Source organism: Tenrec ecaudatus, chromosome 12, assembly GCF_050624435.1.
Source record: "Tenrec ecaudatus isolate mTenEca1 chromosome 12, mTenEca1.hap1, whole genome shotgun sequence".
NCBI classification, from domain to species: domain Eukaryota; kingdom Metazoa; phylum Chordata; class Mammalia; order Afrosoricida; family Tenrecidae; genus Tenrec; species Tenrec ecaudatus.
Genome location: NC_134541.1, coordinates 4889462 through 5031050, shown reverse-complemented (window position 1 = coordinate 5031050; position 141589 = coordinate 4889462). Strand labels below are relative to the sequence as shown.

Here is a 141589-nt window from a genome sequence, read left to right as displayed (position 1 = left end):
AAATATTCTTGCATTGAGGGAGTACTTGAGTGGAGGCCCAATGTCCATCTGCTACCTTAATACTAAACCTATACATATATGCACATAGATCTATTACAATGAAAATAATTTTATGGTTGGAGAGTCACCACATCTTGAGGAGCTGTATCAAAGGGACCCGGCATGAGGAAGGTTGAGAACCACTGTCTTAGAGGCTGGGGGCAGGGTGGTGAAGTGTGGTCCCTGGAACCCTGGGGGTGGGTGGGGCAGAACAAGGAAGACGACAGGAGGTTATAAACAAGGCTGACCCCAAGCCCAACCTGCTACCTCCTGGGGCCACTTCTGACTCAGGGTGACCTCACAGGCCGCAGTCAGTAGAAGGTCATCTAAAATGGGGAGCCCATTCCGGGGCTGATGGACCCAGGGGCTGACTGTGAGGATGGTGCAGGACTGGGTGGTGCATCCCTCTCTTGTACAAATTGACACAGTGAGACGGGCTGAGCGGAACTCCCGCTGCAGGTCTGCTGCTGCACTTCAGGGCTGGGGAAACTTCCTTCCTCCCAAGGGCCTTTTGGATATTTGTGGCATTATTTGAGGGCCAGACTGGTCAAACTCATAATTACCCCATCTCTAATGCGCTGGTTGCAACTGTTTCTATTGTGTGGGGTAGGCATGTGATGTTAACTGGTCTTGATGACTTCTCAGGGCCTTGTATGGCCGGATGTCCCCACCCCTGCTATCAATTCCCCCCCGTCACTGAACTGCTGGTAGATTTGAACCACTGACCTCCTGGGTAGCAGCTGAGTGCTTAACCTCTGTGCCACCAGGACAGGGCTCCTCTCCTGGAGGCCGGAAGTCTGGAATGAAGTGGAGGGTGGGGCTATGCTGCTCCCCGAGGTTCCAGGGACAGAGCCTGCCTGTCTCTCCCAGCCTTGGTCACCTTGACTCCTGGCAGCACCGCCCCGTCCCTGCCTCCTCTATCACGTGGCTGTCACCCCTCTGCCTCACACCCTTCTCCTCTGCAAAGAAGCACAACGGTCACTCTGGACTAGAAACTAGGACCATGGAAGCCAAGCCAGGTGCCCAAGAAGAGTTGGGCCGACAGCGCCCTCATGTGTCACAGAGTAGAACTGCTCCAGAGGGGCTGCTTGGGGCGCCGATGGCAGGATGAGTTAGGTGTTGGGCTAACGTTAAGGTCGGCGGTTCAAACCCACCAGCCCTCTGTGGGAGAAGCACATCAGGCCAGTTGCTCCGGTAAAGAGTTACAGCCTCAGAAACACCAGGTGGGGTTTCAATGGCCGCAGGTGGGTTTTCAATCATAGGGAAGCAGTTGGCCAGACCTTCATGGTGTCATTGGGTGGACTTGAACCGTAGGGGGGTCCGCAAGGACCCGCTGGACCTGAGCCACCCAGAATGGCCTTACACCAAGTCTCAGACAAGGTCACAGCCGCAGACCCCCACCTGGGTGAGGGCTGCAGAGTCTTGCTGAGGAAACAGTTCACCCCACAGACCAGCGCACGGATGGGCTTAGCCCAACTTGTGCCTCTGCCACCTTCAGCCAGGTACCTGGGTGAGGGCTGTGGGCTCAGAGGAGGTTGGGGGACAAGGTCTATCTAGGGTAAGGTCTATCTAGGGTGGGGACAGCCACCCTGTGGAGCCCCTGCCAGCCAGCAGCCCCTCCAGAAGAAAACCCCCCAGGTGCACAATCAACCCCAAAACAAAGACAGGGCGGGGCCAGCGTGCACATGGGAGAGTCCCGTGCTGTCCGGTGTTGGGGCTTCAGCTAGCTGGCGGGTGGGCACCCATGGCTCCTCCACTCTCTACCACGTGCTGTGGAAGAACTTTTCAGGGACTTGTTCCTGGGTATATGGGCGCCCTGGTTGCTAGCTATGAACCTCAAGGTCGGCAGTTGGAAACCAGGGCTTTCCACTCCTGAAAAGAGTCACAGGCTTGGAAGCTCACAGGGGGCAGGTCTACTCTGTCCTACAGGGTGGCTATGAGTCGGCATTGACTCATTGGCAGTGAGGTTGGTTCCTGTTTGTCCTGAGCACTGTCCAGGCAGCCCCACCAAGCCAAGCTCTCAGGACTGGAAAGGGCCATCAATGGATCCCACCCCGGTGGTGCTGTTTCCTGCTGCCTCTTTGTGCCCGCATACCAGCCCCACTAGGTGCTCCTGCGGCATTGAGTGACCCTGACAGTCTGCAGGTTGTCTGGCTGTCTCAGGGGCTTCTCTCCCCCCCCCCCCCCCCAACCTCGCCCCTGCTGTCTCAGTGCTGGAAGAAGGGTAAAGAATGGGTGTGGTCTAGGCCTGGCAGGAGTCGCCCTGCAGTACCCTAGAAGGGCCACCTCTTGGTTACCTCCAGTGTGGGGAGCTCACTCCTGTCCACTGCCAGGGAGAGAAAACCAGGTGCCCACATTGCAGTCAGCTTCTGAGGCCAGGCCCCCGCTGGAGGTGAGAACCTCCCTCATCCCCACCAACAGTGAGGACACAGAGGGTCCTCAGGCCAGCTTCTGTCCCAGGTGTCTGCTGGACAGAGGCACAGTGAGATTTGAACTCGAGCCTTGCCTGTGTCCGAGGCTATGTGGGGATGGCACAGGATGGAGATGGACAGGTAGGGGTCTATCCTCCCCAGGTACCCTGGTTCAATGGCCCATCTCCCTAGACAGTATCGGAGATGGTTGAGGGACTCTCAGAGACACACCGGGCCAGGAACAAGACTGGGACATCGCAGGATGGAGGAGGCTTTGCTGAGAAGAAGCCTCGCTGGACCCCTGGGTGCTGCTCCCAGACCAGGGCCTCTGTGCCCCACCAACCCCAGCTCCAACAGGGACCAACCAACCCCGAGTTTCAAGGGTCTGATCCAGCCATGCCCCTGCCAGACCCAATTACCTGCACCACAAAGGTGGGGCCTCCACAGGTACAGGGCAGCCCTCATGGAGCACGGGCATCAGTCCTTGGTCCCGATCAACTTCTGGCTCTTATGAGTCCCAGCCTGGCCCTGGGTTCAAATTGGATACCCTCTAAGTGGCCTCTGTCCCACAAGTCACATGGAGGTGGGTGCTCAAGACCTAAGGAGGAGGTCCTAAGGTGTGTGGGTGTCTTGGGGTTCTAGGACATGGGCACAGGCAGGAATGAGGGTCCCCCTGTTTAGTGGACAAGCAGGGAGCTGAGTCAAGTGTGTTAATCTGCATTAACTAGAGAAACAAATTCATAGACACTCATATGTGTGTGAGAGAACTTTATATCAAAGAGCAATTGTACTTTAAGAAAACGTCCCAGCCAGGCCAGGTTAAGTCCATAAGTCTGATACTAGCCCAATGTCCGTTACCAGTCTATAAATTTGTCTTCAGACTCACGCAGCACATGCAATGCAGGAAGAAAGATCGCAGGCCAGTGGGTGACAAGTCTTGTGGATCCAGTGGTGGTGGAAGCATCTCAGCAAGGGGTGGGCCCACCAGCAGCTCCCAGGGAGAAAGACAAGGCTTCTACTCCCACCAGTGTCCCTCTGCTCTATCAGAATCGCGAAATCAACTTGATGGTGGTGTTTGGGGATCATTACATCCGATCACAAAAGTGGAAGTAATGACGTGATGCTGAGAATCGTGGTCTACCCGAGCTGCCTGTAATTCCGAGGAAAACTATCCACAGCGGCAGGTACACTCTGTGTACCCCGAAGGGGCTCCAGGAAGAAGGCTGCACTCCCCTGCTGTTTCCATCCGCAGCTGTGCAGGATCAGTCGGCAAGGTAACACTCACGCGCCCGGGGACCCTGTGGTTAAAAGCTGGACTGCTAACCATGAAGCAGGCAGTTCAAAACCACCAGCCGCCCTGTGGGAGAGCGACGAGGCTTTCTAATCCTGGAAAGCAGCCCAGTCTCGGTAGCCCACAGGGACAGTTCTACCCTGCGCTTGCTGAGAGTCACATTTTAAATGGGCGTGTTGGCCCGACGTTGGGACACAGGTGTGATTCCTGGGGCCACCAAAGGCACAGTTTCTGGGAGCCTCGCCTCCGGATGGCGGAAGGACCGTCCTGGGAGGACCAGGAAATGAAGCAAAGCCTAGTTACTACCTGTCCTTGGAAGGAAATGGACCACGGAGCGGGACGGAGGAGCGAGGAGTGACTGGGAGGCCCCTCTGCAAGGGCACGTCCGCACCTCTCACATGAGCCAGGAGAGGCAGCCCACCAGCAAAGGCCTTGGGGCAGGACGTGAATTCATGGGAGAGAGCCGGAAAGAGGTCAGTCGGCCAGTTGGGAGGATGCCTGGGTCCTCAGCCCCCAGCTGGCGTGATTCCCAATGAGGTGTCGGCAGGAGAGGCTCGGAGGACATTGCATGGGATACAGATACCTGGGCCCTACCCAGGCCTGTTGGGTTGGCATCTACAGGGGTCAGCCGACCTGGGAATCTCTGGGCACACATGGGAATTTGTGTGGGGTGGGGCTGGTAACAAGAGACACAGAGAGGAAATCAGAGACAAAAAGAGACTCAGAGACAGGCAGTGAGAGACAAGAGGTTATCAGAAATGAAGCTCGCCCAGTGTGAGGGACAAGCCTCTGCGAGGAGGAGGGGCACAGACCACGGTGGAAGACAGGGACCCCAGGGAAGAAGAAACCGATGAAAGTTGGAGGGACCCGAGTAGCCCCTGGGAGACTCGGCTTCAGGGCACCTGGTGGTCACTTTGGGGCCACACCTCTGGGATGAGAGGACACGTGGACAGAGTTGAGCCCAACAATGTATAAAGGAATTGCCTAAGTCGGGGGCAAGGGAGTAGGAAATGGAATGAAAGAGGGCCCCCAAATCAGAATCTCCAACTCTACAGAATCTTGGGGAGCCGCCTCCACCCCCAGGGTCCTGAGTGGATGGAGCCTGACCCCGGCAGAAAGCTGGATCCCTTGACCCCTCCACTCTCCCTCCCTCCTCTGGGCCAGTTCCAGGCTGGGCTCTCCCCACAAAGAAAGATCAAGGTCGCCACCTGGTGGCTAGAGTTGCCACTGCGGCCACCTTTGATCGGGGTTTCTGCATCCCAGGACCCCGTCCATAAGGGTCTGTTGTGTTTGTAGATACTTGTAGCTCCCCAATGAATATGTGCACCTTGCAGATAAAATGGGAGACCCAGGTAAAGCCAAAAGGAAGTCCATCGCCTGGAATTTCATGCCCAGAGAGTCTCATTCCTTCCAGACTGTCACACCTTAAAAAAACACTCGCCCACCGACGTCTAATGGATCCCCTGTAGGACAGAGTAGACTAGAACTGACCCAGTGGGTTATGGGAGTGGACAGCCTCATCTTTCTGCCATGGGGAACCTGGTGGTTTCAAACTGCTGACCTGGCAGTGGGCAGCCAGGTGACCCATGACCAGGACTCCTTTCCACACCTCTCAAAAACTCACTGCTGTTGAGTGGAGCTGTCTCTGTGGGGTCCTGGGCTTGTAACTGCTTATGGAAATAGACAGCCCCATCTTTCTCCCTGGGGGGCAGCTGGTGCCCTCATAAATCGCACCGTCCCGGAAGCCACAGGGGCAGCTCTACTTGGTCTAAGAGGGTCGTTGTGAGTCCACTTCCCAGCACTGAGAGGCCATCAGATCACGGGGCTCCCTGACAGCCTCTGTGAGCAGTTGGGTGTCCCCAGGTGGACATGCAGTGGCTGAGCCGGACTGACCCAGCCTGGGAGCCCATGAGCACAAGGTTGGGGTGTGGGGAAAACGTCAAAAAGTCCGTTGGAAAATCCCACTCTCTTTTCCACCAATTTTCTGAAGGCCCCCCCCCCCCATGTAGAAGCAAAGTGGGCCCTTCACTCTGGGGGGGCTTTGCTGCCCTCAGTGCAGCATTGAAGTGGGGTTTTCCACAAATCTGCCTTGAGCAACTAGCATGGAGGCCCTGGGGCAGCAGATTCCACCCCTCCAGGCATCCGGCCAGGGGAGTGGGGCTACCAGACCCCCAGGGATCCTCCCACAATCAGAAGTGACTGAATGGGCATGGGTTGGACTCAGCAGCCTGGGTCCCGGATTTGACCTTGGCTGGCAGCCTCCATAAGGTGGCACTGTCACCATGGGCCTGAGAGGTGGGGAGGGAGGGATAAAGGCTCAGAGCTGGACACCCTCTCTCCGGCATCGAGGCTGGACCAACGGGGGGGGCTGCTCTATCACCCGCAGAAGGAGTCAAGAGGTGGGGGCAAGGAGGCAACAGAGCTACAGGATGCTGCTGAATCAGCCCCAATGAGACCCACCCGGGGCTGTCCTGTGACACTGGCTGTGACATTAGGATGACAGCCACCTGCCCCATTCAGGAGTGTCTCTCACCCTGGGGGCCAGAGAGCATCCACTTCCTGCCTTGGGCTAGACCCTAGCAGGCTGGTTACCAGCTCATGATCCTGAGGGAGAGAGTCGGGGTCTCAGTTTCTCTCCATGGGACCCCAGACCCAAAGCCACTGCCACTGAGTTGCCCCTGACTCACAGGGACCCTGCTCAGGACTTCCAGGGCTACACATCTTCACAGCCTCATCTGCCGGGCATGAAGCCTGCTCTGCTTCGCCATGGGGAGAGGGGGACACTCTGCCCTTCTTCGTGGAGTTGGTGTGAAGATTCTGTGAGTTGGGTGCGGCTGACCAAGGGGTCTAGGGAGAAGTTTTGTGGCCCCTGCAGGGGTGGGGGTGGGGGGTAAATTACCGGAGCTTTGTCCCGTGAGGGAGGGAATTTTCCCCAGCAAAGCTTGGGTTTGCAAGCGTGTCACCAACCCTCGTCCCACCCACCCATCGGACTTTGGGTGCTGGCCTCAGCGGGTTGCACAGGACTTAGGAAGTCGGGGGCATCTTCCCACCTGGCTGTGGGGAAAATGTGTCTCTGGTCACCTTCAGGGGGGGGTGGTGGGAAGGCAGGCCAGGCCCCTGACCTCTTCCAGGCTCCTGCCTGACCTGCAGTTGCAAGCTGGTGAATGCATCGGCCAGGGACCTCAAGGCCGGCAGAGGGCGCTCGGCCCAAGGCTATGAGCAAGCGGAGCTCTGAGTGTCTCTGAGTGAACAGGCTGGACAGATGCCACTGTCCCAGGACCCTGCTGCCACTGAGAGCAGCGAGGGCACGGGCATCGGCCAAATGAGGGGGGGTGACATCCAGCTCCCCCCCCACACCAGAATTAGGCACTGGGGTCACTACTAGGTCGCCCTGTGTGCCCAGTGAGGAGGCAGATCCTCCCCCTTCAACCTGGCTGCTTCTGGGGTCCCTAAGGGGCGGGGGTCTTTGAAAAAACACCCCTATGGGGCCCCAACCCAGAAACGATCATTCAGACCTCAGGCGCGGGCATCTGCTTTGGTTCAGTGTCCCGGAGCTGAGAACCCTGTCTTCAATCTCCAGTGAGCCCCCCCATACTACCCAGGACCAGGAAGCCGTGTGCCCCTCCCTGCCCCCCACCCCCAGCTCCGAGTCGCAGGTGACAGAGGGCGCACCTGGGCTGCCAGTTGGGGCCAGGGCATGTTTTCCCTTCAGGATATTAGTATTAACGACGACAGCAGCATCACCCCCTCATCCCCCAGCACTCCTGACATGGGGCGGGGCTAGCTTCTTGCGGACTGGAGTCCCCAGTCCCTGTGGCACAGTGGGTTACGTGTTGCACTGCTAACCATAAGGTCAGACGTTCAAAACCACCAGTCTCTGCTTTCTACTCCGTGAAGAAGGAAACACACTGCCATCGAGTCAATGCTGACTCATGGCGCCCCCCGTGGGTTTATGAGACTGTAATAGAGAAGAATTAAAGGCTGGGAAACCCACAGGGGCAGCTCTGCCCTGTCCTGTAGGGCCACCGGGAGCCCGGGGTGCCTCGATGGCGGTGAGTTTGATGGTTATTGTGGTGGCTGAAGCCCCTCCCTTGGGGCCCCACCCCTTGCAGGGCTGCTACTCAGGGCCCTGGGGCCATGTTGCTGTCGCCCCTCAGGCAGTGTCATAGGGTGCAATCCACCCCCCATACTCCCTTGGTGGTGCCCCTGTACAAGGGTCCTTGTAAGTGGGGACAGGAGGGTCAGATACTGGAGGATGGGACTGTTGCCTTTGGAGGGAAGGGCCTTGAGTCAAGGGGTCAGGGGGCCTCTGGAAACCTACTGCCATCGGGTCAATTTGAACTCATAGCGACCCTCTATGGTTTCTGAGAAGGTAACTTTTTGTGGGAGCAGAAAGCCTCCTTTTTCTCCCGCAGGGCAGCTGGTGGGTTTGAACGGCAGACCCTGCAGTTAGCAGTCCAAAGCCTAACCAGCTATAGCCACCAGGCTCCCAGACGCTGGAAAAGGCAGGGGATCCATGCCCCACACCCGGCCCACCCTGGCCACCCTGCCTGGGGACTCCGGAGGAAGCTGCCCCGCCCACACCTTGCCTTCCACCTAGGGAGCTCCAAGTTGACCTCTGAGCCCTGAGAAAACCCATCTGCTCTGTGTGTGTTGATTTAAACCCCCAGTGTGGCGGTCATTGGTGGCAGTGACCACAGGACACCAGTACTCACCTGTCCACTAGATGGCAGCCATATGCCCTTTCTTTGCTGGTGAATACCCTGTCTCCACATGTCCTCTCAGGGCATTGTTCCCCAGGTGGGGACATGAAGCCAGGAGTGTCTCCAGGGGCACATGGGACACCCTCCCAAAGGACCCCGTCTGCAGATGAGAAGGTCGAGGCCCTGAGCTGTTAAGGAAGGGGCCTGCTGGGGGGGAGGGGGGCGGGAGCTGGGAGGAGGGAAGAGTCTGAAGTGCTCAGACCTGGGCTCAGCAGCCAGCATCCTCCTGCACCGCCCACCGGCAGGCTGCCCCTGGCCCGGGGAACTCTCTCCACTGTCCCTTCCGCTTCCTCTGGGCTGCACCAGCGTCCTCCTGGCTGGGCAGCATCTTCCTCTTGTGGACCCTGGGGACAAGGGGTGGTGGAAGAGCCAGTGAGGCAGGTGGGCCGGTTGGGTTGGAGCCTGTCTTCTGAGTCACTTGTCATCTATGGGACGCCACCCTGCCCCACCATCAGTCTGCCACCCTAGAGTCAGTTCCAGCTCACTGGGCGCCTCCTGTATGCACGGAGGACGTCCCAGAGGGGCTCCAAGGCCGCCATCTTTAAGTATGCCGAGACGCCACCTTCTTTCTGGTGGGTCTGAACCACCAGCCTGTGTCCAGCAGTCAAGTGCTTCAGCGCCCAGAAGTCAAGGCTCCTCGACCCCAACATGGCTGCACTGGTAACTGGTAATGTTGCCAAAGACACTGTTGCCAAACCGGGCTGGACGTGGGCATTACCTTTTGAAGGACACAGTCCCTCCCCACTGCCCGCTGTCTTTCTAGAAATGTCCCTATCTGTCTTTTCACTTGTGCAGGGCGCTGGCGAAGCCAGGGGTGCGGGGAACTTGGAAATTCCGAAGGCCTTCTCCTCATGGTCTCTGTGGGACCATCACCCAACGCTGGGTGGGGGGAGGGGGGAGGGATCTTTTGGATGGCCTGGCGGTCTGGGCTCTGGTAGTCATCGTACCAAACGCCAGGGCTTCTAGAAGCTCCAGGTCTTTGCTGAGGATATTTTTGTTCAGCTATTTTGTTAAATCATTTCTTTCTTTTTAAAAAAAATCATTTTATTGGGTACTCATAAAACTCTTATCACAGTCCATCCATCCATCCATTGAGTTAAGCACATTTGTACATATGTTGCCATCATCATTCTCAAAGCATTTGCTTTCTACTTGAGCCCTTGGTGTCAGCTCCTCGTTTTTCCCCCTCCTTTCCCACATCCTCCTCCCTGATGAACCCTTAATAATTGATAAATTAGTATTATTTTGTCATATCTTACACCATCTGACATCTCCCTTCACCTACTTCTCCGCTGTCCATCCCCCAGGGAGGAGGTTATATGTAGACTTTGTAAACTGTTCATCCTTTCTCCCTCACCTTCCCTCCATTCTTCCGGTATCACCACTCTCACGGCTGGTCCTGAGGGGTTCATCTGTCCTGGATTCCCTGTATTTCCAGTTCCTATCTGTACCAGTGTACATGCTCCAGTCCAACCAGATTTGAAAGGTAGAATTGGGATTATGATAATGAGGGGGGAGGAAACATTCAAGAACTAGAGGAAAGTTGTATGTCATTGCTACACCTCACCCTGACTGGCTCATCTCCTCCCCGCGGCCCTTCTGTAAGGGGATGTCCAATTTCCCACAGATAGGCCCTGGGTCCCTCCCACTCCTTACTCCCCCTCATTCACAATGGTATGTAAATCAGTTCTTTGATGCTTCATGTGTTCCAGTTTCTCCATGGGACCCCCAAAGTCATGCAAAGTGTAAGGGGAGCAGCTGCTAGTTGAAGGCTTGCAGTTATCCACCCATTTGGTGCCTCAGGAAAAGGGCCTGGCAATCTGCTTCCGAAAGGACACGGCCTTGGCAGCGCGTGTGTGCTGGTGAGACTTTGTGTCAACTTGATGGTACCTGTGTGGAGGTATGGTGGTAGCTTCATGATGCCCTCTTGGGGGCTTGGCCTTTTAAGTAAGAGAGGTGGCGAGAAATTCTCTCCTCTGGCCCTTCACCCTCCCTGCTTGCTGGGATTCTGTGTCTGCCTCTGGGGGTGGCCCCATGTGGGCCCCTGACACTGGGAGCCAGTCTGGGAGCTGTGGACACCCTGTCCTGGTCCCAGGGGACTCTGCATGTACCAGCCTGCGATCTCCCTGCTTCCTGCTTCACCTTTCTGCGTCCTCGTCCCACAGCTGCGTGAGTCTGAAGAGGACCGCAGTTAGCATGGGCCCCAGGGCCTTGAGCTGGGCTGGGCTGGGCGCCTTTGTGACATCAAGTTCTTTCTCGGACTCATATGAGTGTCACTGGCATTGTTTCTCTACCCAACCCAGCCTAACACAGTGCGCAGCACAGCCCTACCCTGCCCGCAGGGGCCAGGAGCCGCCTCCAGCTTGGTACAAGCCTTCTCTTTAGGAGACGTCGGCTTCTTCTGTGGAGCCTCTAGTTTCCACCATCACCAACATCTACCTCCTTATTGCTCATTTCAAAAAATCTTTACCCTCCGGAACGTTCTCTCAACTCGCTATTGCTTTTTAATTTTTTTCAATTTTCCTACTTGGGAGGGTGGGTCGAAAAGTGCTGCTACAAGATCATAGCAAGCTTTGTCGAACAGAGATATGAAAGTGTGAACGAGTCGTTTCTTGGCGGACTCTCCATGTGGTCTAGCTCCTGAGGATGGCGTTCCATCTTTTGGACTCTGCCCGACGTGTGCTGTCCGGGAGAAAGCAAAACGGAAGAACAGACTCGGCGTATCTTAAACTGAAGGAACTCAAGAGAAAATTCAAGCCCCCAGTCACAATCTTGAAAGGCTGCCTGGGCAAAACATTGAGCGATTCCGTATGAGCGAAGGAAGATGGAAAGAATACGCAGCATCTCTCACCGTCAAGAACAGTCACTAGTCCACCGTTGCACGAGGTAGCACGGGAGCAAGGACCAATGGTGCTCCAGGAAGAAGTCCAAGTGGCACTGAAATCCTTCACTAGAAACAAGGCTCCCAACATGGGTGGAATCTCAATGGGAATGTTTCAACAAGCTGATGAAGCACTTGTGAGGCTATGACAGGAGTTGGGAAGACAGCTACTTACTTGGCCCACTAGCTGCCAGGATCCATATTTGTACCCGTCCCAAAGAAAGGTGGCCCAACAGGACGCTCACATGATAGAACAGTGTCATTGACATCACACGCAAGTACGATGTCGCCGAAGATCATTCAACAACAATTGCAGTATTACATTGATGCGGAGCCGCCAGAGGCTCAGGCAGGATTCAGAAAAGACATGGAACAAGGGAAATCATTACTGGGGTCAGAATATTAGAAAGATGTTTACTTGCATTTAATTAACTATGCGAAGGGATTCAACTGTGTAGAGTGGAGACCATGAACTCTGGATAGCCTCGAGGGGAATGGGAACTCCAGGGCAGTTTACTGCGCTCATGTGGAACTTGCACATTGTGATAGTTAGGTTTTTGGGGGTTTTTTTAGTGATTCCTCTAGGATCTCTTGTTCTTCTTTTATTTATTTATTTTTATTAGGGGCTTATACAACTCTTATCACAATCCATACATACATTTGTACATTCATTGCCCTCATCACTCTCAAAATATTTGCTCTCCACTTAAGACCCCTGCCATCAGCTCCTCATTTTTCCCCTCCCTCCCCACTCCCCACTCCCTCATGAACCCTTAATAATTTGTAAATTATTATTTTGTCATATCTTGCCCTGTCTGATGTCTCCCTTCATCCACTTTTCTGTTGTCCGTCCCCCAGGGAGGAAGTCACATGTAGATCCTTGTAATTGGTTCCCCCTTTCCAATCCACCCTCCCAGTATTGCCACTCACACCACTGGTCCTGAAGGAATCATCCACCCTGGATTCCCTGTGTTTCCAGTTCCTATCTGTACCAGTGTCCATCCTCTGGTCTAGCCAGATTTGCAAGGTAGAATTGGGATCATGATAGATGGGTGGGGGGGAGCATTTAGGAACTAAAGGAAAGTTGTATTTTTCATCGTTGCTACATCACACTCTGACTGGTTAGTATCTTCCCTGAGACCCCTCTGTGAGGGATATCCAGTGGCCTACAAATGGGTTTTGGGTCTCCACTCCCGCCCCCCCCCCATAATTCATTGTGGGAAGATTTTTTGTTCTAATGATGCCTGATACCTGATCCCTTCGACACCTCGTGATCGCACAGGCTGGTATGCTTCTTCCATGTGGGCTTTGTTGCTTCTGAGCTAGATGGCCACTTGTTTACCTTCAAACCTTTAAGACCCAGACGCTATATCTTTTGATAGCTATGGACCATCAGCTTTCTTCACCACATTTGCTTATTTGCCCGCTTTGTTTTCAGTGGTTGTGTCAGTAAAGTGAGCATCATAGAATGCCAATTTAATAGAAGAAAGTATTCTTGCATTGAGGGAGTACTTAAGTGGAGGCCCAATGTCCTTCTGCTACCTTAATACTAAGCCTATAAATAAACGCACATAGATCTATTTCCCCATCCTCATATATAAATATATTTGCATATGTACATGTCTTTGTCTAGACCTCTATAAATGCCCTTTGCCTCCCAGCTCTTTCCTCTATTTCCCTTGACTTTCCTCCTGTCCCACTATCATTCTCATTCCCCACCAGGATTTCAGAAATTCCTCTTTGTTACATTACCCTTGATCATGCTACAGTTCCAGAGGGACATGGGATAGGGGGAGGTGGGGGGAAAGGTAGTGGTGCTAACAAACCCAGGGACAAGGGAACAACGAGTGATCCAAATAGGTGGTGAGAAGGGTGTGAGAGACCTGGTAGGGCGTGATAGTTAGGTTTATTGTGCCAACTAAGCCAATAGGAACATGTGGGTGGAGTTTAATCATGTCACCACTTGACTGGAGGATGACTGAAAGAAAGAAAGAAAGAAAGAAAGAAAGAAAGAAAGAAAGAAAGAAAGAAAGAAAGAAAGTTGGCATCCCATCTCTCTCTTGCTGCCTGGTGATCCAACCAGCATGCTGCTGCCTTAGGTAGTTTTCTGCTTCAACCTATGTGCTGCACTACCTGTGGGACAGTCAACCCGTGGATAGTGTTGCTAGAGCTTGAGGTTCCTTTGAGACCTGCTTTGCCACGCTGCTGTTGAGTCCATTGCTTGAGCTTGAGGTGGGTGGATCCTGTCGCTGTGCTCGAGTTTGAGATCCCATCAGGACCTGCTTCACTAAGCACCCAAGCTACTGACTGTTGCTGATCCACCCTGCTGTCTACTGCCTGTGGGCAGACTCTGCCTGCCTTGTCTGAGGGAAGGTTCTGCTGTCTGCCTTCTTGACCTTGGACCTGGCAGCTCACATGAATTGAAGAACTTCCAGTATATTAATTGTTCCAGTATATTAATTTATATATATATACATATATATTCACAAGTATTCTGGTTTCCTTTCTCTAGAAAACCCTGCCCAACACAGACATGAATCGAGAGGCAGTTGTGTGAACAAAGAAGGGAAAGGTGTGTGTCAGAGTTATAGTCTCTCACCATACTTATTTAATATGCATGCTGAACAAATCATCAGAGAAGCTGAACTATATGAAGTAGAATGTGCCATTGGGTTTGGAGGAAGGCTTATTAATATTCTGTGATATGCAGATGACACAATCTTTTTTATCATTTTATTGGGGGCTTGTACAACTCTTATCACAATCCATGCATACATTCATTGTGTCAAGCACATTTGTATATTTGTTGCCCTCATTATTCTCAAAACATTTTCTTTCTACATGAGCCCTTGATATCAGCTCCTCATTGGTTCCCCTCCTTCCCCCATCCTCTCTCCCTCACAGACCCTTGATAATTTATAATTTTTTTTTCATGTCTTACACTATCCGATGTTTCCCTTCACCCACTGGCACAACCTTGCTTGCTGAAAGTGAGGAGGACTTGAAGCATTTGCTGATGAAGATCAAGGATGGCAACCTTCAGTATGGATGACAAGTCAATGTAAAGAAGACCAAATCCTCACAACTGGACCGATATATAGCATTGTAATCAATGGAGCAAAAAGATCAAAGTTGTCAAGGATTTCTTCCCGCTTGGATCCACAATCAATGCTCATGGAAACAGCAGACAAGAGATCACGCTGCACTTGGTAAATCTGCGACACAAGACCTTTTAGAGTGTTGAGAAGCAGGAATGTTCCTTTGAGGACTGAGATGGGCCTGACCCAATCCACGGTAGTTTCAATCTCTTCGCACGCATGTGAAAGTTAAGCTTTGAAGAAGGAAGACTGAAGAGAACCCGATGTGTTTGAATGGTGCCGCTGAAGAATATTGAAAGTACCATGGTCTGCCGAAAAGTCAAACAAGTCTATCTTGGAAGGAGTACAGCCAGAGTGCTCATCAGGGCCAAAGATGGCATTACTTTGGCTCACACAATTTGGGCATATTATCAGGAAAGACCAGTCCTTGGAGAAGGACATCCTGCTTGGTAAAGTAGAGGGCCAGCAAAAAAGAGGAAGGTCCTTGTCACAGTTACATAGTCTCCTGTCAACTTGGGAAGGGGTGGAGTCGAGCCTGTCAACCAGGCCACAGCCAATGAGGCCTCTGTGTGGGTATAGCCTTCTCTTGAGGATTCTGGGAACTCCTGTCTTCCTCCCTGGAGGTGGGACACACGCTCTCTCTGCTTTACTCTGTTTGGCATTCCTGCTGACAAGCCACATGGAGTTACCCTGATGGAGCAAGAGCCCTGGAGGTGGTGGGGCCACGTGGAGACCCACATCAACGCTAAGATGCTTCTACCGCCACTGGATCCACAAGACTTTCCACCCACTGGCCTGTGATCTTCCTGCACTCAGCATCATTGCGGGTGTTTCGTGAGTCTGAAGAAGAACTTGTAGACTGATATCAAACATATGGGCAAATATCAGACTTATGGACTTGATCTGGACTGGACTGGGGTGTTTTCTTAATGTACAACTGCTCTTTGATATAAAGTTCTCTCTTACACATATGAGTGTCTCTGGATTTGTTTCTCTGGTCGACCGGACTGACACAGTCCCCAACCACAGTGGCTGAAATCTTATGAAAACATGAGAATTCTGTGGGTGATGTGGGACCAATGGTGTCCACAGGGTCTCCATGAATTGGAACCTAAGAACAACAGCCCCGTAGAATTCTGCACTCTGATTGGCATCCTGTCAAAGGGGCAGTTTGGCCATCTTTGAAGGTCTCAAAAGGTTATACGTGTTCTTTTGATCTAGGGCACTGAACATCTAAAGGGGCAAAATCAGCGTTGTGGCGTGATCCGAGCAGCGTTTCCCAGTAGAATTCTGGTCTTGGCAGCCCTTACTTCCCTCAGAGAAGAGGCAGGTGCACCGTTGGGATGGGAAACAACCCCGCAGCACGAATCTGCTGCCCGTTTTCTCTCTCACTCACACAGGGTTCGATTTTTCTAAACCTCCCTAGAAGCACCTGTGTGATGGTTAGCGTCTATGTCAACTTGACACTACAGGGTGAAGGGAGGGCTGGAGTCCATCCTATCCATCGGATGGAAGCCCGGTCACACCTCCTTAGGGGCGTGGCCTTTTCGTAAGCGGGAGATCCTAAGCAGAGCCCGATTCCCTTGCGGGAGCTGGATCCTCAATCTCCCATTGTGTCTCCTGCCGATCCCAGAAGCCATCATCGCACTGCTGGCCTCAGATCCATCTACGTCCACATCCACCAGCCTGTAGTCCTCCTGCTCTGTCAGCCTGCTTCCTGTTCGTCAGCTTTCACCGCTACATACGTCAGGAACAGCCTGACTTGACCCAAACGGACTCACCCAGTTCTACAACTGTGAGAGCCACTTTTCCATGTACATCTCTCTCTCTGGACCCACACGCACAAGCGTCCTTGGATTGGATTTGCTTCTCTGGAGAACTCAACCTGACACACCCTGTGCTCACCCTGCGTCCTTTGAGAACATTGTATTGACATTTCCTCCTTTGCTAGCTCAAGAAAGAGTTACCATACCCCTGAGCTGACCTCCCTGCCTCCCTTTAGCTGGCCCAGCACCTCTCAGAAACCACTGCCCCCCTGTTAGAAGGTACCCTAAGGAGCCCCCAGTGGTGTCGTGGTTGCGAGCGGCACTGTAATCCACAACCTCAGCAGCTGAATACCACAAGCCACTCCAGGCAAAAGACGGGGATCTCTACTCTCATAGACTCAGTCCGCACGGTCTTGGACACTCACAGGGGCAGCTCTACCTTGTGCTACACAGTCACTACCAGTCAGTATGGGCTCAGTGATAGGGAGTTTGGATTTGGGGGTTTTAAGAAGACTAAGTGTCTGACTGAGACAACGTGTCTACAGTCACCTACTGATTGTAAAGGCATGTTTAAACCAGTTTTGCTTGGAATGAAACTGTGTGAGTATACACTAGGGGCATAGACACCCTACTTTAGGGCCTACTCTTTTTTTTTTAATCATGTTATTGGGGGCTCATACAATTCTTATCACAATCCATACATCCTTCCATGCCATCATCATTCTCAAAACATTTGCCTTCTACTTGAGCCCTTAATATTGGCTGCTCATTTTCCCCCTCCCTCCCCCCTCCTCTCTACCTCATGAACCCTTCATAATTCATAAATTATTATTATTTTGTCATATGTTACACTGTCCGACATCTCCTCCTGCCCTCTTCTCTGCTGCCCATCCCCCAGGGAGGAAGTTATACGTAGATTTTTGTAATCAGTTCCCCCTTTCTACCCCACATTCCCTCCACCCTCCAAGCATAGCCACTCTCACCACTAGTCCTGAAGGAGTCATCTGTCCTGGATTCCCTGTGTTTCCAGTTGCTATCTGTACCAATGTACATCCTCTGGTCTAGCCAGATTTGTAAGGTAGAATTGGGGTCATGATAGTGGGGGGTAGGAAACATTTAAGAACTCGAGGAAAGTTATATGTTTCATTGTTGCTACCCTGCACCCTGACTGGCTCATCTCCCCACAACCCTTCAGTAAGGGGATGTCCGGTTGGCTGCTGATGGGCTTTGAGTCTCCATTCTGCACTCACCCACATTTACAATGATATGATTTTTTTTTTGTTGTTCCTTGGTGCTTGATACCTGATCCCTTTGACAGCTCATGGTCACACAGGCTGGTGTGCTTCTTCCATGTGGGCTTTGTTGCTTCTGAACTAGATGGCCACTTGTTTATCTTCGAGCCTTTAAGACCCCAGATGCTATATCTTTTGGTAGCCGGGTACCATCAGCTTTCTTCACCTCATTTGCTTATGCACACGTTGGTCTTCATTGATCTTATCAGGAAGGTGGGCACCCACTGATATGATTTTTAGTTCTTTGATGTCTGATAACTGGTCCCTTCTACACCTCGTGCTCAGACAGGCTGGTGTGCTTCTTCCATGTGGACTTTGATGCTTCTCAGCTAGGTGGCTGCTTGTTTATCTTCAAGCCTTTAAGACCCCAGACGCTATATCTTTTGGTAGCCGGGCACCATCAGCTTTCTTCACCACGTTTGCTTATGCACACATTTTTCTTCAGCAATCATGTTGGGAAGGTGTGTATCCTGGAATGCCAATTTAATAGAACAACGTGTTCTTGCATTGAATAAGTGCTTGAGTGGAGGCCCAATGTCTATCTGCTGCCTTAATACTAAACCTATAAATATATGCACATAGATCTGTTTCCCCACACTCTTATATAAATATATTTATATGTGTACATTCCAGTCTTTAGACCTCTATAAATACCCTTTGTCACCTAGTTCTTTCCTCCATTTCCTTTTACTTTCCTCTTGTCCCACTATCATGCTCAGCCTTCATTTGGATTTCAGTAATTTCTCTCGGTTATTTTGTCCTTGTTGAATCCCTACCAGACCTCTCACACCCTTCTTGCCACTGATTTTGGACCACTTGTTGCTCCCCTGTCCCTGAGTTGGTCAGCACCACCTCCTTGCCCCTTCCTCCCCCTCTCCCATGTCCCCCGGAACCATTGGTCCCATTGTTTTCTCCTCCAGACTATTCATCCAGTCCATCTTATCTAGATAGATCTGTAGAGATAATAGCATGCACCAAAAACGAAGTCATAGCAAGATAGGCGATGGGTGAGAACACAGCTATGACAACAAAAAAGAAAACCAATTACCCATAGAAGAATAAATTAATTAAAAGAAAAAATTTTTTAAAGAAAGAAAAACCTGTAAATAAATCAAGGTCTGGTTTTTGATCTCTAGGCATGTCCTTCAGTCAGGTCCAATGGGGTACCATGCTTTGGCCCCAGAGTCTGTCCTTTATACTCACTTGGGGTCTCCCTTCTGTGCTCCAATGGTTGCTGTGTTGCACGCTTTTAGTGGTTTGCTTCAGTGTCACAGGGTCAGTCTGAGTCTCCAGTGCTGTCCCCCTTAGGGCCCTGAGCCATCAAGGGATGGTGTGTCTCGTAGTGGGATCAGCCATATTGTCCACTCTGTCCATTGGCTGTTCAGAGCAGGGATATCGTCCTTCAGGCCTGATGGGGCAGGATGTGCTCCACTCTCTCTTCCTCCCTCTTCATTTGCTCCCATTTTCTCTGATCGAACATGCCCCTCACCCCTAGCCGCAGCTTCGATGCCGTCCTCTCAACTTAATGCTTCTGGGGTGAAGGACAGTTGTCCACGTAGCTGGTATGTGGGTTGAGCCCTCAGGCCCCTCCACTGGCTCCCCACTCCTTGCCGGCACACTGCATTCGTCTGGCACTGGCTTTATATCTGGTCTCTCTTTCCCTGTGGAGACACAAACAATACCCTCCAATTGGGTGGGTCAGCGCCCTATTCCTCCATCACACATCTTTTTATTCCCTTTCCCCTTTCCTCTCTCCATCCCCGTTTTAGTTGGCTACCATATGTACCCCTGGATTTGGTCTGGCCCCTGCCATACTACCTAGACCTTATCCCTGGTGTGTTTGTATACAGTAGTTTTTACCCTGTGCTCCTTTTGCACTTACCTTTCTGTTCTATCATATATATATAAACTGACCTCAGTGGACTCATGTTATACTTGTCCTTTTGTGCTTGGCTCACTTCACTTAGCATAATTTCCTCCAGTTCTTCCTGTGCGTCCATATGCTTCATGCGTTCATCACTGCTTTTAGCGATGCATAGTACTCCATTGGATGCATGTACCACAGTTTTTTAATCCATTCGTCTGTTGATGGAAATTTGGGTTGTTTCCAACTCCTTGCGATTGTGAACTGTGCTGCAATGAACATTGGAGCACAGATGTCTGGCCTTGGTTTGTTTCTTGCCTCTTCTGGGTATATGCCCACAAGGGAGATTGCTGGTTCATATGGTAACTCAATTTGCATCTGTTTGAGAAATCACCAAATCGATTTCCACAGTGGCTGTACATACCTACTGGTCCACCAGCAGTGGATGAGAGTTCCTATCTCACCACAGCCCCTCCAACACTTGTTGCTTTCTGGTTTTTTGAATTGGGCTACCTTTGAGGGCATTAGGTGGTATCTCATAGTTGTTTTGATTTGCATTTCTCTTATGGCTAATGATCGGGAACATTTTCTTATATGTTTATTAGCCATTCAGATTTCAGACTCTGTGAAACTTCTGTTCAGGTCCTTTCCCACCTCCTCAGTGGGCAATTAGTTTTTCTCTTATTGAAAGCTAGCAGAGTATTGTAGATTTTCTTAATAAGGACTTTGATGTTTTGCTGCTAAAGATGTTTTCCCAGTTGGTGGACTCTCTTATTACTCTCTTGGGGAATTCTTTTGATGTACACAGGTATCTTATCTTCAGTATATCCCACTTATATTTTTGTGACTCCTCTGTATTTGTATCCTTCCCTATTTCTTGTAGCCGATGTAATCCCCGGGCCAAGGTTCTCAGATTTGTCCCAATTCCCTCATTGATGGCTCTAATAGTTTGGGGTTTTATCTCAAATTCTGTGATCCACGTTGAGTTTATTCTTGTGCATGGAGTGAGGTAAGTAAGGGTCTTGTTTCATCTTTCAGCAGGTAGATATCCATTTTTTTCCAGCACTATTTATTGAAGATGGCATCTGCTTCCCATTTAATATTTTTAGGCCCTTATCAAAGATTGGTTGCCTGTATGCCGATGTTTTTATTTCTGGGTCTTCAGCTCTTTTCCATTGGTCTGAATAGCTGTCATTATGCCGGTACCACACTGTGTTGACTAAGTGGCCGTATAGTACGTGCTAAAATCAGGTAGAGCAAGCCCTCCCACTTTGTCCTTCCTCTTGAGGAGTTCTCTGCTAATTCTGGGCTTCTTCCCTCTCCATATGAAGTTGGTAATCTATTTGTCCAATTCTCTGAAGAAAGATGGTGGATTTGTATCGGGATAGCATTGAACTTATATAGTGCCTTGGGCAGAACTGACATCTATACTATATTCAGTCTGCCAATCCATGAGCATGGAATATTCTTCCATTTGTTGAGGTTACTCTTCATTTCTTGAAGTAGTGTTTTATAATTTTCCTCATACAAACCTTTCATTTTTTTAAGTCAGCTTTGTCCCTATGTATTTCAATTTGTGCTTGGCAATTGTAAAGGGTACTACCTTTTTAATTGTCTCTTCTGTGGTCTTGTCTGATGTTTACAGCAGTCCAATAGACTTCTGTTTGTGGATTTTGTATCCTGCCACTCTGCCATATTCCTCTATTGCTTCCAACACTCCGCTTGTGGAGTTCAAGGGATCTTCAATATATAGAATCATAACATCTGCGAATAATGATAATTTCGCCTCTACTTCCCCAGCTGAATATCTTTAATATCTTTCCTTTGTCTTATGTTGTTAGCTAGGACCTCCAGTATGATGTTAAATAGGAGTGGGGACAAGGGGCATCCTTGTCTGGTCCCCTTTTACAGTGGAATTGTTTTCATCTTTTCTCCGTTAACTATCACATTAGCTGTTGGTTTTTCATATATGGCTTGTATAATATTGAGGAATTTTCCTTCTATTCCTATCTTCTTAAGTGTCTTAAACAGGAATGCATGTTGGATGTCGTCTAATGCTTTTCTGCATCTATCGATCTTATCATTTTTCCTGCCAATGAGGTGAATAATGCTGATGGTCTTTTGTATATTGAACCATTCCTGCCTGCCTGGTATGAATCCCACTTGGTCGTGGTGAATTATTTTTTTAATATGCTTTTGTATTCTACTGGCCAGTATTTTGTTAAGGATTTTTGCATCGATGTTCATTAGGGATATTGGTCTATAGTTCTTGATTCTTGTGGCATCTTTTCCCGCTTTAGGTATCAAAGTTATACTAGCTTCATAGAAAGAGTTTGGGAGTTTTCTGTCTTTTTCGATGTTCTGGAAGAGTTTGTATAGGATTGGTGTCAGTTCTTCCCTGAATGCTTAGTAGAAATCTCCTGTGAAGCCATCTGGCCCAGGGTCTTTTTTGTTGGTAATCCCTTGATTACCTTGTCTATTTCTTCCTTTTCTATAGGTCTGTTGAGGTTGTTGACATCCATCTGGGATAGTCTAGGGAGGGATTGTGTTTCCAAATATTTGTCTATGTCTTCCAAATTGTTGAATTCGTTAGAATATAGACCTTCATAGGACTGTGTAATTATCCTTTTGATTTCCTTAGGGTCCGTTGTAATGTCTCCTGTTACATCCCTCAATCTTGCAAATGCCGTTTGTTCCTTCCTTTCTTTGGTTAGGTTTGCCAGAGGTCTATCAATTCTGATAATTCTTTCAAAGAACCAACTTTTAGCGGCATTAATTTTTTCCATAGTTTTCTTGTTTTCCCTCTCCGTGTCTCTGCTCTGATTTTTATTATATCTATCCTTTTGCTATTAGCAGGGTTGTTCTATTGACTCTGCTCTAATTGGTGTAAGTTTTATGTCAGCATATCATCCACGAGTCTCTCTTCTTTTTTAATGTGTGCGTTTATTGCTATCAGCCTTCCTCTGATAAATACCTTTTTCTGTATCCCACAGGCTTGGTATGTCATATTTTCGTTCTCATTGGTTTCTAGAAACTTCCTGATTTCATCTCTGATCTGGGTCAATACCCACTCCTTTTGCAATAGGAAATTATTCATCCTCCAATTGTTTACCCTTGTTTTCTTCACTGTCCTATTGTTAATTTCCAGCTTTATGGCACAATGATCAGAGAGAGATGTCTGTATAATCTCTATGAACTTGCATTTGCCTTCTTTCCTCTATTGAGCTGATGCTGTCCTGGGGGCTGTTTCCTCTTAGTCTCCCAATGGGTGGAGTTGCTCTATGTGATGGTCTCTTATTTGCCCTCGGTGAGTGTTGATCTTCTGCCCATTCTGGATCAGCAAGGATCTTTTGTAAGACTGGGTTTCTTTGGATGCATTCTTTGAGGTTGTCCCTGTTCTGGGAAGACTCTTACTTCTCCATCTATCTTAATAGATAATTTGACTGGGTAAAGTATTCTTGGGTTGTGTTGTTTTCCTTCAATTTTTGGAATACGTTACTCCATTCCCTCTTCTTCGTAATTTTCACTGATAGATCTCAACATACTCTTATTGGGGTACCTTTATATGAGACTGTCTGCTTTTACCTAGATGCTTTTATGATCTCCTCTTCCTCATATTTGGATGGTTTGACAATTATGTGTCTTGGTGACTTCTTGGGATTCAGTCTGGCTGGTGTTCTTTCAGCCCCTTGTATGGTTGTTTGATTTTCATTTATTAAGCTGTGGAAGTTTTCCTCTAAAAACTCCCTTGCTATTTTCGCTGCTGACTTCTTTGTTGTGTCTTATTCTGGTAGTCCAACTATTCTAATAGTGTTTTTTTTCCCATAGCATCTGACATGGCTCTCAAGTTTTCTTCAGCTTGATTGTCTTATTTGACTGTTTTTCCCGTTTGCTGAGGTCTGCTTGCTCGCCTTCTAGGTCACTGGTGCAATTCTCTGCCTGCTCAAGCCTATTTGCAAGGTCTGTCAATTTGTCACTGGATTCTGTTATTTCATCCCTTAACCCTTGTATTTCCCTTTGGTGTGTTGCCTTTATCTCCTCTATTATTTCATCTTTTTTTTTTTCTGAATTGCTTCCCTCGTATCCTTTATGACTTCAAGCAGCATTTTGAAAATTTCTTTTTGTGGAAGGTCAATATCTGCTTCTTCTATGCACATCATTAAGTTCACCACGTCTGTCATTGTTTTCTGTTTCTCCTGCTTTTTAGTTGAAGCTGTTAGAACTGGTTGCCATTTACGTGTTTTTTAGAGGAGCCTGGAGCCATCTTCCTGAGTCGAAGATCCCTGGGCTCTCTCTTGGGGAATTTGTATGAGTCCTTCTATGAACCACCTGCCAGTAGCTGTACTGAGGGGTGAGGATATCGCTATATCTTTCTGTGGTTTCACTCTTATCCTAGCCACGCAGAATTCTGTTACTTGGAATGTGTGTTGCATATTCCTCTCATGTGACACTGGTCGGATTTTTTGGAGTCCACGATGGTGTTGCTTCCTTGGCCTATCTCTAAGTGGGCTTCACGGTTCTTGGAGCACCTTGGCTGTCCTGTGGTGTGTTTCTCTGAAACTGTAGTGCTGAGGAGGGTGTGCGGGTATACCCTCCTTGGTATAGAGCTCTGTAGCTGACAGGGGAATTACTGTAGACAGAGCAATCACCATGGAGGCTGGGTGGATGTTCCTGCAGTAGCGTGGAGCCCCACAAGTGGTGGTCAGGCGTTTCCCCCAGGCATTTTTAGGGCCTCGGGATTTAGGCTGGTGATGCCCCACTTTTTGTAGGGAAGAACCCCCTGCTGCTTTATGTGTGGGAGAGGATTGGTGTGGATTCCCCAGCTGCTTTCCAAACCAATAAATGCAGGTGGGAGCTCCCCCAGGTGGGCCTTCAGAGTTGCCCTAGGCAAAGGGGAGTGGCCTGGAGGCCGCTAGTGTCTTGTGACAGGAAAGAGAGTGATAGGAGAGGAAAAAGAGAAAAAGAGGAAGACACAGACTGGGGCAATAATGCCAAACAAACTGACACCCACTCACCCACGCACAACTAAAATGCACAGAGTAAACAAAGGTGAAAACAGTAAAAAAAAAAAAAAAAAAGAAAGAAAGAAAGAAAGAAGGAAGGAAGGAAAAGAAAACAACTGAAAAAGAGAACTAAATCTGCTGAGGTTGAGCTTTAAAATAGAGAAGTGTTTGAAAGAGAGGAGAAAAGAAGAAAACATGTAGGAAGAGCGCAATGAAAGAAAAGAAGAGAAGAGAAAGGAAGGAGGAGGAGAGAGAATTATAAAAATAGTTAAAGAAATAGCTGACCCCGTGCTGGGCTGTGTGCAGCACTGACCGTGTTAGGGGTCAGGCTGCCCACTGGGAGGACAGGTTGCCCTAGGCCGAGTGCAGGGTCGGGGAACCAGCAGTGGCGTGTGAAAGGAATGAGAGGGAACAGAGAGAATGGTACAAGCAGAGAGAGGCGAAGAGAGCAAAGACAGAAAGAGGAAAGAAAGAAAAAGAGAATACAGAGAAAGAAGGGGAAAACCAACTGTGTTCACTAAGATTGGCTGTGATGGTAAAGAGGGAGGAGAGAGAGAAGGAGGAAATCAAGAATAAAGAGATAGCTGATCCCTGATTGCTTGGATGTGGGGCCACAGGGGTTTAGACCTTGCCCCAAAATGGCAGGTTGGTGTGCCCTTTTAATGCCGGGACCCAGTGGTGCTGGGCAGAATTGCCCGCGTTGACGAGTTCGCCTTAGAGGTCTGACGGAGGTCTCCTCAGCAGCACAGCACCGTGTAGGTGTTTGTCCCAGCTGCCTTGTGTGGTGTACAGCACTCCCACGGAGGGCAGGCTGGAGTTCCTCCTACTATTTGGGTTGATTTGCCCTAAGCGGAGGGTAGTGACCTGAAAGCCAGTAGTGGCATATGACAGGAGAGAGTGGGAGAGAAGAGGAGAACAAACGAAAAAAGAAGGAAAAAAAAGAGGGATAAAGAAGAGAGAAAATAAAACCCCAACACAAACCTGTCCTCGTTGAGACTGAGTGCGGTGGAAAGGTTAGAAGGACCAGTGAGTAAAGAGAGAAGAAACAGAGTAGTAGGTAAGGAGATAGCGGAAATTGATTGCCTGTCCATGAAGCTGGAGGAGTTCCAACTCTTCCTCAAGGTAGCGGGCTGGTGTACCTGTTTGATGTAGGGTTCCACAGATGCTGTGTGGGATTACTTCAAAAGCAAGATCGCGCCCGTGTCCAGGGGTCACTTGGGTGCTGGAGTTCGCTGGTGTACCTGCCTTGTGCTGTATGTAGCACTGCCGCAGGGGCTGGGAGGAGGTCATTGGGGTGTTCCCTCAGCCCTGTCTAGGACCCCAGGACAGGCAGGGCCTCCCAAGCTATGTGTAGAATCACTGAGAGGGAAGCTGGGCTTGTTGTCCTATCTAGTCTGCTGGTGCTTACGAGATCAGAGGATTTTGTTTTTTATTTTCCTATCCCCCTGGCCAGCTAGAGTAAAATCAAATGAAATTGTCTCTCACAGTCACTGGGCTGCAGCTCCTTGCTGTTTGAAGCTGACACTTGCTACAGCGGGTCTTTGTTATGCCAAAAGCCGCCAGGCCCTGTGCTGAGTTCTGGCATTCCTTAGCTAGGTTGCTTCTTATGCTGATTTATGTTAAGGGCCTCTGCCTATGTGGTCCTTGGAGCTGAGCAACCAGACTTGGGTTTGAGTTTTAAACCAATAATATTTATTTCACCCTTTTTTATGCTTGTGGTATGCTCCGATTTGGGGGCTGTCAGGCTGACCCGCAGAGGGGGAGATCCAGCTTATTAGGGGGGTTGTTTCCTTCTCGGCCAATTGGAACTAAATTTGGTCCCTGGACTCCCGACTTTCCATCTACTTTCTCCCACACTGCAATCTTCCTAAGATAATAATATATATTTTTCTTCTACTCTAAATTATGGCTACCTGCCACCACTCCCCTGGCCATGAGCTCAAGACAGCCAACCACGCGGAGAGCTCTGGAGTGGGGGTCCCCTCGTGTCTGGGATTCTGTCCCCTCTCTGGCGTCAGCCTGTAGAAATTGATGCTCCCGGCAAGGGCACAGCCGGTGTCTGCAGGCTTGCCAAGTTAGAGTGCTTTAGAGCATTCTTGGTTTGCTTTGTGAGTGGAAATCCCACGCAAAAAGGAGTTCAGGAGAAACCCTGGTACCCTAGTTATAATTTCAGGACTCCACCTCCCTGTTTCCTTTGCCTTACCTCCCAATTTTTTGGTCTGGCAGCAGGAGCTCTGGACCGATGAGTCCTATCTGGTCACCATGTTCTCCCCTCCTCCGGGGCCTACTCTTGTATAACGCCAATGAACGCGTCCTCGTTCTGAACGCGCTCCTCCCCTAGAGGGTGCGCAGCATCGAGCGGATGATGCTACATCTGCTCCTCCTGCATTTCCTCTGATTCCTCTTCCCTCGGGATTACCTTTCCTCTGAACTTCATGCTGGAAGCTTTCCTGAAATATCTGGTGAATACATACTTTAAAAAGCCAATTTGGTGCTTCTATTTTACCTTCTAACTTCATGCATGGCGCCAGGGGTCTTAAAAAGCTTTCAGGCGGCCATGCAGGGCACAATGGTCTCTATCCACTCAGAGCAGCAGAGGAAGAAGGCGAGTCAGGAAGAGGAGTAGGAAGTGGGATGCACGGCTGGTTGCCTCTTTGCTCATGAGATGAGATTACTTGGATGGTGCCCCGCTACCAGTACTGAACATTCTGATCCAAGACACGATGGAAGAATCTTGATAAATGGGGAACAGACAACAGAAAAATAGGTGAAGGGAGATGACAGACAGTGTAGGACATGACAAAATAATAATAATTTATAAATTATCAAGGGCTCATGGGGAGGGAGAGGAAAAAATGAGGTGCTGACACCAAGGGCTCAAGCAGACTGAAAATGTTTGAGAATGATGATGGCAACAAATGTACAAATGTGCTTGACATGATGGGTGTATGGATTGTGATACGAATTGTATGAGCCCCCAGTAAAATGATTTTTTAAAAAGAATCTAATAAAAGGGGGGGTGTAGAAGAGGATTTCAAAATCTCATGGACTTGAGACTTTCTGGAGCTATGGAGGTTGGATGAACCCCCAAAACAATTGCTCTGAGATGCTCTTTAAACTTTAAACAAAAATAACTCCCTGAGTCTTCTAAAACCAAACTGTTTAGAACGATGAAAGACAACAGATCTTCTTTTAAGATCTATCTACATGGGGTCAAACTGACAACAGCAACTAAGAGCATCAGGTAGGCCCCGTAGCAGACCACGTGGATGGGGGAGGAGCAGCTCAGAAGGGAGGCTGACGTGGTTGCACAGTCTAGTCCACGCCGTGGAAATGCAGAAACCTGCCCTGGTGCTTCTTTTTTGCTGTGTATGTCTCCACCACAGAATAAAATGTATTTAAAAAAAACCAATTTAGGCATAAACAAAATAAAGGAGACGAACCATATGGTTCTTCAATTAATGCCGAGATGGCATTTGATAAAATTCAACATCCTGTCTTGATAAAAACACTCAATAGGATCCGAATAGAAGGGACATTCCTCAACTTAACAAAGGCCCTATCTACCGAACCAGCGTCTCCCTTCATAGAGAGAAATGGAAGACAGTCTCTCTCCAAACAGGAACCAGACTGAGTGGCTCCTTCTCACCACCCTTCTTCAATACAGTCCTCATAGCCACAGCCAGAGCTATAAGACTTCAGAAAGATGCGAGAAGCTTCTACAAAGGTACAGCAGAAACAAAACTCTTTTTATTCGCAGGTGATGTAATCCTATATGTAGAAAACCCCAAAGATTCCATAAAATATTTCTGGAACAAATTGAAAATTTTGACAGCATAGCAGACGGTAAGATCGATATTTGTTTTTTAAAAAAGATCAATATACAGAAATCAGTTGAATTTGTGTATATGAAAGATGACACCAAAATAGATATTGAAAGGAAAATACCACTTAAAAATAACCACAGAAGAGATTAAATATTTGGGAATAAATCTTACCAAAGAAACAAAAGACTTAGACAAAGAAAACTACAAAACATTCCTATAAGGAACCAGAGAGACGTGCACAAATGGAGCAGGCTGCCATGCCCCTGGATAGGGAGACTAAACATCTTGACAATGCGAATATTACCCACAACACAATGCTGATGCAAATCCCAGCACAATTCTTCAAAGAAATGGAAACACTGATCACCAACTTCACACATAAAGGAAAGAAATCCAGGGTAAAGAAAACATTATTTCAAAGCAAAAATAAAGGAGGCCTTTCACACCCTGATTTTAAAACCTATGATATAACCATGTAATCAAAACCACTTGGTGCTGATAACATGATAGATAAAAAGATCACTGGATTAGACTTGAGAACCCAGAAATACAGCCAAGTATCTATAGACACCTGAGTTTTGATAAAGAGGGAGGGAGGGGAGAGACAGCTTTTTAAATAAATAGTGCTGGAAAGTTTTTGATCTTCACTCGCAAAGAATGAAACAGGAACCTTACCTTACACCACGTCAACATCAAACTCAAGAAGGATTGAAGACTTAAATATATACCCAGAACCATAAAGACAATCAATGAAAAAACAGAGAAATGGAAGGGCCCTAATACAAGTCAGGAAGACACTACTGAACGTAATGAAAAATATTCACCCTGTAGAAGACAAAATAAAGGACTGGGACCTTCTGAAAATATGACATTTATGCACACCAAAGGTCTTTATCAATAAAGTTAAAAGAAAACCCACAGGAATTGTACCTGATCTGACCCCATCACACCAAGGCAAAACACTAAGGGTGTGTAACAGAACAGCAAGGGGAGCAGAGCAAGGAAGTCCCGAGGGAATACCAAAAATAGACTTTGGGGCCAGGGTGTGGCGCCCCATCAGACTCAACTGGAAAACACTCCTAAAGGTCAACAAACAGACCTTGAACTATTTACAGGCTTTTCTTCTTTTTCTTGGTCATTGGTTTTGTTTTCTTTTGTTGCTTTGTTTTGCTCTGTCTTGTTTTTTGTACGTATTATTATCTCTGCAGGTCTATCTAGATTAGATAGCGGGGATAAACAATCTGGAGAAAACAATGGGACCGATGGTTCCAGGGGGACATGGGAGAGTGGGGTGTGGTGGGGAAAAGGAAGAGGTGTTAACCAACCCAGGGACAAGGGAACAACAAATGATCCAAAATCGATGGTGAGGAGGGTGTAAGAGTCCTGGTAAGGCTTGATCAAGGGCAATGTAACCGAGAGGAAATGCTGAAACCCAAATGAAGGCTGAGCGTGATAGTGGGACAAGAGGAAAGTCAAAGGAAATAGAGGAAAGAACTAGGAGGCAAAGGGCATTTTTACGGGTCTAAATATAGGCATGTACATATGTAAATATATTACTATATGATGACGGGGAAATAGATCTATGTGCATATATGTATAGCTTTAGTATTAAGGTAACAGATGGACATTGGGCCTCCACTCAAGTACTCCCTCAATGCAAGAACACTGTGTTCTATTAAACTGGTATTCCATGATGCTCACCTTCCCGACACAATCGCTGAAGACAAAACAGGTGCATAAGCAAATGTGGAGAAGAAAGTTGATGGTGCCCAGCTATCAAAAGGTATAGTGTCTGGAGTCTTAAAGGCGGAGTTGTGTGGATGCAAGACTGGTGGACACATGGCAGCACACCAGCAGCTCTGAGAGTCAGTGTCAGAGTCTGAGTGAGCAAGCAGGAGACGAAGGGGCAGAGAGAGAGAGAGGTTCCCAGGGTCCTCCTGGAAAGAAGGTTACATCCTCCATGAGGGATCATTAGGCTGCGGCTTGACTGCCAGGCCAGACTCCATCCCTACACCTTCATGCATCTTCCAGTTGACATAAAACCATCTAACTACCAAGCTGATATATAAGCTATTGAGGCACCTTTTCACCGCTGTGTACACTCCTTAGTCTGAAGCCACGTGGGCCTCTGGTTACATCTTGTCCCCACACATGCTCCATGGAGAAGGCAGAAGAGGAATTCTCCACGTGGCATGAAATAGAAAGACAAGTACAGAGAGGTTGAAGTGGCTGGGCCACAGTGTGGGAAAGGCTAGGCTAGGCTGGACCTGATAGACTCTGGGCGCATTTGCTTGTGTGTGAGGCCCCCGCCCCTCCCGGGCATCCAGTCTACAGCCAGACTTGAGGTGGCAGCCTGGCCTCTCCCCACCAGAGACACTGTCTTGTCCTCATTGGTGTAGACAAGACACTGATTTGCATGGACTTAAATGTGTCACTCAAAATATGTGTTGTAAATCCTAACACCTATACCTGTAGGTATGATAGAAATGAAGCTGGAGATCCCTTGATAGAATTTTACAAGACCAATGATTTGTTCATCACAAATCCTTTTTCCAACAACACCAACAACAACTGCACACATGGACGTGACCAGATGGAATCCACAGATATCAAATTGACTGTATCTGTGGGAAGATACAATGGAGACGCTCAATATCAGCAGCTAAAACCAGGCCAGGGGTTGACTGTGGAACAGACCATCAATTGCTTGCAAATAAGTTCAGGTTGAAACTTAAGAAAATGAAAACGAGTCCACAAGAGCCAGAATAGGACCTTGAGCCTCTCCCAGCTGAACTTGAAGAACATCTCAAGATCAGATTTGCTGCATTGAACACTTATGACAGAAGACCCGATGAGCCTTGGGAGGACATCAAGCCCATCATACCCGAAGAAAGCAAAAGGGTTTTAAGAAGACAGGAGAGAAAGAAGAGATCGAAATGGATATCAGAAGAGACTCTCGAACTTGATTTTAATCGTGGAGTAGCTAAGGCAAACGAGGAAATGATTAGGTCAAAGACATGACTAGAGCATTTCACAGGGGCAGGAAGAGCAACGGGTCTTGCAGAAGGCGTGCACCTCAGGCACGAACGCTGAGGACTAAAAGGGTGTACGTGCTGTTAGGTAACTGGGTCCTGGGAGATGGGTCCCCAAATGAAAGGCGAACGGGTCAACGGGTTTTATCGAGGTCTGCTCCATATGTGACAGAGGGGTGCTCATCTATTTGGGATCAGGACAATAATTAGACATGGGACTATTTGCATGGGCGATTCCCTGCCCCCCCTTTCGGTTGTTTTTTGGTGTCTATCTATATAAGATAGGCAGGATAGATAATCCCAGGGAGACGGCATCGGGACTGAAGTTTGGGGGCAGGGGGTGTGGGAGAGGAGAAGGCGGGAGGTGGGTGGGGGAGGTGAGCGATGAGCCAATAACGACAGGGACAGAGGAATAGCAAAGGATCTGAAAGTGATGGTGAGGAGGGGGTAGCCTATTTGTATCCATTCCAAAGAAAGGTGACCCAGCAGAATGCTCAAGTTATAGAACAGTATCATTTATACCAATCATAATGTCCCATACAAATAAAATGCTGCTGAAGATAATTCAACAATTATTGCAGTATTATATTGATAGGGAGGTGGCTGACAGATTCAGGTCAAATTCAGAAGAAGACATGGAACAAGGGATATCATTGTTGTGGCAGTTACATAATCTCCTGTCAAACTGAGTGAAGGGGTGGAGTCTAGTCTGTCAATCAGGTCATAGCCATTGATGCCTCTGTGTGGGCATGGCCTTCTCCTGAGGATTCTGGGAACTCCTGTCTTCCTCCCTAGGGGTAGGACACACACATTCTGTCTGCTTCGCATTCTGTTGACAAGTCATATGGAACCATGCTGATGGAGCCAGAGCCCTGGAGCTGGAGGAGCCACGTGGAGACCCACACCAGTGCTGAGATGTTTCCATAAGACTTTTCACCCAGTGACTGCGATCTGCCTGCTTTCAGCATCATTGCATGTGCCGCATGAGTCTGTAGAAGAATTTATGGGCTAGTGTCAGACATATATGGGCTAATGTTGTTCTTATAGACTTGATCTGGACTGGGTCAAGATGTTTTCTTAATATACAATTACTCTTGGATATAAAACTCTCTCTTACACATATATGAGTATCTCTGGATTTGTTTCTCTAGTCAACCCAGACTAGCACAATTGTTGATATCAGATGGATCTTAGCTAAAAGTAAATATGAGAAAGATATTTACTTGTGTTTCATTGACTATGCAAAGACATTTAGCAGTGTGGATCATAACAAACTATAGATAGCCTTGAGAAGAATGGGAATTCCAGAACAGTCCATTTTGCTCCTGTAGAACTTGCACCTGGATCAAGGGGCAGTTGTGTGAACAAAACAAAGGAACACTGCCTGGTTTAAAATCAGGAAGGTGTGCATCAGCGGTACCCTCTCACCATAGTTATTCAATCTGCACACTGAGCAAATCATCAGAGAAGCTGGACTACATGAAGAAGAATGCAGCGTCAGGATCGAAGGAAGGCTTAACAGCCCACCATCAGCAAATGACACAACCTTGCTTGTTGAAAGTGAGGAGATCGTGGAGCACTTGCTGATGAAGATCAACGATTGCAGCCTTCAGTGTGGACTGCAGCTCAAGCCTCACCAGTGGACCAATTGGCAACATCAGGATAAATGAAGAAAAGATGGAAATTGTCAAGGAGTTTGTCTGGGTTGGATCCTCAATCAATGCTTATGGAAACAGCCGTCAAGAGACTCAATGACGAACTGCGTTGGGTCCATCTGCTGCACAAGACCTCCTTCGAGGACTTAAGAGCAAACGTGTTACTCTGAGGACTGAGGTGCCCCTGGCCCAGGTCATGGTACTTTCCCTTGCCTCACCGGCCTGCGCAAGTTGGACATCGAACAAGACAGACCAAAGAACAATCGCTGCATCTGAACTGTGGTCTGGGGAGGAATCTTGAAAGCACTGTGGACTGTCAACAGACAAATTAGTCTGTCTTAAGAGAAATAAAGCCAGAGTGCTCCTTAGAGGCAAGAATGGTGGGTTAGACAGGTTCTCTAGAGAAACAAAACCTGGATACTTAGGATTATACACACACACACACACCACAAAGGAATATAACAGCTAAGTAGTCCACACAGCAGGACAGAGGGCTCAGTTCAACTCACTTCCGTGAAACAGTTAATATACTGGGAGTCCTTCAACTCACTAGAACTGCTGGGTCCATGGTCAAGGAAGCAGACAGCAGAGTCCTCTGTAGAGGTTGCAGGCAGTCCAGTCACAGGCAGCAAACAGCAGGGGGTGTGGTCATTAACAGTCAGCCAGAAGACAGGCTCCGACAGTCCCCAGCTCAAGCAATGTCTACACCAGCAGTGAGGCAAAGCAGGTCTTGAAGAAACCTCAAGCTCTAGTGTCATGGCCCACAGGTAGTGTAGCTCACAAGTTGAGGCAGAGAACTAGCTAAGGCAGCCGCACACTGGTCCGACCACCAGAGAGCAAGATAGGGGCAGGCGGGGCTTGCCGAGCCATTTATCTCTTTGCCCTCTAATCAAACTGCGACCTTATTTATCCCACATGTTCTTATTGGCCAGGTTGGCACAATAAACCTACCTATCACAGGTGGTAAGACTTCGTCTTACATACTTCGGACACATTGATAGGAGAGACCAGTCCCTGGAGAAGGACATCATGCGTAGTCAGGTAGAGGGTCTGGGACAAAGAAGACAGCCCTCAATGAGATGGATCGACACTGTGGCTGCAACAATGGCTCAAGCACAGGAACACAGGTGAGGCTGGTGCAGGGCCGGCAGAGCTCCAGCTGCTTTGCAGACGGCTGCTATGGGTCTGAACCAACTCGGTGGCATCTAACAGCGGCAACAAGGATGAGTTAGGTGTCCCTGTTGCCATACTGCCCAGGGCTTGCTCCTAGATTCTCCCCTGCTTGAAGCCCCTGAGTCTGACTTAGACCCCCACAGGGGAGGAGGTCTGCCTGAGCAGTGAAGCCCTCTGGGACGGGAAAGTAGAACTGCAGTTTCAAGCAGGTCGGTAGCAGTTTAGGGGAATCGTTTCCAAGTCAGAGGGAATTTCTCCTCCAAACTCCAGAGGTTGCACTTTCTGTTTGCAGCTGTCCTGGGGGAAACAGGTGGGTGGGTGAGCTGGTGAGTTAGGTCTGGGTGGGGGTGGGAGGCGGACAGGACTCAATCACTGTCTATTCTGCAGGGTAGCTAGTTCATGTCTCTCCCAAAGAGCACCCACCCCCACCTCCGGCCCCATTAACTGCCAGCATTGCTTTGTCAATGTGTGGATGGCAAATTAATCGTGCAGGGAAGGAAACCTCATGGGAAAGTGAATCTTGCTGCTTTGGCTGGGAGAGGGGCTGGTGGGGGATCTCTGGGCTGGTGTGGGGCCTGTTGGTCACAGACCTTGCGTGCACACTGAGGCATGCCAGTGACTTTTCGTTTCCTGCAGAGGGAGGATGCAGCAAACCAAGCTCAACCCATCCTTGTTTCCAATGGCTCCAGTGTGCCGACCAGGGATCCGAGGAGGGAAGACCACAGCGGATGCCCACCTCACCAGTGGGTTTGAGGTCACTCCGCCCTCGGTGAAGTCGAAAGAAACCCAACGAGGTGCCATCAACTGGACTCCAGCTCACAGACACCCAGTGTGCCACCGCGCAGAAGAGCTTCCGGGGGGTTCTTGGTTGCCACTTGGAAGAGAGGTGCCCTGGTGGTGCGATGGTTCTGATTGAGCAGCTGACTGGCACATCAGCAGTTCACACCCACTAGCCAGGCAGCAGGAGACAGGTGTGGCAATCTTCCCAGGCGGCAGCCTTGGGGACCCTACTGGCCAGTTCTTCTAGGAAGGGGCCGACTCAATGGCCATGGGTTTGGCTTAACTTGGGAAGAAAGTTCAGCTCCGCTTGGACAGGGTGGTGGTTAGATCACTGCATGTCAACTTGAAGATGTCTGAAAGTGTAGGGGGCAAATCCAACCTGCCAACTAGGTCACGGCCTGATAGTGCTTCCTTGGGGGTGTGGCCTGATCATAAGGAGGGTCCTGGGAAACCGCCCCCTCACTCTCCCCCATCCCCCTTCCCCTTCCTGCTTGCTGGGACCTAGCCAGCCACCCTGAGCACTGCTGGGACCCTGCTCTGCTTCCGTTCACCTTGAACCCACCCGACTCTGCACCCATGGGCCTGTGATCTTCCCGCATTCTGCATCATGGCATGTGCTCCATGAGTCTGAAGTGTGTGGGGTACCAGCCCCCTCAAATCAAATGGGTCCAAGGGGTGGTGATGTGATTGAGGAGCAAAATTAAAGAGCCATCAGACAAGATAAGGCATGCCCTTGCTCACCTGGACGGCCATGATCTCAGAAGCCAGGTCCACGCAGAGTATGAATAGATTTCTAATCATGGCTTATATACATTTCCGGGATGTGCAAGCCCCCCTAATTACATCATAACAGGAAGGGGTTATTCCAGAGGCATCATGCAATAGGAGGGGGAGGGGACAAGAGAGGGGTGTACATGCAACAGGAAGGGGAGGCACTTGGGGTGCACATGTGACAAGCTGGACGGACTCTAAAGTCAAGATGACGGCCTAACCTTGATCCTCCTTGAGTTGGCTTGACCTTGTCTTTGGGCCACTGTCCTCATCAGCAGGGAGTGGGCCCCACCTAGGGTGGGACAGACTACAGGGGCTACCATAGATTAGCAAGCAGCATCTTTGGTTTTGTGTATAAGATGAGAGGGCAACCTGGGGGATTATCTGTCTGTATCCCACAGAAGAGGGACTTCTGGACCAGTACTGGACTTCTGGACTTGATTGAACTGGGCTGGACTTTCTTGATATAAAATTCCTTCTTAGACAAAGCTGTTTCATATACATATGTGAGTGTCATTGGGTTTGTTTCGCTAGTCAACCCGCCTGACACAGATAGCTTCTCAAGGAGCTTGTTGGTGGTTCAAGTTCACCCTGAGATGCCACAAAAGAAAGCCCAGTGATCAACTGAAAAATCAGTCACTGAGCACCCCCGGGACACAGTTAGGGCTCTTCTGAGTCAAACAGGCTCCTCTGGAGTCAAAGTCGATGTGTTGGTAACTGAAAATCAGTTTTCCCTGGACTAACTGACAGTCACCTCAAGTGCTATGGTTGTGTGGTAGTTACATAATCTCTTGTCAATGTGATAGAGTGAAGGGGAGGAATCTAGCCTGTCAATCGGCTCATAGCCTGAAGATGCCTCTTTGGGAGTGTGGCCTTCTCATGAGGATTCTGGGAACTTCCTCTCTCTCTCTGTCTTCCTCTTCCTGTTGACAAGCCACACAGAGACTTGCTGAGACCTGCAAGAGCCCCTCTCTCTGCTTCACCTTCCTGTTGATGAGACACACTGAGCCACTCTGAGACCTGCAAGACCCCTGGAGATGTGTCCATAAGACTGCACCCACTGGCCCGTGATCTTCCTGCATTTTGCATCATTTCATGGGCTGCATGAGTCTGAAGAGGAATTTATAGACTAGTATTGGACATATGGGCTAATATCAGACCTATGGACTTGATCTAGACTGGGCTAGGACGTTTTCTTAATATACAACTACTCTTTGAAAGAAAGCTCTTTCTTACACATACGCAAGTGTCTCTGGACTTGTTTCTCCAGAGAACTTGGTCTAACACAGGAGGGAACCCACTTAGGCTAAGTTGGGATCTCGGACTTTCTGGACAAGGTCAGTCTTGGCTGGGACTTGAAGGTGGAACAGCCTCAGGAAAGTGGCTAGGAGAGGCTGGGGGAACAGGCTGTAGCCAGGGACAGCAATCAAGGCTCCCCTAACACACAGGGGCCCCAGGACAGACTGATCCCTGGAGGTCTGGGCCCAGGCCCTCAGGCAAGGGTCTGAAAGTAGAAAGGCCAGCTGACAGGTGAGGGCATGGGTGACCATGACAAGCCTTCTTACACCAGGTCCAGAGAAGACAATCCAGTCAGGAGGGCAGGTGGGGTTGCAATCGCAAAGTTTATTTCTGCTGCGAGTGCAGACAGGCTGAGGCAGAGCAGCCAGTCAGTGCTGAGCACAGGGCCTTATATACCCAAGGAAGAGGCCAAGGAAGAGGCCCCTCTGTAGTGGGAAGTGCAGGCTGGGGTCTTCCTGATTGATCGGCGTCATGGGAGCTCTGGTCATCCTCATTGGCTGGCCTCTTTCCTCTTTCACTGGTTCCTTCGTGACCCCGCCTCCAGGGGCAGACCTCCCCCCAGGGGCATCCAAGGTCAGCCTTGGCCGGCCCTCACTGCCCTCGGCCTGCTGGTTCCTGGAAAAGGCACATTCTTTCCTGTGAGTGCAGAACTTTTTACAGGGTGGGCTTACAGGGTGGGCTCGGGAAAAGACATGGAAGAACTTTGGTTGTTAGCAGACTCTTTTAAGTCTCACAGTAGCCAGAGCAGAAGGAGCTGGGGGGTGGATACTCCTCCCAACACCCTTCTTCCCCCCCCCATGCAAATAGGAACCTCTGCCCCCAGAAATCTCCCCAATAGCCACTCCAAGGACAACCCCAGCCCAACAGTGGCCAGGCGCACCAGGAAACAAAGGGGTCAAAGAAGTGTTTACAGGCCCCCTGCCCACTCTGCTGACCGATGCCTTGCATGAGTTCCCCTCCGTGGGGGCTCCATCTTCTGTGCGTGTGGGGACCTCATTTCCCAGAGCCAGGCCTTCCATGCAGGAGGTGAGTGCTGAGGTGACCCCGGGGTCGGCCCGGGCTGTGTCTCCGGGAAGCTCACTGTTGGATCTGAGGGAGTCGGCCTCTAGGGGAAGACAAGGAGACACAGGAGCATCAGGGACCTCAGGCCTCTGTTAATGGGGGTGGAGACCCCCCCCCCCCACACACACACAGGGACGTCCACAGGCAGCCTCCTCCAGCCCTAACTGTTCTGGGCTCACACAGTCCAAGCTGGACCTGTCCCCCGGTGTCTGTGTTCTATAAGGCCAGGCAGGGGGGTCATATCCTCAGCGGATTCCCCTGGCCCTGGACTGTGGTGCTGAGCATGTCCACCTTGTCCCCTTCATGACCTTTGGCTTGTCTTCCTAAGGCAAATTCTGGTCAGCCCCGACCCCCACGACGGCCTGTGCTCACTCTTGGCAATTCTCACCTCCAGGCTGCAGGTGTACCACCCCCTTCCGTGGGCCTGAGCCCGGTCTGTACCGCCCACTCCACCCCCTCTGCAGGCAGGTGCAGCTGCCTGGCCTTCCTGCCAGCCCTAGGGGTCCCGGGAAGGGGTGTGGGGTGGGTGTTGAGTCAGGACCCACTCTCCCCTTTGTCCTGCCTCCCCGGGGCTCCAGCTTCCCAGCTTCCCTCTGCCACCTGGCCATGACTGCGTCTCCCACAGCCCTGGCACAGCCCTGGCAGCTCCACGCAGAGAAAAGGGAGATTTTTAAGAGGGAGCTTGCAGGTTCTCCCTTCCCTCTGCTGGCCAGTCCAAGGACAGGGATGGAGCCCCAAAGCCGCCAAGCACCCTGTAGAAGGAGCTAGGGCCTGTGGGTGACATTTAGGGACAGCCTGGACTGTCCCTTGCACACGGACCTGAGAGAGAGGGGGCGGGGGGGCTGGGGAACAAGCAGGCAAACCTGTTTCCAGAGAAAGCCCCTCTCTGATGGAGCTCTGCAGCCCTAGAATGGTGGTGACCGTGGTGGCGACCGCGACCATCAGAGCAGCTCCTACAGCTTGAAGGCACCCGCTGTGCCAGGCCTGGGCGGGTACGGGGCCTGCATGGCCTCCAGCCCCAGCGGGTGGGGCAGGTTATTCATGTCCTCATTTTACCACTGAGGACGAGGCGGCTCGGGGAGCTAACCAATTTGGGTCAGGTCCCGGACTAGAAAGATCTAGCTGTGGACAGTCTCACTCCTGAGATCCCTGTCTCTGCCTTCATCTGTGCTGCCTTCCAGATTCCAAGATTCCAAGAAACAGGAGAGACCAGTGAGTGCTGAATGAGAGAGAGAGAGAGAAAGAGAGAGAGAGAGAGGGAGAGAGAGAGAGAGAGAGAGAGAGAGAGAGAGAGAGAGAGAGAGAGAGAGAGAGAATATGCAGGGGTCCACTGTGGGCCCGGGCTCACCTTCATCCTCCCCTGGCTTCCCAGCTTCTTCCCTGTGGTCCCCGTCTGGACCAGCTGGGTGGACAGTCATCTTGCTATTGCTGATGGCCCTGTCCTCAAGGCAGACTTTGACTTGGGCCTTCTGGCCTCCGTTTGGGGGAAGTCCTGGCTTGGGCATTTGCACAGCGGGCAAGTCCGCTGGGCCAGTGGTGGCAGAGCCTGTGGGTCAGCCAGAGACACAGATGTCGGGGTTGGGCGAGGTGGATACTGGCCCCGGAGACCTAGCTTTCACGTCCCCCATGGTGGCTCTCCTACCTGCAGCCCATGCTCCTGGCACTGCCCACCTGGGATGCCCCTCTCTACCCTGTCTGGCCAACCTTGGCCTCCCTCCCCCACTCCTCAGACAGCGGTCCCCTCTAGAAGCCCTCCTCCAGCTCTCCCCAACTCCACCTCCTCTGGAGACTTCTAGCTCTACAGCCCAACTGTCCCCTAGGCCATCTCTGGCTGATCAATGATGCAGAGGGCTACAAGGGCTGGCCATTCACTGGCCCCATGAGCTCCAGGCACTTTCTTCCCTGGCCCCGCCCTGCTTCTCTGGAGAGTGAGCGTCCACGGCCGTTTCAGGCAGGAGGCCGCGGAGGTCCTGCCTGTGGGTGGTGGAAGGTGGGAACCTAGAGGGCAGACTGAAAGCCTGACATGCTTCTGATGCACTGCAGCTACCAGCTGAAAGGACCGCCAATTCCCATCCTGCCTCTCCCCGTCCTCAGACTCTGGCTCAAGATCCTTCCAAGGAGCGAGATGGGGGTGGGGTGGGTGGGGGCGCATAGCTTACCAGGGGGCATGTGGCCAGGGCTCTCATCCAGGATCTCAGGCTCCGACTCTGAAGGAGAGGGGTCATCAGCCATCACCATGGAAGGAGGATGGGAGGGAGCAATGGAGCCTGGTGGAGAGGCAGCAATGGAACTCTCCTGGAGGGGGCTCCAGAATCCTGCTTGACACCCCCCAACACCTCCCCCACAGTCCTGCCAGGTGTAGGAGGCTACAGTCTGAATCACCCTAGATGCCACTGGGCTGGGAAGTAGCAGGTCAGAGATGGAACCAGAGGCCGGTGATGGGGCCCTGATAAACCCAGAAGAAGGTGGAGTGCCCTTCTGCTCTGGGCTTCTCTGCCCGCTGCCTCCCCAGGGGCAAAGGCTTCTTTGGTGCTAGAATATCGCCGATTCCTGCCGAAGCTGAGCCCTCTTCGGATGGGGTTCCTGGACCCCAGGGTGTTTCCCTGGCATTGGCCTTTAAGGTTTCCGATGAAGGCAACAATAGAACGTTTTATTTTACTTTATTGTAAGGTCATGGGTACAAGGAAAAGAACCCTTGAAAACATGGCCTCAGTGACCAGACATGGGCATAGCCCAAATCGGGACCACAGTACACAGGGCTAACGTCCAGAGAACTGGACCTGGATCCTGGAACAAAGCCCTTCTTTCCGAGCTGGGGGAACTGAGGCCCAGCTTGGAAAAAGACCCACCTGCGGGCCTCACAATGGCTGGACAGACACGCAGCCTTGGGCCCTCAGGCCCAATGCCTGGAACCAAGGAAGCATTTGGTTAGCAGGCATGTGTTTCATCAAAACCAGGGCCCACTGCAACCCCACTCGAGCGATAGTTCATGTTTTCACAGATGTGAAAGGGCAAGAGACACAAGTCTCATAAACTACAACTGCACCCTGTGACCCTTCACTGGTCCGCTCGTTGGGGAAAATATAAGGTCCCATTGAGAACGAGGCAGAAGGTACCGTAGTGGAAGGAACGCAGGAGAGGTTTGATCTAGGTGCAAAGAAGCTCTTCCTCATTCTCTGGGTGACAGTGCCAGGACCCAGCTATATGGCGGTTTTGAAGAGCTGGAAGCCGACACCACCACCCATCACCCCTCAGGAAAAACAGGTCCCCCTCCAGGCTTCCCTCCTGGGTGTAGAGGGGCTTACCACTAAATGTGTATTTTTGCATGGTGTTATTGTCTCCAATCTGGATTTCTTTAGAATGTGTAATGGAAAAGTGGCCATTTGAGACAAACAGGTTGATGGAACTTGACTGGAAAGTAATTTCAGTGGACTGATTTTTCTTTCCAGACTCTTCTGCAAAAAAAAAAAAAAATATATATATATATATATATATATATATATATATATATATATATATATATATTTCACTCAGCCCCTGAGGGCACCTTTTAGCTAACGAACAAATTAATTCCCAAAGTGTATCAGCTGTGAGGGTTCTAATGCTTTACAAAGAACCCATCAGATGAGACCAAACAATCAACAGGCAAAGATGAGATGGCAAGTAAGTGAATAGGGAGACCAGATGGACTGAAACAGAACAACCAGACTAGACCAGGCAGTGTGCAGCAAGTCACCAATGCTGCTGAGTGGTTTGTGAAGCTGCTGAGTGGTTTGCTAAATAGGAACCTAGCCTCGGCTGTACACCTTCACCGAAAACACAATCAAGGATTCTTGACAAGTAACCTTTCACTCCGCCTGCAGCTCTCCAGCGGGCAGGGGTTGCAAATACCAATAGGCTGCACCAACACCTCCTAGGAAGCTGAGCAGAACACATCAGAGTCCAAGCAGGGACCCGGGAACCAGCACGGTTTGCAAATTCAGCTGTTGCTTCTCAGAGGGCGTGTGGCTGGGGCACCCCTGTGACAAGTGTGCTTCCTGTGTGTCTGGCCACCCCCACAGCCAGGCCAGCTGGACTGTAGGTGGCCCCACGCAGGCCCCCTGCCCACCCAGACACGCACAGCTCTGACTACTGAGTTTCAAGGCCCCTTCTCCCTTCAGTGGTGGCTGCAGAGGGTTGCCCACAGACCACATCTGGCCACACTTATGTTTGGTTTGCAGATTCATCACCCATGTTTCAGATCTGACGGCGGTCCCTTCCTCACAGCAGCCTGAGGGTGCTGACAGCCCCAGCGGGACCCGTGAGCTGGGGCTCTCCGGTCTCCACAGGGCCGGAATAGAAACCTCAGGGGGTCTCCCTCCACAAAGCAGCATTGAAACATCTGTGTGATACTGGGATCACTCTAAAGACATGCATCAATCCAGGAGCCCTGGTGGTGTAGTGGTGACAAGTTGAGCTGTGACCTGCATGGTTGGGAGTTCAAAACCACCAGCAGCTCAGTGGGAGAAAGATTGGGCTTTCTATTCCCCTAAACAGTGACAGTCCCAGGAGCCCACAGGGGGTCTTTATGAGCCAGCACTGACTCGATGGTAGTGAGTTCCATTTTGGAATCCAGACTGGTTCATGATTTAATTTTTTTTAAAAAAACACCTGCTGCCATCAAGTGGATTCTGACTCATAGTGACTCTAGAGCACAGGGTGGAACTGAGACTGTGCAGGAGTGGAAAGCTTCATTCTCCCCCCCACCCACAGAGCTGCTGGTGGTTTCAAACTGCTGACCTTGTGGATAGCAGCCTAACCCACAACCACAACACCCACCAGGGCTCCTAGTTCATGATTCCAACCAAAAATCCATGCCACTGAGTGGATGCCGACTCATAGCAACCTTACAGGACAGGGTAGAACTGCCCTGTGAGTTTCCAAGCCTGTAATTCTTTTATAGAAATAAGCAACATATATCTGTGCATTGGGGAAAGGTTTTTTACTGGTTCGTGGTTAGCTGTTCAGTATTTATATAATGCTATACTTCTGTGCCCAGCAGTGCATCCAGCTAAGACCACAGGGGAGTGCTCTCTCCACAGCTCAGACCCCTGCCCAGGCCAGGGCCCACCTGGGTGGTGAACGTGCCATAACATTGAGCTCTGCTCCAGGCTCAAGAGATGCCACTTCCTCAAGGTGTACAAATCCGGGTTGACGTCCTTCGATGTCTTCTTCCCCACAGCTTGGGCGATTCTAAGAGCACTGAGGGGCCCTTTGGTGTCCAGCAGCGTGTAAATCTTTTTCTCTGCAAAGCAGAAGGCTCATGGTTAGGAGTCCCCAGGGCCCAGACGCCCCTCTGAGCTCCGACTCCTCATCTATCAAGTGGGTGCTGTAACAGCATGGAAATCGCCGCACAAGGGACCGGGAAACATCTGGCACCCAGTAGGTGCACAAGTCAGGTCAACTGCTGGTTGAACAGGAATCCTTGGGTGGCATGGGCAGTGAATGTTGAGGTTTGAGTGCCCCAGGGGCACCTCAGAAGAAAGGCCTGGCAGTCTACTTTTGAAAAATTAGCCACTGACAGCCCTGTGGAGGGTGGGTGTACGCTGGCACACCTGAGGTCACATGAGTCAGGGGAGAGCTGACGGTCACTGGTCACTGGGCAGAGAAATCATTCCTTAGCCATGTAAATGTTTTGTTTCAAAGACGGAGCCTTGCCACCGAACACGGAGGGGACCTCGTGGCAGTGGGCCGTGGCCCTTGAGTGTTCTGGACATCCCAGGTGGCCCAGGAGGGCTGGGGGTGAGTGGGCCCAGGTCCCTGGGACGGGCGAGAGGAAAGGAAGATGCTTACGTTGTTCGGTGAGGGAGGGCACAGGGCTCTGTGGAATGTTGGCTTCATTTGGCAGGCACCTCTGGGCTGCAAACAGAAAGGTAGGTCAGAGGGCAGAGGACGGGGGTGGGGAGTGGGGGGAAGTTTCCCTCCCAAACATGAACCCCGGTAGTTTCTAACTCAGACTCCAGAGTTCAACAAATAGGGCCTAGATCCCACCCTGTCCCCTTCTGCTGTGTGACCTTGTGGGTGTTAGGGGACCCCTGGGGTCCAGTGTCCCGTCCTGTAGACCAGGGAGACAGTAGGTTAGACTAGCTCAGAATCCAATAGATCCATTAGAATAAAATAAAGTAGATAAGATTTCACAGAATGGAATTAAATAGAAGATAATAGACTAGGATAGGAGAGGATATATTAGAATCAATTAAAATCTAATCAAATGAATTAGGATCGATTAAGATAGGTGAAAAAAGGTTAGAGTAGAATGAAATAGGTCAGAATTGGATCAGATGAGAAAAGAATAAATTAGAATCAAATCAATTCTAGTAGAATAGAGTAGATGGGGGAAGGGCAGGATCAGGTAGGGTAGAGTAGAATAGGATAGGGTTAGGGGAGGGGTGTGTGAGGGGAGGCAAGGACATAGGATCGGACAGTGTGGGGTGGGACAGGACAGGACAGGATCGGACAGTGTGAGATGGGATAAGATAGGACAGGATAGGATAGGACATTGTGGGGTGGGATAGGAGAGGACAGGAGAGGACAGTGTGGGATAGGAAAGGAGAGGAGAGGACAGGAGCAGCTCCCTCCCAGAGTTGCAGAGAGGACCAAGTCAAATAACCATGAACCTACAGACCCCTTCATCCCCAGTAAATGTCAGCTCTGGGTGTTGTTGGTCATCACACTAAAAAAAGGATCCAGAGTGATACTAAGAGGCCCTAGTGGCCCAGCGGTGATGCACCAGGCTACTCACTGAAAAGCAGGTTGGTGGTTCGAGCCCACCGCTGCTCTTCAGGGAAAGAGGAGGCAGTGTTTCCATAAAGACAGCCTGCGTTGGAAAGCTGAGGGGCAGTCCCCTCGGTCCTAGAGGGTGTCTCTACTCTCAGTGTGATAGTGCACTTTCTGTTCATCAGTCTGCTATTCTGCTGGAGTCCCTAGCTCCAGTGTCAGCAGGCTCTTGACTCCTGGCCTAAAGAGCGGCTGGCTGACCACCCCCAACCCCTACTGAGGTGCCGCGGAAGGATGGCCTGGTAGCACTGAAGGCCACACCTTGAACCCTCCACAGAGCTGCTTGCTTCTGCACACAAGGGGTCGCCCGGAGTTACAACTACAACATTCTTTTCTGCGACTGCCACACCGTCCAACAGAGACACAAGTTTTCCGTAGTGTCTTGGTTTTTAGGCCCGTTCCTCGAATTATTTGGGGCACTAATTTTTACAAACCTCATGGGACAGATGGCATAAGGCGTAGTTCCTTAAATATGGTGTTCCACTATGCTCTGGGCCACTAAGTTAGCCTCATGTAATCACTGATCATCCTCGTTTTAAATACGGAGAAAGACGGGGCTTTCTACTCCTGGCAAGGGTTTCCACGCATCGCCATCAACTGGATGACGGTGAGTGAGTTTTGAGTTTCAAATATGAGAAGAATTCAGACCCACAAATGAAAGGATAAGACCCCCCCAAAAAGGTAAGAAATATTTGAAAACTAATTAGATATTAAGGGATTTCCCAGGGAAGCTATATATGGACCCACGGTGACCAGTTGGTTAAGAATTCAACTGCCAATCATAAGGTCAGTGGTTCAGACCTACCACTCACTCTGCAGCCTTTTGGAGATGTAAAGGCTTGGAAACCCAAGGGGCAGCTCTTCTCCATCCTATCGGGACAGTCTGCATTAGTATCGAGGAGAGGGCAGTGGGATTTGCCTGTTGGTGTGGGAGGCCGTCCATCCACGTAGAGCCCACGAGCTGGGTCCTGCACAGCCAGGACGCAGCCGGAGAATTGAAAATGCACCTCTAGGGTGTGGAGAATGCCAGGCTGCTCAGCAGTCTTCATAACTATTTGGAAGATCTAAATTGTCTCCCTCAAGTGGCGCAGTAAACATGTCAGAACACATTTCCATGCATAGAAGTCAACGGATAAGATGCTCGATGCTTCAGAGGTAGTGTTGATGGGCCTTCCTAAGAACATCCTAACTTTCCTTTTAAGAGTCTGTGTGCACAGGTGGAGACATGGCATCCTGTCACAAGACGGGAGCATTTTGCTTTTAGCTGTCGGAAGGGAGTTTGAACTCTGAACAAATATTTGGATCGCTAAAGATGGTACCAAACTACTCACTACCAGTCAATCGATTTACAACTCATAGCAAACCTGTGGGACAGAGGGGACCTTCTCCTGTGGGTTTCGGAGGCCATACGTCTTTTTCTGGGAGCAGAAAGCTGCATCTTGGGGAACATTCCAACTTCATGTCATTTACACGGTTCAAATATATCTCTGGCCCAAAGGCCAGCAGGTGAAGCATACCTTGACCTAAACATTTCGTACGACACAAAGGACTTTAAATAAAGCCAGTGTGTACTTCCTCTGTCTCCGGCTAGCTAATAGAACATTAAAATATCCTGATTTTTTGTGGGCGAGGAGGGCCAAGGATGGTGCCTGGCTTATGTCCCATATTTCAGAATCCACAGCTTCTGGGGGTAGGGGGGGGACGAGTGTCATTTTTGGAAGCAGCAGGTCAAATATCCTCAGAAATGAGTCTGACATTGAGGTACCACCATGCACGCTGCCCAGGGTGGTCAGTGTTAGCCTAGAACCATGCGCCACGACCTAGGCTGCCTGGGGAGGGTGCGGGAGAGCCCCCAGGCAGCCAGGTCCGCTGATCTGAATCCGGGCGTGGGCTGTATCTTACCTGCCTCCTCTGTGGGCCTGCTACTGGGTCTGGGCCCAGGCTCAGCCAGCCCCTGGGGACCCGAGGGTTCAGGCCCACCCAGACGCCAGGTCACTGGTTCCACCAGGGTGACTTGGGACTGTGCCTTCATTCGGTAGAGGACCTGGTTGAGCTCCTTCTTGGGAACTTGGCATTTCTTCACCAGGTGGGAGGTCTTCAGGGGGCAGCCAGCCTCCCGCAGCACCTGCAGGACTCTCTGCGGCAGCTCACCTATGAGGGAGGATGATGGCTCCGACTGAGGGTCCTTCTGCCACCCAGCCCTCAGACAGGCTCCCAGCAAGAGCAGCAGGGCCCGCTTGTCCCTCCTCTTGGAGCAGGCAGAAGCCCCGGGCGTGGGTGCTGCTATTGCAGCTCTCTGAGAATGGCCGCAAGGACCCCAGCCTGTTCCCCAGGGGCAGCCCTGGTCCTAGCACAGCGTTGGGTACCCTGCGGGCACTCAGGAGCCAGTAGTAGGTGGATGGGTGAGGAGGTGAGTGGGTGGGTAAGGGGCTTAGTGAATCAGGGGGTGAGGGGCTGGTGGATGAGGGAGGAGGTAAGTGATTGAGGGGGTAAGTGGATGAGTAGGGGTGTGTGAATTGAGTGAGTTAGGGGGGGATGGATGAGTGAGTGGGCAGGAGGGTGGACGCGAGGGAAGGTAACTGGGTTGGTGGGTGGGTGGGTGGGTGACTGAGTGAGTGGGTCCGGGTCATTGGGATTCCTCCCAGCACAAACGCTCCCCCATCAGACCCAGCTGCTCTCTGGGGAGCTGGGCCTGGGCTGAGGGTTGGGAGTGGAGCCAGAGCCCAGCTGGGGTGAGCCCTCTCGCTGGTCCCCAGGTGCTTCTCATCCCCAAGAGGCCCAGGAGGCTTGTGGGTAGAGCACCTTTCAGGTTTTTCTTTCCTGGTGCTGTTGGGCTGACTGGGGGATGGGATAAAGGGGCAGATCCCCTGGTGGTTACAATGTTTCATTCTCGATGAGCCCAGGGAAAAAGATTACTCCACCTGGCGGGGGTGGGGGGGTGTGGTGGTGGTGGTGGTGTGTGTCACCCCTTTCCGGGAATGACACCCAGCGGATAGAGGGGTGGGGCATCCACCTGGTCGTGCAGCTTGATTGGTCTCTGTCTCATTTGGGAAATTTTGGGTTCTTGGGGCACCTGCTCAGGAGGCTGGCTCTTCTTCCCCCCTCCGCCGCCGCCTAACCCTCTAACCAGAAAGTGGGGGTTCAGTGAGGGAGTGTAGCAGAACTCAGGGCCTGCCCTGCCCCTGCCCTCCAGCCAGTGTGTCTGGACACAGGGCCCAGTGTGAGTGGCCAGTTGGAAGAGAGGTTATATCAGCCGGGAAGAAACCTTCACTGAGTGCCCTGGACGCCCACCTCCCCACACCCTGCCACCTACCCACAGCATACCCCCTCCCTCCTTGGGGCCCTGTGGTGGCGGTTCCCCCACATTTGAGAGGCCTACTAGCTGGGTGACTCCTCAGTGCCTCAGTTTCTCATCTGTGATGTGGGCGTAAGAGCAGCACTACTTCTAAGTCTGGGGTGTGGGGGTGGGGTGGAGAATTAGCAAAGAGAATAGCAGAAATACTGTCCCCCAACCCCCACAGAGACCACCACACTGAGCACGTGCCTGAGCCCAGAGTTATCTTCAACCTTTGCTGGTCTGGGACAACGGGATGGGGGGATGGGTGGTGGTGGTGAGGGGGTGGGACCTGGGGACTCCCTCCCGCATACGCACCTTGTCAAACAAAGCTGCTTCCCACCCCCCAAAAAAACCTGGCTCCACCCCAAAGACTCACTCCCCATCTCCCAGCCTGGTCTTGCCCTCCATAAAGATGGAGAGGAGGCCTGGCCTTTGTCACTGAGGGCTGTGGTTGGGAAGATGCACCCAAGAGTGTTGCCCAGCACCTAGAACCCTGGGGGCCTAGTGAACTATGCCCCGAGCTGAGATCCATAGGGCCTGATGTGTGAACCCACCAGCTGCCCCTTGGGAGAAAGATGAGATTTTCTACTGCCGAGTTCCTGCTTTGGAATCCCGTGGGGAAGTTCCACGTCGTCCTAGAGGGTTACTGTGAGTCAGTGTCGGCTCACTGGCAGTGAGTTTTGAGTTGAGTATGTTAAAAAAAAAGTGCCAACCCACTGGTCTGGGGACGGGAGCCCTAGTGGCATAGTGGGCCTTGCCACCCTGCTGTACTCTGAGCCATTGAAGGAACCAGACCCCAAAGCTCCCACCCTGGACTCCCCCCCAAAAAAAGTTTTTTTGGTGCGGAAAATACTGTACCTTTTCTGTCTGGGTCAATGGGGGCTTCAGCCATGCTGAACAGTGGCCTCTGGCTCCTGGTGCAGTGACCTGGCGTGTGTGGGTGAGTGGAGGCCGGGTCCCTCTTTCTGGGCAAGTTCTGGGTTCCTTCGGCCCCTACTGGTAGCTGGCAGATCCACACCCAGGAAGTTCAGCCTGCCTGGTCCAGTCAGCCAGATCTGCAGAACTTTCTGCCGAAAACGAAAGCGAAACTTGCGTGTGGAATTTGGTCATGAGACAGAATCGAAACAGAGTTGATGAGCTGGACAGGGTGACACCCTCCTCTGTCCCACCTCCACTCAGACGCTGTGGGGAGGAATCGGAGGGCATCTGCTGGGGGTAACCAGAGTATTCCAGCACGGCTCCCTGACCTCCCTCCCCCCACTGGCACAGAGAGGAGACAGCCAGGAGGCCAGGGCCCCATGGCTCACCCCTGAGCTGAGAATCCCAATCTCCTGAGAGTGAGTGCCTCACCTGGGGCAGGTAAACAGGAAGGGGCCTCTTTCCCAGAGGACAAGCAGGTCTGGGGTCCCAGCGAGCATGATAAAGGCGGGCTTACCTGCCACTGCCTTTTGTTTCCTGGCAGATTCTTGCCCCATAAAATCTAGCTGTCTCTGGGCATCTGTCCTCAGCCCACAGACCACATCAAGCTCAAGACCAGAAAATGCCCCTTTATAGCTGCTTCTCCAACCTGCTCCCAGGGCAATCTCTGGGGTAAGGCTTAGTTGCCAGGGTCACAAAAACAAACCCCAAGCCCAAAGCCATCGGGTCAATACCAACTCATAGCAACCCTGCGGGGCAGGGTAGAGCTGCCCAGTGGGTCTCTGGGACGTCAGTCTTTAGGGGAGTAGATGACCTCATCTTTCTCCTGTAGAGCATGTGGTGGGTTCGAGCCACTGAGCTTGGGGTGAGCAACCCATCGATACCCCATTAGGACAGTGTTGGGGTTCCAACCCAGCCCAGGCCCCACTCTCCGCTGTCTGTGTGAAACTAGCTGCCTCCCTTTGCAGCATCAGTGTCAACATTGTGTTGGCCGCTGTGACTGTGTGTGCGTTCCCACCACAGCAGAAAGAAGGGGCACGGTACTTAGGGTGCTGGTGGGAATAAATGAACAGTCCCACCTCAGCCCACCCTCTGCATCCTTCAAGGGCCCGTGACCCCCAGGCCACATCAGGGGAAATGGAGGCCCCGAAAGGATGGGCTTTGTGGGAAGACCAGAGCTGAGGGGTCCACGATTCCCTGGCTTGGTCTTTGCAGAGTAGGCTGTAGGCACCCAGGCTGCTGGTTCGAATTGATCCCACCCCCCGGGGAGCTTTGAAGGGTCCAGATGGCCAGGCTGCACCCATACCATCGGGTGGGCACCTGCGGGATGAGGCCAGGCCTGGCCACCCCCTTGATGTAAAGGCTGACGAGGTGTCCTGTCCATAAGGCACTCACTCCTGTACCGACTCCTAGTCACCCCATACAAAGTCGGGTCTTACCCCTTTCAGATACAGATCCCAGCCCGTGTGGGCACTATGCCACCAGGGTGGATGGTGTTAAGGTTTAGGTAGGGGCGGTTTGAGGTACTCATGCAGGTCATGGCATGGCTCCCCCACCCCCCTGTGGGGCGGGCTTTGGCGACGGGCGGGGGGGGGGGGGGGGATGGGGTGTGGATGGAGACGCACAGGGAGACAGTTCTGGGGCTGGCCACCAGGTGGCAACTGCTCACCAACAGGTCATCTCGCTGGCGTTGGGAGCCCCCTGCCTGTCCCCTGGCACCACAGTCTGGGGGTTGTCTGGGCAGGTCGCCCGCTGAGCCTGGTCGAGGACAGCCCTGCCCTAGGTGGAAAATGTGGTGTGATGTGTTTGCACAAAACGACTCCAGGCCCTGAGCAGAAGACCAGTTGAAAACAAGACGTACGCCAATAGGGGTGCATTTTTGGTTAAAAGGAGAGCGAGGAGAGTTGGTGGGGAAGTTCTGCCCCCTGATAGATTCCTGGGTACGTGGAGGGGAAGCCCAGGGTCTGTGGTGAGCCTACCCAAGCTGCCATCAGCTTGCATTTCCCCTCTTGATGGAAACGATGTCAGGATAACAATGACCTTGGTCTTGATGTTAAAGGATGCACTTGCTTCTCTTTCTCCCACAGCCTTCTGGGGGTGGTCGAGGTTCAAATTCTAATTCACACAGAGAAGTGAGGGGAGAGGAGGGGAAGGGAGGGGAAGAAAAAAAAACACAGGGGGGAAGGACAGATGGACAGACAGTGGGGCAGTTCCAGGGTCATGGTGGTGTGTTAGGCCGGGTTGACTAGAGAAACAAATTCATAGACATTCATATGTGTGTAAGAGAGAACTTTATATCAAAGAGCAATTGTATATTGAGAAAACAACCCAGCCCAGTTCAGTTCATGTCTGTAAGTCCGATAATAGCCCATGTGTCCAACAGCAGTCTCTAAGTTCCTCTTCAGACTCACACAATGATGCACAACGCCAGGAGATCAAAGGCCTGTGGGTGGAAAGTCTTGTGGATCCAGTGGCATTATAAGCATCTCCGTGCTGGCGTGGGTCTCCTCGTGGCTCCTCCAGCTCCAGGGCTCTTTCTCCATCAGCATAACTCCATGTGGCTGGTCTAAAGGGATGTCTCACAGGGAGAGTGTGTGTCCTGCCTTCAGGGAGGAAGACAGAGTTCCCAGAATCCTTTGGAGAAGGCCATGCCCACACAGAGGCCTCATTGGCAATGGCCTGACTGACAGGCTAGACTCCACCCCTTTGCAAGTTGACAGATGATGTAACTGCCACAGTTGGGTTGCTATGAGTTGGAATCAATTTAACAGCCGCAGCATTGCTAGAAGAAAGGGTAGAGCAGATATGGAGGAGAGCTCATTGCTCCAGCCACTGGGAGGGTCTGCAGGCCCCCAGACAAGTTGCCAGGTTGCCCCCTGCAGGCTGACACACGCCTGCCCACTGGAAGCTCTACCACACAGGCACAGTGTCTGTGAGGCAGCGCTCAGGATGGCTTATCCGTCTGGGAGCCTCCCGTCCAGCGTGGAGGGCAGAGGGGAAGGTGGCGGCCCTGGGCACCTGCTCACGGGCCTTGGGAAAGGCCTTCCGAGGCTGCCAGGCTTCCATGATGGCGCCCGGCCCGCTGGAGCCCCCTCTTTCAGCCTTGGGAGGCTCGTTCCCTCCTCAGGGCCCGTGTTTTTCTGGAAACTATTAGAACTCTCCGCCCAAACCGGATGATAATTGCATGTTACTGATCTCGAGCCTTTGCATCTCTCTCTCCGTCTTTTGAAAGGGAGATATTTTTACTGCACATTGTGTTGCCACAACCCCAGTCTCCTTTCTCCCAGGCAGCCTCGATCTTATCCCCAGGTTTGATCTGTGAAGTCACCGCAGGGGGAGGAAAGGTCTGAAGGCAAAGTCAGGGAAGCAGAGGAGGCAGGGGTGGGATGCCCAGGATCACCCCAGCCTCGGAGCCAAGCCTGGTCCCAAGAGCCAACAAAGACACATGTCCGGAGTCCCCGGGCTCTCTGCTGGGGTCTCCGGAGAACAGTCCCTGGACATTGCCCATGTCCTTCAAGGCACTTCCATCCCACCCGTGTGTCTGAAGGAGCAGGACAGGCTGGGGGTCTGAGCCTGGCTCCTCCATTGCATTCCAGTGGGGAGCCCCCGAAGGCAGTTTTACTCTTCCCCCATGGGTCCCACTGGGTCAGAAATGATGGGTTTTGAGAGCCCGGTCCCCTCATGGCACCCTGGTGGCACAGCAGGTTAGGCACGAAACTGCTGACCATGGACGAGGCCGGCCTGCCTGCCATCTGGCTCCACAGTGGCCCTTCGGGACTGCGTTACAGCCTCGGAAACCCAATTCAGTCTGTGGCATTGGGTTCAGGTGACAGCCCTGTGGGGGCCATTCTACCCCATCTGTAGGGTCTCTGACTCAGAGGGGATGCAACAGCAGTGAGTACAGGGCCCATAACCCACGATCCTTAACTGTCTTCTCTGGTCAAGGGGCAATCCTAGTCACCCATCTGACCAGGCACCAAGCCATCCCTGGGGCTGCTGCCCAACCAACCCCCTTCCTCGGAGGGAGAGAAATGAGGTAGCTCGCTTCCCTGAAGACTGGCAGCCCTGGCAGCCCAAAGGGGCAGGTCTACTCTGCTTATAAGGTGGCTGAGGGTCTGAATCGCCTCCGCCACTGAGTGAGTCTTCCACCTGTTCTTGTGCTGGGGTCTGTGGGGGGGGAATCATCAAATGGGCAGGAGATCCACGCTGGGTCCTCCGCCACCTCCCACTCCACTGCCCACTCCAGGGGTGAGCAGACTCCTGAGCCTGCCACCCCCAGCGGCCCCCGGCCAGCCAAGGAGGGCTGGGCCTGGCACCAGCAGCACCTGCTCAAGGGTGGCTCGTGGCTTCAGGGAAGTGGCCGGCCAGGCCATGCAGGGACATTGGGTCTTCCTAGAAGCCAAGGATGGGCCACAGGATGGCTTGATGGAAGGTGCTTGGACATTTGGACAGGTCTTTATAGGTGCTGGGAGAACAGTTGGCAGGAGGTGGTCAAGGGAGGGGCCAGGTCTATGGGAGAGGACGTTAGTCAGCAAAGACCCTTGGAGGCATCCCCAACTGTCTTTAGAAAGCCCCCCGCCCCCGCATGCTAACTCACACCTCATGCTTCCTTTCGTAATGGAAAGATTTTGTAGAATTTTATTTCAAAATGCACTTGCCGATAAGACATCTATTTCCTTACAATTGGCCCCACTTTCTCCACTGCGTGCAGGGCATTCTTGGGGACCCCTGTCCTTTTCCTTCGTCACGAATGGCAGTGAGATTTTTATGATGACAAACTGGAACAACGGAAGCGCATGACTTCAGGTTGGGGGTTTCTAGACATTTAATTAAGCTTTTATTGATTTCGAATTGGCAGGATCCCCCCCCCCCTTTGGTGCTCAGATCTTTTTCAAGGTTCTTGAAACCTTCTGGAGCCCGAGGTCCAGAGGGGAAAGTGGGGAGATGTGGGCCATGGACACAGGGACCCCTACACAGAATGGGGGGCCTGGACTGGGCCAAACAAGAAGGGGACACTGCTGGAAACGGGGCAAGGTTTAATGTGCTCACCTTTCAGCATCTCTTCTCATCTGCAGTGGGTGTTGGCTCTGCAGTTCCTCCCAAGGGCCTGGAAGGCCCGCCATCCACAGGACACAGCAGGCCAGCCTTTTAAAGGGTGGTGTTATTGTTTGTGGCGGGGTTCTCCCAGAGGCCCACACCATCGGGTGCATGCAGACTCATAGCTAGGACCCCATAGAACAGGGGAGAACGGCCCCAGTTGCTTTCTGAGACTATGTCACTCTTGACTGGAGTCGCAGCCTCGTCTTTCTTCCAATGAGCTTCTGGTGGTTTCGAACTGCTGACTCCGTGGTTGGCAGCCCCACATGTAAGCACTGTGCCGGCAGGGCCCTTATGGAAAGTTGGACTGGCTCCGTGGCAGGGGGTGAGGGGAATGATCTGAAGGCGCTTTGGTGGCACAAGGGTTAAGCGGCCGATGACTAACTACGAGGTCCAGGGTGGTGTGAACCCAGGAAAAGGATCCAGCTGTCTGCATCCTTGCATATGACAGGCTGGGAAACTCTAGGGGACTGAAATTGTAGCCTGTCAGTCACCAGGGGTCACCCACAGTCAGAACTGACGACAATAGTTTATTCAGGAAGTGAAGGGAGGAGGGGGTGTGTGCCATCAAACAAGTGAGCCCCAAAATCCCGCTAGGGACACTGGGAGCTCCCATCCCACGCGGGGTGCCCACCCCTTACTCCCAGCCCTCCTGGAAGCTGGTGGTTCCTGGCATTTCCGATCTGCTGCGTGGTGGCAGAGCAAGTTCCTGGAAGTGTCCGGGCACTGTGCCAAGGCCAAGGAAAGGCAGGTGGGCGCGTCTCCAGTGGGGTTGCTCCCCTTGGGCACCGAGGATGGTGGGGGAGGGGAAGGGGCTGGCTCAGCCGGTCAGCGGTGTGGGAGACAGAGGAGTCTAGACGCTGGAGCTGGACTGAGGACCCCAGGCCCACCCCGCCTCCACCCATTGAATGTTGCCAACTTAAAAAAAAAAATCCCTCTTCAATCTTGGGTATGTATTTCACCAACGGAAACATCTTTTAAGGCAAAGTGAGTTCTTCTGAACTCTGGAAAAGTGTACTAAGCCCCGGTGGCATAGTAGTTCTGCATTGGGCTGCTAACAGCAAGGTCAGCAGTTCATATCCACCAGTCGCTCTGAGGGAGGAAAATGAGGCTTTCAACTCCCGTAAGGAGTTCCGGTCTCGGAAATAGTTCGGCAGGACTGTCCTGTAGGCATCGACTTGAAGGTCTCAGGGAGAAGAGATGGGGAGGGGAGGGAAGAAGACAGCGGGGTGGGGAAGTGTGTGGACAGGCACCCCCACACATGTGCAATACGTGCAAATACACACCCATGCAGCGGGTGGCGTCTTCAGCTGTAAAGCCGCACTTGCACATTTACCCGGAGCGTTTGCTGTGCACGGCTCTGACAATATTTTGTTTTATTTTTAGAAGCGGCTCTTTTCCTTGGGAACGACTGCACCGAGTGTGAGAGGAAATGCCAGGCGGTGCTGGCACGGCCCGCCCGCTGTGTGTGCTGCCACCCTCGCTGGCTCACACGTCCCTTCTCACACTGAACGTTCTGTCTACACCCGCCGTGGCGGTGGCGGCGGGGACAGGAAGCCAGCCGCTGGCGCCAAGTCGGAGCGACAGCTAGCTGCTCTGAGCCCAGGGGGAGGCGTCCGGCCGGCTCGTGGCGGACACTGAGGTCCAGGGGCTGCGAAGCTGGGCGCATCGAAAGGCTTTCCATGTCGAGTGCCAGGAGAGCCCACAGGGTCATCCTGCAAATCCGCGCCGGAACCATAAGCCCCGTCCACCTGTGCAGGCCTAGAGCTCTGCTCCTGGTGTGGAGATCCCTGGACTCGGCTCTCTTCTTACCACTGGGGTTGCTGAGAGTAATCTGTGCCCACGAGACAGCAAGGGTTAGGGGTTTTAGACCTGGAGAGGGAACCCTGTTTGGATAAGGGGACGTGATTGCTGCTAATGAGGCTCTAAATCTAATCACTCCTGAGTTATATAAACAGCTAATTAGACACACACACGCACGTGCCAGGGACCGGTTAAGGGGTTGAGTGGCTGTCCTGTTGGCGGTCGGGGGCCCCGCAGAGGGATGGATCAGCACACCCACTGCACTTTTTGGACTTGAACAGGCCCGTGTGGGGATGATGCCACACCAGCCCACGTTCCGTTCTGAGGTGTCAGGTCCCCAGGAGCCAAGCTCCGAGTCCATGGACATTCACCACGGTCGCCAGACCCCCCTCTGGGGGGCGACTCAAAAAAAAGTTGAGGCCGTCTGCTCAGTAAAGTGCCGGAAACCCACAGGGGCAGTTCTATGCCGTCCATCTGTCCGTCCAGTAAGAGTCTATTCTTGGTTGAACTGGGCTCAAAGGCAGTTGGGTTTTACACAAGAACATGTTCTGAACAAACGGGCTGTGGAAAGATGTTCAGTGTGTTGGGGGGAAAGGGGAGGCTTGACAGAGCTGCAGCGTGTTTCCATCTGTATCTGGTTACCATGGGAGCCTGATGTGCCCTGGTTGGGCACCGGGCTGCGATCCCCATGGCCGGCAGTTGGAAACCAGCAGAGCTGTGCAGCCGAAAGACTGGGCTTTCTACTCCTGGAAACAGCACTGGGAAACCACGGGTCACTGTGCGTCTGCACCGACTGGGTGGCAGTGAGTCTGGGGGTTCTCGGGTGGTTACGATGCACCTACAGAAAGGTGTCCAGAGAGCACACCAAGACTAGGCCCCCCACACGGCATTCTCTTTGTGGGTATGTAAAGAGCCGACCCCAGGCCGGTTCTTTCCAAGACTCCGGGCTCCGAGTCTGGAGAGGCAGCGGACAGGGCCGGCGCGCTCACCCTTTCCCGGCTCACAGAGAAAGCCCAGGTGGCCCTTCCACCTCGGAGCCGTTCACCAATGTATGAGGTTGGAAGTGGACCTCGGGAGAGGAAGGGGCTGGTGGACGCAGAGGGAGAAGGTAAAGCCAAAGGCAACAGCTGAGGCGCAGAGTCCTCAACTTACCAAAATGAAGGGGCGTGGAGAGGCTGCCCCCACCACCCATCCAAGTGACAGAGGTGCAAAGGGCACCACGCTAACGCCTGTGTTGGGAGGGGAGGGGCGGGGGGCTGTGCTAAGTCCTCACCTTTGAGTGAAAGGTCTAAGGTGGGGGGATGGTCTAAGGTGGGGGGGGATAGTCTAAGGTGGGGGAGATGGTCTAAGGTGGGGGGATGGCCTAAGGTGGGGGGATGGTCTAAGGTGGGGGGATGGCCTAAGGTGGGGGGATGGTCTAAGGTGGGGGGATGGTCTAAGGTGGGGGGATGGTCTAAGGTGGGGGGAGCACACAGGAAGCAGCTCGCAGCAGTGCTTTCTCTGCCGTCCTCATACGCCGACCCTTTAATACAGGTCCTCATGCTGTAGTGACCCCCCAACCGTAAGGTTATTTTCCTTGCTACTTCATCACTGTCATTTTGCTGTTTGAGTCGTCATGTAAATATCTGATATACAGGGTGTGTTTTCATTGTTACAAATTGAACATAATTAAACATAATTAAAGCATAATGATTAATCACAGAACAACATGTAATTATATACTGTGAACTATTTATATGTTTTCGGATGGTCTTAGGTGACCCCTGTGACCGGGTCGTTCAACCCCCCAAAGGGGTCTCGACCCACAGGTTGAGAACCGCTGTGATAGCGGGCAGCTGTGGCCTCTGAGGGGTGAGCTGCGAGAGGGCAGTGGGTGGGCCTGGGAACCATGGCTCATTGCCCTGAGGCTTTCCTCCAATAAAAACGCCAGGTGTGTTCATTCGCTGGAGACAGCAGGCTGACACCGGCCCCAGGCTGCCCACGATGAGGGCCCATGGACCTGGGACCCCATTCTCCCTTGCAGACCTTTTTGAGAACCTTCCATCAACTGTGTTAGTTGTTTGGCTACGAACCCTGAGGTTGGGGGCTCAAGTCCACCAGAGGCTGCTGCAATGGTCTACCATCTTGGGAATGCTGTGTGGGGGGCTACGAGTCAGAGCTGTGGTTTTGTAGGAGCGGGGGAAGTGTAGGCAATGCTTGGCGAGCCCTGAAGCTCGCTGACGACCCAAACCACGGCCTGGTCCAACCTAAGGAGCCCTGGCGAGTGGGGGGTGTACGCACCGGGCTGCGGCTGGAGCCCACCAGCGGCTCTGCAGAAGAAAGGCAGGGCTGCCTGCCCCTGCGGATTTACAGCCTCAGGCAGCAGCGGTGGTTCTGCTCTGCCCGCAGCGGGGAGCGGTGGTCCTGCCTATCTTTTCACGGGGCACCCTGCCTGCACCCGAAACAGAGACGGGATGATGTTCCAAGACCACACACAGCAGTTCCTGGGACAGCGTCCTCACCACCAGATGCACCTCGGGGTTAGTGGGGTGGGGTGGGAGGGTGGGCGGGGAGTGGAGAGACACAGTCAAAGCAAAGAAGGGGGTAAAAAAGCCTCATGCCAAAGAATTGCAAAATTTATTGTCTAAGTATTGCAGCTCTCCATCTCGTCGCTGCCTCGAAGGCTTTACTGGTACAACAAGCGGTTTCATCAGATCTTCGATCAGCATCCAATTACAGAGTCTTGGGGAGTCGCCATGCAGGGCTGCACCCAGGGCGCTGTGGGGCGGGGGGGGGGCTTACATAAGTATAACTGGAACAGAAATGGGGAGACAGGGCCTGCCAAGAAGGTTTCGAAACCAACCCTGCAGAGCCGTGGCATCGTACTTGGCACGTGGACGGACAGACGACGGGGCGGCTCTGCAGAGCAGCAGTGCACGTGGGGCGCGGCTTCCGGGAAATACCTCCTTTTTCATTGTCAGGAGGTTTGGTGGTTCTGGAAAGCTTTGAGGAAACAAACAAACCAACCTCTGAAAGGTACCAGTCACGGGGTAGCAGACTGGGACGGGCAAGTGTACCCGTCCAACTCTGGAGAAGTACTGGGTCTCTGGGGACAGCAATGGCTCTAGTACAGTTGGGCCAGTGCCGCTTGGGAGACCCAGGCTGGGCGGGGAAAGGGCTTTCCTTCCATGGACGAGCAGAGAATCCCAGCACAGCCCCTTCCCCAGGACCGGTCCCCTGAGGCCCACACATCAGCCACGTAACTTCCTGCTGGAACAGGGTCCTCCGAAGGGGACCAAGATGCTTTCCAACCAGGAGCTGGGCATCCTTTCGGTCTAAACACCCCCTCACTTTGCATGGGCAAACTCGGCGTGGCAGCCCCCCACCATGGATGTCTGCCACTGTAATCCCTTGGACACTGACCGGGCCCAGGGGTGCTGGCAGCATCACACCCTGCACTTCTAACACTGGGTTGCAAATCGGGGTGCATGGCCTGCCCTCAAGCTGGCTGAGGTCAGTAACACGTCCCCCTCTTCCAGCTCATTGCAAACAGCAAAATCAGACGCTACAACAAGGCAACAAGAGCCCAGTGTGGCTCAAGAGGACACTGGATGCGCTTCCCCCCTGGCTTCCGGCTGCTGCCATCCGACAAACACACGAGGCCCATGCCCAGCCTGGTGACCCAGAGGCGAGTGACACACCAACTGAGCGAGGCTGCGGTGTCGGGTGGGCAGGTGGGGACGGCGCCGTGGACGGGGCACGCTCAGGATGAGCACAAACGGGAACTGGCGGGAAGCTGGAATAGACGCAGTAGCCCTTTGTCCAGGGACACCCGGCCCCGCCTCAGGGAAGAGGGGCCACCACTTCCTAGTAAGGCACTAGAGACGCTACACATAAAGGAAACGTGTCACAACTCCCTCCGCACACACGACCCCCGTCCCTCTGTCTGCCTCTGTGTGTCCTTCTCAGAGAGAGAAGCAAAACTAGAGGCTGAAGATGGCCTCTCCAAGAGCCAGGCTCTGTGGTCACTAAGGTACAGGAACTGCCTGCCGGGCAGGTCATCGCAACCTCCGCCACGCGGACACTACGATTGGTCTCCATCTTCTTAAGATACCGATGCATCTTTCTATCTCGTGTGTGTACATGCGTTTGTATGTTTATGCATAAATAGGGTTCAACTGGTGTAGCACGTCAACACTGACCTCAAGGTGTTTGCTTTTCAAGTAATAAAAAAAAGTTGCTTTAAAAGCAATAGCTATTGCCTCTTATGCTAGTCTACTGGTCAACGTCCAGCTCACAGTAAAGACACCCACAGAGTGGGAGACAGGGTGGGGGGAGTCAGGGCCCCGCCAAAGAATCCTGGCACCTCTCAGCACTCAGTGACCCAGTGGGATAAGTCCCGTCCTGCCCCACCCCCTCCCTTGATGGGTCCCAAGACGCTCCCCACCCAGCCCACCGTGACAGCCTGCACCTGGGAACTCTATGACAACATCGTCAACAAAGCGCTGAGCCTGAGAAAGATGCTCATGAAGTCACAGATCAGTACACACGTGGGACCAGAGCGGGGGAGGGTGTGAAGGAGAAGACGAGAGAATTCTGCTCCGAAAGCATCGGGCGTGACCTTGTTGGGCTGCGTCGGAGCCAGTGACAGGTCCTAGTAGAAAGCTGGCCACGCCACCTTGACCCCTCGGGTCCTCCTCTGCAGACGTGCCTCAACAGACCGGGCAAGCGGAAAGGGAGGAAGGGGCTCAAGTTCTAATAGTCTGGGGTTTCCTGCACAAACACCCGGCCTGCAAGTCCACCTCACCCCGGAAGGCACGCTTGCGCCAGCCAAGCACAGGAACCTCTGGGCGCATCCCCCCGCAGCCCTGGAACAGGCTTCCGAGGGTCCCCGTGGTAGCCCCGCCCAAGGGGGACCTTCAAGAACACAAGAGGAGGGGAGACTGAGATCCTTCAGCTACAGTTTATTTTCATCTCGGAAAAGACACAGCCCGGCTCGTGCGTCTCGGGGGTAGCTTTTCGGTTTGCACGCAAGGTCCAAAAACCCTTCCGAGGCTTGTATGGACCGCAGGGGCCTGGAGGAAAGAACTGTGCCTCTTTCCGTAGGGAATGTTTAACACGGGAACAGTCTACCTCTAAACGGATACATGCTCATCCTGGGCAGAGGGGCGCCCCGGGGCGCTGGGGGCGGGCTCACCCCTGACCTGCCCGCCGCCTCCGCTGCCTCTGAAATCCCCACGCCTCTCCCCTCTGACGGTTTCAACAGACACGATAGAAATCTCCACCCAACAAGCACTGACGTATTTATATTAAAAAATAGTGCAAAATCTCAACATTTATATAAATAACTCTAAACCCCTGCTTTTTTTTAACAAGGTAATACACACTTTCTGAATTGGCACTCAAAAAAGGCCAGCCCCCTCCCCACCCCACCCCACTAAATTCAGAAAGCAACTTCTGTGTGTATGTGTGTGTGTGTGTGTCTCATAGGCTTCTTCTAATACAAAAATACTCCTGCCCTCACACATACAGTTGCTCTTATCTTATATATATATATATATATATTTTATATATGATATTGCAGATCTTTAAACAAAGGTTGTGCAAATATGTCTTTAAAGTTAAGTGAAATAATCATAAACAAACAAAAAGAAAATCAGCATTCACGCACGCAGCAAAAACAGACTAGTGTGGGGATTTTTTTTTCCTTTTTCTTTTTTGCCTTCAAGACCCAGCTCAACAAAGAAGTGTGTGTGTGTGTGTGTGTGTGTGTGTGTGTGTGTGTGTGGTTTTGCAAGCTCTCTACCTTGTGCACTCAGACCCAACAGAACATGTAAGTATTTATACACAGAGCGGCGGGGAGGGCGGGCACGTGTGCGCTCCGGGGTCAGCCGCCCCCTCTCGCTCTCTCCTTGCTAAGAAGTGCCGAGTGTTACCTCACCACCTCCGGCCGCCCCAGCCTGGCCCCGGGGTCCCTAGAGAGGATGGCTCTTCATCTTCTCCTTGTTCCAGGTGGCCGTGGTCTCCAGATGTGCCGTGTGTGCGGGGTGGAAGCGGGTGCCCTCCAGCAGAGAGGGGGGCCCGCTGCCTTGCTGGTGTTGGAAGGAGGCAGAGCCAGGGTAGTGGCCGATGACCTCGCTGTAGGTGGGCGGGGGCCCCTCCATGCGCCCGCCGCTGCCGTAGCACGTGGCGCTGATGCCCGAGTTACTGCTGGGGGGGCAGGGGCCGCCCAGTAGGCTGCTGTCCATCAGGTCGCTGTCGAAGATGGTTCTGTTCGGGGGTGCGCGGACCGACTCTCGGTTCAGCTCCAGCTGCTGCTCAGGGTCACGCAGCTGCAGGGTGCAGGGGCCCTGGTAGGGCGGGGGTTCCTCGCCGTCTGACAGCGAGATGGTGGGCGGCAGGTCGATCTCATGCTGCAGGTACGGGTAGGTGGGCTGGAAGCGGTGGAAGCGGTCCCGTTGAGTGAAGGGAGGCACCGTCAGGCGTTCGGCCGGCCGGGGTGGGGCGTAGATCTGCGGCTGGGGGCAAAGTGGAGGGAGTGAGGTGCTGCCCCTACTGGGGGGGGGTCCCTTACTGGGTGCAGGGCCCGAGGCAAGGACTGAATTCTGTCTTCTGGGGAAGGGGAGAGTGGGGTGCTGCCTCAACTGGGGTCCCTAGTCCAAGGCTCTGCTCTGGCCCCAGGACAGGAGGAAGGAAGCCCAGCAGGGCAGGGGAGAGTGAGGGGACTGCGGTCCCTAGATGCAGAGCGGAGGCAGGGATTCAGCTTGGCCCCCATTGTAGGGGAAGGGAGAGGAGCAGGACGTGGGCAGAGCTGCAGGGGAGCTGCACATGGCCCTGCGTCTCCCTTGAAGTGGGGCGACCTCAGTGCTGGCCTACACACAGTCCCACCAGCCCTTCAGATCAGGTGGGAGCCGTAGTAGTGGGGACAGGGGCAGGGGGGTGTGGGTCTCACCTCCGGGATTCCACTGCCGGACACAGTGCTCTCCGAGGGCCAGAGGCAGCCTTCCTGTGTGGGGTGGTGGGGGAGAAGAAGGGGAAAAAGAGGAGGGGGCGTCAGCAGCTGAGAGTGCTCATCCTGAACTAGATCCAAACAGGCATGTGAGTCTCAGCTCTCTGTGCCCCAGTCTCGGGACACACTCAAACCAACCCACCACTGGCTCCCATGGAGGGCCGGTGCCTGCACCCTCCCAGCCCCCACGGTGCCCGCAACATGGCTTTGGAAACATGGTTTCCCTGCAGTGGCTTTCTCATAGACTTGCTGACCAACTCATTCCCCAAACGTGAAAAGCCCAGTGACCGCAATCGACCAACTCCCTCCGACTCCCAAGGTGTGAAAAGGAGCCCCAGTGGCCATGCACTGGGCCGCTAACCAAAAGGTCAGCAGTTCAAAACCACCACCAGTCCCTCAGAAGGAAATCGAGGCTGTCTAATCCCGTAAAGGCTGACAGTCTTGGAAACCCTCCAAGGCAGCTCCACTCTGTCCTGCGGGGTCGCTGTGAGCGGGTTAGATTCGAGACCGCCTGGGTCAATAAAGCCCAAAGACCAGAGTCCACGCGGGAAGGGGCCACAAGGACAGGACGAGGATAGTCCAAGGCCCTGAGAGCCCCACCCTAGGGGAGCAGCACTTCCAGCAACCTGATCGCTCCCAGCCCAAGGGGCCCATGGGTGTAATGTGGAGCTACACAGGGACTTCTGCAGGAAGCAGGTCTCAGATCCACCTCTGGGTGGGGTTGAAGTACCAGTGCTTAACCATTTGTGCCCCAGGCTCTCCTAGCCCCAAGAATACCCCCTGACCAGTTTCTCATCCCTCCTGGTCATGAAGACAAGGACCTGGCTTGTCACCCATGTTCCCCAGGGCATGCTTTCTTGGCCCCAAGACAGGCAGGTGTCCACTGCCACCAAGGGCTTCCGAGGCCACAACACGTTCTTTACAGGAGCAGACAGCACTGGTGGGACTAGAACCACCAATCCTGTGGGGAGCAGACCAGTGTTTTCTCAGCAGAACCACCTAGGCTGCTTTCCCAGGGCAGAATAAGAGTTCTATTCTGCCTGTGTGCCTATGGGCCCGGCAGGTGCCCCGGTGGCAAAGCAAGTTCTGATTTGGGCTGCTAGGCACAGGATGAGCAGCTCGAAACCCCCAGCCGCCCCTCGGGGGAAAGATGGGGCTTTCTACTCAGGTAAAGAGCTAGTCTGGGAAACGCACAGAGGCAGTTAGTTCTACTCTGTCCTGAACACTCGCTGCGTCCAAATCAACGTGCCGGCAGGCCAGTTTGGGTGGGAGGGGCGGGCCTCGGTGGGGCAGGGGGTTACGTGTTAGACTGGCAACCACAGGCCAGCCATTCAAACCCACCACACAATCGATGAAGCCAGAGGAGAGGCTTTCTGCCACTGCAAGGACGGGCAGCCTGGGAAACCCAGGGGTGGTTCTAGCTGAGCTGTCAGTGGAAATCGATTGAATGGCAGCAGGGTCGAGGGGCCTCATTCCCCAGGCTGCCACAAGGAGGTGCCATGGCGCTCACAGCGGCCCCAGAAGGCAGGTGGCAACACCTGAACACCCAGGTGCGCCTGGGGACAGGGAAGCCAGTCCTCAGGGTCACTGTCCTCAGGCGCCAGCATCACTCTGTGGCTAATATGCGCCTCCGTCAGGCATGGCACTCAGCCCCTTAAAAACCCACTGACCCACAACAGAGCAGAGCTGCGCCCCCCCCCCCCCTCCAGGTTTCCCAAACTGTAAATCCTGACAAGCCAACTGCCCCTGACTCAAACCACCAGCCGGCCTTTCAGTTAGCAGTGAGCGCTTTAAGCACTGTGCCACCAGGGCTCCTTAAGTTCTCAAACACAAAACTCACTCTCGGGCAGGTAGAAAGCCTCATGTGTCTCCCTAGGGAGGGCTGGTTGGCGGTTTCGAACTGGGGATCCTGAGGTGAACGGCCCACCTCATAAGCCACTGCCCGCCAGGGTCATCGAGCCCGCTCTGGTCCACTGCAACCCCGTGGGACAGCACAGAATTGCCTGTGTGGGTTTCCGAGGCTGCAATAGAAAGCCTAGTCTTTCTCCTGTGGAGCAGCGGGCAGCATCAAACTGCTGACCTTGGAGTTAGCAGCCCAGCGTGTGACCACCATGATGCCAGAGCTACTGGGCACAGGCCAAACCCTCTGAAGGACCCTCTGAACTTTTCTACCGACACAGCAGGTCCCTAGGCACCCGCCTGGGAGCATTGCCAGCTGGTGAGTGGAAGGGGGCCCACACCCTGGCCAGGTGCTCCAGGCCCCATGGGGCAGGGTGGGCCCTGCATGAGTCAGACCTGGCCTGCCCCAGGGAGGCCCAGCCCACCTGAGTACCAGGAAGGAGACAAGGAAGCCAGGCTCTGCTCAAGGTTAGAGTGGATGAAAGGTGACCTTGGACCAGCTGCCAGACCTTCCCTGGTCTACAGTCTTTCACCAGGACTTTGAGGAGACACCAGCCCAAAGCTGGGGTCCCGCTGGGACCAGCAGTCAGTCGGGTGCTCCCTGACTGCCCCCCTCTCTCAGGGAATCTTACCAGGCTGCTCCCGCCACCCCAGCTTCCATAGTTGTGGCCTGTGGCAGACCTCTCCTCTGACTCCCTAACCTAGCAAGGGCAGAAGCCAGACCCCCACTTCCCTCTGTCCCTGGGCTCTCTGAACCCCCTGGATTCTAGTGCCCTCCCACCCCCCAAATCAACTCTCTGCAACCTTTCTCTCCATATCCCCCAGCCTCGATCCTGGCAGCCCTGCCAGGTGAACCAGGTGGGTCATCCCCCACGCCCCCCTCTATCCCATGTCTGACTTGCAGACACACCAGCAGAGCCCCAGGCTTGGGAGAATGCAGATTCCAGGGAGTGGGTCCAGGGCTGCACCTTCCCCCCACCCCCTCCGGGGTTCCTGACACAAGTCCCCGGGTGGAGCAGGAAGTTCGTGCAAGACTATAAACCAGATAGTCAGTGCTTTGAACCCCCCTGTCCCTCAGGAGAGACCTGAGGGACGGGTGACAGTCAAAGAGCTGTCATTGGACTTGGGTGGGGGTGGGGTGCTCCAGAAAAAGCTCCATCACCCTGTCAAGACCCCCACACCTGCAGAGGTTGTTTTCCTAGGACTGTCTGCTAAGGAGTGAGAGATAGAGGAAGAGACAGAGTCCTGTGACCCTGAGGGACACTTGGCAGGGCCATAAACAAGCTGGTGATCCAGTCTCTAGGGCCGACCCCCCCCCCCCACCTTTCCCAGACACTCCAAGTGTGTAGACCTGAGGCTGCTCAGGCGCCTCGTGGAGAGGCCCACAGTCTCTGGAGTCGGGGAGGTCACGTGCCCGTCTGGCAGGGGAGCCCCAGGGGAGCCCCTGAGTCTACTGCAGGCGCTGTTTACCTGCCAGCATCTCCCGGGGCTCCAAAGGCGGCTTGGTAAATGGAGCTGCTGGGCAGCCAGTGCCCCACTCTCACCTGTTAACCCCGGGGTCCTGGCTTCTGCCTTAGCCGTGTGTGTGTGTGTGTGTGTGTGTGTGTGTGTGTGTGTCCATCTTTGTACCTGTCAGAGGCTTCCCTCACACACCAGGCTGCAGTGCCGAAACCTCCCAGAGTGCACACACGTGAGCACTGAAGCTCACACACCCACTAAGTGCCTGTCTGCCTTTCCCCGAACTCAACTTCCCGGTAATGTGGCCACCGTGGCAGGTGCAGCCCAGATGAGGCCCAGAGCCTTGGACACCCTGCGCCAGAGGCTACCTGCTATTCCGGTGTGGGGGACAGCGGGCAGGTGCCCTTGTCTCAATGACACATGGAGGCTAGGTCTGATGAGCAGAAGTGCCCAGACCTGCCAGGACAGGTCTGCGGCTCCAGGCTTCCTGGGTAAGCTGGCACTGCCCTCAGCCTCAGAGAGCTGCCGTGACGCTGGGAAGCTGCATGCCAGCCCTCACCCCCTACCCCAGCCTAGTGTAGCAATGGGGGTCACTCAGGGCTCAAGTCTGCCTTCTCCCTCCGTGCTCACTGGCATGGGGCAGAGACCAGCCTGCAGGGCAGAGGGTCAGAGTGGGGTCCGAGGGAGGCAAGTTTCTGCCGCCTGGTGACCCCATCTGGGCCCTGAGTTGCGTCTAGGGAGCTCTGGGGGTCTTGGGGGGCTTCTAATACTTGTGAAAATGCAGTCTCACAATCACAGAGGTGCCTCCACTATGGTGTCTGACCCTTTTCCTTACCCTTCCTGAATGTCTCCTCATCCCACGTCCTTCCTTCCCCCCTGTAGCTAACTGCTCTTCATCTCTCAGAGCCTGGCCGGACGCTCTGGGAGAGGCCTCTGGACCACAGCCCTCTGGTTTCCTTCAGGCTCTGTGTCATCTGGAGCCTGGCTGTGTCTAGAACTCCTTCCCCAGGGCAGCAGATCAATGGTTTTCTAGGCAAAGGGAGTGCGGAGTGGTCATCTGTCAGGGGGATGGACGATAGGGATGGAAGAGGGGGAGCATGGGTGGGGAGATGAGTATATGAATTGGTGGAATGTAGCTGGCTGGATAAGAAAGTAAATGAATGGCTGGGTGAATGGGCAGATGGATGGATGGGTGGGTGGGAGGTGGATGGATGTAGTGAAAAGCAGGTGAATATAGGAATGAAATGTGGCTGGATGGATGAGTGGATGAATGGACAGATGGGCTAATGGGTAGTTAAAAGGAGAAGTGAGTGGATGGGTGGGCGGGCGAATGGATGGATAGATGGGTGAATATATGGGTAGGTGGAATAGATGGATGGGTGGGTGTATGAATGAGTGGGTTTATAGATGGGTGGATAGAATATGATCAGTGAAAGGTTGGATGGGTGGATATATTAATGCATGGGTAAAGACTGGGTGAATGGAATATGATGGGTAAAAGGATGGGTGGGTGGGCGAATGGGTGTCTTAATGCGGGGTAAAAGACTGGGTGAATGGATGGGTGGGCGACATGACCCAGTCTAAGCTGGCATGCTTGGTCTGCACTCTGAATCACAGATAGGTGGTCTTGATCATTGGCCCTTGACATGTGAACGCTCAAAGGATGTGCACACAGCCAGAGCTGGTGGAGGTGGAGTTCAACTCAGGACCCCAGGACCGTGTGACTCACTGCCCTGCAGGACCTTGGTGGGGGTGGGGCTGCGCCTCCCTGGCCCACTGTGTCCCGTTGTATCAGGATTGGGAAACTGCAATGCTGACTCCATCTCTATCTCTGTCCCCCTCTCCTCCTCAACACCATCTCCTCCATAACCTGCCCCAGGTACCAGGCACTCAGCACACCTGATCCAGGTGAAGACAAACCGCCCAGCTGGGAGGAATTACACCTCTTCACCATGGTCCCTGCAGGCCCACCTCGGCTTCCATCCGTCTCTTCCCGAGGCCGGTTCCAGCCCCGTCACCACCTGCCCCCAGTGCCGACAGTGCCTGGCACGCAGCAGATGCGTGGTGCGAGTGTGTGGCTACGCCTCTCTCCCCACCCCTCGCTCCCGTGGGGGCCCCTGTGGGAGGGACACTCACCGAGGACAGGGCGTCCTCCCTCCGGCGGGCCTGGCTGTGGCGGCTGATGAGCGAGCGCGCGGACAGCTTGTAGTGGCTCAGCAGGCACGTGATGACCACCACCATGACCATCATCACCACCACGATGACCAGGATCTGCACAAACTCCAGCTCAGCTGCGGACACAGGGCGCACGGTCAGCGGCTAACAGACTCACGGAGAGACGCGGGCTGGGGGATGCGCAGGTCAATGAGTGGGCAGACGGACGAGGGGCGGGGAACCTGGGGGAACAGTCTAGGAAGTCCCCACCAGTCTAGGAAGGGACCCCAAGGGAGCACCCTGTAGACACAGCAACAATCGGCTGCTCCCCACCCCCAGCCTGGCATGGAGGTGTCTGGCCTGCGAGTTTGTCCCTCGGGGGCTGAGCCCCTGCAAAACCTGAGCTCACTCAGTCACACCCCAAACACACCACTCCCCCCACCCCCACATACAGGTACAGGTGAGCTCACAGGAACACCCAGCCCTTGGTCAGTGGGAACCCCTTTAGTTCCACAGCCTCAGAGAACAGTCCATGCCCGGTCCCTAAATCGACAACAAAGACCAATCCGGATCTCATGCCATCAAGCCGATGCCGACTCATGGTGACCTCACAGGGTCGAACTGACCCGGGGGTCCCTACACTGTAACTCTTTACAGGAGTAGAAATCCCCAGCTTTCTCCCAGAAGTGGCTGGCGGTTCTGAAACCGCTGACCTTGCAGTTAGCAGGGCGATTCTCATTCCCCAGGAGGCCATCTCCTGGTGGCCTTGTCCTGGGGGCAGGACACCGTGAGGGGGAGTGGCTTTGACGTTATCCAGATGGCTGGTTTGGCAAGCGGGCAGGTCTGGGAGCATGAGGTGGGGCCAGCGGAGCCCGTCTTCCCAGGAGGTGACCCGGCTGAGTGGGACCAGGAAGTACTGGAATGCACCTCCTCCCCAGGCTGACAATTAGCAAAGCCCCCCCAGGGCCAAGGTCAAGTGCAGGGCACTTTCTCCTCCAAGTCAGACACACTCCAGGGGGAGGTGAGGGTCAGCACCCCAGACAGAACCGGGCCCCTCCACATCCTGTCTCATCTTTGCACCCAGACTCTCAGCAGGACAGTAAGGCAGAGATGAGATAGATGGGCCTTCTGCTTTCTGGAGGCGCAGGACCCCTGGTCTCTGCCCAGACCCCTCACTCACACCACCAGCCTCGGGCCCCAGACCCACCGCATCCTAAGACCCTGCATGCATCTGATCACACACACACCCCACACCGCTGTCTCCTGCTCCTGCAGGGAAGGGCCTTTACTCTGACCCTCCCCCGGACCCCTCCATCGGCAGCGTTAGAACCCACTGCAGACGCGTAGTAGGACACCCACAAACTGGAAGGTCAGGGGCTTGAGTCCCAGCAGCGGCTCCTCAGGAGGAAGCCCTTGCATTCTATTTCACCGAGACCCGAGGGCAGCTCTGCCTGTCACACGTCATGCACCCATTTCACAGGTAAGACACTGAGGCCTGGGTCACAGCACAGGCTCTCCTTAGTCACAGAGCCCAGAGCAGGTGACCTGGGATCTGGTGAGAGACACCCCCCACCCCTGCCAGGGCGGCGGGGAGGAGACAAGGGACTTCAGTGTACTTTCCCCAAGCCGCTGGCTGGCCCAAGCCCCAGGGCCCCGCCTGCGGGGTCCAGCCCTGCCCTGTGGCCTGCCTGTAGAACCAGGACAAAGCTGCCCATTCAGGGGGGGCATACAGGGCCTGCTTTGTCCTCTGAGGGTGCTGCAACCCGCTGCCCCCCAAACCTGGTGCACTATTCACCCCGGCGGGGGCTGGGCCTGGGCTGGGGACATGCAGGGTGGCCAGGCTGTCTCCCTGGCCTTTGTCCTTGGGTCCTGGCAGGCGGTGGGGCCCAGGCCAGGCCACTGCCCTCCTCCTGGCATCGTCTGGGTCTCAGGCATGGCCCCCTGGGAGCCGTCCTCCTTGCCAAGGCTGGCTTGAAGGAGGCAGGCTGGAGGATTTTATGTCTCAGTGCTCATGTCTGAGACCTAGAGAACCCCTTCCAGAACAGAGTTGGGGCATAAGTGAGCATGCGTGGCCACTGGGTGCCTGGGTCACTAACCCCATGAAGATGCAGGCTGGGAGATCCATGTGGGGGGAGGGGGACAGAGTGGCTGTGGCCCACAGGTTTGACTCCAGGCCCTGCTAGTCTGAGCTCACCTCAGATCCTACGCAAAAGGAGGCCCACAGCATCTGCCAGGATGAGGCTGGGCATGTGCCTGGCATCCAGATCGGTCCCTAAAGGCTCACATAATGAATGGGGGTTGGGGGGCAAGGTCCACCCATGACAGTGTGTGCTCCATTCCGATTATGGCCAAGAAGACCCTACGGGGCATTTCTCTGTAGGACACAGGTCACCAGGTATGGTAATTACCTAATCTGGAGTCAACTTGCAAAGGAATCTAGCCTGCCAATCAGGTCACAGCTTGATGACCTCATTTGGAGGCACTGTGGAGCTAAATAGCTCACTGGAGGCCAGATACACACACTCTCTCTAGTGCATCTTCATGCTGACAAGCCACACGGAGCTACGCTGATGGAGCCAGAGTCCTAGAGCTGGAGGAGCCACGTGGAGACCCACACCAGCGCTGAGATGCTTCACTGCCACTGGATCCACAAGACTTTCTACCCACTGGCCTGTGATCTTCCAGCACTCAGCGTGATTGCATGTGTTGTGTGAGTCTGAAGAGGAATTTATAGACTAGTATTGGGCATATGGGCTAATATCGGACTTGGGGACCTTATCTGGACAGAACTGGGGTGTTCTTAATACTATTGCCCTTTGATATAAAGTTCTCTATTACACACGAGTCTCTCTGGTTTTGTTTCTCATCAACCCGGACCAACACACCAGGGGCAGTTCTCTGCAGGACATGGGGTCGCCAGGGGTTAGTTTGACACAAAGCATTTGGCCACGAACATTGCCTTCCACAGGGTGGTCAGTCTTGTCCAGCCGGATAGGCGAGGAGTCTGTGGCCTCAAGACGAGAACAGACTTCCTGCTGGAGTGAGCTCCCAGGCTGCCATCAGCCCTAAGGAGTTCAGACTCAGAACCTGCAGCCCTCACAGCCATGCGAGCCAATATCCTGAAATAAATCACTCACTCTCACACACACACTCTGCTTCTGCCTCACCATGGCACAGATCCAGGAACACAGCGGAGCCCAAGCCTAAAAGCCCTCTGTTGCGATGTTGCAGGGCCACCCAAGAGATGTCAGAGACACCCTGAGATGTCACAGAGCTGCCCCAAAGGCCTCGCTGACACACGTGGAGACGTCTCAGAGATCTCAGCAATCGCAGAGACCTGAGTCACCAGGGTCTCTGGTTGCTGGGGACACAGAGTCACTGCAGCTCTGGGGGAGGGCCGAGGCTGTCTGCAGGGGGGACAGGCCCCCAAGGTCCCTATCTGTCACCTCAATGGGACAGCTGGGGTGCTATTAGCATTCCACAAGCTCCCGGGGCTCACCAGCCCCTCCACCAGTTCTCGTCCAGAGCTATGGTCCGGGAAACCCACAGGGACAGTTCCTGTCCTGCAGGGTCCCTGGGAGTTGTAGTGGACCAGATGCCTCTGGGCTCAGGCTTGGTGATGAGACCACTTAAACACTCATCAAATCAAAACAGAGGCGCAACACTTACAACGAATGCCCTGGTGGCGCAGTGACTGAAGTGCTCAGCCACCAGCTGGCTGGTGGTTGGCAGCGCTGCGGGGCCGCTCTGCTGTGTGCGGGGAGTTTGCAGGTCCTTGGTGAACTAAGAACAGCAGCCGGCCCGTCACACGTGCAAGCTGGGGCGTGGGCTGGGGGGCTGGGTGCGTACAATCTGGGTGAGCCTGCTGACCTCAGCGGCAGAGCCGCTGTGCACATTCCACCTGGCCCCTTGGGCCCAAGGCGGCTCCCAGGCAGATGCCCCGCCTGGGCGGGTAACAAGCGGTTCCCAGGGCAGGCCGCCCTGTCTGGCCTCCTGGCTGCGCACGGAGGAATTAGGAATTGGCACTGTCTGAAATTTATGAAAATCTAATCTCGTTAGGCTGGCTGGATGAGACAGACCAGGAGACCTCATTGTCATTCCAGGGGCCCGAGGCAGCCCAGGGCTGCCAGCCACCTTGCTCCGGCCCCCTCCCCCACCTCGAGTGGGTCTGAATAAAAGCCTGGCTAGCATCAAAGGAAATGGGACCAGGAGGCAAAGGGGTGCTTTCTGCCCCAGAGCCACTTCTATCCCTTATCCCCAACCCAGCGATTCCCTGGGGCAGGAGCTTGGGTGGGTAAACGTGGTAAGGTCCTTCTTTTAGATTTTGGCTGCGGGAAGTCGGGGAGAGCAGCAACCATTGTGAGCCATTTAAAAAACAGACAGACAGATGGATGGTGTGTGGGCTCGCTGGAACACCTGGACCCCCGGCTCCCACTGGCCCCATGCTAACACCCAGCGTGGAGGGGCCAGCCCTGGAAGTGAGGGCCAGGCTCCCCCACCTGCTACTCGTGGGTGAACCACAGAGTCCGCAAAGAGGTTTGTTATCCCCTGCTCCCACCCCCCAGGACCCTGGGTTCAAACCCCAGCCTGGCCACCTACTGTGCAGCATGCCTGTGAGGGGCTCTGACCCACAACACCCCCACGCAGTCAGCGGGCCAAGGGGACCTGGACCCCAGAGGGCTGTTAGTGCCTGGGTTTTCCTTTTTCGGGAGAATGACCCCCTAGGGTGGGATTTCCTAGGCTGTCAACCTTATGGGGGACAGACTGCTAGGTCTTCCTGCCTGGGTCCCCGGAGCAAGTAATCAAAGCAGCCCAGGCCTGCGAGCTTGGTTTTGCTCAGAAACACTTGGCAGGGTGGGTGCACTGAACAATGGTCTATTTCCTGCTTTCCTGGAGGTGTGGCCATGGCTGTAGCTGTCCCCCACCCCCACCCCTGTGCAGAGGAGACCCACACTCACCCAGGGGCCCCTGAAATTCACCCATGGGTGCTGGCGTGGCCACCAGGGGGTGCCTGATGGGCACATGGCAGAGCTGCCCGTGGGAGTGGCCCATGCCAGGTATTGGTGTTTTAGTGTCGTCTCCCGTTGGCAGTGGTTACACTTAAGGAGGGACAGGGCACGGAGGGATGTCACTTTCTACGGAGCCCACACTGGCTGCTTCAGCAGTGCCTGGGTTCCTGTAACTACTGACAGCAACCACGGGCAGCAAAAGGGGGGAACATGACTTGGGAAGCCACTTCCACCTACAAAGAGGCTCCTGGGGGTGTCTGGGGGCCTGGGCTCTGGGTGAGAGGAGTGGTGGGTGAATGCTCTGGGCAGGCAGGGCGGGAGGGGTGCCCACCAGCCATCTCTGACACTGGCTTTCCCATCATCTGGGGTGGGGACATTCAGGTGGCCCTGAATGTCAACTTGCGGAAGGGTGGCATCTAGCCTGTCAATCAGGTCACAGCCAATGAGGCCTCTGTGTGTGGATGGCCTTCTCCTGAGGATTCTGGGAACTCCTGTCTTCCTCTAGGGAGGTGGAACACACACTCTCTGCCTCGTCTTCCTGCTGACAATCCACATGGAGCTACTCTAGAGACCTGGAGCTGGAGGAGCCACGTGGAGACCCACACCAGCGCTGAGATGCTTCCACCGCCACTGGATCCGCAAGACTTTCTACCCACTGACCTGTGATCTTCCTACACTAGGCATCATTGCATGTGTTGCATGAGTCTGAAGAAGAATGTATGGACTAGTAACGGACATATGGGCTAATATTGGACTCATGGACTTGATCCAGACTGGGCTGGGATGTTTTCTCGATATACAATTGCTCTTTTATATAAAACTCTTTCTTATACACATGAGTGTCTCTGGATTTGTTTCTCTAGTCAACCCGGGCTAACACATCCTGTGATAAGCAATGAGCCTCTGTGTGGATGGGGGCCTGGACAGCCTGTCCACCAACTGGATGGCAGAAGAAGGTTGAGGTTACTGGTTCCCATCCTGCTGCCCACCTGGGATCTGGGCTCAGGGCCTGGCTGACAGGACAATTCTTCTCTCCCTTCTGCCTTCCATTCACTGGTCCATGAATCCATCTTCACTGCTTTTTTCCTACCAGCCATCCTGCCTTTCACCCGTCTATCCATCCTTCCTCATTTTCTTCCGTCTACCCATCCATCCGCCCATCCATGTATCAATTTTTCCATCCTTCCTGCCAAGTGCTAGGACAGAGATTAAACTCAAGAATGATGTCCCAGACTGGCCTCTGGTGACTTGTGCTTGTATGTGTGTACGCACACACAAGCACACGTACACATACATGCTGTACTTCTTACCCATCACCTGCTCCCTCTGAACGTGCTCTTGCCCAACCTAGCTCTATCACCTCCCTCTGCAGCCCCTCAGCCAGAGCCCAGGGAACCCCTCTCCCTGCCGCAAGCCTGCCCTAGGGCAGGCAAGTGCATTTAGAAGCCCAGGGGACCACAAACTACAGTCCAGGTTTAAAAGACCCCTTCCAGACCAAAGGAGTGAACCCACATATGCTGCTGGGCGACACTCTTCCATTGAAATGGCAAGACCCTGTCCTGAATGTGCAGGGACCACACAGGGAAGGGGTAACCGGTCTTCTCACCCCATCTAAGAGTGCAGAGCCTCATTCCTAGAGCCTCGGGGCCCCCCTCAAAAATCACCCACAGGATGTGCCTTCCTGTCCTTCGAGGAGCTGGTCCCCCGGGGCTGCCAGCGGCTCCGGGAGAATCATCTTGGAGCCCAACGACTAAACGCTCTTTCGATAAGAAAAGACAAAGCAGGGCCTTTTTATCTTTCTTGCTATTATCCAAATGGAGAGAACTAATGGGATTCTCCGCCCCCCCCTGCTTTTGTCACCGGCATCGAACATCTTTAAACACCCACTGTCAGCAAAGTATCAATCACCGTCGAGAGTTATTGGCAGATCGGAGTGGATGCCTGCTGAGGGAGATGCTTCTGTGTGTGGACAGGAAGGGGGCTCGGAGGAGAGGTATTTAAGATAAATCAAATGCATCTAGTCCACTGAGGTATGTTTGTGTGTGTGTGTGTGTGTGTGTGTGTGTGTGTGTATGCCAGCACCACCTGAAACTGCCTAAACCCTTTCTGGAGGACACCTCAGGTGGCACCTGTCAAATACATGGTCCCTGCGTGGTGAGAATGGCTGCCACACACGGGCGCTCACCCAAAGGGTGGAGGTTTGAGTTCACACCAAAGCGCCACAGAAGAAAGGCCTGGAAATTCACTGCCGACAAAACAGCCACAGAGCGCCGATGGTGCAGCGCACACCACACTGACACTACAACTGCCCCGTGGGTCTCCGAGACTGTAACTATGGGAGTAGAAAGCCTCCTCTTCTTCCCAAGGAGCAGCGGCTGGTTTCAAACTGCTGGCCTTGAGGATGGCAGCTCAGTGCACAGTGACCCACGATGGCACCAAGCACCTCTGAACCAGTCACAGAGAGCCCAAAGGACATGTGTGTGCAGGGGTCTCATGACGGGAGCCTTTTCAAAGGGATCGGGCATCTCAGTGTCGTCCCAGATACGTCTGGCTGATTCACACTTCAAGTACAAGGTGGCCTCGGAAAGCCAGCGACCCTGTGTTAGGAAGAAATGGTCCCGAGGATTGCTAGTGGTTGACTCCTTGGGAGACAGACCATCTTCTGGGTGGAATCGAACCACCAACCTTGGTCACCAAGACACTCCAGCCTCAAAGAAATAATCAAATTGCAGCAGATACTGAAAACACCCAAACACAAAATCCTACTGCCTTTGAGGCAACGACGCCCTTCTGGGGCAGAGAAGGGTTTCCGTGACTTCAGAGGCAGCCAGCTTCATCTTTCTACTGAGGAGCGGCTGGTGGGTTTGAACTGCTGGCCTCAGGGCTAGAGACTCTATGTCCAATCCACTGCACCACAGGTAGGTTAAATAACCACCAGCGATTCTGCATCCTGTCAAACTGTCAGTGACTGACCTCTGGAGCCGAGAACCATGCTCCTCAGGACTCTGATTTCCCCGTCATGTGTGAAGAAGGCCTAGCAACACAATGGTTCAGTGCTAGCTGCTCACTGTGATGTCAGGGGTTCAAACCCACCAGATGCTCTGGGTGAGAAACACGTGACCATCGACCTAGGTGGGGAACCACACGGGCGGCTCTGCTCTGTCCTGCAGGGTGGCCGTCAGTCGGATGCGACAGGCAGCAACGGGCTTTTGGTTTCTGGCGGAGAGTTTGCTTTTTTCCTTTTTTCTTTGGGGTGAGGCTAGACAGCTGTAACCCTAAATACCCTTTCATGATACACCCAGGACCCTCTTGTGCGCGGGTGCCAGCTTCCTCCAGTGCTGAAAACGCGACTTACAGGGCCATGCCCCCTGGAGGGGGGGGCTTTGTGTGCTCCCTGGAAACCAGCAGCTGGCTCTCAGTTACCCCCTTTCCGGATCCAAGCACTTCCTGACGTGAGCGGGGCTGGGGGAGGGGGTGAGCCCGGCTCTGTCTCCACGCCTGGGGACAAAACGCTGGGCTGGGCTCAGCCTTGGGACACAATGTGGCCCATGCAGCCACCTCTCAGTGGCTCCTCATTCAGAGGGGCTTCTCCTGGATGCCGCCACGTGCCACAGGACCTCGGGGGTCAGCCAGCAGGAGAGGCTGCGGGCGATCCATCAGGGGTCTGGACAGGCTGCCCCCTCCTCCCCAAGTCTGACGCACCAGCCCTCAGCTCCAGCCCCCAAGTCTGGCCCCACAGGGATGCCGTCAGGGGAATCATTTCCCTCTGTGCCTCAGTTTCCTCATCCAGAAAAGGGGCACACGAGCACATACCTATGCTAGAATGGCACCCCATCACCACCTCCTGGTGCGGCACAGTCTTCAGGGCCCGTCCACCCCCTCCCAGTGGTGTTAGTCGGGGCCACTCCACCATCCGCCCCTCCTCCTGCCACCCCCTGGTGGGCCCACGAGGGCTCCAGCTGACCTAGCCCCTCCCACCACCTCCTCTGCCTGCCTTAGTCCAGCAGTGCTGAGATCCCCACGAGCTGGTGGCTAATTAGACAATCCCCCTTGCCCACAGGGTACCTGCTGGGCCTTCTCAGAAAATGCCTCCTGACACGACTGAGCTTTTTCCTGCCAAGTTTATGTCTTATCCATGGGGTCTCCGGGAAGACGGTGCCCGGCTATCGCAGAGCCTCCTCAGAGCAGTCCAGTCTGGGTAAGCAGGGGCCCTCCTGACTGGCAGGCACCTCTTCACCACCCTTCAAAGCCCGGTCCTGGCTACTTTGGGGTACCTTCTATGTCATTTTACCACGTAGCCAAGCATAGACCATTAGGCGAGTGGGTTTCCAGCCCCTGGAGGGGATTATCATCTACAGGAAGCCCCAGCTGCCTCCACCCTCTGCTGCCTCCTGCACACAAAGGTTAAAGGCATCACTTGTGGTCAGCCAGGTGCAGAGCGGCTCCCTAGCTCAGAGCTAGCCCAGGGGCCCCAGGGGGGAATGAGACCCTGTTTCCCTTCATCTGCCTGGGCTGCTTCCCCCTTCATGACCTGTGGCCCCCCACCCCAATCCAAGCCTCAGAAAAGGGGCTGGGCAAAACCTGCTCTCAGGCTGCCAAGCCCAGGGCAGGCCCAACACCCAAGCCAAACCCATCAAGTCAATTCCGACACAGTGACCCCAAGGGGCAGAGCAGAACTGTCCCTGTGCGTTTCTGAAACCGAAACTCTTTACGGGAGGGAAACGCCTCGTCTTCTCCCCGCAGAGCAGCTGGTGGTTTCAAACTGCTGACCTTGTGGTTAGTAGCCCAATATATCACCAGGGTTCCAGCGCAGAGCAGCTGGAGCAAGACAGACCCCCAACAGGACCTGGACCCTTCGGCGCACCACCTGGGCACTTTACACTGACTGCGTGGACCACCCCAGGCAAGGCCGTCAGGGGCCCTGGGGGATCCAACTTGGGCAGGAATCTAATTAAAACCAGAGGCGAATGTGGGTGCAGGTAGGGGGCAGGGCTAGCAGGTGTCTGCCGCCCCACCCAGTTTCTCTCACGGCCCTGGGGGAAGGGGGACCCTAGTGTAACACCAGGTATGTATTTTAGGGAGGGTGAAACGGGGTGCGGAGAGGCAACAAGCCCCCAACTGTGAGGCTTCCGCCGAGCTTTGGGACGTGAACCCATGCCTGTGACCGGAGGAGCTGGTCTGCTTTGATCCAGTGTCTCAGGGGACAGGGAGAACAAGGTCTGCCCTTTGTCCTCCGTCCCAGAGGGTTGGGGGACCTGGGTTTGGGGGAGGGGTGTCGGCATCCTTCCAGGGCCTGTCTCCCTAGGTCTTGTCTGTCCATCTCCTCCCTCGCAGGCAGACAGCCACCGCTGCAGCAGTACAAGCCCCCCTGGAAGCCCACCCCTCCAACACTGCCTTCCAAGACTTCCTCCAGGAACGGGGCAGCGGGCATCTCGAGTGGAAGGTGTGGAGAGGCTTTGGCCTCCAGTCTCGAACCCAGGAGCTGCTGCTTCCTGGACCTCGGTAGCAGCACCTGCCCGGGTGGTTGGCGGATGGGTGGAGTGAGCGGGCGGTGCAGCTCTGGACAGCCAGCCGGTGCACGCAAGTGCTCCACACTCAGTGCCTATCACCCAGCTACGAAGCTGCTGCCCCGCCCGCCAGAGGCGCCAGAAATGCAGCAAGAAGGGCAGGCATGCGCTTACGAATGATGCCGAGTGGCTGATGCCAACGTGAATCTAACGTACCTGGCCAACTCAAGTTTAGAGAGGGACAGGAGGCAGGTAAGCCCACCTGAGAGGAGACGCCGGCATCAGAGGGCCACCTGGCCTTGGAGGTGACAGGGCCACGGGAGACGCTACCCATACACATGGTCCAAAAGGGAGCATATCTCAAAGGCGACAGGAATTGGATGGTGCCCAACTATCATTAGGTTCTGAAACCATAGAAGCTGCATGAAGCGGAGAGAAATCATTACATCTTGAGCCAAAAACATATGTCCTGCCATTTCCCAAAGGCAAACAGTGAAGCTTTGACTAGTCAGGAATGCCTGCCCTGGACACCGTGCGTCTTGCATCTCCATGATCTGTCTGCACGGAGTTAAACCAACAGCCAAACCCAAACCCAACCCACCGCCACTGAGTCCATTACGACTCGTCGTGGCCACTTGAGGACAGAGCGGAAGCTTCCAACGCTGTGAATCTTGCGGAGCAGACAGCCTTCTTTCTACTGAGGAAGACGGTGGGTTCCGGTTCCCATGCAGCTGACATGCAGAGGGCAGCCCACTGTGTCGCCCACGGCGCCAGCAGGGTCCCCTTAAATGGACAAAAGCAAGCAGAAAGGTTAGGTGGGACCCTTAGGGGGCGGTGGCTTCCCGCGATGGGAAGGCAGGATTTCTAAGCGAAGGTGACCGGCGTCAGTGAAGGGGCATCCGCCTAGCCATTGCCTTCTTTGTAAAGGGTGGCTGATCATCCCACCTGGGGGCCCCCATGGGGTCCTCCCTGGGGGGGCCGGGCAGGGTGGTGTGGTGGTGACATTGCCAAAGCAGAAGGTTCCTCTCCCTGTCCTTGGCCGGCTCCCAGCGCCCTCCATGCACACAACCGCCCGGGGTCTTCCAGGCCCCATCTCCACCTCTCCTGCTGGCTCCACTTCTGTCCCTGGGGCCTCTGCATACCCGCTACCCCTGGTGGGACAGTGTGTCATCCAGAGGACCCCAAGCAGGAAAGGACTCACTTCCGATGAACTTCCACCAGGACCTCCCTCCTCCAGAGGCTGGCAAGGGTGTCAATAAAAAGTCAGGGGTCTGTAACACCGCCCACTCCAGGTGTTCCCCACCCAGCCACAGGCGTTCATGGCACTGTGGGGAACAGCCCCACATCACAGGCAGCCCAGCGGCTTGCTGGACAGTGCAGGGGAGTATTACTCAACCACAAAAAGAAGGGGTCTCGAGGGCTGGTACAAAGGGGGAGAGCCCTGCGCCCACCAAGGAAGCTTCTGCATCCCTGACTCCACTGATGCAAGTTTTTCACGATGACCGTGGCTGAAATGCAGGACAAGTGTGGTTGCCTTGGGAGAGGACACAGGGAGGGCATGGGGGTCACTTAAAGGCAGTGGGAGACACGTCTGTCCGGGAGCTGCTCTGGGGTGGTGGCCTTAATATTCTACAAAACTCCAATACAAGCTTACTGCTATCCAGCTGATTCTGACTCCGTGAGCAACCCCATAGGACACTGTCCCTATGGGTTTCAGAGATTGTGACTTTTCATGGGAGTAGAAAGTCTCTTTTTTCACCGGGAGTGGCTTGTGATTTCAAACTGACTAATATCATGCAACCTCTCTCTCTCTCTCAAATGAGTGCACAGCCACAGAGCACTTGGGTGGACTGTGAACATTTCCCGGGCCGGGCGTGTATGCATCTATAATTAGTCCATAATGCTAAGACGCTACCTTTGCGGGGGAACAGGTAGAGAGTCCAGGGGAGATCCCTGGGTATTCTTAAAATTGTGCGTGAAATCCACATCATCTTGAAATGGGAGTGTATGGAAAAGTATAGGGGAGCGGTCTTCCCTTGGGGTTGATGGCAGTGCCTCCCAGCAAGCCGGGGAACCCTTACCTGGGGTGGGCGGTGCCGGGAGGCCAGCCCCAAGGGAGGGTAAACCCCAAACAGAAGCGGCACCCCCTTCCTCCATCCTCCAACCACCTCCTCCAGCCTCTACCATCTGGCTGTCACTGCCAGCCAAACAGAACTATCTCAGCTGGCAGTTCGCCACTGGCAGGTCTGCCACCCAGCTCTGAATGACTCGCTTCCAAACAGCCCAGTGACAATGTGGAAACCAGGGAAGATTTTAAGTCTCTTGGAGGCATGGGATCTTTCTGACTGCACCACTGCTGCGAGCAGAGAGGAGCCCTGGTTAGCAGTTCAAAACCACCCACCGCTCACTCCCTGGCAAAAAGACAAGGAAGGCTTTCTGCTCCAGCGAAGAGCCAATCTCAGAAACCCACAGGGGCGGTTCCGCCCTGTCCTGCAGGGCTGCAAAGAGCCTGAATGGCCTTGATGGGGCAAGGCTTCTCGGCACAGGAAGAGGTGCTGGGGGCCCTGGCCCCAGACAAACACACAGCAAGACTTCTGGGGGTGCATGTACACAAGCAGCTTACATTTAGAGGCAGGGATTCAGCTGGGCACCACCTTGACCCAGGGGTGGGAGCAAGACTACCCAGAGGGATTCCCATGGCAGAACCCCACAATTTGACAGAGTTGGGGGGTGTCTTTCCAAAGTCCGGTAGCAACCTTCAGGAATGGGCACTTTTACCAGCGCTTCACCAAGGAAGGACCTGCCCGCAGTTCAAGCCCACCAGCTGCTCCGCAGGGGAAAGAGGAGGTTTTCGGCTCTGTAAAGATTGACAGCCTCAGCTCCTTCCCAAGAACCCTCTGAGTTAATTGGGATGGAGGAAGGGCGAGGGTGGGTGGAGCAGTCTCCTGGAAGAACTGGGGTCCTGGACCAACCAGGGAACCCCCAGAGTTAGCCTGTTAGATACTGGGTGTCTAGGGAGAGGTGGCAGCTGAGCGTTCCCGAGGTACATTGTGCCCGACGAGACAGAGGCCCAGGAGGTGCCCAGTACAGGCAGACCACGCAGGTGCCCTTGGCTAGGCCAATGCCATGTATCACCCCCAAGGTTAAGTGTCAGAAGAGTTACCACCTGCCGTGTTTTAGGTGGGGCCAGACAAACCAGGGTGGCCTTGGGAGCCGTGGTCAGTGAGCAGGAGGGAGGGCCCTATGGAGCACTTTATGCGCTTATGTGGTCCCAGTCCCCTAGTCCTGTCCAATTCCACTCACAGCGAGTCTGCAGAGTAGAACTGCCCCCCAGGGGGCCTGGTACAGCAGGTAAGTGCTGGGCTGCTAACGAGCTAGCTGATAGCAGCCCCCCAGTCGCTCCCGAATGAGAAAGACGTGGCTGTCGCTACTGTGAACATATAGAGGCTGGAAAGGACGAGGGGCAGGTCTCTGTCCTGCAGGGTCACTAGGAGTCGGAGCTGGTTGGGCAGCAGTGGGCTTTGGGGGTAACCTTTGTGGAAGCAGGGTGCCACATTTTTCTCCCAGAGGGGTCGGTGAGTTTGAACCAAAAGCCTTTCAGCCAAGCACTCAATTGCTGAGCTACCACAGGCTCCGACAGCCTCTGGGACTAGTGTGCTCTGTCCTACAGGGTGGCCGAGTGGGCACTGACTAGACAGCATTGGCTTGTGAGTCTGAAACTCAGCCCAATCTCACTGCCGCCGAGTTGATGATACTGACTCACAATGACGCTCAAGGACAGGGTAGAACTGCCCCCTGGGTTTCCGAGACCCCCTAACTCTTGACGGGAATAGAAAGCCTCATCTTTCTCCTGTGGAGCAGCTGGTGGCTTTGAACTGCTGACCTTGCAGCTAGCAGCCCAACTCGCAAGCCACTCCGCCACCAGGGCTCCTCATTGGTCTGAAGATAGTTAAATCATAGGCACCTGGCTTAAGGAATAAGGGCACCCAAAACCCAGTCTACACACTGAGTTTGAAAGCAGACAGTGAGAGGGGAGGCTTGTTTAAGGAACACAGGTGTCCGTGAGCACCAGAGCCTCAAATTCCCAAACCAAACCCCCCCTTCACTTCCACCAAGTGAATGCCGACTCACAGTGACCCTGGAGGACAGAATAGATGCGACCCGCGAGTTACTGAAGCTGTAACTGTTTACAGGACCAGGAAGTCTCATCTTTCTCCTGAGAAGCTGCTGGTGGTTTCAAACTTCACACCTGGAATACAGTGGGTGCTTAATATGTGGTGAGAGAGGAATGAGGTACGGTAGGGTGGGTGACAGCATGGCTTTACAGAACTTGAAGGCAGCCATGTGTAGGGGCGACTGAGGTCCAGTTCCAAGTCAGGGAGAGAAGGGGGACACTGGTCACTACATCCTGGTTAAACCAAGGTCAAGGCAGGGGGGCTTCATCTCACGCCAGGTGAACTTCCTGGAACCATGTGCTGGGAAGGAGGCCGAGGCTGAAGCCAGGGCCTTGGGAAAGCATGCTGAGATGGCTGCCCTGAGTACCACAGCCAGACAGGAAGCGGGAATTCGTTTGTGCCTGTCTTCCCCAGCCTGCTCCCCTCCATGCTGGCTGGTAACGAACGACCAATCCCTGCCAAGGGGACCCGCCACACTGTCCCAAGTCGGCTGCCTAGCTGAGATCCTCAGGGCCACCCTGACACCACCTGGCCCCTTCCAGCAGTTAGGAAGGAGACCTGTCCTAAAGGAGAGGTAACTGCAAAGTGCGCTGGTCCCCAACCCTCTGAGCCAGATGTGGCCCCGGGGAACAGCAGATTGGGTTGGGTTTGGGTCAGCCTTGCTTATAACCTCCTGTCTGCCTCCTTGTTCTGTCTCCCCAGGGTTCAAGGACCACACTTCACCACCCTGCCCCCAGCCTCTAAGACAGCGGTTCTCAACCTGTGGGTCGTGACCCTTTTGGGAGCGAACAACCGTTTCACAGGGGGCGCCCAGTAGCAAAATGACAGTTACGAAGTAGCAGCGAAAATAATGTCATGGTTGGGGGGTCACCACCACATGAGGAACTGTAGGAAAGGGTCGAGGCATTAGGAAGGTTGAGAACCGCTGCTCTCAGAGAACAGAGTGGGCAGCGAGTAAGAGAGTGTGAGAGAGTGAGTGACGAAGGGAGATAGGCATGGGTAGAACCATCCAAGGAAAACACTTAGGAGTTCATGTTGTTAGTTGCTACAAGTTAGAATCGATGTGATGTCAATGGATTTAGTCCCCGTGCGACCAGACCAGGAGGTCCTCGGGAGGAAGACCGAGACCTTGTGTCTATGGAGACGGCAGCCGGGAAGCCCCGGTGGGACAGTTCTCTATGAGGTCTCTGAGTTGGAAATGACTTAAGAGCCAGAGAGGCTTTTACAGCGATGGAGAGGCGATACGGAATCCTGGTGGGGTAAAGCTTTGCCCTGCTAGACACCAAGGTTGCTGGTTCAAACCCACTAGCTGCTTTTCGGGGGAAAGAGGAGGCTGCCTGGGCCTGGAAAAATTTAGTCTTGGCGACCTTAGGAGGGGTTGCTCTGGGTCTGGATCCAGTCGATGGCAGTGAGCTGGGTCTCTCTGGGGGAAGTTGCACGCCTACCTCTGCCTTCCACACCACGAAGGTCCCATTAACAGGCTGTAGAGGCCGGGCCCCTCTGGGAGCCTGCTCCTTCACGTCTCGGGATTCCAACAGTGGCCAAGACAGCACCCAAGCCCCCGTGAACGTACGGAGTGGCCCCAGCCACCATGGGCAGAAACTGACTCCTCCCTGGAAGGAAAGAAAGTTCAAACGCCAAGCTATAAATATTTCTGCTCAGGCTGCTGGGTGCTGGGCTCACTGTGTGCGCAGGCCCGCAGAACAGGAAGGCGGCCGCCAGATTGGTTTCGAATTACGAAAATAGATGTTGTCGCCTAGCCACATCTGTTTTGCCTGACAAATGATCAGCAATTCGTCTCCTAAATAGGGCTGAGCACCCAGCCCAGCGGCCCCACGCTCCAGAAAAGACAAGGCGGGGGTGGGGGGGTGGGGTGTTTCCAGGCCTTCCAGATCTGGGCTTAAAAAACTGACATTTGCTTCTGCCTCCAGTCTCCTCTCCCAAACTCTAGGTTCTGACCGTGTTTGTACCTTAAACCTCCCTACCCCCCTGCTTTCGGTGCTCAGCTGCTGCTGTGTACACAGGGGAGGCAGGCAGGGGGCCGCGGAGGGGAGTGGGGGGTTCTCGAAGGCGAGGCAGCTGGTACTGCACTGTGGACCAAACAGACAGAAGCTCAATTCACACACATTAAAAAATATATAATTTTTCCTTTCCTAAAAAACCCAAACTTTAAATGGAGGCTGCCTTTGGAATGCACAGGGGGAAGGCGGTGACATTCCTACAGGTGCCCCTTGTCCCTCTGTGCCCAGCTGGCCAGGTGACCGGGTTAATGCAGTGATTTTCCTTTAATTACTCCAGGACAGACCCAATCAGGGCGCTGCCAAGCCTGCTTGCCAGCCTGCGGTGGAGCATTTATTTCAGAGCCCTCTTTAAGGAACGTCCCCCTCCCCCCACCCCGGAGGTTCCAGGGCTGCCCAGGGACAAAGATCCGAGGTGGGCATGCACACTGTCACACTCTGCAGTGAGGTTCCAACGCTCTGTTTCTTTTGTTTTTGCTTTAAAAAAAAATTAACAAAAAGGGCTCCCCTCCAAAATCAAGGAGCTAGCTAAGGGCTGGCTACTACCCCGAAGTTGGCGGTTCGAGGCCACCGGTGGCTGTGGGAGACCTAGCTCTCCCCCTCAACCCCAATAATCCAAACATAGCTGGGCGGTTCTACGGAAGACCTAGCCCCCCAAACTCCAAACATCATCACCAGTCTCTTGCCTTGCAAGGACCCGACGGAAGGTTTTGCATGGCGGCTCTAGTCAAGGAAGCAGGCTGCCTCGACTTCCCCTTGTAGCCCCTGCCGCAAACTGGATTTGGACCGTGGAGCTTCTGATTCTCTTGTTGGGCGCTTCAGCACCATGCCCCCCCACCCCCACTGCAGCCACTGCCCCTCCAGAAATCTCGCACACTGGTCGCACAACCCCGTCCCACGCTGGGCCTTCCAGGCTGCCAGCCTCACAGAGGAAGAATCCCAGCAGCAGCCCGCCCCATGAGGGACCCACAGGACAACGGCGGCTCCTGCATGTGGCTTCTGGCTTTGGGGAGAAGGGGAGAGGCCGGAGAGCAGGGAGGAGACTCAGAGGTCCCAGCGGCAGCCCCCTCCTCCACCTCATCCCCACAGGTATAGATTCACGAGGGGGTGTTGGCCTGGGGATCCCTGGGAAGTCTGGTTGCCCGTCCACCCAAATGCCCCTTCCCTCTCCCTCCCCTCTTGTGCCCCCACCACATAAAACCTAGGGGCAGACTGGTGGTGGTGGGTGGAAACTGATGGCTTTGGGGGTGGGGTCAACAGTAAGAGTGATGGCTTCCAAGAGAGCGGTGTTGGGGAGATCTGGCTAGGATGAAGGGTCCCAATTCTGACCCCTCACTCCAAGAGGGGTGGCTCCGATGTCTGCTTCCCCTCCTGACTCTGGATAAGAGGGACCCTAAAGTATGGCTCGACTGGGCTTCGCTAAGGAGCCGCAGCCAAGGAACACGCGGGCCCCCAGCAGCAGTCTGCGAGGTACCCTTAGAGAAAGGCTTGCTTGCCTCTCCTGGCAGCGCCTCCTGGGCTGGGGGTCTGTTCCTGTGGAGCGACGCCAGTGGGAGGTGGAGGGGCGGGGGCAGGGGGGTGGCTGGGAGACCCTCCACCCACACAGCTTGCCCCCTCTTTCCACTCTGGCAACAATCACCCAGTCGCTATGGCAACGAGGTTAATGACTGCATCTGCTACCCCCTCCGCCCCACAACCTAAAACCTCAAACCGTCGGACGCGTTAAGGGGCCGCGGTCCGCTCATCCTCCGCCCCACCAAGTCCACCTCTGCTGTCACAAAGGCCGTGGTGGGCGAAAAGGAGGGGAATGAGGGGGGGGCGGTCTCTACCAAGGAGAAAATCTGGGATAGCGCTATAAAATTAGCCCGGCCAAGCCCCCGGGGTGAGCCGCTCAAAGGCACTGCCAGGGGCCCAGGGAGGGGAGACTCACCCCGGGACCTTTTTGAGTTGGGGGGGGGGCGGCTGGGGGCCGGCAAGGTGGTCCTCGGGCGACCTCCCCGCGGAGCGTCCCCGAAGCTTTGCGGGGCGGGGGCGGGGGGCGCGCGTCTCCCTGCCGGGACCGACGGCACATCTGCAGGGCGTCTAGACAGACATAAAGAGCACAATTAAAGAGCCCGCCCGCCGCGGGCCGGCCGCAGCCCCCGCGCACAGACCCGCAGGCACGAGCGGCGCGGGGCCGGGTGTGCAGACCCCGCGCGCGCACGGCGGGCGCCCTGAATCCGCTGGCAAAGGCGCAGGCTTCCACCTTGCCAGCTCGCTCTCCGCTCGCCGCCGACCAAATATTCCGCCGGCGTGCTGTCTAGACACACATAACAAAGGACTTTTTACAGCGCCCGGAGACGCGCTGACAAAGTAGCCATTTAAAGATGCCCAATTGCTTTCTCCGTCGAAAACCATTTGTCAGATGGACGTAAATGAAAATGCTAAGTTATCGGTCTGGGGCGGGGAGTCCGCTGGGGCGCGGGGCCGGGGGCGGCTGCGCCCAGGAAATAGGACACATGGGATGGAGAAGCGGGGTGGGGGGGTGTGTGCTCTGAAACGGACCGTGCCGGTGGGGGTGGGTGGCCAAGAACTCGAAGTTGACCACCTGGCTCAGGGGGAAGGGGCTGGGCACACGGGGTGAAGTGAAAATGCTTGGGAGAGGGGGGGGATGTGAGAACCATCTCCCCCCACCTTCCTCCAAATGGCAGGGATCAGGCACTACCCCCAATCTTGCCCTTGCCTCCCTGTTGTCCACACCCCTGCCACTCGTGGGTGGAGGGGAAGCACCTGGCTCAGCACAGAACTGCCCCACGGGATCTGTGGGCTTTCATCTTCCCCGAAGCAGATTATGGGGTCCTTTTCTCCAGAACAGCCCCTGCCTGTCACTGCACTGTTGGGCTTTACAAAGGGTCTCTTGGAAAGATCCCCCTTCCTTCCTGGGCGAGAAGGGTAGTGTGGAGGTGGGCCAGCACAAGGGTGCAGGGATATATATATTCAGGGTGACCCAGACATCCCATAACCTGGGGCGTGCACCTATGGAGGGGCTGTGGTCATGGCCTGGGGGGCAGGGGGGTCTGGACTCAGGGCAGCACACGCTTTGTCAGGCCCCACAATCTGGGGCTGTCACACAGAGATGGGTGTCCCCATTCAATGGTGCTTAGCTGCTGGACCCGGTGAGGCATCGTCAAGCACCTTCTCTGCCAGGATGCCCAGGTAACCACCGCCCCTTCTTCAGACCCCAGCAAGCCCTCAGAGACATCTGCTCTTTCGGGACCCTTGTCTGCTCAGTCTTCCTGCTCTCTAACCCCCTTCTCTCAGACCCTGGGCCAGAAACTCAGATCTAAGCCCAGCCTCCCCACTGAGTCCCTCCCACGGGGAAACAGGTCCCCAGCTAGTGGCCTGCAGGGCTGTTGTGAGGGTGCATGTGTGCTCCTGTGCTGTGGCCAGTCACTAGCTCAGCATCCTGCCTGGCTCTCCCCAGAGTGAGGCCTCGCGGGGGTCACCTCTAAGATGGGACTGCAGTGAGGCCCTGCCGCTGCTTCTGGCCCCACAGTGACTATTCCAAAGGAATTCCCAGCTGCTTTCCCACCAGTCAGGGCTGTGGCTCCGGACACTTCACAAGAAGGTGTTGGTGGGTGGGTACCAGCCAACCCCCCCTCTGCCCACTGCCCCAAGAACCTGCACCCAAATTTCTGGGAAATTAAGATGAAAATAATAATCCGGGGGCACCTGTCCTGGGACAGACAGCAGGCAGCTGAAGGTGCTAGCGCTCCCCCACTTTCTGTTTTGGGTTCCCACGTGCTCACTCTCAATAACTGCTCCCCCTGAGAGGCTGCTGATCCCGTTCCTGCACCTCCTGTAGGGAGCGGCTGGGGCTCTGCAGTACCATGGCAGCACCACGCTGAGTGTGTGTGTGGGGGGTGTCTTGGTGCCTGAGTTAAGAACCCCCTGGTGTCACAGCAGTGAGGCAAACCTCCACCTACGGAGAGGTCCTAAGTTCAAAGCCACCAGCAGCTCTGAGAGAGGGTGACTTGGCAGTTGGCTTGGGTAAAGATTTTTAAAAGACAAACCTAAACCTTTGCTGGACAGTCACCTCTAATGTGGAGGCCAGAGTAGAACCCCGGCCCCCACCCCTGGGGTTTCCCAGCTCCCATCTTTGTGGAAGGGCATTCCCTCATCTGTCTCCCCAGGGGTGGCCAGTGAATCTGAACCTCTGACCTTCCCACTGACCTCTGAGAACTCACCCAGGGCTCCTTTTGTGCAGGCAACAGCCTAGGAAGCACCCTATCGGGAGTTCTACCTGTGGTGTCACTGTGAGTTGAAATGCAGCTGATGAGCACCCCACAATTGCTAAGGAGGCTTGAGAATCAGCCCTGCAAGGGTAGTGGCCCAGCCAGAGAACCGGCAACTTGCTGTCCTTGTGTTGCTGCTAACACCACACGCCAGATAACACCACCTATTTTGGTCACCAGGACAGACATCACTATCAATCACCACACTCTCCCAAGGAGTCCAGCTGGCCTTGGGAGCACCCTCTCCTCAGGCCCATCAGGCCCCAACTGTCTCCCACCACATCTTGTCACCTGGAGCCTTTGATAGGAAAGGAAATATGGTCAACCATTCCGAGAAGACAAATGAAGGCCAGCAGGGCCCTTGGGGAGCAGCCCCAGAACCACAAAACGCTGGGCCTTTCCACACTCCCCCAAACCCACTATCACTGGGAACTCGGCCATGACTGTCCCCTGCCCCCAGGACACTCACCACAGTCACTAAGCCTTGCTGCCCCACCCCCACCCCGAGGATCACTGGTCCTCAAACCTTAATGCCATCCTCTGAGGGCACTAAGATGATGGCGGGAAGGGGGCTGCCAAGGCAGAGGCCTCTGCAGTATCCTGGGTTATGGGCGCCAGCACAAACATGTTTCCTTGCCAGGAAGGTGGGCACTGAGCCTTTTTTTTTTTCCCTGAAAAGGAGGCAGGGCACCTGTGCTCTCACCTCCTCCCTCCTCCGCCCCCAGCCCTCATTCCTGACCTCAGCTCTGGCTCAGCTCTTAGGGAGGAGTCTGTCCCTGGGAGGCAGACTGGTTCTTGCCCTGAACTCCAGCAGGGTCCTGAGGCCAGGTCTTGAGGGGTGGGGCGCACTCAGTGAGGGAGGTTTCTGAATGTCGAGACAACTGACTTTGGGGGCCTCACTATGTTTTAGAGAAGCCGGGGGTGGGGAGGGCTGTCCTGGGCTGGTCAGTGGCATCTCTGACCCCACTGGTGCCGCCCACCTCACAGTGTGACAACCAAAAATGCCTCCAGCATCACCGCTTGGTGGGGAGGGGGGAGCCCCAATCCCACGCCTCTGGGAACCCAAGCTCAAGGTCTCAGGAGATGGATTACTGAGATGGTGCCAGGAGGGGCTGAGTGACAGTCATCCTTGTCATTGTCACCGCCAGCACCCACCAGGGTCCTCTGAGGCAGAGCAGAAGGTGAATTTGCTCCCATGACCCTGCTAGTCACCGCCCCAGTCCCAGAGACAACAGCTGAGGCTGGGCTACAGCCCTGGAGTCAGTCACGTGGTCTCGAACCGGAGGCCCACGCAGGCTCTACTGCTCTCCTGCCCAGACAGCAGCACTCGGGGCTCCTTGTTACCCACAGCTAAGGGGACAAGCCAGCCCAGGCTTCCTGAGGCTGGGGGCTGGGGCCCCCGGGGAGATCACTGGCTGCCTCCTGGCCTCTGCGCCGCTGGCAGCCTGCCCCAGACGGTCCTGGCATGGGTCCGCAGTTTCCAGACGGGGTTGGCTGGGTGTTCCTGGGGGAGACGCCTCGGTCATTACAATCCAGGCAGGCAGCGGCTGCCTCCTTTGACGCCGTCCCTGCACCCACAGCCCTCTCCCTGCCTCTGCCCCAATCCCACTCTCCAGACTGCTCTGCTCACCACCCCTGGCCCTCAGGAACAAAAGGCAGAGGGAGCGTCTAGACTGCAGCCTTGTGGACGTGAGAAGGGGATTGTGGGTCGGTGGGAGGTCTGGCCATCCCCAAGTATGGCAAGCGGCAGCGGGGGGGGGGAGACGTCCCAGCAGGAAGGGCAAAGACCTGGCCCACCCCTCCTGGACCACAAACCACCTGACCCTCAGAGGACAAAGTGCAGCCAGAATCCGGCCTGCCAATCAGACTTGGGTCACTGCCAAGGCCAGAGACACTGTGAACAAGCTCGGGTACCCCCGCCACCCTGCGCCCAGCAGAACCCCCAGGTGCCAGGTTCCAAGGGTTTCAGGCTGGGGGGCCAAGAGGAACCAAGTCCCCACAGGGACGTGGGGAGTCTTCCTGCATCTGCTTCACACCCCTAATACGATGGTGGCCCTTGAGGGGTCGGATGGAGCTGTGGTTAGCACTGGCTACTAACCATGAGGTCAGCAGTTCATATCCACCAGGCGCTCCCCAGGAGGAAAGACGAGGACGTCTGCAGCCGGGAAGCCGTGCAATCTCAGAAACCCTATGGAGTTGGTCTACCCCATCCTAAGGGGTTCCCGGTGGGATGGATGGGTGCAAGGAGTTTGGTTTAGGGTGGCCCTGGGTCTCTCCTGGCCCTCTCTAATTTCCGGCATCCATGTGTAAAGGGTGAGGCTTGAATCTAGCCTGCATGTTTTCAGATGTATTTCACCACCTCATCTCTTGGGTGAGATGGAGTCTGACTCCAGGACCTCCTGGTCATGTGGACACACAGGCCACGGTGCATCTATCTCCCCCTGACAGCTGATGTCTGCAGGACCGACTGTGCTGGGTCGGCCACTCCAGAGCCCTGGGTGCCCCTGACACCTTTTCTCCAGGTGGCAGAGACTGCCAGCATCTGCCTCATCTTACAGGTGAGGCGAGCTCCCAGAGAGGAGGCTGAGACACAGACTAGTTGTCAAGGCAAGCAGGTGCCAACCCCCTGCCCACCAGCTTCCTGCCCCAAAGCATCCAGGCTGTAACCTCACATCCCCATCCCCACCCTGGGGACCCTCCAAGGAGACCCAACCCCCAACAGTGAGAGGATGGAGACCAGGTAGAAGGAATGTGGTCACAGGTAAGGGTGGGGGTGGGGAAGTTCTTTGGGCCTCTTGGGATCTCATCCACCACCCTCATCACCTGCTCTGTCTGCATCAGTCTGTGAGCAAGGCAGACAGTGTTCCAGTGGACAGGGCTGCGGTCCCAGGGACTTTGGCTTTGGGATGTCCCAGAGTCCTTCCACATTTGTTGTTAAGCCCGGAGCTGACCTCACTCTGGCCATTGCAAAATCCAAGACCATAGCGACCCTTTGGAAGGGGTCCCAGCTCTTGCCTGCACTGTCCAAGGAAGAGGCAGCGAAAGAGGAAGGCGTTCCACCAGATGCCTGACACAGTGAGGGCTCACACCCAACATCTGTGAGGGTGAGCCTAGTGGGGACAGTGTGGCCGGGCCCCAGCCGGTTCACACCAATGCACTCAATCCCAAAATACTCACTGCCACGACGAGCCAGCCTGCCCCCGCTCCTGTGCTCACGGGGCGGCCGGGGCAGCGGTCGCTCCTCGTGGTAGCAGGAGGCATTTCCTCAAGGGTTGAGGCTGCCAGGTGGGGACTAGGGACAGGCGGGGCCTCTCCCACACCGCACACTCCTCAGGTCTCATAGAGATGCTTGTGCTCGGCCCAGGCTTCAGGTCTCGCTCGCCGTTCGGTTCAGGGCCACCGCCCTCTGAGGCCTGACATCCATTCTGCTAAAACAGTGTGCACCGAGTCAGGAGAGACAGGCTCAAATCTGGCTCTCCGCTCACTAGCCAGGCGATGGCAGAAGGCAAGCACACCTAGTCTCACTTCCCCTCTCCCCGCCTGTAAAGGGGGACTCAGGGATGCTGGGGGCTCCATCACAGGGAGCATTCGTTTGCCTCCCACAAAGTCCACAGGTAGTTTTTCAAGGTCCCTGCCGTGGGCTTCAGTCTCCAGGGTCAGGATCACCCCGAAATCTAAAGGGAATCCAACAGGTAGAGAAGCAACCAGAACCCCCAGGTAACCCCAGCGCGGCAGGACCTTGGTGCCCACACTGCATCTGAGTGGGGAAGTCTACACTGCATCTGTTGAATAATGGATTTAGGAATGATACAATGTCTACACTGCATCTGTGAGCACTGGATTTATGACTGTCTATTGCGGATCTGTGAGTGCCCACTTGGGACCTGTGAGCAGCGTCTACACAGGATCTGAGGGGCACCTGCACTGGATCAGGTTCATGGTGAGGGGTCCACACTCTTGTGAACATGTGTGTGCACTGGCTGTGGACAGTGTCTACAGTGGGCCTCCAAGAGGCATCTGCACTGGATCCCCGAACCCTGTCTACACAGGACCCGTGAGTGATATGGTGTCTACACTCTGCACTCCGGACTCTGTGGATCATCCAGTGGCCCGAAGTCCGAGATCTGATGTGCTCCCACTTGCCCATGAGCCACCTGAACCTCGCCAGGCCCTTCCCCATTCCAGCCAGGCCGCAGTGCTTTGTGGCTACAATAAAAATTCCTAGACAGAGAGTCAGGTAGGGCAAACACGCAGGATGAGCCAGGTCAGGGAGAAGGCACTGGGAGCCGCTTGCCCCCCAGGGCCCTCCTGGCCTGGCTCCCACTCTGCACCAGGGAGCATCTCATTCCAGCCCTCGTTCTGGGGGTGTCGGACCGCTCCCTCCCTCCACTGCCCACCACAGCCCATCGGGGCTTAAAATAGTAGGTGCAAGCACAGCCCTGCCAAGCTCCAGGCCAGCCAGTGGTGGCTGTCCCCAACTCCCCCACTATGACCTCTTGGCAGGGGCATGTGGTGGCCCTGCCAGCTCACACACACACCTGGGCCCTTTGCCTTTGTTATCCCCCCAACAGGTTTAATGGCACATAATCCCATGGCATCCCAGTCCCTAGTCTCATCATATGAAGCACGGCACAATCACCGCCACCATCCATTCTCACCCGTCTTCTTCCGTGGACTCCTTATCAGCCTCTCAATCCTGCCCAACGCCCCCTGGGCCCTTTGCTCTGCTCCTCAGGGCCAGACAGGTGTGCTCAGGAGACACAGGAACACACAGACACCTTGGTGGCAGGTGACTGGGAGTTGAGCCCCAGCTTGTAAATGCTGACGGAATCAACAACAGTGATGGGTTGGGGGTGGTCTTAACAATACTCTCCATGAGCTCAACAATGGATCTGCTGCATTTCCCCCTAACATCACATCACAGTAAGATCCCCCCCACCCCGACTCCAGGTGTCAACGCCCCTCCACCCACCATCGCAAATGTCCTCCTGGGACCCCAGTTTGCTCTGAGTCGATAGAGTTCTTGGCACTTGCCCGGCAGGGCGGTTAGGGCAAGAGGTGGGCTTCCGGAACCAACTGAGTGATTTCTGTCCTATGAGCCTTGGTTCCAGCATCTGTGACATGGGCCTGGTACCAGGGGCTTCCTCAGTCAGAGGCTCACAACCACTCCCTGACTTTATGTCAACGCCTCCATTTTACAGATGATGCACAAGAGGCGGGAGATTGGGGGCTCTGCGATCTCAACGGCTGCTCTGCTGTTCTCCCCCAGGACCTCAGCGTCCAGCTCTCCCCCTGCAGCAAGGCTTCCACGGGTGCCCACCTCCACGGCCCTTTTGCAGGGTGGTCTGGCTCCACCCCAGGTCGGTCCTCAGCCGGGAGGAGCAGCCTGGGAGCGCACCGCGCTGAGTAACCACTGCCCCAGACATGATTCATACCTGTCTGGGGTCACCCACATCCTCATTCCCGGCCCAGGAATGTGGGCCAGGTGAGGTGGAGGGCTGCCATCCAGCTGGCCTGGCCCCAGCAGCTGGCAGCTTGGCCACGGCTGCTGCTCTGTGTGCCGGCGGCCACCCAAGCCCAGTTCACAGGGCCCCTGGCTGGAGATGAGACAGCCGTGTCTCCCATCTGTCTCCTTAAAACCCACCATAGTACCCCCAGCCCGGTAGGACCCAGACAGCAAGAAGGAGAGTCCACTGAAGGGAAGAGCTGCAGGCGAGAATTTTAACCCACGGATGACTGCCTCGGGACAGCTACAGTTGGAGAGGGGCTGGGGGGGTTCAGGGAGACATGATCGCCTTATACAGAGATATGACACTGCACCCCAATACCTCCGAGTGCTCCTGTCTGAAAGGGACCCCCTCCCCCAAAATGCATCACACCAGAGAAGGTGCCAGCAGTGGGGTAACTGCTGCCAGGGAGTGTGTGTGTTTGTGTGTGTGTGGGTGTGTATAAGTGAGGGCTGCCTCCTCCTCACGGAGATCTGAGACCCAGGCGGGCAATGCCCCCCACATTACAGAAGATAAGGTTGAGGAGAGAGGGAGGCATAGGGAAGAGATGAATGAGCCTGGACTGGAAATCCTGTGTCTGGAACCTTCCACCTGTGCCCCATCCCTTCCTTTCTCCCGCCCTCTGAGCCCTGTCACCCAGCTTCTTGTAGCCCCCCTCAAAGCAGCAACTCTGCCTTATCCCCCACCCCACCCCTTCCCTGAACCAGATGGAAACGCCTAAGCTCCTAGAGGACCACCCAAGCCAGGGCATTTCCCCACCGGGCCTGGGCAGTGAGGCCTCAGGTTGGCCAGCCATTGCGGGTCCCTGCTCAGCGTGGGCATGACTGTGATGGTGGGCATGGGGCAGTCTGCTTCTGCCGGATCCTGTGTTGTCTGTATTCATGAGGAGCTCTGGAGTTGGTAGTTCCAACTCAAGAGTTTTCACCCACAACAGAAGGAAACACAGCCTGGTCCTGCCCCATCCTTGCAGCCTGGTGTATGGATAGTGATTCAGCTGTCACATACACGGGCCCAGGGGGTCAGAGAGCGGGGTGAGGGCATCCGGGAACTTGCTGTACTTTCTGTACACCTGTAACTGCTCTCGGGGGAGGTGAGGAGCTCGGTACCCACAGGTGCAGCTATCCTAGCAGGGGACACCCACACGCCATGCAGCTCCCTCCCCCACCCCAAATTGTGCCTGCTCATCCATCAGAGCCAGCAGGCCTTCCTGGCTGAAGCTGGCCTGCCGGTCAGCTGTCCCCACGTCTGCCATTGCTTGCCATCACCAGGTTGATGCTAAGCAGAACTGGCCTCTTCTCCACGGGGTTTCCACAGCGTGATCACCAGGCCTAGCTTCCAAGGCACCTCTGAGTGGGGCGATCTGTCAGGCACTTGACCGCTACCCCACCAGGGACCTCTCTCTCTCGCCGCCCATGAGGCCTCAACTTAGTGGCCTGTAGGTGAGGGTTTGGGGCCCAGCCAGTGGCGCTCAACCTGGCAGCTCCCTGTAATTCCCCAGGAGATCTGGGAATTGTAGGGCTTCCAATGCCCACCCCCCGCATGGCTATATGTGGTCTGGGCACCAGGGAACAGAGGGGGATGCCAGGACGGAGAACTAACTGTGGCCTTGGTCGGGGACTGGAGGAGGTCCTGGTATTCTTGGGGCTCCCTGCTCACCCAACATCCCTGGTCTCACTTCCCTTCAGCTGGGCCTGGCCTTGCTGCCCCCAGGCCTGGGAGGTGCCCGTGCAGTGACCCGTCCATGAAGGGAAAAGTACGGAGGGCAGGAGGCGGGACCTCAGGCTCACCTGGCAAAGTCCAAGGGAGCTAAGAATAGTCCACCCGAAGGCAGGGCACCCAGAACCTGCCTGAGTTCTGCAGGCTCCATCTTCTCAGGTGCATGCGGGGCTCCCATGGGCCTGCCTAGGCAAGGTGTGCTCTGCGCCTTTTGTCCATGCCCTGAGCCCTGGTACTGACAGACAAATGGTCCAGGATGCTGGGCCCCGGGCACTCACTCTCTAAACATCTGGCTGCCTCCCAGATGCTCCCCTCTGCACTTGTTCCTGAACCTGTGGCCACCTTGAGACTCATTCTCACTAGAGTGTAAAGGAATGATGCACAGTGCTCAAGTAAGACTCGAGACTATGCGGGAGGAGGCTGCCAAGACGGAAACAGAGGTTTGGAGGAGCGGTGGTTAAGCACATGGCCAGTAACCCGAAGGCTTCTAGTTCAAACCCACCAGCCGCTCCACAAGGGAGGAGGATATGGGAGTCGGCTTCAGACAGGAGATGAGCCTATGCCCTAGGGGTTCCTCTGAGTTAGTCCTACTCGGTGTTATGGGGTTGCTCGTTGTCAAAACAGGCTCAAAGGCAGTGGGCCTGAATGTCAGTTTGTGGGGCACTTTTGTGCGTGTGGCCCCAATCCTGCAGACAGACCAAGGCGGTGGCATGGGGGGGCCGAGCTTGGTGCCATGGGAGGGACCCTGAGTCTGGACTCTGGCCTTGCCGAGGTCCTGGCTGTGATGTGGCCACACCAGAGCTGCAGAGGCCTCAGGTGTCTGTGGGTAGGGATGCGGGTTTGCCATGTGAAGGCCCAGGTGGGGTGTGTCCTTAGAACTCAGAGGAGGGGACTGCTTGTGACCATCTTAGCGGTGAGAAGCCCAGGGAGGCAGGGACGTACGTCCTGGTGGCTGCAGGTGGGTCATCCCCTAAGGTCCGCAGGTCCCTGTCCCTCACTGCTGTCAGGGTGCCCACTTCTCTCCAGGAGGCTTGTCTCCATCCTGACTTGGAACCCAGGTTGAGATCTGAGTTCCAAGAATGAGTGCGGAGATCGACTAGCAATGTCTGTCAGGTGCAGGCTGGGCACCCCACACCCCAGGTCTGTACCGGCACATCCTTTCCCAGTGAACTCAACCCACTTCACCCGGGACACTGTATCCCAAGCCCTGATGCTGGGAGCTGGGTACCCCACACCACCAGAGCCAGGCCTACATCGGCTGCCCGGCTTCCCAGGAAGAAATGACCGTGGACAGAACACAAAGGGCTTTTGGCTCAATCCCTCACGGGCAGGGGCCGGACTTACAGGGGCAATTGGAAGCTAGAATGCATCATTAGCCTTCTGGGAACGTGGCAGGTGACTCTAATTTTCCCTCTCGATGGGAGGACGGTGACCGTTTTATTTAGCGTCAAAAGCACCTGATAAAAGGCAGCCGCCAGTCCACAGGACATGGCACAGCTGCAGGGTGATGCAAAGAGGGACCGGCTGCCAAACCCGAATCACTGTCCCTGGAGGTGAGGCGGAAGTGGGCCCCTACCCCTTGGTATCAGATGCCACCCAGCCAACCAGTGACCTCATGGCTGCCACTGTGAGTCCCCGCTGATTCACCTCTGACTCACGTCTGCAAGGCGGAACTGTGCTCCTGACAGCGGCGTCACCCTGGGGAGCAGACTGCCAGGGCTTCCTTGCGAGGCACCAAGGGGTCGATTCCAACCACCAGCCTCTCTCTCAGCTCACTGTTCATGCAACTCCGTCCATGCAGACTCACAGTGACTCTGCAGGACGGGATCGAATGGCCCCGTGGGTTTCCTAGGCTTCAACTCTTCACAGGGGGAGAAAGCCTCCTCTTTCTCTGGCAGAGCAGTCGGTGGTTTCAAACTGTTGACCTTGGAGAGGTTATCAGCCCAACGTGCAACTACTATGCCCCCAGGACTCCATAATTCAAACAAAAATTCAAACTCACTGCCACTGAGTTGATGCCGGACTCACAGCGACCCTGTAGGACAGGGCAGAATTGTCCCTGTGGGTTTCCAAGACGAGAACTCTTTATGGGAGCTGCGGGTGATTTTGAACTGCTGACCTTGCGGTTAGCAGCCTAACATGTAACCACCGCACGGCCCAGGCTCTCCATAGAACAGTTCTCCACATCCTGATTCAGTGACCAAGTCCCCTCTGGGTTTGACGGAGACGTTGATCCATGCACCCAGGCAAGGGCCATGGCAGGGGAGCTCCATCCGTAATCCACGGTCAGGAGTCACAGCAGTAACTGGACTGGGGTTTTAAGGGGCAGCAATGCTGCTCAATGGGTAATGTCCACCAACTGCCACCCTCTCCAGCACCTCCATCCACCGGCCCTGTCTCCCCTGCATAAGTAGATTAGGGAGAGCTGTGGCCCCTGACGGCCGTGACCCCAATGGTGGCCCGGAGCAGCTGCATGAATCACCGCTGGCCCTCGGCCGCGAGCTCTGAAGTAGATGAGCGATATCGGGGCGGCTCAGACACCCATAAATGAATCATGCCTTCCGCAAGACCAAACCTCCTGGCTTCTACAGACACCGATTACAAAGTAGAAAGAAAAGAACAAAGACATTACTCAGGGTGTTTGCACAAAGTTGATTCATAGGTTTACAGAATTATTACCGACTAAATTGCTTTTAGGAAGGCGATTAGCACAGGGAACCTGCTAAGACACATCAGCCCGCTGAGTGAGGAATTTGCAAAAAACGGGTTGGAGGCTAGGGGCTTCAAATTCTGGCAGGGCCCCAGGGAATGGAATGGAAGCCCCTGCCCCGTCTTCACGCCCCACCTTCTCCTGGACAGCTATCTGAAGCCTTGGTCACGCAGCCACAGGAGTGATTTAAGCGGGGTATGTCTGCTTAAACATGGAGCCCTGGGCAGTACAGACAGTAAAAAAGCTGTGGACCCACTGGGGAAGGTCCAAGTTCACAGACAGGTACCTTGGAAGAAAGGCCTGGCAATAGCCTGGAAATGCTGCAAGTGGCAGCGGGGAGGGGGTAAGCTTAGGGGGCATGGGGCTTCTGCTCAGGGCCACTGGTGGCTGAACACGGGGAACAGAACGGCAGCGCGACACTGTTATCCACAGAAGTGCCACCAAGTAACAGGCCGACCAGCCCCCTGGGGCACAGCTTCCACTCCCACACAAGGGAGAGCCACACGTGGGACCCAACTCCACGGCGACAGGTGTGGAACCCACTCCACGCCACACAGAGGGTGAATGGTCTCGGTGGTAATGACTGTGACTTCTGGTTCCTGACGTGCGGCCGCGGAAACAGGCGGGTTCTCCCTCCTGTGAGGGCTCTAACCCTCGTCCCCAACCACACAGCCCTCAGGCCATCTCTCCTCGGTTCAGTTCTCCACGGGCTCCCCCGCTCTCTACCTGACCCTGGGCTGGCAAGCTGATGTCCCCAGGGCTCCCCAGGCCATCCATCATCTTTACAAAAACAGTCGCCACCACGCCTTTCTCCCTGGAGCCGCTGGTGGGTTCAAAACAGTGCCCTTGCCTTTAGTAGTTCTACCTACGGGTTCCTGTGGCCACTGCCCATCCAGTGGAGGTCTGGGCGCTGGCCCAAGTCAGCCCCAGCCAGGCTCATTCTGCCAGGACCCCTCCTTATCGTCAGCACTAGGCTCCTAGCTCAGGACGCCCAGGGCTGGAGAAGCCCAGCCACCCCACGCTGAAGTTCCCGGGCAGAGATCAGATATAGCATCAATGCTGCCACTGCCGGGCCCTGCGGTTGGTACTGTGCTGATCAGTTCATCCGGGAGGTGCAGGAATGACTGTTATGTCGGGAATTGTTACGAGCTGCTGTCCAGTCAGGCCCGGAGTCAGGCTCCGATGATGCTTGACTTTCCCAAGCTGCATGGGACAAAGCACCACCTCCTCCTGGTCATATGCTCCAGGGACCCTTGGGATCCACAGGTTTTTTGGAAACTGACCTCCAGGCCGTTCACCATCACAGAGGCACGTGAGTTGAACATGGGCCTCCCCTGTAAAAGGTGAGCACTCCCCTGAGCCCCCTGAGTGACAGCTGAGTGACAGGCAGAAGAGATCAGGCAGTAAGCAGCTTACAGAAGTGCCAGGAGGCTGAGCTGATTATAACCAGCTCCCTCGGCCCGGTCAGGTTCGGCCCCTGCACCCACAGGCTGACTCTAGGAGGGGCCATGGGTAACCCAGGCCATGGGGGACGGGAGGAGGGCCAGGGTGGGTGGGTAGTGCAAGCCCGCTTGTTGGAACAAGCAGTCTGCTTTTGCTCAAACGTGCAAGGAAAATGACTCAGCTTCCCACTGCCCTCCTGTCTGGGGCACCCGCAGCAAGGGTTTCACTCTCCTGGGAGGTCACAAGACACAGCCCTGCTTGGGCACATCTGGGAAGGTGGGATTCACACCTCTTGTGAATTCTTTAGCCCTGCCCACCCCACTTCCAAACCAGGAGGGGCAGCTTACTGAGCACCTGCTGGTGTCCACAGGCGCCTGCCCTCGAGAGGGCTCAATGCAGATCCCCCCACGCGCCTCCCACAAGCCCGAGCAGAACCACCCCAATCGCCCAGGCTGTCTGTCACCTTGTCCTTCTCTGGGGACCTACCATCAGCACAGCTCCCTCCCTTCCTAAAAAGTTCCCACAGGTGCGAAGGCTGTGGGGTAGTTCCTTCCACATCAAAGCTGGAGCTAGAATTTCCTGGGATTTTGCAACTGACTTGGATCTGAGGTGGCGAGATCTGAAGTAAACCGGGCTCATTCCTGGGCTCTTGGGCTTGGGATCAGTTAGGCTCGTAGGGTGGAAAACAACTCACTGTCCCCGAGGTCCAGACTGTCACTGTCTTAAAGAGGAGAAAGCCCTGCGTCTCCCCCTAGGAGCGGCTGGGGGTTTCCAACAACCGGCCCATTGGACAGTAGCCCAACTTGTAGCCACTATGTCACCCAGGCTCCTGGACCTGCAGGGGCTGGAGGTGCCCTTGACCCAGAGCTCTGGCCTCAGGGGTACTGGGGCTTCGAACTCACTTCCAGCACAGCCATCGCCCCACAGATACAACACAAAGGCCGCAGTGGAAGCATGTCGGGGGGCAGAGGAAATGGAGCCACAGGACCTGTTCCCAAAGCCCCTGAAATCCTGTGTTTATGGGGACCGCAAGGCTCAGCCAACTGCCCACCTCACGTGCAAACCAACTGTGAGGAGTCTCTGTAATCTAAGGTGTTGGCTCCGAGGGTCACGTCACTGCAGAGCCCCCCTGACTGCTCGGCTGAGTGCTCCTGGGTCCCAAACCTTAAGCCACCCCCATGGGCATCATGGCCCCCAGCTGGGGGCTCATGGGGGCCCCACGCTGCTTGGGCCTGCACCAGCCCCTTGATCGTTCAGATGCGGGGCTGTTGGGCTCCACAGGGTTCAGTTCTGGGGCTAAAGCTTAGAAGCGGAGTGCAGGGCCTTCCTGGGTCTCCCTCTTGGAAATGGAGAATCCTGTCACTGAGCCACTGAGCCTGCACTGATGGTCCAGGTCAACGGTTTGAACTCACCCCGCCCACCGCTCCAGGGAGGAAAGACGTGACAGCTGTCTGCTCGCGTAGGAGAAGGGAACAGCCTAGGAGACACCGTGGGCAGTTCCCCTGTCACCTGGGGGTGCTAAAAGTTGGCTGCACCCACACAGATAAACAAAAGCAACCCCCCTCCAGAACCCCCGACCTCTGTGCAGACACAGGACCAAGCTGGTTTCCTTCCGCACCTGCACCTGGGGCTTCAGCACCGGCACTGGCAAACAAGTCACTGTGGTGCGGGAGGAGGGCGCAGCTTCCTCCATAAGCCAGTGACACCTTCTTTGGAGCAATAACATGACTCCAGGGCACTCCCCATTTCACAGAGGGACCAGTCCGGGTCACACAGAAAGGTCCAGCGGTTCCACCCAGGGTCCCCGAGGTGCCTACCCCCCCACCCTTGTTTTCCACAAAGGCACGGGGGTGCCTGCCGCATGCCAAGGTGGGGGAAAATGAGCACTGTGGCCAGAGGGCACAGAAATGTCACATGGTGTGACCCCTGGAAGGTGGGACTGAGCAGCCTGGGGTGTCCTTGGTGCCAGCCTTCCAGAAAGGAACTCCCAGCCTCCGTCTGTCTCCTCACTGCACGGCCCCTCCCAGCTCAGGCGCGTCTGCGCCATGCCCAGAAGCTCCCTAGTACCCGGGCATCACACAGTGCGAAGAGCCACCCAAGCCCACAGTGGACTCCACTCCCAGCACACAAAACGTAAGTAGAAGCCACCCCCACTCTCACCCTGGGCCTGAGGTTTCCAGGCTGCAAGCAGGTTGCCAGGCCTCTCTACAACAGAGCTGTTGGCGGGTGCAAATTGCACACAGTGGGGTTAGTAACAGCCCCACTGGGAGCCCGGACAGCACCACAGGAGAGGTGACGGCACAGAACAATCCAGAGCTGGAAGGACACCCCATGCCCACTCCCATCTCCTACAGCCTGCAAAGCATGCATGTGCAAAACCAGCCCTGGTCAGAGGGTGGGGGCTCAGGCTCCAGAGAGTGAGGAAGCCACAGCAGGGCGAGCAGACGGGGTCCCCTCCAGAGCATTCCAAGCAACTCAGCACCTGCCGGTATTGGGGGCAAGCACAGCGACGGAGGCATTTTCCATGTCAGGAACGAACCCCGTGAGCGGTGAGGTGACAGTGCCAGCACCCGTTGTACCGGCATCGTGGACCGGCACGGGTCTGCCGTGGTGGGTCACAACCATAGGGGCCCTGCGCCTGAGTGGGCCGAGAAAACCCTGCAGCTGGGAGTCCAAGGCCAGTCTGCGTCTCAGTCGAGCACCCTGGCTGTGTGACCTGGGGCCGGTGACTCACCCTCTCTGTCCCACGCTGCCAGGCAAACGCTGAGAGCACGAGCTCTTTGCAGAGGTTGCTTGAAGACTGAGGAGCGGGCGTCACCGGTGCCTGACACTCGGCCAGCCAGCGCTGCGTTTCCAGAGAGGCACTGGGCAGCGGAATGCACAGTCTGCTCACGCCTGAGAGGCCCTAACTTCCAGGCCCAGGGGTGGGCTGCCTGGGTTCTTGCCCAACTTGGGGACAGACAGCAGACCCTGCTGAGGCCCCGGGAGTCATGTCGCCCACGGGGAAGGGGAAGGGTGTGTGTGGGTGGAGGTTTGGGTCACTGTAAGTGCCCTACCTTGGGAGGAGAGCTGAGACAAGGTGAGGGGAGCGCCCCCACTCCGCCCACTGGGTGGGGGAGCGGGATCTGGGTCACTGGTGGCCCTGTACATGCTCCTGTAAAGACACCGAGGCAATGGCACAGCTGCTGCCAATGGTGGAAAGCAGTCGTTGGAAGAGGTTGCCGGGAACGGTTGCACAACCCCTTGGACAGACGTAGCCCACGGCCCCGGAGCCACGTGCAGACACCGTGGGCGTGGCGCTGCAGGTTTCCTGGGCACAGCTTCGCCCCAGATGATTTCATCACAGTCTGTCTGCAGACACCAGGGTTACCTGTTTTAAACAGAAGGGCAAACGCAACGTGTATTTGGGTCACTGTTGCTTAAAGAAAAAACATGGGCGCTCTCACCTCCAGGTGGCTCCCTGATGTCTGCCCCAGTGAGACTCAGGTGCCCCTACCCCCTGCTTCTGCCCCAAGGAGATGAGGAGGGCAACTAACAAGCATGTGACCTAGAATCTGCCGGAGTGTCCTGGTCCAGGCTAGCCATGCTGGGACTTTACCAGAGGGGTCTACAGGAGGCCACAGGCCGTGGTCTCCAGGGGACCTGACTGGTCCCTGCCAACCCCTGCACACAGTCAAGGATGCAGAAACCCACCTCAGGTGGTGGGTTCTAGGGACGAGGGGAGAGAGTGAGCTCCAATCAGCCCCACTACCACCATGCCCCATGAACCAGGGGTATGAACACACACACCCTCGGGATGCTCACAGCAGCCCAGCCAAGAGCCGGGCTCATCAGCCTCAGCTCAGAGGGGACAATGTCCCAGTGTAATGTGGGGGACCCGGCAGTTGCCATCTCTCTGGCTGTCCACCCGGCCCAGCACACCTCCATACACGATGCAGGCGGTCCCACAGGCTGCGTCTCCAGCCATGTGCTGCAGGATCCCGACAGGCCTGTGAAAACCAGGAGCCTCGGGCTGCTCTCTATGGAGGACAGCTATTCCAGGAACTAGGCCCCCTGGGCCCCTGGAAAGCACCCCACCCCCGCCACTTCCAGCCCTTCCAGGGCAGATGAGGGGGCCAGCTGGGTGGAGCAGAGCACATGGCCCCACGACACTCACAGAGGAAGCCAGTGTGACTCAGGTTTGGGTCTCCACAGCCGGATTCTCCTCTCCAGCAGCTTCTAACAGACCCGACCCTCCAAGGATCACGGCCCAGGCCTTCAGGGAGCCCCTTTTGGCTGGTGCCCTGCAGCGGGGCGAGGGGAGCTGGAGCCCCACAAACCCACTGGCTCCCCTTTTCGTTCCTGGGAGGGAGAGGGCACATGTGTGCACACAGGGTTGGAGTGTGCCTACGGACTTTTTTTTCCCTCTCCTTTTTCTTAAATGCTCAGACTGTTTTTTAACCAATCTTAGCCCAAAGACAGGCTGGTGGGAAAGGCGGACAGACAGGGCTGGCAGTGTGTGTGCACGCCTGCATGTGGGCATGGCAGAGACAGCTAGTTTGCCTGCAAATGAACACAGGCGCACACTCTGCCCTTGGGCTGGGCTTAGCCCAGGCCTCGGGGGAAGCAGGGACCTCTGGAGGTGCTGGCTTTGGAATTCCCGCTGTGAAAGGGAAGCCCCTCAATTCACACCCTCAGACCTTGACAGTAACCCTTCAGGGCAGAAGTCTGAACTTCCAGGCCCTGCCTGAGGACACAGCCGGAGCTCAGCATCCCTCTTTCAACCAAATCCAGAACCTCCCGCCTACATTTCGCCTCCTTCCCCCAAACCCACAATAAAAACCAGGCCCTGTCTCCCAAGAGAGAGCCCCACCCTCCTCTCCCAAGCTGGGCACAGAAGGAAACCCACTGCCTGAGGGACCCTGCGGAGCACTGTGGATTTTCTGCCCCAGAGGGTTTTCCGAGGCTAACGTGGCTACTCAGAGCAGGCGGTTCAAATCCCCTGATGGCTCCGTGGAAGAAAGACATCTGCTTCCAGAAATCTTCCCCCAAAATCACACCACCACCATCAAGCCCGTTCCATCTGACAGCAAGAAAACAGAAAGTGGACCACTGCCTCAACAGAGTCACCCCTCAGGCTACCTGACCCAGTGTCCCCGGGAGTCCCAGAGACAGCAAGGTAACTTCTCAGGAGAGGTGTCAAGGACGAGAAGCGGGTGTGCTGGGAGGAGGCCTCTCCTCAAAGGGGCCGCAGCAAACCAGGCAGCTGTCGGCTGGCTGATGCTCACCTGTGCTGCCACTGTCTCCCGTGGCCAGACCCCCTGGCTTTTGAAAGAGGGGTGTATTTCCCAGGGGTGTCTGAGGCCACGTCCTCAGATGGGACCTTGTCCCCACGCTCCCAGGTACCACTGTGGGGAGGGCTGGGGAGTTCCGACCTGCTCTGAGGCCCAGGAGAAAAACCCAGTGCCCTACACCAGTCCCAGGGAGCGGGGTGTGAAGCTGTCAACACCAAGAGTCCGGAAGCTGAGTCCACCGGGGTCTGGAACAGGAGCCCTGGTGGAGTGGCTACCAGTCGGTCTGCTAACCACCGCAGGGGAAAGGCGAGGCTTGCTGCCCCTGTCAAGAGTTTGGGTCTCACAAGCCCTCCGGAGCAGTTCTACAGGGTCACTGGGAGTCGGAATGGACTCGACTGATGGCCCCAAGTGTGGCTTTCTTCTTTGGGGGTTGTCCCACGGCCTCCCTCCCCTGGCCTTCTGGTGGACAGAGGGCACAACCAGAGAGCCAGCCAAAGTTTCTTTCTCACTGGGCACGCACTCATTTTGTGGATGGGAAAACGGAGTCCCAAGGCGGGTGACACAGTACCTGACAAGGCCGGCCACACCTGCCCCTCCCAGCAAAGGTCTTGTGAGGAGTCCTCTCAACCAGGCCGTCGCCAACATCCATCTTTAAAGCTCAACTTGCAAACAGTTCCCACCCAAAGCCCTTCCGTGGTCCGCCACACCTTCCCTCCCTCCCAACTCCCTGCCATCCGCTCTACAGGACAGGGTAGAACTGCCCCTGTGGGCGTCCAAGGCGGTTCCTCTCTATGCAGAGCAGAAAGCCATGCATTTCTCCCTCGGAGCTGGTGGTGGTTTTGAACTGCTGACCTTAAGGTTAGCAGCCCAATGCATAACGGCTATGCCATTGGGGTTTCCTCCTTCCCTACCTCATTTGATTTTTAAAAAGACACTCTTGGAAACAAGAGGCCTTGAAAGGCACCTGACCAGACGCCATCCAGGAAATCTGATTAGAAATTTGTAACAGTTACTTCAGACCTGCCCCCTCCCCACCCTAGTTTTAAGAAGTAGAGCACAGTGGCTGTGTCCCCCGGACCCTGTGCTAGCCAGGGTCCCCGAGCAGGGGCGCTTAGCAGTGGGCATGGAGCTGTGGGGTCGTCCACACACAGGGCTGATTAGCTGAAGCAGGGGGCAGAAATAAGAACGGCCAATTTTAAAGAATCCTGAGGAGCCCCCAGGAATGAAGAATATTGGGAATAGAAGTCACCTTTTCCCGCAATGGCCCACTCTGGACCCCCTGCGTGGAACGTCAGCTCCAAGGGTCCTTAACCAGCTGTCCACCTAGCCCCTGAAAACTCCCACGTGTGTGGCCGACTCCAGCCACAAGCATTGGCAGTCCACTCCCCTCCCTCCCCCGGCCTCTGAGACACAATCAGGTTTGAGGCCAGTGGATTCCGCAAGCATTGGCTCTGGGCAGCTAGCCTGGCTCCCCACTGGCCTGGCACAGGGGCACTGGGGGCAGGACCAAGGAGTGGGACGAGGTGGCTGGAGTGACCAGAGCAGGAGCCCAGCCCAGCCCAGTGTTCCCCCCCACCAGGCTGGTCACAGGCTATTTTTACCCCTCGGCCTGCACTGTACAGGCACTGGGTGCACACTGGCGGACGCCTGCAGAAAGTGGCTTATGAGTCACCGGGCGGCTGGCCTGTCTCGGTGGTGGCTGCCCTCTGCTCCTGGTCCCAGCCGAAGGACTGCTGGCCCAAACTAGAAAGGGCCTGAAGTGCTCAGGGAAGAGCATTAAGAAACCGAGGCTCAGAGGAGATAGGTCCCCCCAAAGCCAGGGCTGGAGAGGGAGTGTAATCTAGAAGGCAGACCCCAGGGCCCAGGGTCCAGTTGCCCACTCTCCAGGTCCACCACCTGGGTGGGCTATGTGTGAATGAAGTCCCAGCTTGACCAGCTCAGCTCCCCATGAAGGACCCAGAGACGGAGGGTATCTAACTGCCCACTGGCCCCTCAAGGTCCTGTGGTCTCTGAGGGCCTGGCCCTCCAGCTCCGAGCCCAGAAATGTGCAGCTGCCCACCTCCCACCCACTGCCCCTCATAAGGCAACGCGCCCAAACACCAACCGCCCAAACTTTGCCTCCTTTGTAACCGCTGTCCCAGCAAGAACAGCCAAGCTGTCCAGACAGAAGCTATTAATAGGCGCGCCGGGGACTCACAGACACTCACACAATGACACAGACGCTCGGGATACAAGCTCAGCCAGACGTACCGGCGCAAAGCCCAGCAGGACAACCGGACGCAAAGTCCCCAGGCCCAGCCCAACGCAGGCCGCAGCCCCAGGGACTCAGCCGGACCCTGGCCGGACACACTGGGGCCGGAAGACTCCGGGAGGAGATACACTCTCGAGACAGACCGCAGCTCAGACACACACAGCGGGACGCCAGGCGGCCCAGACACCAGACAGAGCCGCCCCAGACGCAGACAGGCATACACCCTGGAGACGCACGAGACCCACACGCACAGCCACGTCCCCGCCGCACTCGCGGCGACCAGACCCGCTCGGTCCGCGCCACGCAGCACCGCACTCCCCAGACACCCAGGGGCCCAGACAGCCCGCAGGCCAGACAGTGTCTCACACGCCCCCTCCCCCCCGCCCGAAGTTGATGGAGAGCCGGCCTAATTGCTCCATCGTGACTACCCCAGAGGGAAATAAAATGGAAACTTCACGGACCCGCCCGCCCCGGGTCCGAGTGCTGGCAGGCGGGGCAGGGCAGCGGGGCCGTGCCAGGCGCCCAGCGCCGCGGGACAAAGCCGGGCCGGCCGCCAGCTGCGGCGAGCCGGGAGGACGCGCCCCGGGCGCGGCGGGCCAGCCGGGGCGCAGGGCGCACGGCCGAGGGGCGCGCACGGCCGGGGCCCCCGCCCGCAACCGGCCTCGCCTGGGGGGCCCGAGCGCTACGGGGGCCCCGGGGAGGGCGTGGGGTCACTCACTGATCTCCATGCTCTGAAACAAAGAGCGCTTGCAGTTGCACGTGCAGGAGACATTGGGCTGCCCGGCGGCGGCGGCGGCGGTGCTGTTGACCCCCATCAAGCGGTGCATGGACGGCGCTGCGGCGCGGCGCGGGGCGCGGGGGCGGCCGGGGGAGGCTCCGGCCGGCGCCCGGCGCTCGGGCCCCGCATGCAGGAGGTGCGCGGCGGGGAGGCGGCCCCGGCTCGCCGGGCTCTCGGGTACCGCCAAGTTCCCGGGCGCCGCGGGGATCAGAGCGCGGGGCCGCGCTCCCCTGCGCCCCCCGGCCGCCCCTCGGCCGCCCCCGGGGCGTCGGCAGGGCCCGCGGGTGGCGTCTGGGCAATGGGCTGGCAGCCGGGGCGCGCGCTGCCGCCGGGGCTGAGCCTCCGCCGCTGGCTTCCCCCAGCCGAGCGCCGCCGCCGCCGCCTCCTCATTCAAGTCCAAGGAGATCGGGTTTCGCTCCGAGCCCGCGGTCGGAGGCAGGCAGACGGTCTGACGTCAGCGCTAGACGGGGCTGCCGGTTCCCACCGCGCGGGGGCCGGGGAGGGGGCGCGCGCTGCGCCAATCCCCGCCGAGGTTCCCCCGCACCCCCTCCCGGGGCCGCGGGGCGGGGAGACGGGCAAGGGGGCGGGCTCTTAAAGGGCCAGCGTCGGGCAGCCGCGGAGACCGGGACCCGCCGCTGAGGACGGGGCTCGTGGGCAGCTGGGCGGCCCCGCCTCGCGCGTGGTGGGTAGGGCGCCCGTACCTGTCCGGGACCCAGGCGCTGAAGGAGCGCCGGTCTTCTAAAGAACTGGAGCTCGGCCCTGGGGGCACAAAGTAAAAAAGTCTCACTGAAGACAAGTGGCCACGGCTCAGTGACCCTACCCGGGCCCGGAGTGGATCGGCCCCACGGAGTTTCCAAAACTGCCACGTCTCTCCGTGACCGAGGCCCTGGGGTTCCAACCTCTGACCCTCCAGTTAACATTCCAGCGCTCCAAACACTGCGCCATCCTGCCTCCTCCCCGCAGCGCTCCCCAAAGCTAAACCAACTGCCATGACTCGGCGAGCCTGTGGTAGAAACCCCACTGGAGGGGCGCAAACCACGGAATTGTATGTGAATAGATGTATTGGATGGTGTGAGATACGGCAATAAATAAGGGGTGGGGTGAGGTAGGATCAAAGGGAGTTGATATCAAGTACAAGAAGAAATGAAAAGGTTTGAAACCGATTATGGTGGCAATGTTACAATACTGTTTGATGTAATTGGGCTATGGGATGTGATATCTGTAAGAGCGCCCTATAAAATGATTTTTTAAGAGTTTCGGAAACACACAGGCGCACTGCTGCTACCCGGTCCTGTAGGGCCGCTATAAACCAGGAACTCATGGCAGCGGAGGCTGAAGGAAGAGCGCCAAAGTCCCCCATTACCCATCCATGGTTTCTCAGGAGACTCAGAGTAGGGACCCCCAGGACGCCCCTCCTTCGCTTGAACCCGAGCGCTTGAGGGTGGCCTAGGAAAAGTCCAGTCGCGAGGAGACTCGCCCGGGGCCCTTATCATGTAAATGCTTGTCCCAGACTGGAGTACTCTGGTCCGCCCAGCCTGCGGGGGCCGGCCCGAGCGAATCCACACTCCAGTCTGCGGCCCGGCAGTTCCACCAGGAGAGGGGAGCGGTGTGTGCTTTTATTTCATTAAAAAGTTGGTTTTAATCATACACGTTAAAAAGCCGCCCTGTTCGCCTTCGTTGTAAGAAGTATTAAACTACTGCTAGGCGCTTGCCTCACTTGCCACCTCTCTTAATTCCGCCCCACCCTGGGTCTCCTCCCTATCTTTACCTGGAGAAGGACATCGCTGGGCGTGGGGGAGGGGGGCAGCGGAGTGGCGGGTCGGGAGAACAGAGAAAGACCCTCGGAGTGCTGGAGTAGCCACAGTAGCTGCCGCAGCCGCGCAAACACTTTCTGTGACCGTGGCTTGGAGCCAGTGGCACTTCCTCCTGTTGTACATGGGGGTCCCTGAGAATCAGAATCGACAGACACCCTGAATGGATTGAAACCCACCTGAGGGCACCTAACGACACGGAGTGCCCACGCTGCACCCGGTTCTTTGCAAATATTAACTCCGTCTGACACAAACTCTTAAGAGGTGGGAGGTTATTAACCCCATTTTACAGAGATTTAGGGCAGGCGGGGCTAAGAGGTCACACACTGGCCTGGGTCCCAGCCCCAGCCCAGCTCCTGCCCCAGCCTCTAATCCCCACAGCTCTGTCTCCTCCCCACTTCCCTACAAGACCCCCACAGAATATTTCTAGTCTCTAAATATCTGCATATTTGGTTGTTGCTGGCATTTTCTAGATGGTTCTCTTGGTCAGCAAGTGGGGCAAAGGTTGTTGGGATGAGTGGGATTTCCCTTTCCCAGGCTGCTCCCCACAGAAGGAAGAGAGGTTCTGGGACAGGAAGGTGGGGCTGGGTGAGAAACCCGCCTAGACCATGGCTAGTTTGGCTCAGAAGAGGCAGCGGAAGCTGGGCAGGAAGCCGGCGGCTGAGTCAGGAAAGCCTAGGAGCTGGGGGCCCGCCAGGGGTGGGGTGGATGGGGGGGGCGCTGCTTGGGGCTTCATGGGGGGGGCAAGTGTTTGCCCTAGAAGGTAGGCACCCTCCATTAGGAGTGGAGGACAGACACCCCCACACACCTCTGCTGAAAGTTACAGGGACACCCACACACAACCAGCTGGCACAGGGCTGTGTCCACACCAGGCCACTGATGTGGGTGGGTCTTGCTCAATTTGACCTTTGCAGCTTGAAAATGAAGGCTGGCCATATCCTGAGCACCCCGGAAATGCTCCTGATGCTGTTGTGGGCCACCGAGTCTGTCTTTCCCCACTAGTTAGGCACCACACACACTGGGAACAGAGTGGGGCTGCCCCATTGGATGCCCCATGGGCTGTCCTAGGCCGTCACTCCCCATGGGAGCAGGTTTCGGGGCCTTTCTGGGGAGCCCCTGGGTGGGTAGCCAAGTACTCAGCCTGGTGGCACCAAGGCTCCTGATTGTGGGGCCACAGAGTGCTGGGTCAAAGAAGACCACGAACCAGTGTCCCCTATCAAGGGGTGGGGGACAAGGTTGCCTTCTACCATTCAAGCTTTAAATCCACAAACCTGCAACCTGGGGGTGCCAGCCAGGCCCAGGTATGCAAGCTAGGCCGGAAACAGCTCCCACCCCGCTGGAAGGCACTCCCGGGAGCTATGGCCAGCCTCTGCCAGCCGACCAGGCATCAAGTCACATTGGGATTGTCTTGGAAATGAGGCAGCATTTACACAAGGGTAGAATTGCCAGCAGGCAAAAATAACCAGTTAATTCAGTGGATTAAAATGAAGGAAACTGCCCACTGAGCTCTATCTCCCGCTGGTCTGTCTGGGGCACCAGGAAGAGCAAGATGTGACAGGAGCGGTGACCTGTATTTACAGAGTGCTCACTGTGTCCCTGAACTGGGGTCAATTTAGTGTCACAGACCCGCCCGGTGTCATCCCATCCGGCTGGGAGGCCTGATAGCGGGTGGCAGGAACACGGTGGCCACCCCCTTCCTGACCTGTTTCCTCCTTTGCCAACCAGGGGGCATTAATGACAACTTCTTTAGGGGGCATTTGCAAGGAATGGAGGCACCCGGATGAAAGGGAGGAGGGAGAGGGTGGAATGCTCGTATTCGCTGCTGTGGGACAGGCGGTGGTGGGGTGACCCCGAGTCCCAGAGTCCCACGGGATGAGGCGCTCCGGACCATTGTGATCCTCAGCGTTTGATCTGGCTGAATTTGGGGAGGAGATAGCCAGGCCTTTCTCGCCCATCCTAGCCTGGCATTTGGTTGCAACCTGCCCATCATCCTTGCAGTACATGATCCTCCCTGGGCACACCGGTGGTGCCCTGGTACGGCTGGAGCTGGAACTTCCCATGTAGAAGGGGAGCGCTCTGCCCCCAAACTGCCACTGCCCCCAATGCAGGCTGGCTGTTACATTATTTAATCCCCATGGCAACCTTGGGAGGGCGGGACTGGTGAGATTTTATTTTTCCCTTGCACAGACGAGGGGATGGATGGAGACTGGAGGGCCTGCCGGAAAAGACACAGTTGCTGGGGGAGGAGCAGGGCTCTGCGCAGGCCTGCCCTCAGAAAGCTGGCCCCTGGGCGAACTTGAGTTCAGACCCACTAGGCGTGATTTGTGAGGTGCCCTGGTGGAGTTGTGGGTTACACATTGGGCTGCAAGGTCAGCAGTTCAAATCCACCAGCAGATCTGAGGGCTGTCCCTTGTCGCATAAGCAAGTCCCCGTGCGTGCACTACTTGGAACAGACTGAAACCAACACACACTATTCGTTGTGGATCTGAAATCCAAGTGCACTGTAGTTTGAGGCGTCCTGGTGGCGTAGTGGTTATGCGTTGGGCTGCTAACCGCAAGATCACCGAATTCGAATCCCCCAGCAGATCTGAGGGAGAAGAGGAGGTTGTCTGCTCCTATTTAAGATGAACAGCCTCGGAAAGCCCCGGGGGCTGTTCTACCCTTGTCCCACAGGTCCCTGGGAGTCAGCATTGACTCGATGGCAGTGAGTTTTCTATTGTCTTTTTTTGATCGTTTCCGCACCGTATGTGAGCCAGATGACTAGGGACATCTCTAAAAGAGGGACAGAGCTTTGAGCGACCCTCCACTCACAGATCTTGCTGGGTGAGAGGGTCCTGAAGGACTGAGGTGTTAAGGGACTGAACCGTGAGTTCAGCTGACAGGGAGGAGCAGAGTGGGCGGTCCCATGGGAACTGGGCGGGACACTCAGATGAGGAAAGCCCTTGTCCCTCCCTCCCCCCTCACCCACCTTTCATGCAGTTTGTGTTTCTAATCCAAACGAAGGGGGCCTAGTGGCACAGCAGCTAAGCACTCAGCTGCTAACCTAAGGTGGGGCTTTCAAACTCACCCATCAGCCCTCTGGGAGAAAGGAACTGGCTCTCTGCTCCATAAATATCAACCCCCAAACAGTGACAGCAGCAGACTTGACTTGTCGGTCATGGGGGCTGTTCAAAGTAAATTAGTTAATATATAAGCGTTAACAACAACAACAAAGCCACTGCCATGGGGCCCATGCCGACTCACAGGGACCTGTGGGTTCCCGAGACAGCAGCATTTTCTACTCTTTACGGGAGTAGAAAGCCCTGTCTCTCTCCTGCTGAGCAGCTGGTGGTTTTCAACCACTGACCTTGCTGTAAGCAGCACATCGCATAACCACCCGGTACCAGAGCTTCTAGCCACAAAGATTGAGCCTAGCACACGCTATGGGGTCATCTGCTCTGTCACACGGGGTCCTCTGTGAGATGACAAGAGACCAGATGCTGGAGGGAAGACAAACCCCATTTGGTGGCCTTTCATCCCACGGGGGTCCAAGGGGCACCATGCCAAGTTGGAGCTCCGCCCTCCCGGGGCTCCTGTGCTCTCATGTGAGATGGACCACACGCAGGTAACTATTCTCATGCTGCCACCCCCAGTGGGCCCAGGGCCAGGAGGGAAACATTGCTGCCTAGAGGGGCCCCAGGGGACTCAGGCCCCAGTGGTCAGGGGGTCTCTGGAGGGAGGCTCAGGGGTTAACACGGACCTGGGGAGAGGACATTGCCCCCACCCAGTGTGGGAAGCTCAGGGAAACCCAGACCCAGGAAGTCTGGTGTTCCCAGATGCATTTCCCAACCCAGTGACAGGTCATGGGGCTGTTGAATGGGCGTGTGCCTCAGGCAGCTATGAGGACAGGCCATTGGGATGCCAGACAGCTCAGGTGGCTGTGTATTTGACTGAGGCTCCGCTGCTGTATGGTCAGTGTGTGTGTGTGTGGGGGGGGGGGTGACTTTGCCCCCCGCCCCCAGCATCCCGCGTGCCTACCTTGGGGCTAGGCTACTATCATCACAGGAGCACTCAGGCAGCAGGTGGTCTCCTGAGATGATCTGGCCGTTTTAGAGTTCTTAGTAATTTACGGACCCAGTCTGTGGACTCCAGGTGAACTCCACCTCCTTCTCCCACCCCCACCTGCCCTCAGTGCCAGGGTCAAACTGCTCCTGGGGCGCTCCAGATATGGATATGATCTCCCCTAGAACATGTGTTTTAACGCCTAGGCTCTGAGTCCTGGGGGTGCTTTTGGGTAAGTGCTGGGCCGCTGGCTGCAAGGTCCCTAGGTCAAAACCACCGGCCACTTCAAGAAAGACAGAGCTTTCTACTCCTGGAAAAAGTTATCGTCTCGGAAATCCACAGGGGCAGTTCTACTCTGCCCTATAGGGTCACTCTGAGTCAGAATCGACTCAATGGCAGTGAGTTTGTTTCTTTTTTCTTTCTGAACCCTGGAGGAGCTATTGGGGAAGCACTGGGCTACCGGCCACAAGGTCTGTGGTTCAAACCCACCAGCAGCTCTGTCCTCTCCCGTATAGAATTACCACCCCCCGAAACCCTATAAAGGGTTACTATGAGGGTACACTGGTGCCATAGTGGTTAAATGTTGGACTGCTGCTAACTGCAAGGTCAATTGTTCAAAACCACCAGCAGCTCCCAGAGAAATAGATGAGGCTTTCTATTCCCATAAATAGATACAGTTTTTATTCCCATAAATAGATACAGTTTTAGAAACCCACTGGGGCAGTTCTAACCCAGTCTACAGGGTCACTATAAACCGAAACCGATGCCATGGCAGTGGGTCTGATGGAGGTTCTAGTCCCATTTGGGAGCTGTGGGCAGTCTCTGTTAGGTTCAATCTCTCTGAAGATATAAAAGGAGCTCAAACAAATGTGCAGAGAAGAGGTGAGTGGGGCAGCCACGTGGAGATCTTTGAGGTTCCCAGAAACAGAATGGAAGGTCTGGTCCCTGACAGCTCACACAGAGAGAAAACCTCCCTGCTGAGCCAGACTTGCCTCAGGCTCTTCCGGAGAAAAGGCCAGTTTGCTGAAGCCCCATCCCCTTGTGAATTTCTGATGTCCCTGTCATCGCTGTCCTGGCAATTCCAACTCCAGGTGACTCCATGGCACAGGATCAAAATGCCTCGGATGGTTTCCAAGCGAGTGGAAAGCCCCACCTGTCTCCCACAGAGCGGCTGGTGGTTTCAAACTGCTGACGTTGGGGTTAGTGGCCAAGTAACCACCACACCTGCAGGACTTTAGCAAGGGCCAGATAAGTCAGGCAGAAATAGACCACCAGACCTTTGTGCCCTGCCACCCCCGGGTGAGTTTGAACTGCCAACCTTTGTAAAGGTCCACAGTCACAAACGATTCAAACCGCCCAGGGACCTTTTGTCTGCTGAGAACGGGCCCTGCCGATCTTGTAGCCAGTTCAGCTTGTCAGCAGCCTGGGACCCACTGAACGCCTGTATGCGGTTTTTGGCCAAGGTCGAGACGAACCTGACTTCCTCAGGCTGCCCACTGGGCCGACCTGGAGCGCGAGTATTGGGGGCGCCCCGCCCAGGCCTGCCTAGACAGGAGGAGGCTTGGGCGGCTTGCAGCGGCTTCACCACGTCCCTGCAGAAGTGCTGCCCGGCATCAGGCTGTGCAGCTGTCTGACTTCAGCTCCAGCCCTGCCAGGGGCTCACTGGACCGATTCATGGTGCCCTTGCTGAGCACTGGGGCTTGGTTTTTTTTTTTTGTTGTTTTTTTTTTAAATCTCCTTTGGTTTTGTTTTTAAACGCTGAGCAAATGTCACTGGGCGCTGCCTACCAGGGTGCCGCCGGCCGTTCCAGCCACACCATATGTTCCATTGACTCATTCAGCAAGCACGCTGTGGGCTCTCAAAGTGCCAGAGATGAGCTCAGAGCAGCCCCAGTGCCCGGGCATCCAGGCTCAGGTCCTGCCTGTTTCATAGATGGGCACACTGAGGCACTGAGGGACACCGCGGTGCGTGAGGGTGTGTCTGGGCTGTGAATGGGGGTATATGAAAAAACGAGTCAACTTCAGCCAAAGGAGCCTTCCCATGGACTGGAGCCCACCACCCACCTGGCTAGGGGAGGCCTGAGCTTGGCCTTCCCCCCCACCCCCCACCCTCAGGAAACTCACAAAGAGGAGGGGTCTTCAACTGCTGAGAAAGGCAGACCGGACATGGAACGATACCCCAGGATGGATTGCTTGGGGGATGCCAGAGGGCCATTCCGCTCTTTGAGCCCGCGTCTCCCCCACACCAAGTGAGCATCGGGCAGCACAGTCACTTGCAGCAACAGCAAGTGAGTTTGCACCTTCCCAGGGGGCGGTGCAGATTCTGGCCTGGGCCCCACGGTGTCCTGCTGCACACCGGATGGGGTTGGGGGGTTCTGCTGTGCAGGGGGGTCCCTGTTAACACCCAAAGAAGAAGGAAGCACACTCAGGTACCTTGGCAGTGGTGGTTCTAGTTGGTGTCAAGTCACAGCCGCCCCCTGGGCCTTCCTGGGCGGGGATCCGTGGAAGCTGGTAGTCCGGCCTTTCTCCTGCAGAGTAGCTGGGTGGGTTTGAAACAGGCCTTCTGGTTCCCAGCCAAGCGCTTCACTGCTGCACCACCAGGACTGCATTCACCACTTGTCAGTCATTCTACCTTTCCTGCTGCAGCCCACGAGTCCCCCAGCCCCCTGGAACATTTGGGGGCTGGAGCCTGGGAGACCCACAAACACTGGCTGATGTCAAACCCAGACAGCAACTCGGGGTGAAGGGGGTGGCGGTGTGGGGGACAGAAAAAAGGCGCATGTGTGTGCAGTCGGTATGTTGTGGGGTTCTGTGTACCCTGCACACACACATGAGTCTGTTGTATTGTGTGAAGGGTGTGTTGTATGTGTGGGGGCCAATCACGTATGGGTGTGTATTGGGTTTTGTTGGCTGTGTGGCATGTGTATATGCATGATGTGTGTGTGGTGGATTTGTGGGGACATGTTGTGAGCAACACATGTGTAGGTAGGGTGTACCAGGAGCTTCAAACATTTCGTGGAAAATAGAATTGGAAGAGAATGGAATTTTTTGAAGCCCCCTCGTATATGTATGCATGTGTTTTTGTCATGTAGGGGTATGTGTTGTGTGTGTTATGTGTCCCTTATGTACTGTGCATGAGCTGCGGGTTTGGTTATGTGTGTCCTATGTGGAGCACGCTGAGATAGGTGTGCGTTCGGATATGCGTGATATGTGTGTTGTAGGTATGTGCTGTGTCCTGCATGTAGGTGCAGGTGTGTGCGTGGGTATGGTGTCGGTTGTGTGTTGAGGTGTTGCTGCTGTGCTTTGGTCCTGAACAAATGTCACCTACTTGAACTGAGACGTGTGAAGTGTAAGAACCAACAACCCAACTTGCCATCTAGTCAATGCCAACGCATCGTGACCCTATTGGACAGGGTGGAGCTGCCTCTGTGGGCATCTGAGACCAACTCTTTCTTTCTCAGAGCAGACGATGGTTTTGAACTGCTGACCTTTTGCTTAGTGACTCAGCATGTAATGACTACCTCCAGGGCTCCTTCAAGTTGTAAGAAGCTGCGGGAAAAACGTTCACACAGGGCCCCCCTCATCCCTCGTGTCCTGCAGTGTCCTCTGCTCCATCACTCTTGTTGCCAGCTGGGCCTGGCTACCACAGGGTTCTGGGGCCCAGGCAGGGGGCCCTCCACTCCCTTCCCACAGATGGGGACTCAGGGGCTCTGGTACCTTAAATAGCCTAACAGACAGACCCGTCTGCCAGATCCTCCAAGGGGCATGGGGGTTCCAGATGTCCCAGAAGGAACTGTTCATCATTCGGACTGATTTCACAGATCAGAAACACCCGAGCAAAGCCTGTGGTGTGTTCTCCGGAACAGAGCATCCCTCTGTGGTGAGGAGTCACGCGGTCACACATGATGTCTGGTGGCAGCAGGGCTGTCTGGGAGAGGAGGGCCTCACAGTCTGCTGACAGGATTGAGGGGCCCAGGCCACACTGTGAGAGCCAGGACCTAAGTAACCACAGAGGATGGGGCCCTGGACTGTGCCCACCCTGCTCTCTATAACCCACCAGTGCCGGGTATCACACCGGCATGCAGCTGCTGCCCCGGCCCTGGGGTGCCCGGCGACTTCTGTGTGTAGTCCCTCACAGACAGGAAATTCTGCCTGCCTGAATCTGTTTGACCACACAAGTACACACCACTCTTTTCCCAAATACCCTTGGCTGGGAGTTGGTGACCATCTCTGGGCCTCCGTTTCCCGTAAAATGGATCCGATAGGTGCTGATGCAGGGGCTGCTGAGAGGTGAAAATGGACAGCACAGGCGAGCCCCCTGCCGTGGCACCCGTGGGACTTGTAGCCATACTAGAAGGTCAAGTCCAACAGCCCCTGGAGGGCTTGTCAGGAAACAGAAACCACAGCCTTCTCCCTCAGAGTGCCTGGTGGATTTGAACCACTGGCTTTCAGCCACCGAGCTGCACCACAGGGCTCCTAGGAGCTTAGCTCTGCACCTGACCAACAGACATGATTGTTCTTGTCACTGAGTGGATTCTGACTCATGGTGACCCCACGTGGCACAACAGAAGGTCCCACAGGGTGATCCTTATGGAAGGGGAACTCCAGGTCTTTCTCCTGGGGGGGCATGTTGCACCATCAGCCTGTCAATGATCAGCTAAGTGCTCCCCTGTTACACCACCGGGGTCCGTGGCAGCCCCCTCCCCTCCCACTACCGTCCATTCTGGCTCTTTAGGAAAGACGGGACTTTAGTTTCTGAGACTGTAAATCTTTATGGGAACAGACAGCCTCATCATCCTCCTTGGGAGCAGCTGGTGAGTTGGAACCACCAACCTTGGGGTCGCAGCCTAATGCTTACCCCAATGCTCTTGACAAACTCCTCAGCCTACACCAAATTTCAGAGAGCCTTTCTGAGCATCTGCTTCAGAGAACTTGTCGGAACTGCAGTTGCTTATCAACCTGTGAGTTGCTTTGTTCAGTGTCTCTCACTCTGCGAGTCCCCAGTGTCTGGGCACAGGTCCCTGAGAGGCCGGCCACACACAAGACACGGATACCACGGTTCTCCAAGAGTCCTGCAGTCCTCCGAGAGTTCTCTGCAGCCCCCCTGAAGCTGTAGGTCTAGCCCCCTGGGAAGCCTTGGATTGGGGCTGGGAAGCCAGCGTCAGACCACTGTTTTGAAGACCGAGAAAAGAACAGTGCATTTTTCTGAAGGCAGCTTGGCTCCATCTGTCTTGTTCTCAGCAAGAGCTACGACTCTTCGCACGGACTAGCACACATGGTGCTCAGTACGTATATGCTGCAAGAATGAATGCAAAAACAATTGGGCAGTGCAGATGAGGGCTATAAATTATTATATGTAAACACCCTCACCATTTCTGTAGGTCACATTTTGAAGATCTGGAGAAAAGCACAAACCTGTAGGGGCAGAGAAATGTAAAGGCAAAAATGCAATGAAATTTAGCAGTATCAACCTGTTGAGCATGAATACCATCTAAAACTTCTTTACAGTTTTTTATGCTTGCATTCTTTGGTCACATATATCCATAGATATAGTGAAAGATAATTCAACGATTAAAAATCGTGCTTCAAAGAATATTTAATGATATAGCCAAAAAAAAGTCTTTCATGAAACAAATTTAAGAAGAAGCTGCACAACCGATTTTAATTTTGTGGAGGTAAAATTCTATTATTAGGAGAAAGGCTGAACTGGCTCCGTATGATGGAATTAAATTCCAGTTACAGGGTTTTGATGTCACTTTCCTGAATCCTCCACAAGTTGAAGCTCTGACTTGGGAAGCAGCAGCCCAGCTTCTCCCTTGCGGCTCCTTTAAAACGTGTCAAGACACCGCAGAGGCGGGGGGGGGGGGGTGCCAGACATACCTGACGTCATGAAGAGCCCGAAATGACACTGCCAGCTGACCAATCCCAAGTTTGGATTCCGGGGGAAACCAGTTCGATTGGACACAAGTGCTGGTGGCTTCGGCCAATGGCGGCAGAGGGGCAGGAGCCCGGCGGCCGCATGGGTTTTAAATCCACGTGGTGGAGGGAGGGCGGGGCCGAGGCTGCAGGACTTAAAGGCCCAGCGCAGCCAGTGGGGACTGTGGGCTTGTCCCCTCTCCTCGGGGAAGGCGCGTGTGGGCGCAGGTCCCCACCACCTCTGAAGATGCTACTGAAGTCAGAGTCTCAGCCTCTGAAGCCTGTTGGTACCTGCCGGTTCCTTAGGGACTTTGTAAGGCTCTTTCGGCTGGTAATGCAAGGGGGGACCACACCAGCGACACCTTTTTTTTTTTTTTTTCAGCGACACCTTTTAAATCCCACACCAGCCAGGTGTGGAAGTGCATTAGGTGCCGACGCACAGCGACTGGGCACAACAGAACGAAGTGTGTGGTGGGCCTTCGCTGTCTTCACAGTGTTGCTATATTTGAGCCCGTTGTTCAGCCACCCTGGCAATCCATCTCCTCAAGGGTTCTCCCCCACCACCACCTCCCCCCAACTGACCTTTTAGCTTACCTAGCACAAAAGCCCTTCCCAGGGACTGGTGCCTCCTGAAGGCTCAAGGTTCCGAGTCAAGGCTGTGCTTGCGCCAAGACTGGTTGGTCCATTTGTCTGGCCGCCCCGGGAGCTGCCCTTGGGTATGGTGGTCAAGAAATTAAATGATGGATCACTGTCTGTGAAACCTCGCGCACATGGCTTCACCTTTCTGCACTTCCCTGTTCCGTCTGTGAAATGCCTGTAATGCTGCTTTTGACTTGCCTGCCTGCCCCCGCCCCACCCCGCGCCCAAATAAAAAACCAAACCAAGGAGTCGATGCTGACTCCTTGAGACTCTAGAGGACAGGGTAGGGCAACCCCTCTGAGCTTGCAAGAGGGTCAGTGTTTACTGGAGTAGAAAGCCCTGTCTTTCTCCCAAGGAGCGATGGGTGGTTTTGAACTGCAGGCCTCGGGGGCCACAGCCCAATGTTTAAGCAGTCCACAATGGCCTGAGTACCCACATCTGCAACTGAGGACACTAACCACTGCAAATACCTAACTTGTCAGCCTTTCTCTGTGAGTGTTACATTAGATGAGGCTTGTAAAACGCCCAAGGGGTGGGGAGCATTTAAGGAACATCACTATTGTTCTAGTAGGGACACATATTAGGGCTTCTTCTAGTGCCCTTTGGGGGATTTCTGCTTCAGAGAAGGCAGGCATCATAGTCATCTGGAGCTACTGTGTGTGACAGAAGTGCCACAAATGGGTGTTTTTAGCAATTTTGTTTTCGCACGATGTGGAGCGAGAAGTCCACATTCCAGAGGCCAGGTCTGGGGAAAGGTTTTCTCCCTCTCTGGCCTCTGAGGGAAGGGTCTGGCCTCTTCTGAGCTGCAGCTCCTGGGCTGCGTCTGTCCCCACGAGGCCTGCCATCTCTCCTCCCTCTGCGCTTGCCTAATCCGTTCTTTGCTATATTTTGTGAGAGGTTGCCTCAAGATACCTCTACACGAATCCTGTACCATTAATGTAACAGAGACGCCCCATTCCCAAAGAGTGTCACAACTGAGGCACGGATCCATCAAGGCTAGGATTTACAACACCTATTTTAGGGGGACGAAGATCAGTCCATAATGGGGGAGGGGTACCCACTTGTCCCTGGCGTGTCTGCCCCAATGTGTCTGTTCAACATGTAATTGTTGGAGATGTAACTCAAAGGCCACTTTTTCAGCCCAGTTCTTGTAAGAGAGTAGGTGTTTGATAAATAATAAATCCCCCCCCACACTCACACACCAGATACAGAACAATCATGATGTTCTTTAAATGCTTCTCCCCCTGCCTGAGCATTTGACAAGCCTTGTCCAATGCAGCATTCATGGAGAGAGGCTGACAAGTTAGGCATCTGCTGTTGTGAGGACCCTTATTTGCAGATGTGGGTCCTCGGGCCGTTGTCTGAGGGTGCAGGGCTATGACCTGGGACTAGGGTTCAGGGACCAAGATGTGAGCCCATCCCTGCCCATTCCCAGAGCCCTCGCTCTTCCTCTTGGAGTCACAATCCCAAATTGGATCTGGTACTGTCAGAATCTTCCCAGAACTCTTGCAGCTCCGAAAAGACCTGCAGCAGGAAGGTCGGGGTGAGGAGAAGAGGCAGAGGTCTGCAGGCAAGACCCTCTGAATCTGACTGTACTGTCCAGGTGGGGAAGGCACAGCCCAGAGAGTAGGATCCTGCCACCTGGGCACTGCCCGGCCCTGGGGTGGGGTGGGGTGATGATGTTAGGAGCCTTGGACTGCTAACTTATGGTTGGTGGTTCAAACCCCGCACCCGTTCCTCGGGAGAAATAGGAGGCTACCTGCTCCCACAGAAGCCTTTTATAGGGATTAGCCTGAGGACAGTGGGTCCTGCTTAAGGGGGATGCTGGTGAAGATGAAAGGACAGTGCCCACACTGAGCGCACTGCCCCTACAGATCGCCTTGGGAATCCCGACTCAAAGACCCCACCCTGCCTGCCTGCTGCAGACCTCACGGCTGTCAGCTCTCTCTCCTCTCCCCTATCCCTGCTGCTCCCCTGACTCCCCCTTTCCAAGACCCCACACCACATCTACAGTGGAATAGAAGGGATTCCGGGGGTGCCGTAGATAAGGGAGGGGTTGGTTCCGTGGGAGAAAGATGTGGCCATCTGTTTCCATAGAGATCACAGCTCCGAGCCCCACAGGTGCAGATCCACTCTGCCCTACAGGGTCGCAGTGAGTCGGAATCGACGCTAGGGCTGTGGCTTTGGTTTCTGGCCGACAGCGAAGCACACCATTCAAGGTATGACTCTCTGAGATGTTCCCTTCTGTGCCACAGGGGAGTTGGTGACCATCTCTGGGCCTCAGTTTCCCCTCTGTAAAATGGAATCAGACGCAGGGGCTGCTGGGAGGATGAAAAGGGACAGCACAGGCCTGATGCTTAGCACCCAGCGAAACCCACTGCTGTGGTGCCCATGGGACTCGTAGCCATGCCAGAGGACAGAGTCGAACAGCCCCCGGAGGGTTTGCCAGAAAGCGGGAAGCCACAGTGTTCTCTCGAAACACTGTACATGATCCATTTTTAACCAACAATGTCCTTTGGCCTGTTCTTAAACTTTGGGTACATAGCCAGTCTGATGATTTCTTTTTTTATTAGCGATTAGGGCTGAGCTCCACATGCCTAGCGATAGCAGCATGTTTCTTTTTCACAGCCGTGTAATGTTCCCTGGCACAAACGAGCCACGAGGATGTGTCCCTTCTGCTGAAGGGCAGATTGGTGGGTCCCAGCAGCAGGCTGTTTCAGGATGGCTGCCAGCAGTGTTCTTACGCCTGCCCCTCTGCACACTCACTGCACACAGGGGCACTCTTTCCTCTTGCTTTGGGGCATCAGACCAGATTCTGCAGCTGGGCCTGTGGGTCTTTGCTCCCAGGACAGTGGAGTGGCAGCAGTGAGACCTCTGAGCTAGCACAGGACATTCTTAATGCTCAGGATCTTTTCCCTCAGGAATCAAACTCACCGCCACTGAGTCGATTCTGACTCCAGGTGACACTATAGGATAGGGTAGAACTTCCCCTGCAGGTTTCCGTAACAGTAAGTCTTTACAGGTACTCCTTTACAGGTAACGCTTTGTTTTTCTCCTGCAGAGTGGCTGGTGGTTTTGAACCTCTGACTTTGCAGTTTGCAGCCAGCACTTCACTACTGTGCCACCAGGGTCCCTGCAACCAGGCTGCTGTCTGAGACAACTCTGCTCTCTCCAGCTCTCTAATGAGAGCTTGCCCCAAATTACTTCTCCAGGAACGCCGGGTGCTGGGTGACCTGACTGCCCACTGTCCCCAGAAGGAGAGTCTGGACTCCCTCCAGACTGTTGGGTCACAAAACGGATGTTCTTGTCATGAGCAGAAGGACTCGGATTTGAAACCAGGCCAGCCAGTGGGGGTGGGGCTGAGGAAGGATGGCAGGAGCAGCAATGACACCGGCAGAAATAATAACACCAAAGTTGGCGTGTTAGTCCGGGTAGACTAGAGAAACAAATCCAGGGAGTCTCAAGCAGAAAGAAGAAGAAGAAGGAAAAAGATCAAGTCTCAAGTTGCAACATTGAAGGATTGAACGATGCAGGAAGCATCAAAAGAAGATAGAAGGAATACACAGAGTCACCGTACTGCAAGGAATTAGTTGGCAGTGGCGCTGAAGGAAGTCTAAGCTGCACCGGCGGCATTAGCGCACATCAGGGTACCGGGAATTGGTGGAATACCAGCTGAGATGCATCGCGAAACAGATGCAATGCTGGAAACTCTCATCTCTCCCAGCCAAGAGATTTGGAAGGCAGCAATCAGGCCAACTGGAAGAGACCCATGTGTTTGTGGCCACAAAATGTCATCAGTGTGGGCTGCACCTCAGCACGAAGAAATCAAATAGCCTCACAACTGAGTCAGTGGACAACATCATGACCAACAGAGAAAAGATCGGAAGTTGTCAAGGGCTTCATTTTGCAGGGACCACTGTCAATGCCCGTGAAAGCAGTCAGGCGAGCAAAGGACACAAGACACATCCGTTGCAGAAGAACTCCGTAAGGTGTTCAAAAGTTCACCTTGAGGATTAAAGTGGGCCTGACCCAAATCATGATCTGTCACTCGCCTCGCAGGCCTGCCGAAGCTGGACCAGGAAGCAGGAGGACTGAAGGGAAACAATGGCTCTGCGTCACGGTGTCGGCGAAGAACGACGTTGCATACACGCTGAGCTGGGAGAGGGAAGAGCCCACCTGTCTTGGAAGAAGAGCAGGTAGCATGCTCCTCAGCATCGAGGAGGAGACTTCGTCTCGTGCACCTTGGGCATGTGGTCAGGAGGGACCAGTCCCTGGAGAAGGAAAAGAGGAAGACCTTCAAGGAGATGGATGGGCACAGTAGCTGCCATCACGGGTCCCAAGACAGCGGTGACTGAGGACGGTGTGGGACCAGGCAGTGCTTTGCTCTGTTGTACGTCGGGTCCCCGAGTCAGAAATGACTTGCTGACCCCCAACACCACCACCATTTGGCGGTCTCCTCCAATCCGTTAAAATTTTTCTCCCAGTTCCTGAATTCCGGGGTCAGCCCCTTCATCAGTAGGAGCCCTGATGCCTTTAGTGGTTGGGCTGCTCTCCACAGGGTCAGCAGTTCGAAGCCAGCAGGCATCCTGGGAGAAAAATGAAGCTTTCTAAACCTGCAAAGAGGTGCGGTCTCAGGAACTTACAGGGGCAGTTCTACTCTGTCCTAAGGGGTCTCTCTGAGTCAAAATGGGCTCAGCGCCAGTGAGTTTGGTGTTCTGAGTCTCGTCACCATAAGATCGTGGTGAGGTTCTGAGATGCTGGGGGAGATGAGGATAGAAGTTCCAGTTCTCTGGAACACATGCCCGCACCCCTGGACTCAAAATGTCAGGAACTGGCTCAGGGAAGGGGTCAGGAGAAGCCTCCAGCTCACATCTGACCCACAGACTTGAGCAGGACTGGACTTAACCACTTCTCCATGTAGATCTCTCTCTGGACACACACAGACAAGGGTCCCTGGGTTCGCTTCTCTGGAGGACCCAGCCCGGCACACCGATGTTAAGGTCGGCAGTTTAAAACCACAGCCTCCCAAGGGAGACGAAGGGCCTGGCGACCCACTTCCGTGAAGCTCACCAGGTACCGTTGGTTCCGGTTCAGGACAGCCCTGTGGGACAGCGTGGAAACGCAAGCCAGGGTTTCCAGGCTGAGAAGAATGCCACGCCCTCCGCCCCCCCCCCTCCCCCGCCCCCAGCCAAGCAACTGGCGGATTCGAAATCCCGCCTTGCCGTCAGCCGCCAGGGCTCCTTCCAGAAAGACATGGTAGGTGCCGTTGACCGTCTGAGTCACAGTGATGCTATGTCCAGCAGAAGGAAATCTCCACGCTGACTCACCCCTGCCCCTGGGCCCTGGCTCTGCCTCCTGCTGTGGGGTGGACCGCCAGCCCTTCTCCCTGAAGACCTGGGGTGTCAGGGCCTCTTTCCCATTGTTGTTTGTACAGCAGTGGCAACAGCAAAGCCCCATGGCCACTTTCTCACAAACCTTTTATTTCTGGCTCGTGACAGCTCATGGGCCAACGTATCCACGGAAACCAGGATGCTCACAGCAAGCTGCACCAAACCTCCATGCTGGGGCCCCCCAAAACCCCCACCAGACGGCTAATTTGAGGCCTCTGAGTATTCGTGTCATTATTTCCTGGGCCCTGCGTGCCGTCTACCCACCTTTCAGACGAACGTACAGGGCTGTCTCTTCTCTCCTCCGCACCCGAGCTTCCTGCTCGCGTGTTATGGCCGACGTGTGGTCCTGGCCAGAGTCCCTCCCCTGCTTCTTCTCACCCCACGGAGGCCAATACCAGCCTTCAAGCCCAATCATGGCTCCTAACCCCGGTCCTATTCACGTGGGCGGCTAGACCATTCTCTGGGGTGCTGCTGTCTTGTGCACTGTAGGATGACCCCACCTACTAGGTGCTAGTAGTGCTCCAGCCCCCTGCGGTGACACAGAGCTGTGACATTGTCTTGGGAAACGCACAGACCACCCATTTCAATTAGAAATTCAGAGAAACAAGGACTTTTGTTTTTTCAAAGTCCAAGTACAACCCCCTCCAAAAGGAATGCCAGGAAGACCATCGAAAATTGATGCCGTTGAGTGACGGTGCTGGTGAAGAGTCTTGAAAGTGCCAAGGATCGTCAAAAGAACAGACAGAGCCGTCTCGGACGCAGTACGGCCAGGATGCTCCTTCGAGGCACGATGGCGAGACCAGTCCCTAGAGAAGGACGTCAGGCTTGGTAAAGTAGAAGGGCAGTGAAAGAGAGGAAGACAAGATGGATTGACACAGTGGCTGCAACCCTGTGGAAAATGGCGAGTCGGCGCAGGACCAGGTCACTATGGGTCAGAACCAGCTTGACCTCACAGCAACAAGGTCACAAATAACACAGCCAGGGCCATGCATTTATTTACCCATTGGCTCTCGGTGCTTTCCTGCAGAGCCGGGCAGTGCTGGCACAGACCACATGGCCCGTAAAGTGGAAAGTATTTATTACTTGGCTCTTCACAGAGAAAGCGTGCCAATCCCTGGACTACATCAGTACCCACTGGCGTGGGAAGCCCTCCAGGAGCTGCGGCTGCAGGCGGAAACTACAGAACGGAGGCGAGTGCCATCCCGCCGAAGAGACCACGAGTTCAGTTTTGTGAAGAGCGTTGAAAGACAAACACAGCCCTGTCCAATGACCTTTCACTGTGGACACGTTTCATCGCTGCACAAGGTCTGTAAGGGCACATCCCACCTGCCCCTTGTGATTACACCTGGAATTAAACATGAAGCGCAGAACGGATATGGGCAGCAGAACATAGGTCGATTCATCCGTTTCTGCACACACAGCCCCCTAACATCGTCACAGTCTCTGCCTTGTCCGTGTCAATGTCAACGTTCTCCTTATCACCAGCACCGACTGCAACGCGCTGCCTCTCAGTTTCCCCTCTGTGCTTCAGGGGGACTGTGGACAACTCGGTCTCAGACAGTTAATTACTGAGCAGAGCACAATGCGCATGGTAGACAGTCTTTACTAAATTAGCTAGGTGGCTGTTTAGTTCACGATGACTGCAGGCGATAATTTTGGTTCCTGGTTTGAAGATTTTTCTCAGAGTGAGATTTTCTGGTCTCCTCCTGTCTTCTTATGCCCAGTAAGTGTGGATTCTATTAGAATGGAAACTCTGTTCCACACATTCCCCCTTTTGATCAGAATTTGTTGACTGACTCCTTCATGAACACATTCAGTGGTAGGAGTTGGGTACCATCCAGTTCCTCTGGTCTCAGAGCTAGTAGTTCATAGAGGACTGGACTCCATTTTTTTCTGGACTCCATTTTTTTCTGATTCCTGGTTCGACTTCTTTCTCTGCTGCTTATGTCTAGAATTTTAGAACTCGGCAAACTTACTGAGATGAACTATATATTAGGCAATGCATTAACTGCATGGACTCTCCCTTAATTTTTCAACAAGAGCCCCCGGGTAGGTTCTGTTCTGATGCCCTTTGCACGGGGGATGAAGCAGGGCACTCTGAGAAATGGCGCCACACACGCAGCTCGTAAGGAGGGCAGGTAGGGGTCAAACCTGACCTGCCTGACCACAGAGTGTGAGTGAAGAGTTCATGTATGTCCTACTCCACACATGAGCACAATATCTTCACCACCACCTTCCTGTCGGCTTGTCCTGCTGTGGTGGCTTCTGAGCTGCTATGGTGCTGGGTGCTCTGCCATCGGTATTTCAAATATGGACAGGGTCACCCTGGTAGGTGGGGTTCACTGTCGCTTCCGGGTGGAGACAGACTAGGAAGAAAGCCCAGCCATTGGCCGGTGAAGACGGTGTGGCTCACAACAGAACATGGTCTTTGTCCCTTGCTCTGGACATGGGTTCAGGGGCTGTTCGTTGCTGGAAGAGGGCTTCCTCTCTGGTGATGGAGAGGGTGTCCCAGGCAAGGTGGGTTGGCATGCTGGCACCACGTGGATTTGAACTGGTGATCCTGAGGACCATGCGGGACTGGACCATACACGTACTCTGTTGTCACAATAAGGTCTTCGGGAATTGCATCTGCTGGACAGCAGCCAGCCCCCACCACACCAGACTGTCTCCAAGCAGGAAGGGGCCACAACAGAATTGATTCTCAAGATTCCTGCTGAGCCTCTTTTCTCATCCCCTCCTGCTAGTTGACTTACCCAGCCTGACAATTTGGGGCTCCCGGGTAAGATAGTCACCTCCACATTCAAATCAGGGTTTGCAGGCTGAGGGTGCAATGGGGACAAACGGGGAGCTCACCAGTTCTGCCCAAGTTTGCTCCAGCCCCCCAGAAGTGCTATCCAATGGTGACCTGTCGGAGGACAAGCTATGGGGCTTGTTAATTCCAGTTTAATGGTGCCACGATGATTAAGCGTGGCTGGCTTCGAACAATGAAGTTCCTGAAAGGTGTTAATGACCCCTAAGTGCCTGGATCATACCTCTACCTGCACCCCTCACCCAGGGCCTATCCTACCCCACTCCCAGTTAGAGCCCTGCCTGTCTCCGGGATGGAAGAAGGAAATTGCCAGCCATGGGCTGGAAGGCTGGAACCTTCTGGAACGGATGGAAGACAGCATGCCCACTTCGGGAAAGTTAGAGGGAAAGGCGTGTGTGTTTCACACTGGCCTTGTGGTGATTGGCTGCTATTGAGTCTGTCCCGGATTAGGGTTGTAGCAACCCAGCTTGGCTTGAGGGACCCCATTTTGTTTTAAACAGCCTTCAAAACACACACACACACACACACACACACACACACACACACACACGCTCGTATAGCCAGCTGCCCTTCCCGCCTTCCTCCCCTTCCTGGATCTCCTGAGAGACCTTGCTTCTCTGCAGATGTTTGGGCTCTGCCTGACAACCTGTAACTGCCTGCATGTGTCCCCTCCCCTTTAAGCCAGCCTTCTGCCTTCACTATAAAGACCCCCTGCTTTCTTTGTTCAGGGGTCCAGAGTGTTTTTCAGGGCGATAGCCCCCTCTTGAGCCAGCTGTCTGATGAAGGCTTTAATTATTAATAAAGTGGCGAGGTTGATCTCACCTGGTACTACAGAGGATGCCCTGCCTGGTCCTGGGCCACCCCCAGGACCAGTGATCAGAAACTGTCAAAGGCTGGCTTTCAAAAGTGGATTTCGGGTCTGTCTCAGTCGGGAAGCTTCTGCTCAGCACCCTGGCCACACAGGAGCCTCCAGTGGTGGACAGTGGTGGCTGCTCTGAGGCCTCGTGCTCTCTCGGACAGAAGGCGAGTGGGCATTCTACCCCGGGACCACCATGGGGAAGGTGCAGTTGGAGTTTCTAGTCAGAGGATGATGGCCAGCTTGGCGTCATGAGGCTGCGCTGTGGTGGACTGTCTTGGGCCACACTGGGGGTGGCGTGAGACGGCCAGAGCAGACCCCCTTTGGCAGCTGTGTGCATCCAGCCCTGCCGTAAACCGCCATGTCTATTTACCTGGTGCCTGTGTGCAGGGAAAGGACGCCACTGCTGGCGCCCAGGTCAGCGGTTCGAAGCCACCGGTGGTTCTGCAGGGAACGGTGAGGTCATCAGCTTCTGTAAAGATGGCAGCCTGGGGAACCTTCTGGGGCTGCTCTCCTCTGTCCTGTGGGGTCCCTGTGAGTCAGCAGGGATGCAACGGCACACAACAACGGCAACAGCTGTGTGTGGGACTGGTGCTTCCACAGTCACAACTGTGGGTAGCTCCGCCGCTAACCACAAGGCCAGTGGTTCAAACCCATGCAGAGACCCTGGGGAGGAAGCCTGGGTACCCTGTTTCTGTAAGCCACAGGCTGGAAACTCGACGGGGCCCAGTGCCATGCTGTATGTACCACAGGGCCCCAGAGAGAACGCAAAAACATTTAAAAGGTACAGAGAAAGCTCTCCCTGCCACCCAGTGGAACCAGACACATAGCGAGCCCATAAGGAAGTGCCTGGGGGTTTCCCAGGTGGTCGCTCTTCACAGGTGTAGCAAGGCTCCTCTCTCCCGTGGAGTGGCTGGGGCTTTGAATCGCTGACCTGCCTTTAGCCACCCCGGGCTTACCCCAGCAGGCTCCTTGTAAAGAGGAGACAGGCTGGACTACTGATACAACCAGAATGCACCCCTGGTCATCGGCGACTCCTCCCTTCAGCCCCCTCTTCTTGAGATACGTGTATATTTAAAGAGCAGTTTTAAGTTCATAGAAAAATTGTGCAGTCAGTTCCAGACACCTTGCGCATGGATTGCCCCATCTGTAAGGATCCACTTTCCTCTCCTGTGTGTGTGTGTGTTACAATCGATGGGCTAATGATACATTGTTAACAAAAGCCCATTGTTAACATTACGGTTCTCTCCTTCACTGTGGTGTGGTCACCGACCAACCCTTCTCCTGCCACCGGGAGTGGACACAGTAGAACTTGCCCCAGGGGTCCCCAGGCTGTAAACCTTTACAGAAGCAGCCAGGCGCGTCTTTCTCCCATGGAATGGCTGGTAGTGGGTCGGAAGTGCCAGTCGAGCTTCCGTTAGCCGTCTGGTGCTTGCCCTGCTACAGTATCAAGGCTCTGAACCGCTCTCTGGGCTTTGAGAACTGCAGTGTCACAGACCTCTCATGGAGGGTCACCCACAGTTCCGCACTGTCTGACGTGTGCCCTGTGCACCCTCCCCGCCCCTCCTCTCTCCCTGAGAGTCCTGGCAACCACTCACTGGCTTTGGTCTCCTGTGACCTGTCTTCTGTATTTCCGTCTCTCCAGACTGCCTTCTAAGTGGAGTCAGGTTCGAGCCACAGGGGTCTTCCAAATGGGCTTCTTTTCCCTCAGCTGCTGGCATCTATGTTGCCGCCCGTCATTTTGTGGCATCTTTACTGCTCAGAGATGCTCCGGTGGACGCTGGACCACGGCTTCTTGGCATCGAGGCTGCTACAGAAAAGACTGCGTCCCTGTTTCTCCATTTACGAATAAAAGGCTGCTCTGAAAAGGAGTGGAGTAGTGGTTATGCATTGGGTTGCTAACGGCAAGGTCAGCGGTTTGAAACCACCGAGCCGCTCCTTGGGAGAAGCTTGAGGCTGTCTACTCCCGTAAACAGTTACAGTCTCAGAAACTCACAGGGTTTAACAGGGCAGTTCTGCCCCGAGGGTCGCTATGAGTCTGCATTCACTCGATGGCAGTGAAATTTTACGTATTTCTAAAAGACACTTGTGCGTAGGCTTTTATGTGGAGACAAAATGGTTATTTTGCCATAAAAGTCAATGTCATATTTAGCTATATAATATATTATTTTACATAATAATATGATACATATGATAGAATAGATCCCAAATATGATCATTCTGGCAGGTAATAACAATAATATAAAATGCTCAATGAGATAGTTTACCTCCCCCCCCCCCCATACTAATTTTAGCTACACATGTGGCATGTCTCAATGAGGGGCACAACTGACCCATGGGGTTTCCCGGGATGTTATCTTCACAGACGAAGATCACACACCTTTCTCCCTTGGAACTGTGGGTGGATTTGAACTGCCGAGCCTTTGGTTAGTAGCTGAGTGCTTTAACCTCACATCTCACTGACCCCACGTGTCTTGTGCCCATCACACAGGACAGGGCGGATCCAGATGGAGGCTGCTGGCTCACTGCATCCTGAGCTCAGCCAGCACCAGCTAACGCCCATTTCTTCCTCTCTCTCAGTTTCCTCCATTGCCCTGACACAGTGATGTGGTCCAGGCAGGTTGTGTGGCTGCCTGAGATGACAGTGCTGGATTTGTTGCCCCCAGTCCTGTGGCCGGTGTCCACCACCATCATTGGCTGGAATGACTGTCGGCCCCCAAGAAGCTGGGTGGCCTTGAGCGAGTCCTACGCCCCCGATCCCAGCTGAATGAGCTGCGGGGGTCTAAGTGCCCCATCACTGCTTCATCGGGGGTGGGGGGGTGGGGGGGGTGGAGGGGGTGGAGGAGACACCGCACAGCTTGGTCTGTGGGCTTATCATGTCTTTGTTCTCTGTGTTGCTACACCCGCCCTTCCCAGATTGCTGCTTAGGGCTTCAAAGCTGAGATGGAAGCCTGTTGGGGAGGGATCAGGTAGAGGGGGAATCTGAGCTGTGACCCCGAGACTCTTCAAATGCTTGTCTGTGGGCTTGTGGTCTCTACTTCATGAGGGCTCTTGCCTGACTCCATCAGTCTAGAGTCCCTGCAGGACCTTTGGTACCCAGGGGAGTCCTGCCTGCTCAGGGTGCTGGGCAGAGGAGGGACTGTGCATGTATGGTCTTTTTGAAGCTCCAAGTAACAGAGGAGCTGTCAGAGTCCAGGGCCTGCAGTGTGGCCGATGAATGACCTCAGCAGGGAGCCCCAGGGGACTCCTGTCACCTGGCCCCCAGCCAGCCCCTTAGCTCCTAATGCACTTGAGTTTCTGGATGGAAATCGTTTTAGCAGCACTGCACGTTTATATCATCGAAGAGAAAAGACCAAACGGCAATGCTTTCCTGCCTGTCCCCAAAAGGACAGCGAGAGACCAGTGATCTCACCAGGGGTCCTGAGGAGAGTATAACAGGGGGAAACCCTGGGGGAGGGAAGAAGGGGACCTCCACGGCTCCAATTCCCAGAAGGGAAGGAATCAACTTGGATCTGCAGGAAATGGGTCAAGTACCGGCATTTCTCACACAGTGGCTGTTTGCCCTTTGCTGGCATACTTTCTGCCTCTCTGGACACCACTTGTACCGATGTTGTCGAATCTAACTCCCAGTGATCCTGTGTGACAGAGTCAAGCTGTTCTGTGGAGGGAATTTTGGCTGTTTTTGTTTGTTTAACGGAAGCAAATCACCAGGTCCTTCTCCTCTGGAGCTTCTGGGTGGATTCAAACCACCAACTTTCTGGTTGGCAGTCAAGTGCTTAACCATTGCACCAACAGGGCTCAATTCTTCTCTTCGTATTTCATCTTTTCCTTTAAGCAGATCACTTGAGCATTTTTATGTGGCATCAAGGATCTTTTCAGTATGGACATTTCTATTTGTTCAAGTCTGCCTGGTTGTCCTTGAAGTCCCTGGTATGATTCTCTGCTTCTTCTAGTCTGTTGGTGAAGTCTGAGGATTTGTTATTTGCTTTTGTTCCCTCATCCCTGAACTCTTGCATTTCCCTTTGGGGCATGCCCTTTATCTCCTCTCTTGTTCCATCCTTTATCTTTAGTGCTTCCTTCATATCCTGTATGACTCTAAGCAACATTCTGAAGATATCTTTCTGTGGCCGATCAACATCTACTTCTTCTGTGAACGTCATTAGGTTCAGGACTTCCTCCGACGTCGCCTCTCTCTTTGGGAGGTGGGTATATGAACATGTCTAAACACATATAAAAGTTCTTGTGGTTAGGTGCCATTGAGTCAGTTTTGACCCATAGGAATCCCCTGTACAGCAGAATGAAACAGTGCCCAGTCCTGCCCCATCCTCAAAGTGGTAGTTACACAGTTTCATACCAACCTGAGGGTATTAAGAGTGAAGGAGTGGCATCTTGCGTGTCAATCAGGTCACAGCCTGATGATGCGTCCTTGTGGGTGTGGCCTTCTCATGAGGATTCTGGGAACTTCCTCTCTCTTTTTGCCTTCGTCTTCCTTTTGACAAGCCACATGGGGACTTGCTGAGGCCTGTGAGGATCCCCTCTCTCTGCTTCACCTTCCTGTTGAAAAGCTACACTCAGAGAGCTGGAGGAGCCACATGGAGGCCTGCTCTGGTGCTGAGATGCTTCCACTGCCACTGGATCCACAAGACTTTCCACTCACTAGCCTGTGATCTTCCTGTATTTGGCATCATTGCATGTGCTGCATGAGTCTAAAGAGGAATGAATGGACTATTATTGGACATGTAGGCTCATATCGGATGTATGGACTTGATCTGGACTGGGCTGGGATGTTTTCTCAATATACAATTGCTCTTTGATATAAAGCACATATATCATCGTCTCTGGATTTGTTTGTCTAGTCAACCCCGCCTAACACACTCACAATTATTCATATGCCTGAACCCATTGTTGCAGCCATGTGTCAATCCATCTCCTAGAGGCCCCTTCTGCTTTTTCAATGTCTTTCTCCTTTACCAAGCATGATGTCCTTCTCCGGGGACTCCCTCTCTCCTGACAGTATGTCCAAAGTATGTAAGACAAATCTTGCCATCCTTGCCTCTGATCACATTTCTTTGTAGACAGATCTCTTTGTCCTTTTGGCACTCCATAGTACTTTCAATAATCTAATCCATCTCCACAATTCAAATGCATCTATTTTTCCACACGCTTCCTTATTCAATGTCCAACTTTCACATGTATATGAAGCAATGGAAAGCTCCATGGCTTGTGTCAGGTGCACCTCAGTCCTCAAAGAAATATCCTTGCTTGCTTTCCCATACTTTAAACGTTGCGTGCAGAAGATTTACCTAGTGCAACATGTCTTTTGAAGGACTGATCAAGAAGTAGCTTGGATAATGTATCCTCCCCCTGCCTCCACCACCTGCCCCATGTCTTTAATTGCTCAACTTCAAATGTTTGCTGCTCACAGCCGATCTTATTCCAGCTCCTCCTCATTCCCCACATCCAGGCTACCAACTTCACTCCCAAGCTCCGCACAGGTCACATCATCTTCCTGGTAGGTCAGGCCCATTCAATGAGCACAGCATGGCCACCTTGAATGGAAAGTCGGGTCCACTTGCTACTGAAAGAAGGCAAGTGGACAGACAATCACACATCAACAAGGTCATCTTAGTAGCCACAGGTTGGACTCTACTAGGAGGCAATCGAGGGCAGCAATCATCGACTGGGTGCCCAATCTTCCCTTCCTGATGCAGCAAGGAAATGAACACACGCCAGGGAAGACAGGTAACGCCCAACCGACGTGGTCTCCCTGAGAGAGGTGAGAAAGTGGGAACGTGAAATGATGGGCTGAACCTTCCGCACTCTAGTGAGAATTGACAAGTCATTGTTGTAGTTTCCAGGGGGCATGAGCCATGGTGGCAAGGTCAGCAGTTCGAAACCACCAGCCGCTCCATGGCAGAAAGATGAAGCTTTCTACTCCCGTAAAGAGTTACAGTCGCAGAAACCCAGAGGCAGTTTTGCCCTGTCTTGGAGGGTGGCTGTGAGTTGGAGTTGACTTGATAGCAGTGAGCTTTCTTTTTTCCTTTTCTTTGAGAGCCATCAACCAGCCCTGCAACAATCTCATCAACCACTGTGATACATCTCACTCACTCTACACCGGCAGTGTTGCCCACTCGGGGCAGCCAGGCGTAGGGCTGGCTTTAAGGGAGAGGGTGTGGCAAAGAGATGAAGGACCCCGCTGGTGCTGGGAGTCCACCTGGCGCAGCCCCTGGCTCGCCCCTTCCCGAGTGTTGTGACTTTGGCCCCACGACTAGGCCTCAGTGTCCTTCTCAGTCGGATGTGGGCAGGGCGAGCTGTCCCCTCCTGGGGCATGTGTGAGGCCTCTCAGGTAAGGCACTTAGAGCAGGGGCTGCCTGAGACTCTCACCAGGCAGTTGCTGCTGTGGTGAGCCTCTGGGTCCATTCTAGGTCTTTCTTCCTCAGAGCAGCTGATGGGTCCAAGCAGCTGGCCTGGGGTCAGCTCCCAAGTGCTTAGCCTCTGGGCCTCCAGACTCCTTCAATCCAAAGTCTCCATCAACAGGGTTTCCTGTTGTTGTCTTTAGCAGCTGAGTCTGCCTCCCTTCTCTCTTCCCTGGGGTCCCTTGGCCGCTGGGTGTCCCGTGGTGGGGGTGGAGGGGGTGGGGTGGGGGACGGGGGCCCGCCGGCTGCACCCACTCCCTGCCCTTACAGGCGCTCACCTTCTAAATTCCTGGAACGTTGCTGCCGCACATCTGAGCTCATCCTGGAAGCCCAGGAGTCACCTCTGTGGATTGGGGAAAACCAACCAGCCAGAAAATAATTCCAGACTCCCCTGGGTGTTCCCAGCTGCCGCCAGCCCCTGGGATGAGCAGTGCCCCACTCTCCCCCACTGACAGTTGGGCAGGCTGCCAGGTGCTGAATTTCACACCCCGGGATGCAGCAGACAGCACGCATCTGACTTGGCTGGGTGTGTGCATGTGTGCACATGTGTACGTGTGTGTACATATGCCTGTGTGCATGGTATATATGTATGCATGCTCTTATATATGTGCATACAAGCGTGTGTGAGCACTGTACACATGTATGTGTGCACATATATCCCTGTTTGTGTGCTGCACATGCACATATGTGCTAGTATGTGTTTATGTGTGTGGATACATATGCCCATATGTGTGTGTGTGCAAATATATTCCTGTGTGTATGCAAGTGTGCACATATGCATGTGCACCAGTCTGTGTGTATAATGCTCATATGTGTGTATGTTCATCCATGCCTGTGTGTGCATGTATGTTCACAAGCGTGTGTGTATGCTCATCCATGCCTGTGTGTGTATGCCTGTGCACTCGTGTGTGTGCACTGCACATATATGTATGCTCACCCATGCCTGTGTGCTCATGCATGTGCACCAGCATATGTGTGCACTGTACTTGTGTGCACACATGCACATATATCCCAGTGTGCATGTATGTGAACTGCACATTTGTGTGCCTGTATATGCCCAAGTGCATGCATATGTGTTTGTATTTGTCTGTGTGTGCGTGTGTGTGCATGTGCACATGTGCCCAGCTTACTCGTGGCTCTCCTGGGCCAGGCTGTTTAGCTCTGGCTGCAGATATCTGTTTAGATCCCTGCCCCCTCATTCCCTCCATCTCCCACTTCTATTCTTGGAAGGCACACGGGGCTGTGCCCGGCTGCGCAGTGGACTCACACGGAGATTTGCCCGCGGACTCCAGCTGCCTGAGAAGGTGGTCATTAAGAGGGGGGCCCTGAGTGGTGCTCTTGGGTGGGACGCCTGCAGCAGTGGCGGTTGCATCTGTAGGCAGATGACTCAGGGTCACCCCCTTCTCCCTCAGGGCTCCACATGGGATGTTCCCAGGACAAGAGGTCTTGCCAGTGTAGGCTGGGCTGGCCTCTGTGTATAAGCTGAAATATGAATTCTTCAGGGCACACTGACCTGCCAGGAGATTTTTAATTAGATCAATACATCTGGAAAGGCTTAGGAGGGGGGTTGCTGCTGGAACCTGAACTGGGTGGGATGTGCATCCAGTAGGGCTTGTGAGGAGCGGGGGAGCGGCCGGCCTGTCTGGACTCCAGCCCTGGCTCGGCCACTTCAAAGCTGTGTGACCTTGGGCGAACCACTCGTCTCTGTGCCGGAGTGCTGTCCTTCGTAAAGCTGGAAAAGGGAGCCCTGGTGATGTCGGGGTCACACGTGGGCCGCTCACGGCAAGGTCAGCGGTTTGAAACCTCCAGCTTTCTACTCCCGTGAAGAGCACCGGGGTGGGGAGGGGGGTGGTTGGAACCTCCCGGAGCAGTTCGACCCTGCCCTATAGAGTTGCTGTGAGTCGCTATGGACTTGATGACAGTGGGTTGGCCGGAGTTTGCTTAGGTTGAGAAAGGAGGCCTGGTGGCATAGTGGTTAAAGAACTTGGCTGCTAACCGAAAGGTCAATAGTTCAAACCCACCGACTCCTCTGTGGGAGACAGACATGGAAGCCTGCTTCTGAGAAAGCACAAAGAATCCTCCAGCCCAGTGTCTGGGAGGCAGTTTGACTCAGCTTGAGCCGAGGTGAAAGAGATCACGCCCGCCCCCCCCCCCCCCACTGCCAGGGGCTCCATCATTTTCACCTGAGCTGCCTTCTCTCCCCAGAGAGTGGCTGGTGGATTTGAAGCCCCGATCTTTGGGTCAGCAGCCGAGTTCTTTAAGCCCTATGTCACCGGGGCTCCTTTTTCCGTGGGACCCCAGGGGCAGTTCCACTCTGGCCCGTGGACTGCTGTGGGGTGGGATGTCTTGCTGGCAGCAGGCTTGGTTTGGATTTGCTGAGACAAGGGAAATGCATCAGCAGAGACAAGGGAAATGCATCAGCAGCATGGGCACAAAGTGGGAGTGATGAGTGATCATTCAAGTATGAATATTAGAGGGGGCGGTCAGGGCAGTGGGGGAAGAGGGGAGGTGAGGATGCACTGGTCTCTCTGTGGTCTTGACCCAGCAAACCCAATTGCGCTGGCAGATCCTGCCTGGGGGAGCAGGAAGAGGACTCTTCTCAGCGCCCCCTGCAAGCCTGGCATTGCTTCCCCCCGCATCTGCCTGCCGTCCCGAACCCCACCTGCCCCAGGTACGTTGTGCTTGGTACCATGGCACCTGGCTGGCAGGTGTCCATCTGTTTACTCACCACTTTTATCTAAGTGTCTTGCAAACACATGGTCATGATAACACGTGAGACATGGCAGGAGCATGGGCAGTCAACGCTGGCCAGTGTAGGCACCTGACCCTCCACTGGGGTCTGGTATGTGTCCCTCCCCCATCACGAGGGTGGTAGTGAGTATGTGTGCACGTTCACACCCGGACACCCCACTCCTCTCCCCGTCAACACAGGATGGCGCTGTCCAGAGGGAACACATCCACAGCAGCCAGCTTCTCGATAGCGCCCGGCATCTTCCCAGGACAGGAGTGACCTAACTCATTTTATCATTAATCTGCTTTTGCACGATAGCAAGTTTTTGGTTGTTGCCCATTAAAAGCCTATTGGTCTTTTATCTCCCAGGGTCGCTGGGAGCCAGATGGTAGTGGACTTGATTTTGATGACTGTTGGGCAGTTCTAGGTTGACAGAAGGAACCCTGGTAGTGCTTGGGGATCAACCTTGGATTATGGACTGTGAGGTTGGTGGTTCAAACCCGCCGACCACTCTAAGGGTGAAAGAGGAGGCTTTCTACTCCCAGAAAGAGCTGCCATTTTGGAGTCCCCCAGGGACAGCCCTGTCCTGTCCTGCAGGGTCTCTATGAGTTGGCATCAATCGATGGCAGTGGTTTGGGGTTTTGGATGGGGGTGGGGTTGATTGACAGAAGACTTGTGGAGGAAGCAGACAGCATTTCCACTTCCTGGCCCCTCTCCTTCCACCAAGAGTTTCCCTTTGGCTAACGTCTTGCGTTCCTGTGATATAGCTGTTACAATCAATGGATTCCTATTGATACCATGTTTTTAGCCGTAACTGTCAGGGTCGCAGTTTGAACCCCCCCGCCCCCACGGCTCGAGGGAGAAAGACCTGCTGATTTGCTCCCTTACAGATGGCCCCTGGGGAAATGCTGTGGGGCAGCTGTGCTCTGTCCTATAGGGTCATCAAGAGGTGGAAATCAACGTGATAGCACCCAGCAGCAGGGTTATTAAAACCGAGGTCTGCTGTTTGCATTAGGGCTCAAAGCAGAAGGAAAATTGACCCCAGGAAACAGTCACCCTGTTCCCCTGGGCCCCCAGCCCGCAGCAATGGGCAGTCTGTTGGCTGTGGAGGGATTCGTCCGGCCCGGCAGTTTCCTATCAACGGACCCACATCAGTTGTGGCCTTTCGCGTCTGGCTTCTTTCACTTCGCACAACCTCCCCATTGTGTTCGGTTTGTGGTCATTTTCGGTCGTGCGAATCTATCTGCCTCGGAAGAAAGCCAACAGTGCTCGTGGAAGCCGTACAGCCACAGGGTGCCTTTGAAGCGAGGATGGGGAGACCCCACCTCAGGAGGGACCAGTCCCTGGAGATGGACGTGATGGCTGAGGGCTGGTGACACAGAGGAAGCCCCTCAGCGAGATGGACGGACACAGTGGCTACATCAATGGGCGCCAACACAGCAAGGCTGGTGACCTGGCAGAGGCCCGCGCAGTGTTTGCTGTGTTGCTCAGAGGGTGTGTGTACGTGGGGACCAGTTTGACAGCACCGAACAGCAGCAGCAGCAGCCACCACAGCACAGTCACCCACCGCTTGTTCATCCACTCATTCATGGGTGAGAGTTTGGGTAATTTCAACTTTATGCCTAATTTGAACAGAACTAGGATGCACACTCGTGCACAGTTTGTTTGAGGTTTGGGTATATATCTAGGAGTCAGGAGCCCTGGTGGTGGGGCTATGAGGTGGGCTGCTGACTCCAAGATCAATGGTTCAAACTCACCACCTGATCGAAACGAGAAGGCTGAGGCTGTTTGCTCCCATAAAGATATACGGCCTGGGAAATCTTCTATGGGGTCACTGCATCAG

General features: G+C 54.7%; 2 protein-coding genes across 3 annotated transcripts; both read right to left on the bottom strand.

Annotated features, from left to right (window-relative positions):
* Positions 1 to 37249: 37249 nt before the first annotated feature.
* On the bottom strand, positions 37250 to 49245 carry ZBP1 (Z-DNA binding protein 1). 2 transcript variants are annotated; one of them, XM_075528398.1, is made up of 9 exons: positions 49019 to 49241; positions 46726 to 46974; positions 43840 to 43905; positions 43118 to 43291; positions 41313 to 41462; positions 40167 to 40274; positions 39356 to 39553; positions 37881 to 38050; positions 37250 to 37560 (listed from the first exon to the last, which is right to left on the bottom strand). In XM_075528398.1, exons 1-9 carry the CDS (start codon positions 49050 to 49052, stop codon positions 37537 to 37539), a joined length of 1173 nt encoding a protein of 390 aa, XP_075384513.1. In that variant the 5' UTR covers positions 49053 to 49241; the 3' UTR covers positions 37250 to 37536. The 2 variants fall into 2 exon arrangements, with proteins under 2 accessions (XP_075384513.1, XP_075384515.1); XM_075528400.1 differs by lacking the exon at positions 41313 to 41462 and having other exon boundaries at positions 49019 to 49245.
* An 11661-nt stretch (positions 49246 to 60906) lies between these two features.
* Positions 60907 to 109593, bottom strand: PMEPA1 (prostate transmembrane protein, androgen induced 1). The gene is made up of 4 exons (XM_075528397.1): positions 109079 to 109593; positions 68460 to 68614; positions 62910 to 62963; positions 60907 to 62475 (listed from the first exon to the last, which is right to left on the bottom strand). The coding sequence occupies exons 1-4, from the start codon at positions 109185 to 109187 to the stop codon at positions 61933 to 61935; spliced, it is 861 nt and encodes a 286-aa protein (XP_075384512.1). The 5' UTR covers positions 109188 to 109593; the 3' UTR covers positions 60907 to 61932.
* Between the last annotated feature and the right edge of the window lie 31996 nt (positions 109594 to 141589).

Bases quoted from the DNA above. Each gene is read 5' to 3' on its own strand.
- PMEPA1 (XM_075528397.1), bottom strand. From the start codon at position 109,187: ATGCACCGCTTGATGGGGGTCAACAGCACCGCCGCCGCCGCCGCCGGG. The intron at 62,964-68,459 runs GTGAGTGTCCCT...CACCCCACACAG, and splicing joins GGGAGGACGCCCTGTCCTCG to GAAGGCTGCCTCTGGCCCTC. The intron at 62,476-62,909 runs GTGAGACCCACA...CTTTGCCCCCAG, and splicing joins CCGGCAGTGGAATCCCGGAG to CCGCAGATCTACGCCCCACC.
- ZBP1 (XM_075528398.1), bottom strand. From the start codon at position 49,052: ATGGCTGAAGCCCCCATTGACCCAGACAGAAAAG. The intron at 46,975-49,018 runs GTACAGTATTTT...CCTCCCTCATAG, and splicing joins CATTGACCCAGACAGAAAAG to GTGAGCTGCCGCAGAGAGTC. The intron at 43,292-43,839 runs GTAAGCATCTTC...TCTGCTTTGCAG, and splicing joins GCCCTCCCTCACCGAACAAC to AGAAAAAGATTTACACGCTG.